Raw genomic sequence first — 144,179 nt, forward strand, 5'->3', positions numbered from 1 at the left:
ATTAGTGAGTGAAATAGAAATAACTATGTATATAGTAGTGTTGATCAAGAGAAGAAAATGAATTTGTCGTATTAGTTTAAATAGTCTGGAATCCGTGAGGATTCCGTAACTGGATTCTCTTCTCTCCTGTTTATAAATAACGTCTTTTGCATCAGTAAGAATAAGGTATACGTATTGCTAACTTCATCATAAAGTTGACAACAGATGCCTATACATATCCATACTCGTTTAATTGGTTATTATATGTGTATGTTTTTGCCATATCAAATGATTTAGTTTGCTTCCTGTAATTAAGTGATCATCCTTCTGCTGTTAGTATAAATATAATATAAATGTTTATTGATATATACAGTATATATTATGAAAATGCGACAATTTGAAGAATTAATTGATGATGTACAATGAATAAATATTAATTAAGTGCATTGGGATGAGTCAGATCTAGAACAGGAATGCTATTAAGTAACCTAGATGTTAATGAGGATAACTTTGGACATATATGAATGTTTACATATAATTGTATTGGCATAACGTCTTGACTATACGACGTGATGAGAGGACAGCTGTTTGTGTACTATACACATTAATGACAATAAAAGCAGATCAATATTCTATATTTGTATTCGATTTCCATTGTCATCTTATGGAATGCATTGCGTATTTATTCCTGATGTGTTTTATTCAATTCCTATGTCCTGTTTCCTTTCCTTGTAAGCCTGTCCTACGTTGGCAACGAATCAGCACTCAGAAGTCCGATGCTTTAATGTTAACCGTAACACTTATTGTAGGATTGCCTGCGCCGTACCAGAACGGTGGAAGATAGGACACTACAAAATTGGCGACCGTGACAGGATACAGTAAAGTCTGGTATTACTGAAGCACGACGTGGTGAGTAGGTAACAAGAGGAGAAACATGAGAGGATACGTACATGAGAAGATGACCAGATGCGGATGAATCACTGGATTTTGGAGAATATGAAAATAATGGAAGCAAATAGTGAGAAGAAAGACTTAGGCAAGGAGTGGCAATATGCCTGTTGCATAAACAGAAAAGTATCGCCTAAGGAAGGACGCAAAATAGTGGCTTCAATTATATGTGAAAAATGTAAATGTTACTATCACTTTAAGTGTATTAACATGACATTTGATAACTATGTACAAATGAGTTTTGCTGGAGAAATTTGGATTTGCGACCGTTGCCGAAGTACCCAAAAGAAGGTATCTAGCTTGCTACAAGAGGCATCACGGCAGAATATAGAAGCCACAAGAAAAGAACCACAGCCACCAAATACTCACAAAGCAGCTATGTATGTTAACGCCTTGGATGAAACCAAAGAGAGGATCAAAACTGAAAAGAGTTCTCAACTGAGCGTGATGAAGTGTCTTCGCGAAGAGAATAATCGTTTACAACAGAAGCTTCAAGACTGCTTACTCTCTCTGGATGAACAGAAAACAAAGTCTGAAGAGATGAAGAAAAGAATGAGTGATATGGATGTAGACCAATATTCTGTCATGAATAGGTTAAAACAAAAGGACAAATAAATAGCTGAAAAGGTGAAAACTATTACAGCTCTTGAAGAACGGACTCAAGCGTGTAAGTGTTCCACTCTTAATGATAAAGTGACGGAGCTGGAATCAAAATTGGCAAAAGCAACAAATGCAAATCAAGCTTTGTTGGATCGAATTAGATCTTATGAGGAGCGTGTAGCGGATTATAAAAGTATTATTGGTGCTAAAGAGAGTGAACTTAGTATCCTTAGTGAAAAGTTATGTAAATGCCAGCGACTTCTCGAAGTTGAACAAGCAGAGCATAGTGATCTTAAACTTGAAACTGGAATGTATATGAATAGGGTGGAAGAATTATTGTCATCTGTGAATAAATATGAACGAAAGATTGAAGCGTTACGTGCAGATAAAATTACTCCGGAAGAAAGAAGTAAAGCGTTTGAAGCGAAAAAAAGATCTCACAGCAGACGTGTGAGATTGAATCTTTGCAAACACGAATGAAGGAGTTGGAGTCCCTTGCGCAAGAAAAAGATGAAAAGATCCAAAGTCTTGAAAATAATTTAGAAGAGCAGAGAAAGCAGTTTGAAGATAATCAGCAGCTTCAAGAAAATTTGCATGCGGAAGTTGAGGAGTTACGAAAGGTGCTTCGTGAAAAGGAAAATACATTACAGAAAGAAATATCTGGGAAAGAAAAGGAAATAACTTCACTGCAACAAGCATTGAAGGAAATGCTTTCTCAAAAATCGAAAGAAGAGGAAGAAAGAAATGCAGCGAATAGTATGTATTCTGAAGAATTGAAACATGCTGAACGTGTTATACGTGATAATTTTGTTGCTATAAGGGAAAAAGATGCTGAAATTGAGAAGCTTCAAATACAGCTTAAAGCTTATGAGAAGAATGAAATGTACGTAAAGACTATGAGTCAAGAATGTGATAGTCTTCTAGACGAGAATTATAGTCTCAAAACGGAAATAGGCAGCCTGAAGGAGGCTTTAGATTTGAAGGAAACAGAAATGGTTTCATTCAGGACAAATCGTGACCAGTTGTTGTCACACTAAAGTGAGTTTGAAACAAAAACAAGATGAACTACACCGAGAAAAACGAGAAGTTCAAGCTCTTAGGGATGTGCTATCCAAGAGTACACCACAGAATGTCGGTTTTTCCTTTGAAAGCAGATAACTCCAAGCTACAAGAACAGAATGAAAAGCTTTCAGAATCCGTTCATAAGTGTAGTAGGGAACATAAGTATCGGAAGCTTAAGAAAGAACCATCAAACTCTGATTATTCGCCAGAATCTGACAAGAATGATGATGAGAGTAATCAACGGTGGAAGCGAACTAAGACTCTGCAAGAGAAAATAGTACTCGGAGAAAATAAAGAAAATAAATGCGTGTCAAATAGTGTAAGAAGAGTACGAAAGCTATGGAAAGGGTCACAGGATGAAGACTTTGATTACCTTAAGGCTGAAAGCGAAATTAAAGAAAGATTGAAACACAGTGCTACTTCAAATACTTGTGTGAATCACAAAACTAGGAAGAAGACCAGCGCAAAGAAAGTGAAAGAGATGAACCTTAATGTGCATCGACAGAAGAGAAGAAGAGTATATGAAATTGGAAGGAGGATCCGTAAGCTGAAGAATATCTTGAATAGCGATATCTGGACCTGGAAATACAAAAAAAAAATCGAACACATGGACACGGAAATTTGGAGGAGAGGAAAAGAAGAACCGTCATACAAAGAAGAAACGAAAGAAAATCAGGACTGTAAATGTGAGAGGATGGTTTAAGATGAAACGAAAGATTGACCAACGGAAAGTGAAGAAAGAAAAAGAAGAAATGAATTGGAAATTCCGAAAGAAAGATAAGAGTAGTGAATGAAGCCTAGTTCATGTAAATTTTGCTCACTCGTTCCTTGTTTCTCTATTATTGTTTATTGTGTATTTGTCTTGTGTTCTGATTTTAGTGTGCCCGGTTATTCAAGTACCTTGCACTAGACAATCAGAAAAAAATATATGTATATATTTTTTTTATTTGAAGACGGGGCAAACTGTAATGGACCCGTCTGGTCTCCATTAGAGTATAAGATTATTTTTCTTTGTATACGCCCTTATTGTTTACCTTTACCATTTGCAAGGGCATATTAGTTATTGTTAATATTGCATTTATGCCATTATTTCTGTTATTTTGTTATATAAGAATTTTGGGTTATATTTAATCTGCGCCACCGGTGTATTGGCGTTAATGGCCGAGAAATTATAGCCAGTTATCTTCTTTTTCCTCTATTAAATTGATATTCTCTGCTGTTTATATATGATTAGTGAGTGAAATAGAAATAACTATGTATATAGTAGTGTTGATCAAGAGAAGAAAATGAATTTGTCGTATTAGTTTAAATAGTCTGGAATCCGTGAGGATTCCGTAACTGGATTGTCTTCTCTACTGTTTATAAATAACGTCTTTTGTATCAGGAAGAATAAGGTATACGTATTGCTAAGTTCATCATAAAGTTGACAACAGATGCCTATACATATTCATACTCGTTTAATTGGTTATTATATGTGTATGTTTTTGCCATATCAAATGAATCAGTGTGCTTCCTGTAATTAAGTAATCATCCTTCTGCTGTTAGTATAAATATAATATAAATGTTTATTGATATATACAGTATATATGATGAAAATGCGACAATTTGAAGAATTAATTGATGATGTACAATGAATAAATATTAATTAAGTGCATTGGGATGAGTCAGATCTAGAACAGGAATGCTATTAAGTAACCTAGATGTTAATGGGGATAACTTTGGAGATATATGAATGTTTACATATAATTGTATTGGCATAACGTCTTGACTATACCGAGGTGATGAGAGGACAACTGTTTGTGTACTATACACATTAATGATAATAAAAGCAGGTCAATATTCTATACTTGTATTCGATTTCCATTGTCATCTTATGGAATGCATTGCGTATTTATTCCTGATGTGCTTTATTCAATTCCTATGTCCTGTTTCCTTTCCTTGTAAGCATGTCCTACGTTGGCAACGAATCAGCACTCAGAAGTCCGATGCTTTAATGTTAACCATAACACTTATTGTAGGATTGCCTGCGCCGTACCTGAACGGTGGAAGATAGGACACTACAGCTTGCAGCGAATTATCATTTTTTTGTTAGTAGAATTGCACAGAAATCGGATACAAGGAGTGGTTTACTTCTAGAAATATTTTCAGAAGCGTTTAGGTAGCCCTGAAAAGGGCTGTTTTCGGGAGTTAAGGCGGGGACATTAATATTGTGCCCAAGACTCTTCTGAATTTATTACACGCCCCATTCTTCTGGGCATGGAATCTATTAAATGGGCGACAAATCTATCTCCTTCCCCTACCTCCAGACATGCTTCGGAAACAAGATGCCACAGGTCATCCTGAGTTCTTGGTGGATCTGCCTCAGGCCAACTTTCCCTTAGCGTAAGCTTCACTTCTGCCCACATATTTTCCATGGGATTGAGGTCTGCTCCACTAGGCGGCCAGTCAATTAAATCATCTCAGGCTGCCCTGCGAACCATTCCTGAACCACGCGGGAAGTATGTATTGGCGACTGGTCTTGTTGGAAGTGAATTACACCATCAGGCTGAAATACTCGTACAGATGGCACCATGATATTACTCATAATGTATAAGTACTGAGCACTGTCCATATGTCCTTCAATTCTGTGAAGCTGTCCTGCTCCGCGATTGGAAATCCAACCCCAACATTAATTAGATCATGGCCACTGCGATTGCAAGCAGTCACATATCCAGGGTCATATCGGATACCTCTCGGACGATACACTAAACGGCGTCCCTCATTTGATGTTGTGAATATGGATTCATCTGAGGAAACTACGTTTTCCCAATTGCGACCCGCATTCGCCTGTGCAAACGCGAGACGGTAAATTTGGTGGTCGTCTAAGAAGTTATCCTTCACGGCAGCAAAACGGCCACGTAACCCAGCATGACGAAGCCTTCCCAGAGCTGTATACTTACTACCAGGAAAGAGAGAAGCTTCCCTTAGCCGCCTAGACGGTCTAACCGGGCTTCGTTTACTAATCTCGCATCTTCGGCTTCGGTTAACACACGCGGACGACCAGGAGATCGTAAATTACCAGTCTGACCTGTAGCACCATATTTCCGAATCCTTCGCCTTCTTGTCGAGGCCGGGACACATACTCGCCTGCTAACTGCAGATGCAGAATAGCCTTCCACCTCCCATAAAATAATTATTGCTGTACGTCAATCCATAGTTACCAATGTTCTGAGCTGTGAGTAGGAAGCAATAGGTAAAAGCTAGTACCTGACGTGTGATTGGTTACTTGCACGACACGCCTATTGTAGGGACCGACTTGGTCAACGACTCACAAAAGAAATCTGAAAATGGTGTGCCGTAATAATAATATTAAAAACAGTTTTTATAAAGGAATATTAATACATACGAAAAGCTGTTTAAAGAATGAATTGTTATACTGACTTTACACGTATAAAAACATATACCATATACCAAACAGATTGAGCGATATAATGATACCTGTTTTGAGACGATCACTTTCGAAGTCCAACTTCAGGTATCTTCGAAAAACAGTAAACTAATGCTACTGGTTCGAACTTCCAAGCCAACCTTAGAAATCGGGAAAAAGATTACAGATATGTTTTTCCTTCTGTTAAATATAACAAGACATGTTGAAATGGTATTATGTGTAGATAAAAGTAACATTGATTGAAATACTTAATGATACAATATTTCGAAACTATGTATTCACACTCTCGTCTCGTCATTGTGATTTCCATACGGAAAAGAGCATTTACGTATGAGCTCAGTTATATTTCAGAAGCAACTTCCGAAAAGCGGTCATGTTAGCTCAGTGGTGCACCCCTGAGCGTTCAAATCGTGAGTTCGATGCCCGTTCAGGTAAGTTTCTTTTATGATATTCTACTTTCCACAATGCATGGAAATTATGTAAAATAGTTACATTACAATTCATCAGCTGTATATATCAGTTGAATATATATATTCATATCATTTCACGACATAAGTAATTCTTATCTTTAAAATATAACATCTGAGGTATTGACAGAACGTCGGTATGTTATATATGAATATTAAACACAAATTAAGAAAATCGTGTAATAGCAATAAATAAGTTATGTGATGTATTTATTTGCAGTTATTTTCATACGCAGATAACTTCTCAATATTCGCATTACAGCATTTAGGTAGAGCATATCGAAAATCGGATCGTGGTTTAAGACAAAAAAAAAAAACTAGCTAGCCCCAACTGTTACGTAAGAAATTCACGAATCGCAAAAGTAAGGTGAAGAGATTGAGAGCGGTAATATCTTAATCGCTCTCTCTTATCTGCATTTATACATATAAAAGTGTATGTATGTATGTTCCAACATAACTCATGTATGCCTAGAGCAGGGTTTCTCAACCTGGAAGTCGCGGCCCCTAGGGAGTCGCAAAGATAAGCGGAAGAGATAAATATAGTTAGAATCTAATACCGGAAATTATTTTTAAATATTATTTTGAATTTTGTTCTGATAGGCATAGTTTTATTTTTTATACATACTATAAAGAACAATAAAAAATAAGTCTACTTAACATTTTCAAAGAGTGCAGAGTTGTTTAAAAATGAATTTAAATGAAAGAGGTATGATATGAAAATAATGAGAACTGTATATAGAAATACTAGAATAATACACATGCAACAAAATTTGCACATTGAAATACAATGAAAATTGAAACCTAATGAGATACCTAACATGGTGTAATTTCACTAGTGCAGCAATGCCCGGTTCAATCTTCGTGACGAACATTATCAAGCCATTTTCAACTGATAAGCGATTTCTTGTCTTTGTTTCAATGTTTACCATAATAAAAAAAACACTTTCGCACAGGTACGATATAGCAAATGGAATTATTACTTTTAAAGCAGCAGATACCAGACCTGGATATTATTCTCTCCTCATAAGGCAGAACTTGTCCAAGTCTTCGTTACAGAAAACCAGTTGCAAAGACTTGTCGCATGATCATTCTATTAATTGGTCAAGATGTTGTGGGCTTAGATCAGATACGTTAATGGCCTCTTCAATGAAGGAGTTTAACATCCATCTTGAACCAGCACCTTCGTCGTTGGAAATATAGATATTACAGTTACTGTATCCACTGTCAGTGCCGGGCGCCGAAAAAAGGGGGCACAAAATTCGGAGGAAGTGTGTTACTCATGTTAGAAAAGTGCATGTGCACATGTATAAAATAGAAGGAAAAACGTAATAAAATGTGCTTAAAATCAAGGAAAGGCAGGGTTTACTTTTGAAAATTTTATTGAGCTTCGTGCCAATCATGGTGGCGCTTCGCAGCTAGTCTGTCGACCTCACTCATATGTACGGAGACATCGTCGTATACTCTCGCATCGGGCGCTGATTTTCCATGCGACGGCACTGTTCACTATAAACAAGAAATGGATTCTACTATTATGGAAATAGGTATGTTAAAAATCCCACACAGGCTTATTATAAAACACAAATTATAAAAGGGTCGCTGGCAAGAGGATGTGATAAAGAGGGATGGTGATAGGAATTAGATTGAGAACCAGTGGCCTAGAGTACACAATAACACACTGAGCAAGGCTATGTGATAATATGTAAAAAGAACAGTATCACGTAACAGTTTCAACACAATAACTGTCTCTTCATCAGACTTCCACTTCTTCTGGCTGCTTGGGAGTTGGTCATCATTTATATACTCTCCAGAGATCAACTTTAAATTAGGCTCCGCCTCTTCATTAAAAAGTAACACCTGTGTGGCTTTAACTTTCACTTTTTAGCTGCACACGTGTCCAATTAAAAGTTTACTTTTTTTCGTTGGATACATTCTGTCCTCTAATTATACTTATTTTCCTTATTAATTTTTCCTCTTTCATTTTTCTTCCTTTTCATTTCTTCTTCTTTAAGCAGAATCTTCTCCCACTCTTCATTTGTCGAGAATCCTGCATTCCAATTCATCACCTTGTCTCCTGCCTTCATAATCTCCCTGATTTCCTTCAATTTTCTCACCAAAGTTTTGTTCTCTACCTCTATGACCTCTGCTCCTTCCCACCCTATCCTGCAGCTTGTCTCTTTGTGATGCTAGTATATCGCATTGTTGTCCCTTTTCAATCTTACATCATCCTGGTGCTGTATAATTCTTTCTTGCATTTTATTTTTTGTTTCTTCTATGTAAATTTTGTTCCACTCCGCGCATCCTACTCTATATATTACTCCCCTTTGATCTTTGTCCGGTACTGCTTTTTTCTTGGTTCTTCTTATTAGTTCAATTATTCTGCTTATCCCTTTCCTGTACGTCCTAATTCCTGCTTTCCGAAGCATTCTCTTTATCTTCTCTGTTTCTTTGCCTAGGCTTTCTATTCCAAACCATTTTTTGTTCTTGTCTTCTTCCTCTTTCTTTCTCCCTCTTGGTATGTATCTTGTGATCTTGTCCTCTTCGTTGTATCTATTTCTCCTTAGCTGTGTCCAGAACTTCTTTAATTTAATTTTAACCACATTTCTTATAGTCTGAAAAATAGTGCTGTCGGGTTGCCTATGGTGAATGGGAGGGGGATACATACAGATTGCCTGTATAAAAGATTGCTAGAAAATGATCGAAATTAGTGTCGAATTCATAGTTTTCGGGGTCACTTAGATAAATAGTGTGACTTTCGATTTCGCTTAAATCCGATTAAGCTCTCATTAGTAGGGATGGGCACAAGCGACTTTTCTTTGAATCTCGACTCGACTCGAAACAGACATCTTTGAGGTCTACTCTAGGACTCGGCGCGAAAACTATCCTCCAACTCGACTCGGATTAGAGTCGAGTCGAACCAAAACGAGCCAAATCCTGTGTGTAGTCCTACCTAGACAATACATAGACAATATAATTATTCTATTATCAATTACACTACTATTACTACAAATAATAATAATAATAATAATAATAATAATAATAATAATAATAATAATAATTATTATTATTATTATTATTATTATTATTATTATTATTATTATTATTATTATTATTATTATTATTATTATTATTTTATTATGATAACACCGTGTATAAACATGAACGATAGACGGTTAGTAAAGGAAAACTAAAAGCTAGTTGACTACCGACGTCGGTAGTCATGAAGTCTATAAAGCAAAGACATCGTTCATTACCCTAAGCTGTAAGCGTCGGCGGACTACAGATGGTCAACTATTGACCTCTCGCCAAAAATTGGTGGCTCCGCAGCGACGATCCGCGGTGGGCCCAGTTCCATTTTGAAAACTTTACTACCAGCAGAAGAGACGCGATGAAACGCCAACGAACCACAAAATTACTCTCCCAAAATATGTTAAAATGCCTACATGTGTGATTTGATTATATTTAGGTGAGTCAAAAAAACACAAAACAAATACCCTGGAATGGACGCGAACTATTAATATTACGATCACTAGGCACGTATTCTTCTGACTTCCCCACGGAAACAATCATAAAGAGCTTGCTTGTTAAAAGATAAATCATTGACCTCTTAATTTAGCCAATCAGACAAACCCCTACATCTCGATTTCTAGGTGGTGATACCATGAACCGTTTCAGATTTATTGCTTTCTGGTGGGGTACTATCTATGTGCAAAATTTGTGCATAATAGCCGACATGCATCTTCGGTGCATCTTATCTTTATTACAACTTTAACCAGAGATGGTGTGGGTCAATGAAAATTTGATCCACGACCCACCATGACCCACTATCACCCATCATCCAAATGACCCATTGGCCCACTCTGACCCATCATCCATCGTGATCCACTCTGACCCACAACCAACTATGAACCACTCTGAATCATTACAAACAATTACGACCCAACAAAACCCATTGACATCAACTCTGACCCATGATCCACGTCCTCCTCTCCATTGACTAAAGAGGTTACATTTGTAATAAAACAAGACCGTGAAATTATCACGTATCCGAGTTTGAATTTTTACCGTCAATGGCTCAAGCACCTCTCTGCTACAATACTGATGGATCTGACCTTTACGATATATAATGGCAAAGTGTTTCTCATCTTCCGAATTAAAATGAATTTAAATTTATCATACATAATTATTTCTTTGTTGCCTTACAGACACATTTCAGTAGAAAATAGGATGAAATTTGAAAGTCTCAAATCAAGGAAAAGCAGACCAACGTAAAAAAAGAAAGAAAAACAAATTTTCTATATAATTAAGCATGCCGTACTAATTGAAAATACCCATGTAATTAAGTTTACAATACAAATTTAGGCCATTGTTCTCTCAACTTTATGGCTTGATTACCTTATGCTCTGAACGCTCAATATATTAAACACCAGCTTTAGCAATTATAAATAGAAAGCAGTGGGTATAAAATTCGAAGAACTGTAGTTTTCATTACTCATTTGGTTTCTCAACTGATATCAATCGTGTTCGATTATTTTTACAAATCAACCCACTACCAATTACCAATATATAGAAAATGCACCCCCACCCCTCGCTCATAAAAGACAATTTTAAAAAAATGCCACGACATATTCTGTTTATTTTTAATAAAGAGTTATATGCTGAATTTCAGCTCTTAGTTGAACGGCTTGTCAGATACTCAATTTTTCGCAAAAATTCGGACTTCTACTCCCCCTAAGGATATGTATTATAATGAAAATGATACGCGTTGATAACTTCCCAGTTGGGATTGGGGTCTGATTATATACCAAACGTCATTTCGTTAGACTTTGCAATTTGACCGTGATGATTACGCAGACATAGTTACTTTCAATTTTTTATAATATAATTCATATATTACAGGTGATTCAAAAATATTTTTTCAAGCAGTTAGCTACTCTAGAAGCTCACAGGATGCATCCCAAAATCCAACTCTTACTGTCCTATGAAAATCCAAAAGTAACTAAACATTTTTCATTAGAAACAAATGACAAAATGCAAAAAATGGAGATCTTGAAAGTAAAATGTAGAAAAGCTCACCAGTGTTCGGAAGATGTCCACAATGCACTGAACAGAATGGGTCGGAGGGTGAGTGTGAGTCACGGTAAGTGGTGTTTCGCAGTAGGTCACGTCCTTTTGACCCACGATCCACTGACCCATTCACAAATCTTGACCCATTTCACCCACTTAGCAACCGACCAATTGACCAACTCCATCTTTGATTTTAACATGTCTTCTTTCATTTAAAAGACGAAACATACTTCCACACAATTTTTTCGTCGATTGCGAAGGTTGGCTTTATATAGTAGTTGAAATGGTCATTTTTATCACGGTGAGAAATTGGTATGATTAAAACACCCATCTTGAAGTGGGTACAAACTACCTTCCAAAATTATTAGAAACGCTCTCTCAACCCCGAAAACTATAAATTCGACAAATATTTCAGTAATTTTTGAGATTCTATTTTTATTTCTCCCAGGCCATCATCCTGTAAAGATGGGGATGAATTTGGATGTAAACTCCATTCTGCGCATCACTATCCATCTCAACGACAGAGAAAATTATTGATAAAACACTAAGATCAGTCGTTTTACATTATTTTTACATGACACACCTCCGAACTTCCATAACTTCATACTACCACAATATTTTCATCTTAGATTGAAAGTAATATGTCCCCCAGTTTGGTAAATGTTGCCCCAGACATTAAGGAGTTACGCTGGAATATACACTTATACAGAAACATTAAAATACTTAGAGCTGTGCGAACAATGCCTTCGATGCTGCCCCTGTGAATTCAAAATCCAGCTGACATGTTCGTTCGGAAGTATTGCTATTTATGTCATTGATAACGAAAATATGGACTCTACACTAATATCGGTCCTTTTAAATCATTGTATATGTTACTCGACTCTCGACTCTCCTTATTAGATGTGCTAGGAGATTTTACTCCTACTGGAAGTTGAACTTAAAGGCCATCAGAACTGCTCCCATTGAACTTGGGGACCCCGAAAGATATGTATTCAACACTAACATTGGTCATTTTCAATTACTTCTACATGTCAAAATTTTACACACCCCTTCAGGGTGCTAATGAGGGCTTAACTTACGTGGCACCTGGAGTGCCACTCTTTATCTAATCCACCCCGAAAATTATGGATTCGACACTAATGTCGGTCATTTTTTATAATATTGATGTCAGCCCCTTTCATTTCTCCTAGGAGAGCAAACGAATACTGCCACCGTTAGGACTAAATTTGGTCTTAAATGACATTAAAAATTCTACCAATTAATTTAGCGACCAGTGTTAAATTTAAAAGCTCGGCGTCCCTACGCACTTTTGCTCTCGGAGCCTACAATAACTACATATTTCTCCGCCTCTTCATCCCTAACTTAAAAATAAAAATTAATTCGAATATGCTTAATTAGTGAATTTATTACAGTTAAATATCACTCACTACATGCTAAAGCTATAACTACGTAACAAAAAATAACGAATGTGAAACATGTTCTGAATTATTTTTAGATTTCTTACGCTATTATTAAACATATTAGAATAGTAAAAGAGGATTGTTCATGAAATAGTATATTTGCTCTTGATCTTTAACTTTTTCATACGGAAAAATTTAAAATATTATTCAAGTTTTAAACTTTGCACTCTGCAAATATGTTGCCCTCTAAGCAATGGGACTACTGTGAAATGTGGACTAATAAGGACTAATGGGAAACGCGGCACTGTTAGCGGCGCTGAAAACTTACGATTCGATTCTAATATCGGTTGATTTCGATATTTTTATGTCGCTACGTAACCACCCTGGGTTCTAATGGGAGCTTAATTGGACTGGAATTGAAAGTAGAACTATTCACCTAAGCGACCACGAAACTCTGGATTCGATACTAATATCGACCCGTTTCTAGCATTTTTGATATGTATCCCGACAGTACTCTTTTCCAGATTGTAAGAAATATAGTTAAAATTGCTCTAGATATATCAGAATTATGTTGAAACACACACATAATCCACTTTTATATTCTGTATAAATAGAGAGTGAGCGAGCGAACGAGAGAGAGCGAGTCAAGGCATCACCACTTCCACATTGCAAAAGCATTTACCAGGAATTGAATTGAAAATCTATGTAAAGACTTTCTGCTGTGGCATGCTTCATAAGGACAATTCAGTCTGCTCACGTGACCTTTGGGGTTCCTGAATTTCTTGCGAGCGTTGCAACTTTGGATTCAGTTTTTATACCCTCTGTTTATGCATCGAATAATTTTCCAAGAACATAAATGACATGCTGTATTATGAATGTTGAGAATTACCCTCTATATGACAAATAGCTGGAAATAAATACACTACATGATTTATTTATTGCTATTAAACGAGTTTCCTAACTTGTATTTAAGATTCTCATATATAATACCGACCTACTGTCAACACCTACCTATTTCCGATGTTATATTTTAAACATAATAATTACTATGTTCAGTAATGATTATGTTATATATATACAACTGATGAATTTTAATGTAATTATTTTATATAATTTTTCATGCATTGCGGTAAATATAATTTTAAAAATGCATTGACCCAGAAGTGAATCGAACCCACAACCTTATGATTTGAAATCCTACAGCTTACCAGTGAGCTAACACAAGGACTTCTAAAAGCATGCTTCTAGCGATATATGACGGTTCTCAAGAAACTTTTGACATTCATATCCACTACAAACGCTGTTTTTGTTCTACTTTGACTTTTATTTTAGTACTCACAAGATATTTATGTGCTATGTCTTAACTTTGAGCATTCTTTTACATATGGAAAGATTCTTTAACGTATGTAGATGTTCCATTACGTATGGAGAGCTAAATGACAAACAAGCAAATGCTGACATTAATACAAGGTTTCGAAATATTGTATCATTAAGTATTTCAATCAAGGTTGCTTTTTTTCAAAACTTGATAACAAGTCTTAATATATTTAAAAGAAGAAAAACACATCTGTAAAATTTTTCCCGATTGCAAAGGCTTGCTTGGAGGTTCGAACCTGGTTTACTATTTTCCGAAGATACCCGAAGTTGGACTTAGAGAATTTTTGCCTCAAAACACCAATAAAGAATGCGCTCAGCCTTTTTGAGACTGAAATTAGGAAAAACAGCGGTTTGTTGTTTCTGTGGAAAACATGAAACTCTTTGTGAATGTGGGGACGAAATGACGAAGTGAACATTGAAAACGGTATAATTAAATATCTCGAAAAAAAAAAAACAGTTTTATTCAAACAGTTAAATCTGGGAGGAGACAGGAAACACAAACAACATCCAAACGAAATTCTAATGTGGAAGGATACCAACGTTACTCTGTCACACAACTCTATGTTGATTACAGAGACTTTTGATGTAGGCATGAACCTTCCTGCTGATATTCTTATGCCCCCAAAACAAGTGTAAATATGGAAAACTTTAATGATTTTGTTACCAAAATATTTAACATTATAGCAATCGTACATTTCAAAGTTATGTATTTGTTTATTCAACATAAAAAGGATCTGCTCAATTTTCTTCCTTAGTAATTACCGATTTAATCATTAGGTTGTTAGCTTAACAATGCAGCAAGGGACCACTTTATGGTACATTCACTGAAAATGAATAACGTCAATAATTCATCATAATGTGATAGGAGAGTTCAAGGTAATATATATATATTAGGGATGGCCATTTCCGGAAAAAGAGTTTACCGTTTTCCGGAAATCACATTTTCCGTTTTCCGTTTTTCCGGAAAATTTTCCGTTTCCGTTTTTCCGGAAAATTTTCCGTTTCCGTTTTTCCGGAAAATTTTCCGTCTTCCGTTTTCCGGAAAAATTTCCGTTTCCGTTTTTCCGGAAAATTTTCCGTTTTCCGATTTTCCGGAAAATTTTCCGTTTCCGTTTTTCCGGAAAATTTTCCGTTTTCCGATTTTCCGGAAAATTTTCCGTTTCCGTTTTTCCGGAAAATTTTCCGTTTCCGATTTTCCGGAAAATTTTCCGTTTCCCTTTTTCCGGAAAATTTTTCGTCTTTCCTTTCTAATTTTCCAGTTTCCGGAAGAATTATATTCCGTTTTCCCTGAAAATGTGGCTATCCCTAGTCTGTAGGAAGTTTAACCTTTTAGAGAGTTCTGGTATATTTATATACCATGGCGTACTATCGTCTTTGACCGCTTATTTAGGTTCTATAACACGTACTTAAGCGTCTTTGACCGCTTATTTAGGTTCTAAAACAGGTATTTAAGCAGGGATTTTTTTTATTTTTCAAGTCAAGGATGGACCAAAGAACACCGCAGATGCGTTTTGGAACCGGATGGTCAACTTGGCGGCGCCAAGTGGTGCGAAGGGACGTGACTTTTTTTCTTAAGGCAAATTTCAAAACTTTTTCACGCCTGTAGTTTTTAAGATATCAGATTGAAACTTGCATAAGGATTGTGTGTAGACCTACCTTTGGGTATTTATCAATTTTTTTAGATCCCTACGTGAAACCGGGGACTGGCCCGAGGGGCGCAAGTGTTACGAAGGGGTGATTTTTTCAGAAAAAATCCGTTATTTTTTCGATTTTCCGGTTAAGGTTTATGATACAGACACGTGGTACCGTTGGTAAGTATGCTCTATCGTGAGAAAAACGAGGTATGAACCATGATCCTACGATAAATAGTAAGGAAGCAGTAGCTGTTTGAGTGAAAGTCTAAAATTTTGGACATCCTTAAAGGGTTAAACTTCTTGCAATCTGACTCTTTGTTACATTTCTATCTGATAATTCATTGTTAAGAGCTCTTCTTTGTTCTATCAATCTCAAAAGCATTTCATGTATGCTGTTCCACCGAGTTTTAACTTGCTGTTTAAGGAAATGTACTTCCAATCCTAATAACCTTTACTGTTTTTCCAGTTCTGACGTTGCCAACGTACTATGTTTAAAGTGGGAAACAATCCGATTAGCAACACTTAACATTTTCTCGATTTTCTCTATTGCAAGTCCCTTATTTATAGAGAGTTGTAGGGTCTGAGCAAAACAACATATGCTTCCATACGGAAGTTCTCGTATCGCACTTGTGATATTACTAGCATTGTCATAGACAATTGCATGTATTTTATCTAAAATGTTCCACTACTCTGCAACATGTGCTAATGCTGAGTTAGGTTTACCCTTGTGTGCCTCACTTCTATTTTAATTATTTGAAGGACTGAACTTATTGAACTTAGATGGAAGCATATAGTGGGCTGTGATTGTAATATAACTTTCCGTAGCCTGCGAAGTACAGCTATCTGTTGTCAAATCAATCGATTCCGCAGCCACACTTCTCCTTAGAAAACAAGGCCTCAATACGGCGAGTCACAGTTTGCTTGGATGGTGAGTGGTAACTTGGTTCTACTTCATTCATAAATTCAAGAAACCGAATTGCTTCAACGAAAGGCAAAGGAAGAAGATCCTTTGGTACCATATTACTTATTTTACTATGAAGCACCTCTGCTCTTGCGGAAGAACAAGGTTTAGGGTCTCTGAGATAACACAGAATTCTTTTCTGTTTCTTACGTAGTTCCGTTATTTGTAAAACATTTTTTCTGGGATCTTTCTGTTACTTTAGATGCATTTGAGCGTGCGCCAGGTGAAGCGATAATCTGAGATATAGAGGTAGCAGCACCTAGATTATCATCTACGTTTATATAATAATAATAATAATAATAATAATAATAATAATAATATAATAAAACACTTTAATTGCATTAGGAGTTCACAATTTAGTAACAAAACATGAATGTAGAATAATAAGTAGAGCAATCTACATTATGCTTTATTTTTTTCCAAATTATGCTTTATTATGCTTTATTATTAATTTCAATCATTGTTTTACATTAATCGTGATAGCGAATAATATTTACTATACATTAAATATTCTAAATATCTTGATCTATTTATTAATATTTTATGCAACCAGTTTCTTTCATATTTAATGAACTTTCTACCTAATGCACTGTAAAGAGAGGCTTTACTCGAGTCAGTTTTTTTTAATCACTTGTGTGCGCCTTAGAGGTGCATATATACAGAAAGGGAAAGTAAAAGACGCCACCAATAAGTACAGAAATTGCTCAACTTCAAGAGGTACACATAACAGTATAGTGTGGAGTTCTTGTGTACTATTCATTGTTGGTGGAAGTTTTCTTCTTTTTCTCCTTTATTCTTTTCTCCACGTCAAAAGATTAGACCAAAAAGTTTACAGAAATAAAAATAAGCTTTTCATTGTTGCATTGTTATGTTCTCAATGATTTTGCATTGCAAATATTGTTTCTTAAAAATATTAATACAGTATGTTAAACTTGAAGTTAAAGAGATTTTTTAAAGAATTGTGCTATATCTTTTAAATTATGCTTTATGCTTTATTTTCTAAAATTATGCTTTTAAAATTAGTTTCTTCTGGACCCTTAGACAGCCACAACCATGTTCAAGGTACCAACCATATGTGTAAATAGCTATTATGCTTTTTATGCTTTGTATGCTTTTGGGTTGCTATAATAATAAGTAAAACTTTCAAATGCATACAGAAACATAGATAATAAGTCAGCATTGAGAACTGAATTGATGTATCGATGACTAGGTGGAATCGTCCTTCAGTTTAAGAGAAATTAGCGGAAAAAGTTACGAAGAGAATTATGTGAAATAGATCATTATATGAATAGCTGGTGCTAGTTTCAAGTAGTGCTACATACTATGGTATTTATAGTCAATAATACCGGTATTTGGAATTCGTGACGCTTATAGTTGCAAGATGGTAACACTAGGGTAAAGTGTAAAATTGAATTACATCAGTACAATTGAATTTATCTAAGGGTTAAAAAGTCTATGGCACAGGTCGGATGTAACTGAGTAATAAACTTACAGAAAAAAAAACCATCGGGACGATAGGGTGCTCGAATCGAACATCGGCCTTCTGAATGTTAATCCGATTTTCTAACACCTGAGCTCCGTTGGAATACGTAGTGTACTCCCGCCAATACTACTGCGTGTGGATTCTATAGAATCAATCTAGGGCGCCGATTTCTCTGTAACTTTGGGGATCCATTCAGATGCAGAAGGTATATATGAGGGTTTTAAGACAAACTGAATTCAAATTGTGCAAAATATTGTATATTTATAAATAGAATGCGGGGTCCACATGAACTTTGAGGGGGCTGCCCCCGGCCCCCCAGGATCTGTGACCTTGACAGATCACCGTGACAGATCACGATAAGCAATGAAGAAATGGTTGGAATATAAACATACCAGTTGTATTAATAACACACTGCCAGCTCTACTGCCAGAGTTCTGAGCTCAGGTACACGCATAATCGGGGATTCCCCTAAACACACCCATGATGGGAATTTCCCGGTGGAAACGAATGATCTGCAAGCCCTCACGCAAACAAAAAAAGTACATGATTAAGCAAGTGTACAAATAGTTGTAGGAGGAAGGAATGTTTCGTCGCTGATTTACTCGACCTTTTCTCTCCTATCCACTGTTAGGTTTGAGTTGCGTTTCTTTAGCACTAGATGGTGAAGAGCATTGCCTCATTTACAGGTTGTTTTCGCGTAGCATTTTTCGTTATATTTCTTAATGTAAGACGACCAATGTCACTATTCCAAGTAAACATTTTCATTTTCCGTTTTCCGGAAAATTTCCGTTTCCGTTTTTCCGGAAAATTTTCCGTTTCCGTTTTTCCGGAAAATTTTCCGTCTTCCGATTTTCCGGAAAATTTTCCGCCTTCCGTTTTTCCGGAAAATTTTCCGTTTTCCGATTTTCCGGAAAATTTTTCGTTTTCCGTTTTCCGGAAAAATATTTTCCGTTTTCCGTTTTTCCGGAAAATGTGGCCATCCCTAATATATATATATAAAGAGAGAGAGAGAGAGAGAAAGAGAGAGAGACAGGAATTCTCCACTAAAACCAATGATTCCTCTTATTATTATGGTGAATATTTGTGTTTGCTCGTAAATTACGTCAGTCATTCACATCAATATGTTAAGAGATAGATACAGTGAAACCTCCCTTAACGGACATCTCTCAATAACGGACACTTCTATAATACGGACAGATTTTTTTGTCCCGGCAAAAATATATGTTCTCTTACGGAACAAAACCCTCCCTTTTACGGACACTCTCAGATACGGATGCGGACAGTTCTTTTCCGCCCAAACGTTTGAATAACCTCTTCATAACGGACAGGAATTGTTCTCGGTTCTGCGATATATTACAGTATACAGAAAAGTCTTTACCCATAAGTGTATCTCTCATGAGTCCAGACCTGGTGAACCATCAAACAGAACAGCTGAACTTGAATTTTTTTCCGCAATAAACTGCTTTCTGGCGGAAATTCTAGAAAATTTTCAATAAGGAATAACACTCATGCAGAGTTCGTCGTAAGGCCAGGAAATCTATGCGAAAGATCTTCCCTTCCCTAACAAATTTAATCCTTTTCGTCTGGACCTTGCATCTTTACCGACAATTTCATAGATAACAAAACAAACATTGTTTATTTTACAATAACATTTTCAACGAGCAATGCTACCTCTCTCACATTTTTTTGGAAAAGAAACATTTTTCTTTTACTCATGATACTGGAACAAGTCTGGGTTAGTTTTCCAGGCTTCCTTTTTCATTTTCTCTAAAAGGATATTCTTTGTGATTGGGCCTGGGTCAATAAATATGCACCCCCAATAGTTTGCCTTTTCATCCATTCTGTCAACGAAGATGCGGCGCCAGTACACAAACACACACACACACATGTTTCTTCTGCAATCGTACTGAGGATTTTTAGAGGACACTTGCTAATGAGTTTTATTACCGTTGTAGAGGAAAAAGCATGCCTTTTTCGTTAAACATTGCCCAGCAATAATAGGCTATGATTTAATAGAAATTAATTTCTCCTTCATCCCTCCCAGTAATTCAAATTGTACTAAATAAGACTAGTTTCATATTGAATTTTACGTATTTACGCCCATACATAATATATTTACTGTATATTACTGCATTCAATTACCCTTATGAGAAATTAAATTTATGTAACCTCTCTATAACGGACACCTCTCAGTAACGGACAAAACTTCATGTCCTGTCGGTAACCGCTATTGAGAGGTTTCACTGTATTTGTTTCTCGTGTCAACTTTTTACTAAGAATGTTTTACATTAACGGGAAATGTGACACCATGTTAAGAATCGTATTATGAAAAATTTGAACTAAAGTAATATATCTGCTATGTTTATGAAGTTAATTCTTCAATTCTTGATTTTTGTAGGATAATCCTGTTTCAAAACAGGAATAGAACAGTGATAATTGTGAAAAGATAAATAAATTTAAAATTATTATATGTTTTCAAAAGAAAAAAAATTTGAATGAAATAGCCTCAATTCGTGGAGGAATTATATAATAATATCATAATGATAGGTATTGAGCTATTGCAATTGGTATTAAAATTATATTCCATATTATCTTATACCTGTTAGTAAATACTTACCAAATCTGTAAATCATGAAATAAGGTGTTACTATTTTTGATTTCTTCATGTTTGGACATAACTTTGAAAGCCCCACTTGGTGTAAATGGAACGGAACGCCATCTGCTCTCCTTGTCGATCACCTGTTGTGATGTAGCTCAATTACCATCTTATTACAAACACATCTTTCTAAGAAAATATTATTTTTGTCCTCTCCCCGTAAACCTACGAAAATGGAGTTACGTCCCTCTGGTTCTCGTGCGACGTTTTAATACTGATACTACGTGTATAATCGGGAAATGCATTTTTCTGGTAAATTTCATAGGAAAATAATTATAAATACGAAAATTTGAATGAGTAAAACAAAATTTTGCTAAATGAACAAGAAAGTTTTATTTTCGCTTTATTGTTCTTATTTACTGCTCTTTTGATATGAAATTTTCCACATAACTATCTTTGCCCATTATACACATACTAACATTATAAGAAATACCGGGTGAATACGTTATCAAATTATATTCCTACAATAACATATTTATAGACATGCGACAATAATTTAGACATGAGTGTAAGTTGAAAATTTGATCGTGATTGGTCGGTTGGTTCAAGAGTTGTGAAGTCACAAACATTGTCATTTTCATTTTAATAGTTTCAATTGTTCAGGTACAACTTATTTCACATTTCCATTTAATATATAAGCAAACGAACTAATCTTTCAGAATTATTTAAAGATGTTATAAAGTATATCAAACTGAGTTATATAATATTGTTGAAGGAGCAGAAAAGTCATCCTATCACAGTTGCTTCAAAAATATAATTGACAAAAACAATGAGAACTATATCAATAACGTATGCTAGTTTATTAAGTAATACATTTAAAATAAATTGTAAGGAATTAATGTCTAGAATATATTGTAAGAATATAAAACGGAAGCGAAATGCGTCTTCATTTCTAAGTCGTTTTATTTTAAGCAATTTATAGGGAATAACTATTTGTGATTCTTTTCTTAACATTTTACTAATAACTTTGTGTCTTTTTGTTTATTCTTAGAACGTATAATAATCGATGGGACTTATTCTTACTACTACCACTTTAATGGAACATTATCTTTCAAATTTCGACTAAAAATGCCTAAACGTGGATTCATTATGGTTGCGCTGTTAGAAGGTGGTAAGTCATGGGATATTACTGAGCTGTTCACTGGTAACACATGGGGTGCTAAGTTCTATCTGTTGAGACTGACTTACAATGACTATATAGTTGACTCGTACGACTCTGATAAAATAAATTCAAGCGCATATTTAACAAAATGTACCCACGACTGGAATATCGACCACTATACAATTTATTATTGGAGAACTCACCTGACATATAAATACTGTGGTTCTGCAATTACTTTGAAGGATGTAAGTATTGAGTTTTATTTAAAAAAATACTTTTGATTATAAATTAAAACATATACTCCAAAACGCTTTTAAAGTGTCAAATTAACTTGTTGTCAGAAAGTAAGTGTTTCTTAGTAATGCCATAAAACAACTAATATCAAATTATAAAGTAATGATGTAATAATAATAATAATAATAATAATAATAATAATAATAATTATTATTATTATTATTATTATTATTATTATTATTATTATTATTATTATTATTATTATTATTATTATTATTATTATTATTATTCTAACATTATTGGTAGGTCAGCTGCTGGAACTGAAAAGCTTCCATAGTAAACGATCTTCAGCTAGCATATTCGTATCCATATACAATTTTCTTGTTTTGATAGCGTACGATAATTTATTGTAGCCTCTTTTGCCTCTCTCTTTTCAACAATCATACCATCTACAACACTCCTCATGGTACAATGTATTGTTAGTCAATGTTCCAACTAGTTTCTTTTTCTTCTTTATATAATAACTAAAATTGTCCTTGTCTCGTAAAACTCAAAAATTTCATTTCATTTCACTTGAGTGTAAAATAATTAGTCATTCATTTTTTTTAAATATAAATCTTTGCTTTAATTAAATAGTGAAATTTTTAGTCATTTCTAAACATTTTTGATTTCTTTATATGTTCTTTCCATATACGGATAACTCACTTACGAAACTACGATCTACGGTTTTGTTCTGGAGTTAAAACATATTTCATTAAATGGTTGCGAATTTCCCAAGTTATTTGTCAATGCCGTGTCAAAAAGGATATTCACGTTAACCTTCAGCTCGATGAGATACCAATATTTTGGCAAAATCAATAGTAATCGAGTTAAACTATTTTTTTATTCGATTTCCTTCGCTCAGCGCGAAAAAATCTAGCAGTTTATTGGTAATTGATCTTGACTCAGTAGTTTGGCGCCATACGCATAGTGCCCTTCTCAGTACAGTTTCAAGGACAAAGGTCGTGCATATTCACGCTGTCCGAAATTTATGGAAATGTGATAGGCTGCTGCAAAACCAGGCAAATTCATATCAAAATAAATAAGATTAAACACTTAGTAGCAATATAGGACTGCAATTTCGCGAATAATAACAATCTTTACGTAGGAACAAAGAAAATTTAAAATTCTCAACAATTGACAGGAACCGCCATGATAGTTGTAGATATAGGAATGAGAATTGCATCGAAGCCGTGTCTTTTTTAACGAGTGTTCAGTGAAATTAATTTTGGAGATTTTTTTGCCTCGAGTAATTCTCCCTCCCATTGACCTATTTTTTCCGTTTGTTACGCAGCTGGCTCAATTAGTTTAGTGAATTGTGTGTAGGGGTAGGCTAATGGCGGCATTTAACATGTTTAATTGTGCGGGCATGCTTTTCAATGTGCATGTGTAAATCTTGTTTGTGAGCTCCTGCTCAATATCAATGGGTTAGTAAAGTTATTTATTTTTGAGGGTCACTTTTCCTCAGAAAGGGCCCAGATATTTCAGCATAAATCTCCTTCAAATGATGTGAAATTAAAGTACAAAAGTTTGATCAACAACAGCCCAAAGCAGTGAAAATGATTACTTACATTTTCAATAGTTAGTTAATTCAGAATATGTAAGCTCCCCTTAATTCTAATATATGTATTTAGTAGTGAGTGCAAATGTGTGTGGTTGGGTTGACTTATTTATTAGTGATGATATATTTATTTCTTTATTGTACAAAAACTTTTCGTCTCTGGATAGAAAGAACCGAAAATCCGAGGGCCCGTTTATCTTCTCTGCCCATATCTGGTAAATTCTATAGTAATTTTGGGCACCTTTCTGAAGTTTCCGCGGTCTAAAATTTTCAGGAAACACTATTTGGGACCTAAGAAAGAAGTTGTGATCAATTTTGAACCGAAAATCCGAGGGCCCGTTTATCTTCCCTCCTACCAAATGACGTATTACTTCACGTCCAATATATTTAGTGCATTGCATATTAAGTGCATACTCGTGCGTCTATTTTGTATCACAATTCTCGGCGTTTAATCTAAACTTAGCTTAGTTTATTTCTTTATGTGAAAGGATAGTTTTCTTCTAACGAACCTTGATCGACGGTAACGACGGATGTTCGCATTTCGTATTTCATATGTTGTTTATTGGGAAACCATACTTAATATCGATTTCAAAATGATGATATTTAATTAGGTAACAAGTCTCATTAAAATTGTTCAGTTGAGCTCCGTGAATGGTTATTAAATAGATTATATCAGTTAACAATGTTATAACTTAGTAGCGTTAAAAGTAATATTACATTTAATAAACGTAATATTACGTATCTACGTAATATTTTAAACTTTCCTATGCAAATGTGTAGTAAACAATGGATTCAATAATTACGACATAGCAATATTTGAATTATGTATATCTAGGAATATCACTTCATATCGATCAGAGCTATGGAGTATTGAATCTTAATAATAATTGAGTAATATATATATATGAGTGTGTGTGTGTGTGTGTGGATATATGCATGCAAAAGGACTGGTTAAATTTTGACAAGCGGCTTCGAAGATTTATTAACGATTGAAAGTGTTTAGAGCGGGATGCACTCATAAATCAAAAACCTGATATTTCGAAGCAATTTTATAAAATGTAATAGTTATCACAAATGAAATTATTAGGTTTACGAATAGATGAAGTAATGGTTTACTAAAAACAAATACCGATTTTACCAAGTATATGTGTGTTTGGAGGAGTTATATATTTGTATGTTTACACGAATTGACATTTTCAGGATGAGGTGCAGTAAAAGGGAGTACAATATGACATATTTTACTCTGATAATGATGAAGTAGATTCAGAATATTATACTTCGTTGGTTAGTTATAGAATATAAGTATTCTGGATAATAATACATAGAAAACGGATGATTTATGAAACCCAAGTTCTTAGTCGTTACCTCTTGCTTTAATTTTTATTTAAATGTGCCTTCGAGTTATTTCTATTTATACGTAATTGGATTGAGTTTGCGTAGGGGCTGTATCTATATCTAAGTATCTACATACATACATATATATATATATAATAATTAATTAATTTATTCGGTACTCATATATTCGTATATATATATAATTAATTTATTCGGTACTCATCTCGTACCAAGGCGCCAGCCTCACTTTTTCTTCTTATTTCTCTTTTTAATTATAGAAGCAGCTCAAAGTGATGGCGCTCAGGGGTCACATCTATGTGGTTGGCCGTGACTAGCAAAATTTCGGCCTGCAATCAGTATTTTTTTATTTAATTTCTTTCATTTTCGGCTACTCCATTTGATAATATTTTCCCCTTTTTCTCTTGGTTCGAACTATTCTCTTCGTCTTAAACTAAGTTTTTTCTTCGTTCGCTGCCGTTGTGGCGTAGGACAACATTTTTGTTGTGGAATTGTCAAATTTAAGGCACCTTAACCACCATTTCAGCATCGACTGGCCATATTTTTTTCGGATTAAGCCGCATAGAGTGAATGGTGAGAATTTCATAAAGATTTCTTTTTTCGTTAGTTTCTTATTTAGGGCACAGACTTGCATCTGTTTGGCCCTTGGGGCCTTGTTTGAGACACAAATGTTTCGGCCTTTGGAGATACAATCTTTGCTTTAAAATTGACCCTTGTAACTTTTTGATATGATCGAATACCATTTTCGGTGCCATCTTTCTTCAGTTTATCTTGTTTTACTACGCCTATCGTTTGTCTCTTTCACTCTCTTTTTGAACTCTTAGTTCTAAGAAATACTTTTTTTGTTACTACCTTCCCCTCCCATTTTTGATGTCTTAAATTTAGCTACCATGTAAATTTAAATATTCAGTGACGAAGTATTCATTTCTTTTATTATTAGTTTTAATGGTTATCCATGTAGATGTTTATTCACAAAGCTATCGATATAATTATTAATTTATGATATTTATTTTCTACACTTACGATATATTCTTAATCAAGAGCCAATTTATTTCGATCGTGAGGAGAAAGCTTTAAAATCACTTTCCACAGTGATCATGAAGTGTGAATTCTCGTGGTTGAGACACATTTATATTGTACCTAGGGGACATTTGTTTCATAGCCAGTGGTTCTTACTCTCTCGATCGGCAGCATTGGCTATCGTATAATTCGGAATGATGGTTTTCGTGCTCCTTTTCTTTTTTGGCCAATAATTCTGATAAATACAAGATTACAGTTTCTCTTGTAAGTTTCAGTATTTCGTTACCTTAGTCCCACTAATAAAATCATTTACACATTTAATTCAACAATTTATCCAACAGGTGATTACTTTAATGTTGTCAATTATGGGCCTACAATATTCAATAGTAATAGATATTATTATATGATATTTTGAAGATATTGATTTCGAAAACTTAAATGTATTATTTTAATTTTGTTCTTCTCTTCTTAAAGTTTTGAGTAATATTTTTTTTAAATTATTTTCTGTACGTCCGTTGACGTACTACCAACGTTATTTAGTAAATAGAAATAGTTTAGAGTACGCACTCTATTGATCTAACGCGGTTGTTTCTGGTCGGAAGTCATGATGATGTTAATGATGTTAAAATTGTGTAAACTGGGCACGCGTTACCACGGCAATCGAATATAAGGGAAGTTTCCAAAGAGAACGCACTTAGTCTTTGAACATGTAAAGAAGAAAAGGGAAATCACCCAGAGTGTTAATTTTTAATACAATTTTTTATTCAGTCCCTAAGGTCAAAATTGGAGGCAAATATAAATGCAGTGACGCAATAGTTACAACAATAGATACATTGTTATAAAACAATGCCTTTGCGCACTCTTGAAGGACTATGCCTTTAAGAGTACGCAGTATGTCCTCCAAGAGTACGCATCTGTTATATGACAATAATACTATTACAAGACAGCAAATGAAAACGACATTACACAATTCAAAGAAAATTATGACAGATACTCGAAAAGAGGTACACAGTTTTATTAGTTTTGCAAAAATTTATATAAATGGATACAAAAATATAACATCAAAAATATACAAATTCTTGATAATGAGGGAAACCAAGTGAACGCTACAATCAACCTAGGCACAGAAAGTGAAATTTTCAAATAAAAGTGAAAACTGCCGAATTATACCAAACTAGGTGAACTTATTAAAAACTAAACAGAAATTTATATGCGGAAAGAAAACAAATCGAAACATTATAACAAAATTTTCATCTAAAACCTGTTTTTTTGTGATCATTAACAGCTATCACACTTAAAAACACCGAGACCCTCATAATTTGAACAGGCCTCGTGCCACCACTTCTTAGAGGCATGACATTGCTCCCAATCCTCGGTGATGGGTTCCATGTACTGCTCATCACATCCAGGGCAGAAGTATTTCTCCTTGGATGAAGATCTTGGTTCGTCTGCAGAAACATACATCTTCTTCCTTCAGTCTTGGCATCAACTTGATCCTTAGGCTTGTTCAAGTTGCTTCTCTAGATGCTATAAGATTATTTTTGAATGGTGACGATGTCATAATCTCAGACTTCTTCCCTGCCCTTTTTCTCTTCTGTACACCTAAGTGTTTAGGTAGGCGCAGACATGCTGACGGATGAACTGCTGCTGGTTTATCTGGAACATCTGATGTTCTTGCACCATTCTCTTCGCTGTCAGCAGAACACAGTTGTTCATTGGTCATCGATTGGACATCCGAAGGTTGGAAGTCTACATCGCTGAAGACGTCAGGATTAAAGGGGTGGATTCCTGTAGCCTGTCACGAACTCCTAGCTTTCTCAAGTGTTGCAATCCTTTCGTATGCAATGCGGAAGATGCCGGAAATGTCCGTTTGTGTTATTCCTCGCCCCGGGTGATTGATCATCCATTTGTCACACTCAGTTGCATAGGCAGTCTTCAGAGGTCCAAAGAATCCCTTGTCAAGGGGCTGTAGCATGTGGCTTGAATGTGGAGGAAGAGAAAGTAAGATAATGTAATTATCCCTACAATACAGCACTGCTTCCAACGTCCCGCAATCTTCTCATATTTCTAACAGATCCAATACTCAATTGGTTCCCAAACTGGAGAGGCTATCCCTGAGACGCATGAAAGAAAATCAAGACAACACAGATTACTGAAATAACATGAATAGCAAAATTACTTTTAGACTCTAAAAGCATTAGATCTTTTTTCTTTTCAACCACGATTAGTTAATATTTGTATCGAACAAACTTCCAACTAAACGTTGAAATTTTGTTTTACTGATTCTAATATGTACATAGCACGTCCAGAAAGTAAGTTGTGTTTCAATTTGTCTCCGCTGCAGCGCTGCGATCGCAGTTCCGCACATGCGCAGTAGACGCTCTGTATCAAGGAGAAGAAACGTGCGCCATTTGAAGATCCCTGTCAGTCACGTACACTTTGTTGTGCTTGTTCACAATGTCGGTGTTGATGAAAAATCCCGCCGCTTGTGATTCGTTTTCTGAATGCGAGGAAAGTGAAACCAAGTTAAATTTATCGGCAAATTTGCGATGTTTACGGGAAAAATGCGATGAGTGATTCAATGGTGAGAAGATGGGTCCGACAATTCAATGAAGGACGTAGTGACGTGCACGATGAAGAACGAAGTGGGCGTCCATCTTTGGTTACAGAAGAACTGGTTCACGCGATTGATGACAAGCTCCAGGAAAACCGCAGGGTTACTTTAATCTATTCTTACATCTCACGTCTTTCCTTGGCGGTCAACACTTCAACAATAACGAAGAGCTGAAAGAAACTGTTTCCAACTGGTTGAAGACACAGGCGGCAAACTTCTATGAAGAAGATATACAAAACCTTGTGCCACGCTATGACAAATGCCTGCAAAATTTCGGCAGTTATGTGGAAAAGTATTTAAGAGTTGTAGAATTTTGTGCAATAAATATTTTTTCTGTATCTGTCCACAATTTAATTTTATTACCAAACGGAACTTGCTTTCTGGACGTGCCTCACTAGTAATTGCGTGACTTGACCGCGTTTTGGACTTTGACCCCGACATTTATGATGTCTTAGGTCAAAGGTCAATGACCTTGGCCCGGGGTCAATGATCTAGGTTACTTAGGACCACCCCCTCTAGATTTTGGCAGGGGAACCATGGCCCACCCTCTAAATTTTGGCAGGGGTACATAGGATCACCCCCTTAAGTTTTGGAAATTGCCAAATCTAAAAGTTTGGTATGGTAGCCTAGGACCATAGTATCTACCTCTATCAGTATTGGGGGTCTATGTCGTTCCCTTCCATGGATAAAAAATGCCAAAAATTCAAATTTCGGGTTTTTTGGCCCAATTTATTCCCTTTGATGAGGTATTATTACCCTTTATAGTTATATGGGCGTATACAGGAGTCCATTACCTTTCATAAGACATTGGTAGATTAATGCACCCCTTGAAAAATTTGGGAGGGCTACCTTGGCCCACCCCTTAAAATTTGGAAATTGACCAATTTAAACATTGGGTATTATAGTACAGGATTCTAAAATGTATTATGATAAATTTGGGTTGTCCACCTCATTCCCTTCTAGGGGTACAAAATTGCCAAAAATATAAACGTAAGCAATACGTTATACCACGTGTTTAGTTTTCGGCCTAATTTATCTGGTTGAATGAGGTCCTATTACCTTATATAGTTATATGGTCATGTATAGGGGTCTATTACCTATCATAAGACATAGGTACATTTGTGCACCCCTTTAAATTTTTGGGAGGGGTACCTTGGCCCACCCCTTTAATTTTGAAAATTGTCCAATTTAAACATTTGGTATTATAGTATAGGACCCTAATATAGATCAGTATAAATTTGCGTGGTTCACCTTGTTCCCTTTTAGGGGTACAAAATTGCCAAATTTTAGTACAACCACGTGTTTGTTTTTTTGGTCCAATTTATCCCCCTTTGACGAGGTTCTATTACCTTATATGGTTATATGGTCATGTATAGGTGTCCATTTCCTTTCGTAAGACATGGGTATATTGATGCACCCATTAACATTTTTGGGAAGGGCACTTTGGCCCACCCCTTAAATTGTAGAAATTGCCAAATTTAAACATTTGGTATCATAGTATTGGAACCTAATATATATCACTATAAATTTGGGTGGACCCTTTCGTTCCCTTTTAGGGGTACAAAAAATTGCCAAAATATAAACGTAAGCAATACGTTGTACTACGTGTTTGGTTTTTGGTCCATTTTATCCCCTTTGATGAGATCCTATTACCTTATATGATTACAAGGGGTCCATTTGCTATCATAAGACATGGGTATATTGTTGCACCCTTCTTAAAATTTGGCAAGGGGTACACTGAAATTGTCCAATTTAAGCATAGTACAGGACCTCAATATTTTTCGGTGTTTCTATTGCCAATTTTTTTAGTACAACCACGTGTTCGGTTATTGACTCAATTTATCCTATTTGATAAGGTATGGACGGGTATCCCCTTTCAATTTGGTAGGACCCTTCGGGTGTAGTACGGTCACGTGATCGATGATTTGGTTTTGATGCACGACGAGGTCCCTGGTCAATATTCTCTCTTTCAAACTAAAAAATCAAACGAAAGTTTTCAAAACAAAAATTGAAACGAAAACATTTAAACAAAAATCTTGAAATTAAAAAAAATTCAACATAACAAAATTTGAAACAAAAAATTTTCAAACAAAAAATTTTCAAACAAAAAAATTCAAACAAAAAATTTCAAACAAAAATTTTGAAACGAAAAATTTCAACCAAAAAAATTTTAAACAAAAATTTCAAACAAAAAATAATTGTAACAAAAATTTTGAAACAAAAAATTTTCAAACAAAATTTTTGAAACAAAAATTTCAAAACAAATTTCAAAAGAAAAATTTTTCAAATAGAATTTAAATCAGTGATCCGCTTTTACGGTTAACCGTTAAACTTTATCCGGTTTCTAACTATTCGAATAACCAATAAACGGTTTTCAACTATTCGATTAACAAATAAACGGTTTTCAACTATTCGATAAAGTGATGAACGGTTTTTTCCTTTTCACACCAGTGAGTGCACGAATTTACAAACTAAAACAAAAAAAATTTGTACTCGCTTTAAATACGCATCATTTTTGAAACAAGGTGTTAGTGTTCATCATGGATACACAGTGGAAACATCCATTTACCTGTATCCTCGCAGGGCCTAGTGGGTGTGGGAAAACGTATTTTGTGAAGCGATTACTGTCACATTTTCTAACCATGATCAATGCAAAATTTCGTAAAATATACTGGTATTATGCAGAATTGCAAGACGTGTATGCAACAATGCCGGTTCCAGTAGAATTTTACGAAGGACTTCCACGAATGAAAGATTTTCAGGCTCAAGATGGACCACATTTGATTATTATTGATGACCATATGCGAGAAGTGAATAGTGATATTTTTGATATGTTCACAAAAGAATCACATCATCGAAATATTAGTGTGATTTTTATAACACAAAATGTATTTCATCAAAATAAAGCAAATAGAAATATGAGTTTAAATTGTTCGTATTTGGTTTTGTTTAAAAATCCACGTGACAAGTCACAAATCAAGCATATGAGTTATCAAATCATGCCTGAGCATCCACTGTTTCTACAAGAAAGTTATGCAGACGCAACAAGAAATCCACATGGTTATTTACTGATGGATCTTAAACAAGATATACCCGATGAAATGCGATTTCGTACAAATATTTTTCCCGACGATTTGCATCATTATGTTTACGTACCAACAAAACATGTTTAAATTATTGTGCAAGTGAAAAGAATGACTTAGTCTGTCACGATGTCTCCTACAGTGAAACACGCTGATCTGCTACGTGCTCTGCACAAAGCTAAACCAAGATTGCGTAAAGCTATTATTGCCAATGCAGACGCTTCTAGGGATGGCCATTTCCGGAAAAAGAGTTTTCCGGTTTCCGAAAATCACATTTTCCGTTTTCCGTTTTTCCGGAAAATTTTCCGTCTTCCGATTTTCCGGAAAATTTTCCGTTTTCCGATTTTCCGGAAAATTTTCCGTTTCCGTTTTTCTGGAAAATTTTCCGTCTTCCGTTTTCCGGAAAATTTTCCGTTTCCGTTTTTCCGGAAAATTTTCCGTCTTCCGATTTTCCGGAAAATTTTCCGTTTCCGTTTTTCCGGAAAATTTTCCGTTTTCCGATTTTCCGGAAAATTTTCCGTTTCCGTTTTTCCGCAAAATTTTCCGTTTCCGTTTTTCCGGAAAATTTTCCGTTTTCCGATTTTCCGGAAAATTTTCCGTTTCCGTTTTTCCGAAAAATTTTCCGTTTCAGTTTTACCGGAAAATTTTCCGTTTCCGATTTTCCGGAAAATTTTCCGTTCCCGTTTTTCCGGAAAATTTTTCGTCTTTCCTTTCTAATTTTCCAGTTTCCGGAAGAATTATATTCCGTTTTCCGTTTTCCCTGAAAATGTGGCTATCCCTAGTCTGTAGGAAGTTTAACCTTTTAAAGAGTTCTGGTATATTTATATACCATGGCGTACTATCGTCTTTGACCGCTTATTTAGGTTCTATAACAGGTATTTATGCGTCTTTGACCGCTTATTTAGGTTCTATAACAGGTATTTAAGCCGGGATTTTTTTTATGTTGCAAGTCAAGGATGGACCAAAGAACACCGCAGATGCGTTTTGGAACCGGATGGTCAACTTGGCGGCGCCAAGTGGTGCGAAGGGACGTGACTTTTTTCTTAAGGCAAATTTCAAAACTTTTTCACGCCTTTAGTTTTCAAGATATCAGATTGAAACTTGCATAAGGATTGTGTGTAGATCTACCTTTGGGTATTTATCAATTTTTTTAGATCCCAACGTAAAACCGGGGACGGACCCGAGGGGTGCAAGTGTTACGAAGGGGTGATTTTTTCAGAAAAAATCCGTTTTTTTCGATTTTCCGGTTAAGGTTTATGATACAGACACGTGGTATTGTTGGTAAGTATGCTCTATCGTGAGAAAAACGAGGTATGAACCATGATCCTACGATAAATAGTAAGGAAGCAGTAGCTGTTTGAGTGAAAGTCTAAAATTTTGGACATCCTTAAAGGGTTAAACTTCTTGCAATCTGACGTCTTTGTTACATTTCTATCTGATAATTCATTGTTAAGAGCTCTTCTTTGTTCTATCAATCTCTCAAGCATTTCATGTATGCTGTTCCACCGAGTTTTAACTTGCTGTATAAGGAAATGTACTTCCAATCCTAATAACCTTTACTGTTTTTCCAGTTCTGACGTTGCCAACGTACTATGTTTAAAGTGGGAAACAATCCGACTAGCAACACTTAACATTTTCTCGATTTTCTCTATTGCAAGTCCCTTATTTATAGAGAGTTGTAGGGTCTGAGGAAAACAACATATGCTTCCACACGGAAGTTCTCGTATCGCACTTGTGATATTACTAGCATTGTCATAGACAATTGCATGTATTTTATCTAAAATGTTCCACTACTCTGCAACATGTGCTAAGTGCTGAGTTAGGTTTACCCTTGTGTGCCTCACTTCTATTTCAATTATTTGAAGGACTGAACTTATTGAACTTAGATGGAAGCATATAGTGATTGTAATATAACTTTCCGTAGCCTGCGAAGCCCAGCTATCTGTTGTCTAATCAATCGATTCCGCAGCCACACTTCTCCTTAGAAAACAAGGCCTCAATACGGCGAGTCACAGTTTGCCTGGATGGTGAATGGTAACTTGGTTCTACTTCATTCATAAATTCAAGAAACCGAATTGCTTCAACGAAAGGCAAAGGAAGAAGATCCTTTGGTACCATATTACTTATTTTACTATGAAGCACCTCTGCTCTTGCGGAAGAACAAGGCTTAGGGTCTCTGAGATAACACAGAATTCTTTCCTGTTTCTTACGTAGTTCCCTTATTTGTAAAACATTTTTTCTGGGATCTTTCTGTTACTTTAGATGCATTTGAGCGTGCGCCAGGTGAAGCGATAATCTGAGATATAGAGGTAGCAGCACCTAGATTATCATCTACGTTTATATAATAATAATAATAATAATAATAATAATAATAATAATAATAATAATAATAATAATATAATAAAACACTTTAATTGCATTAGGAGTTCACAATTTAGTAACAAAACATGAATGTAGAATAATAAGTAGAGCAATCTACATTATGCTTTATTTTTTTCCAAATTATGCTTTATTATGCTTTATTATTAATTTCAATCATTGTTTTACATTAATCGTGATAGCGAATAATATTTACTATACATTAAATATTCTAAATATCTTGATCTATTTATTAATATTTTATGCAACCAGTTTCTTTCATATTTAATGAACTTTCTACCTAATGCACTGTAAAGAGAGGCTTTACTCGAGTCAGTTTTTTTTAATCACTTGTGTGCGCCTTAGAGGTGCATATATACAGAAAGGGAAAGTAAAAGACGCCACCAATAAGTACAGAAAGTGCTCAACTTCAAGAGGTACACATAACAGTATAGTGTGGAGTTCTTGTGTACTATTCATTGTTGGTGGAAGTTTTCTTCTTTTTGTCCTTTATTCTTTTCTCCACGTCAAAAGATTAGACCAAAAAGTTTACAGAAATAAAAATAAGCTTTTCATTGTTGCATTGTTATGTTCTCAATGATTTTGCATTGTAAATATTGTTTCTTAAAAATATTAATACAGTATGTTAAACTTGAAGTTAAAGAGATTTTTTAAAGAATTGTGCTATATCTTTTAAATTATGCTTTATGCTTTATTTTCTAAAATTATGCTTTTAAAATTAGTTTCTTCTGGACCCTTAGACAGCCACAACCATGTTCCAGGTACCAACCATATGTGCAAATAGCTATTATGCTTTTTGTGCTTTGTATGCTTTTGGGTTGCTCTAATAATAAGTAAAACTTTCAAATGCATACAGAAACATAGATAATAAGTCAGCATTGAGAACTGAATTGATGTATCGATGACTAGGTGGAATCGTCCTTCAGTTTAAGAGAAATTAGCGGAAAAAGTTACGAAGAGAATTATGTGGAATAGATCATTATATGAATAGCTGGTGCTAGTTTCAAGTAGTGCTACATACTATGGTATTTATAGTCAATAATACCGGTATTTGGAATTCGTGACGCTTATAGTTGCAAGATGGTAACACTAGGGTAAAGTATAAAATTGAATTACATCAGTACAATTGAATTTATCTTAGGGTTAAAAAGTCTATGGCACAGGTCGGATGTAACTGAGTAATAAACTTACAGAAAAAAGAACATCGGGACGATAGGGTGCTCGAATCGAACATCGGCCTTCTGAATGTTAATCCGATGTTCTAACGCCTGAGCTCCGTTGGAATACGTAGTGTACTCCCGCCAATACTACTGCGTGTGGATTCTATAGAATCAATCTAGGGCGCCGATTTCTCTGTAACTTTGGGGATCCATTCAGATGCAGAAGGTATATATGAGGGTTTTAAGACAAACTGAATTCAAATTGTGCAAAATATTGTATATTTATAAATAGAATGCGAGGTCCACATGAACTTTGAGGGGGCTGCCCCCGGCCCCCCAGGATCTGTGACCTTGACAGATCACCGTGATCACTATAAGCAATGAAGAAATGGTTGGAATATAAACATACCAGTTGTATTAATAACACACTGCCAGCTCTACTGCCAGAGTTCTGCGCTCAGGTACACGCATAATCGGGGATTCCCCGAAACACACGCATGATGGGAATTTCCCGGTGCAAACGAATGATCTGCAAGCCCTCACGCAAACAAAAAGAGTACATGATTAAGCAAGTGTACAAATAGATGTAGGAGGAAGGAATGTTTCGTCGCTGATTTACTCGACCTTTTCTCTCCTATCCACTGTTAAGTTTGAGTTGCGTTTCTTTAGCACTAGATGGTGAAGAGCATTGCCTCATTTACAGGTTGTTGTCCGTTTTTCCGGAAAATTTTCGGTCTTCCGTTTTCCGGAAAATTTTCCGTTTCCGTTTCTCCGGAAAATTTTCCGCCTTCCGATTTTCCGGAAAATTTTCCGTTTCCGATTTTCCGGAAAATTTTCCGTTTCCGTTTTTCCGGAAAATTTTTCGTTTCCGATTTTCCGGAAAATTTTCCGTTTTCCGTTTTCAATTTTCCGGTTTCCGGAAAAAATATTTTCCGTTTTCCGTTTTTCCGGAAAATGTGGCCATCCCTAGACGCTTCATTAATTCATAGTATTTGTGAATGTTGTTATAATGTCTTAAAAGGCAATGTTCCATTGACAAGTGCGCAGAAGTAAGATTAAAGCGTTACAAGAACACGCTCCGCTATCTCAAAGACAATACAAAATCATTGGATAAAAAGAAGAAACATTTAGCCGTACAACAAAGAGAATTCTTACCTGCATTACTTGCACCTATTGTAGGAAGTGTGTTATCCAATATTTTGTTTAAACAATAAACATCATGGAACACAGCAAGAAGATGGTTATAGTGCCACCAGAAATGCTTCAACGAATGCATGCATCATTATCCCGTTTGAGTGAAAATCGTGAATCTAATCTCGATCGTGAAATGCAATCTATATTTAATACATCGTATCCAAGTGATAAAGAAAAATGGAATCAGTACAATAGAATATTACAGAAATATCTTTATGTGATACGTAAACAAGAAGAACCAATACCATTTACAATTACATCAATGAAACCTGATGGTGACGTCCCGAATGTTGACGATAGCACGAAACAAGAAATTTTAGCTGCAATACCACAAATGTACCGTAAGAAAGCCGAACTACTATTCCGTCGTTTAAAACAAGATGACGCAATTACGTGGGATCATAAAGGAACAGTGTACATCAACGATAATAAACTACATGGATCCAATATTGTAGATTTAATGTGCGATGTTACTCGACCGAGGAAACATTCTAATCTCAAGGCTGCGAATTGTTTTGCAACTAACTTGCATCGTCAAACACACCTCAAGAATTGATTGGTAATCCACGAAGATTAAACTATATTGCCAAGCATAATAGTACAACAGCATCTGAAGGATCTGCACCACCAAAACCGGCACCTGAATTATTTTCTTCCGGAGAAGAAGAAGAAGAAGAAGAAGAAGATGATGATGATGTTTCAGAAGTCCGACCAAATAGAAAACGTATCATTCCACAATGGTCTATTCTCTTTTGTACCAACTGGAAAAGCAAAGAAGAGCCACTTCAACTATCTTATAATTTTATATCATTATGTACTGTTTAAACAAACGCAAAAATGACAATTTTAACTAGCTCAGAATTTATGTAACAAAAGAACAAATTTGAATGTTCTATTTTTGTAAGGATCATTTTAACAAGTTCATAATGTCTGTAACGAAAGAATAATTTCGATGTTCTACTTTTTATACCAACGAGAAAAAAATGAACTAGCTGAATATAGGAAAGAATAAATTTAAGTGACCTATTCAATTTTTCACCAACGAGAAATGCCATTTTAACTGGCTCAGAATTTGAGTGGTTTATTTAGTTTTGTACCAATCTAAAAAAAGGCGAAGAAGGACTATTTTATATAATTTTACTACTCAAATAAACAATGGAGTATTTATTTTGTACCACCGAGAAAAAACAAAGAAATTGTACCATTTTGGAGTATTCAAATAAACAAAGGAATAAATTTGAGCGAATATTATTTGTGTCAATCTAAAAAGGATTATTTTAACTAACTCAAAATTTTATATCATTTTGAAATACTCAATTAACGAAGTAATGCATTTGAGTGAGCTATTTAATTTGTAACAACCAGAGAAAAACCGATGCAGGATCATCTTAACTAGCTGAGTATTTTATACCATTTTGCATTATTTTAACAAACAAAAGAATAAATTTATATTAACTAGAAAAAATTAAAAAATACCATTTTAAACTAGTCTAATAAACGAAGGCCTAAATATGAGTGAGCTATTTAGTTTTGTACCAACCAAGAAAAAAAGTAGAAGGTTCATTTTAACTAACTGAGAATTTCCGTACCTTTTTGTACTATTTAAACAAACGATGGGATAAATTTGAGTGGCCTGTTTTTTGTACTAACCAGAAAAATCAAAGAAAGTTCAATTTAGCGAACTCAGAATTTATGTACCTTTGTACTAGCCCAATGAACGAAAGAACAAATTTGGGTGTTCTACTTTTTAATACCAAACAAAGAAGAACCATTTTAACTAGCTGAGTATTTTATACCATTTTGTACTACTCAAATAAACGAAAGAATAAATTTGTAATGACCAGAAAAGGATCATTTTATACCTTTTTGTGCTATTGAAATAATCGAAGGAATAAATTTGAGTGATCTATTCAATTTTTTTACCAATCAAAAAAAAGTAAAGAAAAAACTGAGGATAATTTGAGTAGTCTAAATTTTTGTACTCATTCGAAGAAAAGCAAACAACCATTTTAAGTAGCTCAGCTTTTTATACCTTTTTGTCATTTAAGGAAAGGAATATTGAGAACCATTTATAAGAGGTTTAGATTTTTATGCCTTTTTATAATATTTGTACTAAAACAGAAAAAAGCTACACAAATAAACAAAGGAATAAATTTGTAATAACCACAAAAAGCGAAGGAAGACCATTTTAACTGGCTCAGTTTGATATACCCTTTGAGCTACTCAAAGAAACACGAAGCAACACAGGAGTGGCCTATTGAATTTTGTACCAACGAGAAATCTTATTTCCAGGCCATGTTTTACTATTTAAACAAACGAAGGGATAAATTTGAGAAAGCGAACATGGGCCATTTTAACTAACTCAGAATTTTATAACATTTTGTAATACTCAAATTTGGATGGATTATTTAGTATTGTACCAAGCAGAAAAAGAAAGAATTAACACTTTGTACTAATCAAGCAAACAAAGGTATAAATTTGTACTGACCAGAAAAGCGAAAGGAAATACCATTTTTGTGCTAACCAGAAAGCGAAGAATGACAATTTTAAATAGCTCAGCATGTTATACATTTTCGTACTACTCAAACAAACGAAGCTACACATTTGAGTGGTCTACCCAATTTTGTACCAACGAGAAATGCCTTTTTAACTAGCTCAGAATTTCTTGACCATGTTGTACTATTTAAAGAAGCGAAAGATGGAAACTAATTTTGAGATATGTAGTACCTGATGACCTATTGCTAAATGTGGAAACAGCACCTCAGTATGTGGATCCATTTTCGAGTTATTAGGTTTTAAGTATTTTGACATTCGACCTTGATGGTCATTATTTCTTGAACTAGTAGTAGTTCATGATCAATTGCTAAATGTGGAAACAGCACCTCAATATATTGCTCCGTTTCCGAGTTATTAGGTTTTAAGTATTTTCACCTTTGACCTCGATTTTCAGTACTAGTTGATGACCTATTACTAAATGTGGAAACACCACCTCAATATGTGGATCCGCTTTCGAGTTTCATCTTTGACCTCGATCGTCAGTATTTTTGGAACTTGTAGTAGTTGATGATCAATTACTAAATGTGGAAACACCACCTCAATATGTTGCTTCGTTTAAGAGTTTACCCTCTGTTCCCGATGGTCAGTAGTTTGGGGACATGCTTGTGTCATTTCTGCTATGTTAAATTAAGGGTGGGCAACGAAATCAGTGCTACGTTAAAATAGGGGTGGAACGAATACACTCCTGCTATGTGCTAAGTTAACGAGTACACCCTCATTATTTTCTTAGTAGTCTTTGCTATGTTACATAGTTGTGTGTTCGTAGTGTCTGTGTCATTTCTGCTATTTTAAATTAGGGGTTGGGGACGAAATCTGTGCTACGTTAAAATAGGGGGTTGAACGAATACACTCCTGCTATGTTACATAGGTATTCATTGTCTGCTATGTTTATAGTTTAAAATAGGGGTTGAAAAAATGTTCATAAAAGGGAATGAATAAACCCTTGCTATGTTAAAATAGGGGTTGGAAAATATGTTCATAAAAGGAAACGATGCTATGTTCATTATGCTAAAATAGAGGATGGAAAATATGCTCATAAAAGAGAACGAGTCCACCCCTAAAATGGACTATGTTTAAATAGACCAACTCCTATGTATTCTTTGCTATGTTACATAGGAGTGGTGCGTTCTTATCTCTGCGCAATTTAAATGCTAATAAATGGAATTAATACACCACTGCTGTGTTTCGTAGCCTTATGTAATATGTGTTATCTTAAATAGACCATTGGAAGATAGGGGTTGAATTAAGTGCTCATAAAAGAGAACGAAGTGTTAATGTTGGTAGTCTTTGCTATAATGTGCTCATTGTCTGCTATTTCTGTTATGTTAAAATAGGGGTTGAAAAAATTATCATAAAAGGGAACGAATATTATGTATTCTCTGCTGTTATAATCATCATTATCATCATAGGTATTCTGCCTTTATTGGCAGGTCACTTGCCGCAGCTGAGAAGCTTCCATGTTCCACGGTCCTCCGCTAACCTTTTCGTCTTCGCGTATGACCTTTCTGATTTAATATCATCCATTAATTGTAGTCTCCTTCGCCCCCTCCCTCTCTTTCCCGCCACCATACCTTCTAGGACGTCCCTCATGATACAATCTCTTCTTAGGCAATGTCCCAACCAGTTTCTCTTCCTCTTCCTAATAATATCTAAAAATGTTCTTTTCTCACCCACCATTTCCAACACTTTCTCATTCGTTTTCCGCTCTACCCAACTAATTCTTTCCATTCTTCTCCACACCCACATTTCGAACGCTTCCAGTCGATTTTCGTCTGTTATAATAGGAGTTGGAAAATAAGCCATACTCTTGTATTAGCTCTGCTATGTTACATAGTCTTATGTAATATGTGCTATGTTCAAATAGGGGTTGAATACACCTTTCCTATGTGCCCGTAGTCTTATGTATTATCTGCTATGCTATGTGTTCGTAATCTTATGTGTTATCTGCTATGTTAAAATAGGGGTTGGAAAAATGCTCATAAAAGGGAACGAATACACCCTTGCTATGTTACGTAGTGTTATTTGTTATCTGCTCTTCTATGTGTTCGTAATCTTATGTATTATCTGTTCTGCTGTGTGTTCGTAATTTCTGCTATAATAGGGGTTGGAAAATATGCTCATAAAAGGGAACGAGTTCACCCCTAAAAAGTGCTCATAAAAGAGAACGAGTACACACCCTAAAAAGTGCTCAAAAAAGGGAACAAATACACCCCTAAAATGGAGGTCGTAAAAGACCTTGACGGTTCAATGTGCTCGATTTCCCAGGGGCTCCTGAGTAGGCCTAGTATGCCATAGTATTGCCCAGATCGATCCATTTTCTACTACTGTTACAAGATATAAAAACTTGAGTGTCTGAATTACTTTGGTCATCATTTGATTCATTTACGACCATGATTGGTTCTGGAAATCATACGAAGAGTAGCTGTGTCCATAGGAAGCGGATAAGCGAAAGGTAAACTGAAACATGTTATGGATGTTGTGCCTCAGTGGCCATTGGTCTAGTGGTTAGCACGTGCGCCTTTGGTGTACGCGGTCCTGGGTTCGGTTCCCGGTGAGAGAGCTTTGTGGAATCTTAATTGTCCACGATGTTTCTTTGTTCGTGTCCCTGTCCTTCTAGTTTACTTGTAAAGCGAGTTAAATGAGTAAAAAGCGAGTAAAATTAAGTAGAAATTAGTAAGATAAGCAAGTTAATCAGGCACGTTCGGTGTTCAGTTAACTTTCTTTTTTAAAAAAGTGGTAGAACGTTCATCTTTGGTGTAAGGGGTCCCTAGTTCGATCCCAGCTTGCGTCATAGGAGTTTTTGGTGGACAAACGTCGTGTGCGTGAGTTTTCTAGGGGTTTTCCCGTTTAATTCTACTTTCTCCACACCACCATTTCATTCATTTGTCATCATCATCGTCTACCTTAGTGTCGGCATAAACCTGGGGCGTTAAACTATATATTTCATTTCATTTCAAAATGTATTAGTAATGTTCTTCTACCAAAACTAAAGAGAAATATAATATTGAACATCAGTAATTCCATACACCATAGGTGTCGACTACATGGAAGGCTTAAACATGAATTGGAAATTTTTAATATGTGCTCATAAAATTAGTATCTAAATAACATTTTCATGACATTGATAAAAACTTAGTGCATGTGACCACAATCTTAATTTAATGGGCTGATGCTTATGCGTTGAATAATAGTTTATCAATATAATTTTTTAGCCTCCTTGGGTATACGACACATCGATGATTAAGTGATAACATTATACAACAATAAATAATCCATATTCTCAAGCACTGGCGCAAATCCCAGGGGGGACGAGGGGGACATGTCCCCTCCAATCTTGGACCTGGGGGGGACTGTCCCCCCAATAATCTGACTTAAAAGGTGCTTTTTGGGATAAGTGTGATGATTTGTGTCCGACTGCCACAAAGGAATGTAAGATGAAATTGATTTCTCTTGGCTTTTCCATTTTTTAAAAAGAATCGTATTCTGTAGTATTTCAAACTGAACTTCGTGCTGTAGTGCGTTTCATCAATATATATTAGTTCCACTTCCGCTACTTGCAAAAATACCAGAGGAGGATATGCCCCTCTCCTCATGCTGGAAAGTTGTCTCAGCTATAGGTACGGGCACAAATTCCGTGGAAATGAGGAGACATGCCCCCCCTCCAACACTGGAACTGGAGGTTCTCCTAATAATCCGATTTGAAAAGTACTTTTTGCAGATAAGTGTGATGATTTGTGTCCGACTACCACAAAGGAAAGTGAGATTAAATTTGTTTCTCTTGCCTTTTCCATTTTTAATGAAAATGAAGGCGTGCGACTGCCCGTGACGTAACCTGATATGACATCTTATCTCCTCGTCTCCTCTAGGCCCTAGCACACAAAGGGTATATAGACTATCCAATGTCAGTAGAACCCATTTTTTCAGTAAATGCTCATTTCATATATTTGTAGTATCAGCCTAGACATCTACTCATGCTTCGTAAGCTAACTAAATCTATAGCCTATGGAACTCGGAGGTTCAATGCCGCGTTCACAAAAGCTCTTCACTGACTTCTGTCCTTAGCCAACTGGATCCAGCTTCTACTTTGTATTCTCATTTTTGTGAGACCCATCTTAATATTGTCTTCCCATCTGCGTCTAGGTCTTCCTAATGGTCCTTTTCCGATTGGTCTTACCGCTAAAACTTAAAAAACGTTCCTACTTTCTTCCATCCTGGCTAATGTCCTGCCCACCTAAGCCTCCTAGACTTGATGACCCTAACAATGTTTGGTATGCCGTATAATTTATGTAGTTCCTTGTTATGAAGTTTTCGCCATTCCCCATTCCCGTTCCTCTTGGGTCCGAATATTCGTCTGAGCATCTTGTTCTCAAATACTTTCAGTCTATGTTCTTCCCTCAGAGTAAGCGACTAAGTTTCGAAACCATACAGAACAACAGGTATGATTATCGTTTTATATATTTTAAGCTTCAAATTTCTCGACAGAATTCGCGACGACAGGAGATTTTGAACTGAATAATAACACGAATTTCCTGTTTTTAGTCGACATTTAATTTCTTCGTGAATATGATCTTAGTCTGTTAATATTGATACCAGATATTTGAAAGTATCCACTTTATCAAAAGTATTATTTAATATTTTAACGCATTCATAATTTGCCGTATTACAGTCCCGACGAACTTCCATGTATTTAGTTTTCTCTGCATTTACTTCTAAACCCTTGTCCCTGCATGCGTTTAATAAGACCTCTGCATTTCTTTCTATTGTTCTCCTATCATCCCCTATTAAATTTACATCATCAGTCAGCGTACGCATAACCTGGTGAACATCGTTCACCTCTAGGCCCTGGTTATTGTCTTTGATTTCCCTTATACCGTATTCCAGGACAAAGTTGAATAAAGATTACGACAACGCATCTCCTTGTATTGTACCATTCTCGACGTGAAAGCTTGTGGACAAAAATTTTCCCACCCGGACTTTACTTTGGGATTCATTTAAACATGCCTTAATTGATCTAATTAGCTTTTTCGGTATTCCAAATTCTGTAAGAACGTTGTACAATGTTTCCCTTCTACCAAGTCATAAGCCTTTCTACAATAAAATAAAATAAAATAAATAGTTGATGTACCGGGCTACTGATATTCCCACTTCTTTTCGAGTATTTGGCGAATGGTAAATATTTGGTCGATAGTTGATGATTTTGTCTAAATCCACACTGATAATCTCCAATAATTTCATTTGCGTATCGGCCAATCTTGCTTATAGGATGTTTGAAAGGATTTTACAGGATGTTGACAGAAGAGAGATGCCTCGATAATTACATATTACAGTCAGTTTTGTGGTCTCTCTTGTGGATTGAAAAAATGATTGATTCTTTCCACTATTGTGGCAATTCTTCCTTCTTGTAGATAACGAGAATGAGTTTGTGTATCTTGTTCCACAATTTTTCGCTTCCAGCCGGAATTTCGTTTACACCCGGAGATTTGTGTTTCTTTAATTTCTTTATAGTGATTTCTACTTCTATTCGGTTGGATTCCGGAATATATGGTTCTGTGGATCTCCCTTTCTAACCGCACATTAATTTTTGGCTGCGTGTTAAGCAAATCGTCAAAGAAATCTTTCCATCTATTTAAAATGCTACCTGTATCAGTGAGAACTGTTCCATCCAGCTGTCTTTAATATAAGCATAAGGTTGATAGCCTTACTTAACTTTGTTGATCCCTTTATACATGTCCCGAATTTTTTTATTTTTACTATTATCTTCAAGTTCCTTAATTTTAGCGTTCAAAAAATCGCGTTTCTTTGTTCTAAAAGTTTTGGAAGTTTCCCGCCTGATATCTACGAAATTTTGTGTAGCTATTTCATTCGGATTTTGTAGCCAACGTAATTTTGCCTGTTTTCTCTTCTGTGCTAGTTCGAACCATGGTTTGTTCCTACGTATTTCCGCGTGTCCCAATTTTTCTTTTGAGACGGGATGCTTCGTAAGCAAAGAAAAGAATTCAAATGCTGGAATGTTTTTCTCCATAATCTTAAGGTTACATCTGTTAACTAAAGAGTATATGATATCCGTTAGATTTCTGTAGTGATTCCTGTAATGTTATTGAGATTATCATCATTTTGCTCAAAAAGTATTGTTGCGTCATACATAATTGATATTCTTTCTTCATGGTTTTGGGGGTCATTATTTATATTATTATGTTATTATAAAACAATTTTAATGTGGATCTTTGTGGATGCCTAATTAGAAACATTCAAATTATAAATATGCATGTATTCAGATTTCAAAATGTGTTCACGGCAGTGATTTCTAATACTGATATGTACTCCTACTTCATCTACATGGCCTAATATATATGCATAATATACTCTACAACAGTTTATCAGATTCATCTACCGTAATATGAGTTTCATCTCCCTTCTCTAGAATAAGCCTCAAATCTGCCCACCTCCCAATGTTGAAGACAACCAAAGGTGTATTTAGGATTTTGTTTCGAGGGGTTATGCCCAACACAAGGAAGGAAGTGGGCAATTGCCCATCTGAGTTTGAGAATTAAATATATTTTAATTTATGCATAAATTGGAGTTATAATGGCAAGATTTGCAGACTGGTAAATCCTATATGATATGATACAAAAATTTAGGAGTGAATCTAGCCCTTTATTCTATTCATACAAAAAAAAAAGAAAGCATCCTCTTGGCCTTCCTAATTTCCCGGGCTTATTATTACCCCGTTTTGATTTTCTTTAATTCAAACATTTTCTTCTTTTAAAAATAACTAAACGATATAATTTTTCCTTTGTTATAATAACTAAAGTCCTGTCATGTTTATATCCGCGCAAGTTGGTGTGGAACACCAGTTTTGCTCTCCTGATCCTTCCCAGCATTGTTATTCAACTTCATAAATATTTTGAACATTGCTTTTATATATATACAGAGTGAATCAAAAGTCTGGACACGGTGGAATAAATCGAGAACTTAACTTCGGATCGAAAAATCAAAAAACACGTGTTTAGTAATATTAAAAAATCTATCTGATGAAGCCAAACTTGACCCTCTAGACCCACCCCCTGGGGGTTGGAGTGGGGTCAATTTTGAAATTTCTAATGGAAACCCCAATTTTTGATTGCAGATTTGGATTCTACGGCCCAAACTATGTAAAGTTTCATCAACACTTTTCCGTCGATGCATAACATGGCGCAGTAATCGGGGAAAATAAATGGCCCCTAAATACTCCCATTTCGTTCATGAGCTTGGTAGTATTTGCGACCTCTGTTCTCGTTCAGTGTCACTGGTTCACTTCTCTGTTCCTTCTCGTCACTGGATAGAAGCACACCACACACAGAAGAAGACACAGAGAAAGGCACACCTTCTTCATTCGGGCTTCGGGCAGCATCAGTGTTGCAAACCAGAAAATTCAAAAGCGGCGAGTAGAGGACAAAAAATAAAACAATTAAAATTAAATGGAAAATTGAAGAAAAGTATAGCTATTGAAGTATCTGCTTATTGCACTATGGTGTTTTTTGACTTCTGTGTCTAAGATGAAAGTGTATTGATATAACTGTTTTCTAATCGCTAAAATATGACATTCTTTAGGGTCGATTGTACATTCTCTGATAAAGATAAATTATCGGAATGATCCAACCTTGTCGCGGTAGTAGATCTCATCTTACACAAAATAACACATGACCACTGCGACCAGTGTTATCTGACGATTAAAAGATATCAGGATTATGTAGAATTGGCCCTATAACGTGCAAATGTTCGAATGGTGTGAAATTATCAAAAATAGCCTGTAACTGTCAAGCTAATTTATGTTTGAAATAACGGGTGAACCAAAAGTTTGGCCACGGTAGAGTAACTGGAGAAATACACTTCTGATCATAAAAGCGCAAAAAAAAACGTATTTAATATGTTTCAAGAAGCTATCCGATGATATCAAACGCAACACTCCGCCCCCACCTTCTGGAAAGAAGTGGGGGGGGGCATTGATTTTTCAAATGGGAACCCCAATGTTTTATTGAAGATTCGGAGACTGCATCTCAAATAATGTAAGGTATAATCAAAACTTTTTCGTCGATGTGTGATATCATGCTGTAATCGGCGAAATTAGATGCTCCCCTCTTCGTTTATGAGCTTGATATTAGCTCCGACCGTCTGTACAAGGTGCAGTATTTTGAGAAATACGCGTCGGATCAACAAAGTTATTCAATGGTACCAAACACGATACCGCACCCTACCGCTAGGTGGGGTTAGCTGAAAGATTTGAAATGGAAGCTTTTATTTCTTATTGCAGAGTCGGATTCTGCGCACAAACCTGTATAAGATTTAGTCGAAACATCGTTGTCGCTGTGTGACATGGCGCTGTAATGGCGAAATCAGGAGAACTTCCTATATGAATTTTAATTATCTTCAATGCTGTGGACATGGTGAAATAAATATACATATGATCAAAAAACAAAAGAAAATGTGTGACTATTGGGTTTGTTAGGGTGTTTATCGTTCCTTTTCCGCAGTGGGACGAGAGAGACGGGACCTACAGTTGAAAGTAAGATCCGAACCTCTATTAGGTTTTGGAACCGAGACGTTCCCCATGAACAATTGCCGACGAAGTTTGTCCGACCGTCGTCGATTATTGGGTGGCAGCAGCGAAAAGGATGTTCTAGTGCTGGTTCAAAGGCGGCTGCCTATTTGTCGGCTTGGCAACGAACACCGTGACGGCCCCGCCGCTGTTCAGAAACGGCAGCTATGAGACAGACGGTTGTCTTGGCCCAGCAGTGGCACGACGTCGTCCCCCGAAGCGACGGCATCATGATTTTCGCCATCATTTCGCCTGACTTTTGCGAATAGTCGGACTGCGACTCACGAGACTGCTCGCAGTCTCGCATAGTTTTAGATGGGTGAAATTATTATCGAATTCTTTCTTTACTTCTTCTTCTTTCTCTTCTTCTTCTCCTTATTATTATTATTATTATTATCTGCTAGTATAATTTCAAAACTAAAGGAGTTACCACTAAAGAGCATTGTGTGAACAGAGTGCACATTTCAATACATATGTATGGTACCACCTTAATTTCGTGGCATGGATGGGGCCACGGTGGCTCAGTGGTAGAGCGTTCACCTCTGGCGCTTGGGGTCCTGGGTTCAAAACCTGCTCCCGCCAAATGAACTTTGTGGTGGACAAACACCGTTTGCGTGGGTTTTCTCGGGGATCTCCCGTTTCCTCCCACTTCCTTAATTCCACCATTTCATTCATCTCTCTCATAATCACCGTCTCCTTTAGCCTAACCGGCAAAATCGAGGGACCTAAAACTCAAAAATTTCATTTCATTTTCGTGGCATGGAATCCTCTTAAGTACGTTGATCGAACTTTCCTTCGGGATAGACATGACGAAGGTTATAGGCGTAACCTGTAATTTGGGCATTATAGTGGAGCATTTGTACAAAAAGTGATACCTGTGTGTGAGTGTGTGTGTGTGTTATTCGTTTCATTACTGTTTTCTCTTCTCACATGCAACGTATGGATGTGTGAATTATAACACGTTTAGTGGCACGTGACATAAGATTGCAACATTGGGATGGCATTGCTCGTTCGCTCATTCACATGTTAAAGCGACGTTCACCTGAGCGATTCGTTTATAAGTGGCAGGTCGTTAACGGTGACGGATCTGTTTGTAACGATTCTCGGTCTAACAGCAAAATGTCTTTCTTTTTCACCCCAAACAGTTAATTTACTTTCGCCGATTATGGCGCCATATAATGCATCTACGGAAAAGTGTTTATGAAACCTTACATAGTTTTGGCCGTAGAATCCAAATCTGCAATCAAAAATTCGGGTTTCCATTTGAAATTTCAAAGTTGACCCCACCCCAGCCCCCAGGGGGTGGGTCTAGAGGGTCAAGTTTGGCTTCACCAGATAGTTTTTTTAATATTACTAAACACGTATTTTTTGGTTTTTCGATTCGAAGTTAAGTTCTCGATTTATTCCACCGTGTCCAGACTTTTGATTCACTCTGTATATATATATTTATATATATATATATATATATATATATATATATATATATATATATATATAATATGGGAACGGTCTTACCCTTCCCCCCCCCAATGTTGAAGACAGAGTTGCGCCGGTGTTCTCAAGTCAGATTGATTTTGTAAAGTTATTTCAAATAACTTACGAGTTTGATGCCGTTATTTTGTATTTTTATGACATATGCAGTTGAGTCGTTTTCAGTTTTCACTCAAATTATTCTAAAATATTAAGAGGTTTGATTATAATCGTTATTATTTTAATTTTTCTCTCTTTTTGGCCAATATTGCTAACATATCATCATTATCATCATAGCTATTCTGTCATTATTGACAGGCCACTTGTTGCAACTCAAGCTTCGATGTACGGTGGTCCTCAGCTAGTCTCTTCGTCTCGACGTAGCAATTTTTGGTTTTAATACTTTCCTTCAACTACAATCTCCTCTGCCCCCTCTCTTTCCTTCCACCATGTCCTCTAGGACGTCCCTCATAATAAAGTTCCTCCTCAGCCAATGTCCCAACCAGTTCCTCTTCCTCCTCTTAATTACATCTAAAATTCTTCTTTTCTCCTCAACTGCTAATATTTCTAATACCTTCTCATTCGTTTTCTGTTCAACTCATCTAATTCTCTCCTTTTTTCTCCATGTGCACGTTTCGAAAACCTCCCATTTTTTTAAAATTTCTTTTACGTTATGCCCATGTTTATGCCCAATATAGTACGAGGCAGTAGTAGTGGTCGACGTATATCTCGCCGAGTCAGCAAAAAGTTTAGTGACGTCATAGATCAAAGGTCAATCACCTTGGCCCGGGGTCAATGACCGAGTGGTACCTAGGACCACCCCTCTAAATTTTCGCAGGGGTACATAGGACCACCCCCTTAAAATTTGGAAATTGACCAATTTAAACATTGGGTATTATAGTACAGGATTCTAATATGTATTATGATAAATTTGGGTGGTCCACCTCATTCCCTTCTAGGGGTACAAAATTGCCAAAAATATAAACGTAAGCAATACGTTATACCACGTGTTTAGTTTTCGGCCTAACTTATCTGCTTGGATGAGGTCCTATTACCTTATATAGTTATATGGTCATGTATAGGGGTCTATTACCTATCATAAGACATAGGTACATTTGTGCACCCCTTTAAATTTTTGAGAGGGGTACCTTGGCCCACCCTTTTAATTTTAAAAATTGTCCAATTTAAACATTTGGTATTATAGTATAGGACCCTAATATAGATCACTATAAATTTGCGTGGTTCACCTTGTTCCCTTTTAGGGGTACAAAATTGCCAAATTTTAGTACAACCACGTGTTTGGTTTTTTGGTCCAATTTATCCCCCTTTGACGAGGTTCTATTGCCTTATATGGTTATATGGTCATGTATAGGTGTCCATTCCCTTTCGTAAGACATGTTTGGGAAGGGCACCTTGGCCCACCCCTTAAATTGTAGAAATTGCCAAATTTAAACATTTGGTATCATAGTATTGGACCCTAATATATATCACTATAAATTTGGGTGGACCCTTTCGTTCCCTTTTAGGGGTACAATAAATTGCCAAAATATAAACGTAAGCAATACTTTGTACCACGTGTTTGGTTTTTGGTCCATTTTATCCCCTTTGATGAGATCCTATTACCTTATATGATTACAAGGGGTCCATTTGCTATCATAAGACATGGGTATATTGTTGCACCCTTCTTAAAATTTGGCAAGGGGTACACTGAAATTGTCCAATTTAAGCATAGTACAGGAACTCAATATGTTTCGTTGTTCCTATTGCCAATTTTTTTAGTACAACCACGTGTTCGGTTATTGACTCAATTTATCCTATTTGATAAGGTATGGACGGGTATCCCCTTTCAATTTGGTAGGACCCTTCGGGTGTAGTACGGTCACGTGATCGATGATTTGGTTTTGATGCGCGACGAGGTCCCTGGTCAATGTTCTCGAGGAAATAGGTGGAATCTTTGCCCAGAGTTCTCGTCTTATATCGCACAGTTCTTTAGGAGAATCTGATAACGTTGTATATGGAATGAACAATAAAAACACGTAGATAAGCATAAATTGTATTTTATTCATTTTTCTGGTTTCTTCTTTTTCTTTCTTGTTACACTAAGGTATTGACAATGTTTGTATATTGAGCTGGGTTACTTCATTAGACCGCCTCCTCTTCTTGATTGCGATGATTTGTTTCCATGTTTAGCAGCATAGCACCCGTTTGCAAAGCTTCGTATTGTGAATTCTGTAAAAAGAACGAGGAAAAAGATGATTAGTATAGAAATAGATGATGATTAGACAAATACACTTTCAATGATAAATATGATAAAATTACCTGGAAGGTATATTGCAGCAGTCTACGATCATTAACCGTGGGTACTGTTGTGAACAAGTATTGAATTTCACGCAGAGATTTTCCTTGGGCTTTACAGCACAAATAAAAATAAGCATAATAGCCACATACGGATGAACCAAGACTTTGCATTTGGCTATTAATATATTATTAGTACATACAATAAAGTTTTAAGAATGCAACATGATGTGGTACATAAGGAGGAAGGCAATAGCTGTCAAAATATTCTACAACACCGCGATTATCAATATAAATTGCAATCCAATGGAGTCCTAATTTTGTGGATGGATCTGTATTTACAATGATTGCCAGAGGAAGAGAAATCCGTGAGGGCAACTCATCGCTTGCAAATACCCCGGTAAAATGATTTCTGAATAATGGACTACCGTTTAAAGCACTAGCTAATTGTAATGTATTCAACATCGTGAATGGAAATGATACATAACGTATACGTACTTTGTAATTTAAAAGTCCAGGATAATGTTGCGCTGGTGGCCGATATCTAGGAGTGAGGAAAAATCCCCATACACAATACAGTTTGCAGGTGCTGCTAATTTCTCTTGGAAATGAACTTCCAATCGGATGGGTCCATGTCGTTGTAAATTCCAATAGTGACAATCTCCAGCAGAAGAATCGGGAGTTAGGTCAAAAACAAACAGTGTATATCCATTCTTGTAGTCGGCTCTTGAAATTGTATTTCCAGTATTGGTAAAATGTATGCCAGAGCCTGAGAACAATGTGTGGTACGATGAAATGTAGAGATTTTCTTTAAAGTTGGGTTGCAATGGTTATGAAGGTACAGCTTTTCCATCCACGTACAATGTAAAGAAATTAATGTTTAGATGTTGAAATTCAAATGGATTGCTTGTAATAGTCCCACTGGATGCTTCATTCGATGTAAATCCTACAATAATACGATTTGGCAATGTTCCCATAAACAGGTTATCAATAGGTTTGGATTGTATATCGTTCGGGATGGTAAATGATTTCATTTGAACTCTTGTCAGAGGATACTTTGCCGGTGTAGATTGTAAAATTTTATTGTGTGCCAATTTGACACTAGGGCTGATGCTGACTTTTCTCACCTGCAACGATGCATCTAGAATATTGATTTTTGCATTGGCACCACTTTCACCGGCCATGAGACAAAAGTTTGGTTTTGCAGGAATAAGTTTCACACGTAATTCCACTCCATGAATTAAAAATTTATCTTGATTAAAAATGTCACAATGAAGATGTCCAATCATATCGAATTTCATACTTTGTTTTGTCAGTTCATAGCGTTGTTGAAATCCTTTGTTCTCCCTGGTGGTTGCGTTCATATGACCAGCCGTATCTTGAAACCACATTGCTGTTTGTAAATGTGTATTTTTAGCTCCATCACTATAATTGAGCAGTTTTTCCAGGTACGAACGATATGGAAGATTATGTGACGGAAATGAAATCAGTTTATTGTTCAAATAGATTTGTACTTCACTAAACATAGCATTTAGAAAATCTTTGACAGGTGCAATTATTGCTTCTATCCGTTTCGGTAAAGGAGGAACTATCTGGTTTCACAATTTGTGCTTGGATGTACAATAAGGTTTGTGGCAAATCAATGTATTCATCACTGCTACCACTCACTACAAATTCTATTGGTGAATTTTCAGCTATTGAACTAATTGGTTTCTAGCCAATAATACGATTGTCCAGAACACTGGTTTGCGTGGGTAAGGTTGAAAAAATATCCAATTTTTTTTTACACATTCACAGGATTGATGATGTAAGAAAGCCATCGTTGAATTAATCAAAAATATCTGGTGACGATGCCAATGATCTCTTCTTCTTCTTATGTGATAATTTACGTCTCTTCGTAGAATTGATGGTGTTGTTGATCGTTGGAAGGTCAACCTCAAACCGAGAGCAGTCATCCCATTTTCGTTTATGATATCCACTTCCCAACATAGTTTTCAACTTATTTTTAGCTTTTTCTTGTAAATTTGTTTTTGCCTCTTGCATACGTTGATGAAACGATTCTTCCAGCGGTTGATTCGAGATCACAACATCATTAATCATATTGGCAACTGATTTTAATAATTATTTTCCCACAGTTTTAGCACCTTGCTTCACAAATGGTAACACTGAACGAAATAAGCCACCAAGGAAACTTCCAATGCCATGTCCTGCTTGATAGGGACTTCCCACATAGATGTTGCCGATACCGAATAACGCTTGTTTTTGGTAGTATTGCAAATATGGATCAGTCATGACGACGACGACGGAAATGTAGTTTTGTACACACCGTTCCAAAGGTGAATGGCATCCGATGACCAGTGCTATCCCTTATATCGATTTGTATTTGCTCAAAATTCATTTTTTCCACCGGAACATAATGTGCAGGATTAAAGATTTGTACTGCATGACTTCCAAAAGTATGATTCACAGGATTCCATGTTGACAATTCGTAGCAAGGGTACCATTGTATCTCCAACAATGACAGATTCAATAATGTCACAGTAGACGTACATTTGTGATGGTATGCCTAATCGTACATCCGGTGTATATTGTTCCTTTTGCATATCTTTTAAATCACTTTTCGGTTCAAATCCAAGCATTAAACTAACACTTTGTGAGATTTGTACAGAAGTATGGATTTCCTTATTGGGATGTCTTATGAGGCATATATTATTAGTTGCGTGATGCGATATAAATAAATTGGTTTTTTTATGATGTATTTTAATTGCATGAATAAGATCCCGTATATTGTTATAATAGCGTACAGGGATCGTTACAACCTTCCACGGTTCTTGATCATTACTACTTGATGATTTGTAATATATTTTATTGTTTTCACTGTTAATGTTCAGTAAAGAATGTGGATAATGAATCTCTACAATTGCCACATCCCATTTCTGGCGAAACTCTACACGTCGTTGTAATTTCGTAATATATAAAGTCAATGTATTTTCTGGAAAATAATCCATGGAACTATTACTGGGAAGTGTAACGTAAAAATATTGATCAGGTTCCATTCTTCTTCTTCTTCAATGAAGTTGCAGAGATCCACGAATTGAATGAGGAAGGATATCCTTTCCACTGGACGAGATACTCCTTTCTGCGACCTTTTGTTCTTGTACGTAATATTTTATCGATGATGAACGTCGAAGGGAGCGGTACTGGTTGTAATTCTTCTCTGTAGAAAACACCATCGATGAGTTGATGATTTAAATCCTCTAGTCGATACACTAATGGGTTTCTTGGTACAATGGCTTTTACTCTAAATATTTCCCAAGTCCAGTTCTCGAGGTAACCCTTGTCAAAGATACTTTTTGTTTTACTTATACGAACAGTATCACCAACAGATAAATCCGTATCTTGTTTTGAACGTTGTAGCTTTTTGTCGTATAAGTTATGCCACACCTCCAGTAAATTGTCCTAAGAAACGTTTGCAGGTGCCATTTTAATACTGGAATGCCGACTTTCATTGTATGCTTTTAAAAGTAAAGGCAAAACTTTGATGTAATTGTATGTTTGATATTTGATAAAGTATTTCCACATACGATGTTTCAATGTCTGATTAAATCTTTCTGCGATGCTGGCTTTAATATCCTTGATCACTACGTAGCACAATTGGTTTACTGCCCTGGAAAATCATTTCAAATGCATTCACTCGGCACTTTTTGATTTTAGTGGTACAGCCCACCCGTACCGACTAAACACATCAATTACTGTAAGAATATAGCGGCAATTGTCATTATAGTTTTGAAGTGATTGTAAATCATTTAAATCACATTCCCATTGATCATCAATATTGTTGACAATATAAAAATCTCTACGGAAACGACGACGTACAGGACGATATAACGTGTAGGTAGGTTGTTTGTTTAACCAAAGTTTTATTTTGGCTAGAGGTATAGATTTTCCTGTGGCTTGCCATAATTTCTTTGCAGTAGAAAACGATGCAGGATGTGCTGGATTGTAATAAATGGATTTCAACTTTTTTTTCATGGTTTGTACGTTGACCATTGTGGAGTGATACGTTTTCTTTTTGTTCGGACTTCTGAAACATCATCATCATCTTCTTCTTCTTCTTCTTCTCCGGAAGAAAATAATTTTATATCTCAAATTTTATTCATTCTTCACTTCTTTCCTCTTGTTGGTACAAAACTAAATGCTCTATCCAAATGTATTCCTTCGTTCATTTGAATGGCATTAAAATGCTATTTCTTTGCTTTTCCTCGGTGTACAAATTTATTCCTATGTTTATTTAAATAGTTAACATGGTCCTCCTTCGGTCTTTTTTTCTAGTTGGTACAAAACTGAATACTTCTTCGTTTATTGGAGTAGTACAAAATGATCCTTCTTCGCTTTTCTTCGGGTTAGTAAAATTTATTGAATCGTTTAACTAAAGTTGGTCTTTTATGCTTTTCTTAGGTTAGTACAAATTTATTCCTTCGTTTATTTGAGTAGTACAAAATGGCATTCCTCGTTAGTAGAATAGCAAATAATCCACTCAAATTTATTCATTCTTCACTTTTTCTGCTTGGTACAAAACTGAATAGGTCACAACTTTATCCGACACGCTGTTTACAAGTTATTAAGGCTTAAATATATGACCTTTGACCTCGATAGTCATTATTTTGGAACTTGATGGATTTTGGAACTCAGTAGTTGATGACCTATTGCTAATTGTGGAAACAGCACCTCAATATGTTAATCTATTTTCGAGTTATTAGATTTTAAGTATTTTGACCCTTGACCTCGATGGAAACTAATTTTGAGACATGTAGTACCTGATGACCTATTGCTAAATGGGGAAATAGCACCTCAGTATGTGGACCCATTTTCGAGTTATTAGGTTTTAAGTATTTTAATCTTCGACCTCGATGGCCATTATTTTTTGAACTTGTAGCAGTTGATGATCAGTTGCTAAATGTGGAAACACCACCTCAATATGTTGTTTCGTTTACGAGTTTAACCTCTGTTCTCAATGGTCAGTAGTTTAGGGACATGCTTGTGTCATTTATGCTATGTTAAATTAGGGGTTGGGAACGAAATGAGTGCTACGTTAAAATAGGGGTGGAATGAATACACTCCTGCTATGTGCTGGAATGAATACACTCCTGCTATGTGCTAAGTTAACGAGTACACCCTCATTATTGTCTTAGTAGTCTTTGCTATGTTACATAGTTGTGTGTTCGTAGTGTCTGTGTCATTTCTGCTATGTTAAATTAGGGGTTGGGGACGAAATCTGTGCTACCTTAAAATAGGGGGTTGAACGAATACACTCCTGCTATGTTACATAGGTATTCATTGTCTGCTATGTTTATAGTTTCAAATAGGGGTTGAGAAAATGTTCATAAAAGGGAATGAATAAACCCCTGCTATGTTAAAATAGGTGTTGGAAAATATGTTCATAAAAGAAAACGATGCTATGTTCGTTAATCTAAAATAGAGGATGGAGAATATGCTCATAAAAGAGAACGAGTCCACCTCCTAAAATGGACTATGTTTAGATAGGCCAACTGCTATGTATTCTTTGCTATGTTACATAGGAGTGTTGCGTTCTTATCTCTGCGCAATTTAAATGCTAATAAATGGAATTAATACACCACTGCTGTGTTTCGTAGCCTTATGTAATATGTGTTATCTTAAATAGACCATTGGAAGATAGGGGTTGAATAAAGTGCTCATAAAAGAGAACGAAGTGTTAATGTTGGTAATTTTTGCTATAATGTGCTCATTGTCTGCTTTTTCTGTTATGTTAAAATAGGGGTTGAAAAAATTATCATAAAAGGTAATGAATATTATGTATTCTCTGCTGTTATAATAGGGGTTGGAAAATAAGCCATACTCTTGTATTAGCTCTGCTATATTACATAGTCTTATGTAATATGTGCTATGTTCAAATAGGGGTTGAATACACCTTTGCTATGTGCCCGTGGTCTTATGTATTATCTGCTATGCTATGTGTTCGTAATCTTATGTGTTATCTGCTATGTTCAAATAGGGGTTGGAAAATATGCTCATAAAAGGGAACGGATACACCCTTGCTATGTTACGTAGTCTTATTTGTTATCTGCTCTTCTATGTGTTCGTAATCTTATGTATTATCTGTTCTGCTGTGTGTTCGTAATTTCTGCTTTAATAGGGATTGGAAAATATGCTCATAAAAGGGAACGAGTTCACCCCTAAAAAGTGCTCATAAAAGGGAACAAATACACCCCTGAAATGGAGGTCGTAAAAGACCATGGGTTGACGGTTCAAGGTGCTCGATTTCCCCGGGGCTCCTGAGTTGTCCTACTATGGCATAGTATGGCCCAGATCGATCCATTTTCTACTACTTGTAAGAATTCATAGAATTATGCTCTCGGTCGTCACGTGAACAACCGATTCAGAAAAGCGACATACTGTAGCTATATGCTAAGAGGCAGATCGACTCACACTCATTACATAAACTACTGGGAACACATTCACTCCAGCGGCATTTTTATTGGAGCCAAGACATTCAAGGGAAAGATATAATGATTTTTCCCCTTCCTTTTTATACTTCAAAAAAATCAAGTAGTACAGGTACTTATGCAAGACTCTTGCGCAACAGTTTTGGTCTTGCTCTTGGTCTTGCATCGGAATTCCTGGTCTTGGTCTTGCATGCAAGACTCTTGCAAAAAATGCAAGACCAATACTCTTGCGCTCATTAATAGTTTTTATATTAGTATACCGCCCAATAGTAACAAAAAGTACAACGCTGGCACTGCTGGACAACACTAAATGAAAGAGTGTGGTTTGAAATTATTTGGACCAAAGGGAGCAGAAAGACACAATGAAAAATATTGTGCAAGACCCAATTTCGCGCCCTTCGTATCTGCTCCCCCCCCCAACACCGTGGTTGCTCGTGGATATTGCATTTGCATGTTTATCCTTCACTTGTCTCCTTTCAATTCTTCTCGGTGTAGCTAATTTCAAACCACACATTCTTTCATTCGTGTAGCCTGACATGATGTATGGTAACGCATTTTCTTTATTGAGAGGTACACTAGTACAAAAACAAAAGTGTTGCTGGAATTTAAAAGAGTCCTTACATATCTTACCTTGTTTCCATACTTGCAATAGTAACCGAGTTGGCCTATGGGCTCCGGACTTTTGCGTGACTCTGCATATATATCGTCTTCTTGCTGGGAGAAAATAGTGGGTTGAAACCAAGGCGGCCAGGCTGTGACATAGCAGCTGGAAGAAAACATACGATTATTCTGTACAATTTTACCAGTTTAGACGTCTTTGCCTCACTCTGTCTTCATGACGAAGAACCAGCCCACAGACTGAAACAAAAAATAAATAAATAAAAACAACATAAAAATAAAAAATAAAATAATAATAATAAAAGTGTAAATTATAACTACATAATGTTAGCTTGCTCTCATAATTTTAAGCATTTTTTTTACTCAAAATCTTATTTACACACAAAATGTTTTTGGGTGTTTCACTGGTACTACTGGTATGTGGCCACGCCGTGCATATATGTTGGGGTGTCTTACGACATTCAAACTGCATTTCAGTATGTTCACAATCGACGCCTGCCAGTTTTGAAAGCGGCTGTATTGGATTTTTTTAATACGAAAAGGATTGAAGTTTAGACATCCGCTTTAAGAAACAATTGTTGGCAATCCTTTTCCTATCTTAAAAATAATAAATCTAATATTGCCGCCTTGAAAACTGGCACGCGATGATTGTGAAGGCTCTAATTTGCAGTCTGAACCTCGCAACATCACATAAGACACCCCAACATGTATAGACGGCGTGGCCACATACCAGTAGTAGCAGTGGAACACCCAGAAGCATTCTATGTGTAAATAAGATGTTGAGTTAATAATAATAATAATAAAAGCAGCTTAAAATTATGAGAGCAAGCTTACATTTATGTAGTTATAATTTACACTGCCCACTTTAATAAATACACATATATATCAGTTTATATCGGTTAGTAGTTAAATAAAAATATAAATGTACACTATTCTGGCTTTATTTATTTAAATTCTCTTCAGCAGCATCTACATGCTGCTTGTATTATTTGTTTCTATATATTAAGAACAATCTTCTCAAATATCAGAAATTCACATTTTAACTTGTAAACACTTGTTTTAGAAAATTATGTCACTGACACTAATTAAATAAAAAACAACAACAATATTTACGTATGTTGCTGATAATATGTTCTACAAATTTACGGCGCATGGGGAATAGATCTTTTCACGAAATGTCACTTTTTGCTACTTTCAAGAAATATCACATTGCTGAACAACCAGAAAACATATTTGCTTCTATATAATGTCACTTTTGATTACCACAGCAAACTATAGTTTCGACGCTGCGAATTGTCAGTTAAAGTTCTGTGAAACTGAAGCTGAATTCTTAACTGATCTTCTTGTTCGTCTCTGTATGATATGTTAAAGCCAAACCCAATAATCTACGCAATCTCATCGTTAGTTACGTTTCTCTTGTGTTACACAGTTTCTGAAAATAAAAATAATAGGCAGCGTTTAATAACATAATAACAGCAGGGAATGATTAAAGATCAATTATTACATCATAAACTTACAAAAGTATTTAAAATGTTTGTATAGGACCTACAGCAGCTTGTGAAGACAATATTGTGTTACAAAAGTAACATCCTGAAAAAAAAGTAAATGGCAAGGAAGACAACGGCTACAGCTGAAAGTGACATACCTCAGACTGTAGCTTAATTACGGACGTTGTAACCTGTTGAAGCGGTCACACTTTTATTTTTAAAAAGTATAGTATCTTATAAATATTAAACCTAATATAAAAATAATAATTTGAAAACATGTGGCAGCATTTGAGTTGATGAAGAATTAGCGTCTCATTCCCAAGGCTCTGATCTCAAATCTGGACCCGGTCATTCTTTCTCCCTCAGTCGCACCAGGTGAATGCCGATGTGGTTAATAAGGACTTCATGACTGCTACCTTGCTCGATTTCTTTCCCCACGGAGCAGGCCATACATATTACTTTGCCTTATGCAAATGAATAATTTTGATAACGTTGCATTGCAAAGAATACAAAAAATCGCGAATGTAGGAATGAATCATGAAATGTTCAAGAAAACTACCAACATGTCAGAACAATTCAGTAAACGGATGAAATATATTATATACACATTCAGCTCTCTCTTCCACGGACACTTAAATGTAACATGTCATTTGAAGATGGGAAAATTGCACATTTGGCTAAAATAAGAATTTTCAGAGTGTTTTAAATGTTATAACAGCGCTTGTAGTACATGCTTTTGGGAAATAAAGTTTACAGGAAGATGATTCTGAGAAGTATTCATGGCACAATAGTATGTATTTAAAGCGAAAGAAAATAAAAAGGCCACCTGAAAGTTTTTTTAAAAAAACAAGAATTTAAACATAGTGTATCCCTCTTCAAATGACAGCTTCTATGATTTTTTCCACTCTGAAAATGATATTAATGAACAGTAGGGATAGATTCTTACCTATTATTGTGTTAGTGATTAATGAGTGAAAGCTCTTTCCTTTTGCACCGTGACAACTAAATTGCTCAGCTATTACACTTGTCTTTTTCATGATGTTTCTTATGATGGCTTTTAAGCTGTGACTTCCAAGTTTTTCAATTCTTAGACCTGTAACGAAATACACACTAAGCACTCAAGTAATAGTAATGGAAATTTAGAACATACAACTGATGCCCTTAAACAAATTACATTGATTTTAGACGACAGTGTCACCGAGACAGTTGCAATTGGCGCATCCTCAAAAATTAATATTTGCGCTGACGTTTCGTTTTTTTCAATAAAAGAAAGTTACATACTAATTTTCAAGCAGTTGTACAAGGGTGGCAAAAAACGTGTTTTTTATTGAAAAAAAACAAAAAATCTATTTTTTGGTTTAAATAATTTACTCTATGTATTTGTATTAGATATGGACAGGAATTAGTTTGTTTCGTTTTGGTGTTTTTATGCAACAACAAGGTTATGCTGGAAGGGAATCCAAACCGTTACTCGGCTTACATCGAAGAGAAATTGTCCATTTCGACACTTAAGGTCAACGTATCATATTAAATTACAAATTTGTTATGTAGATAACATTCAACAAAATTAAAACAGTCGAATCCAAGCTGATGGTGGAAGCTACGTAGGCAGTTGATACATTTTGCCAATTTCTATCAATATATTTAAGCAACCTTGGCTTCTTTATAAAACAACAGGCATTCAGGCAAGTAGAAATATATAATTTGGTTTCGTTTCTTATGTTTAGGCTTAATATCCTTATGAAATACCAAGCTTATCACGGAGAAGACTTTCGCTTAAAAGGACACCTTGAATCACTACTTGGTTTACACTTGAAAGATGGGTTGTGGTTCAACCGAGAATTAAACACGGGACCCCTTGATTAAAAGGTGAAAAGTAGATAAACGTAATGCAGATGGTGTGATATGTGAAGACGTCACCATAAAGTTCACATGATTTAAAGCATTTTTTTAAAACCAGCTAACCCTGCAGTTGTAAACTAGGAATTGATGAAAGCAACGTATCTATACAAAATATTATGAAATCTACAGGAAGACAAGGAATAATTTAACAGTTTCAGAATATACACGGTGGTTGTAAAGTCAATACCTATTTTTAATCTAGATTATCCTAGAAACTAGTATCAGCTTTAGCTGGCGTGTAATACAGTTAACATTTTAGAAGTTGTGGAAAATGCGGGTGTACACGTTGAAATGTAACTTAACCAAATTGTACACTCTAATAATGTATTCGATGAAAATAAAACTATGATAGGTTGTTTAATTTTAGAAATATACATTGTTACAAATAAGAACTGACTTTACACACACGCTGTATTCAGGGAGTAGTAATGCAGAAAATACAAACTATTCGCGAACTTCAGCATGGATGAGAGATATTTTCCAGCATGCATTGAACAAGTCACGTTTTTCCAAATTACTTCCAAAGAAAAACCTACACGAAGTTGTTGTATCAGAATTCAGAAATATCAAATTCTGCGGAGAATTGTAGGCACTATAATGTCAGCAACCTATATTAATACACTAGTTTAGCATTATTCACAGATTGAAAATATTATGTATAACTCAAAAAGCAGGTACTTTTACATGGAAATTAAGATGAAATGAAACATTTAGTTTAACGTCCCACGTTTATGCATCGAGGTTAAGTGAGACGCTGATGATGAGAAATGAAATGAAATGGTGGAATGAAGTAAGTGGGAGGAAACGGGACAGCCCCGAGAAAACATACTTACACGGTTTGTCTACCACAAAGCCTGCTTGGCGCGGGCCTGGGATCGAACCAAGGACCCCATGCAGCAGAGATGAACTACGTACTTTCTAAACGTTTCAACTAGTTCTAAACGTACTCGCTTCGCTGTCAGACCAACAATTAAGCCCTTTCACTCTAATATACGGAATGTTCAAACTCTCGGACACGTGTCTACTAATTTTTACCAGCTCCATTCTCCCTCCATCGCCGGCAGCGCCCTTCTTCTTCCCTTCTAGGACATATATTTAAAAAAGAAAGCTTAATTACGTATCTAATTATTTTAAATTAGAAGTCTAAATACCAAATTCCATGTTTCTAACCTTCAAACAAAAATCTTTTTTTCTTTGCACCTCTTTTCTTCAATTGTCTATTAAAATATAAAAAATCAGTGAAACACGTACAAATTATTTTGAATAAGGAGCCTAAATACAAAGCATCAAGTTTTTAAGCTTAAGGGATTCGGAGATGTGGCCATCTTATTAAAATGCTTTTCACCCCTTTCCGCGTATCCGCCCTTTTTCTTCCATTCTAAGTTGTGTCAATATATATATATATATATATATATATATATATATATATATATATATATATATATATATATATATATAATAAACAGAAATACGTGTCTAATTATGTTAAATGATGAGTCCAAACTCCATGTTCCTAACCTTCAAATGTTCCGGGATATCGACATTTGATTATAATAATTGCAAACCCATCCCGTTTTTCATTTCCCCCCCTTATCTTCCCATTTTTACTAAAATATCAAAAAAAACTTAAAAACGTATCAAATTATTTTAAATGAGAAGTCCAAATAAAACTTCAAGCATCTAAGCCTACGAGATTCAGAGACATGACCACCTTATTAAAGAACTTCCCATCCCTTATTCCCCCTTTCCCGTAGAATTACCAAAGAATCTTCCTTAGTGGTATCATACGTCACAAATCCTATGTACTGTCCAAATTTCAAGTTTTTAAGTTAATCGCCTTGGCTTGTGCGAGGATCAGTCAGTCGTCACTCAGACCTACAAATTTTAGGTGCTGGTTTACTTTTGGGGCACCACATTTTGGAAGATATACAGGTAAAATTCAAAACTATGCATGAAAAGACACATTTATAAAAAATAAATTTCTGCAGGCGATAGAATTAAATTCAAAGTAATATACATGTATTTTAGGTTTATAAGTGAAGCGTTACAAGTGTAAAATAATTACAAGTGCTTTACGACGGATAAAACAAGTATGTGCATATGAAAGACAACTGTATAAGATACTATTTTCCACCGGCGCCGTATTTCTACATAGTGTACAGAAGCTGTATTTTATTTTTACAAGTAAAGCACTACTAGTATGACTTTTGGTTGGTTTTTATTCTTGGCACTGTAGTTCTTATCGAACTTCTTTTAAACCTCTATTTAAATGTCTTGGAATCTTCTCTCTTTCATGTTTATATATATATATTAACTTCTAAGATTTGTAAGAAAAGATATATAGATAGGTACAAGCAAATTCCTGTTGAACTCAGATATGCATATGCATAATACAAGACAAACGTCGGATATTCATGTAGTCTTCACGTTTAAAAGTGCATAAGAATAGTGCATTTTCTATGGCAGTGAATATTTATAACAAGCTTCCTTCCACTTTAAAAAACAAAACATCCGATTTCAATGAAGCAATGAAGTACTACCTATTCGAGCACTGTTTCTATTCTGTAGAAGAATATCTCGCAAACCCATAATCGCTTATATTAAAAATGTCTGTAGTAAATAAGGTTTAAAGTGTATATATATTTTAGCATATGTATAATGTAAGGTTTTATTAAGAGTTATATTGTTTTATATCGTTGTATGTAAATTAGAATAATGAAAAATTGTATCTCTTTTACTTAAATTGACGCTATTTTATTATTGCATGTAGATTTAAATGTAAAAATATGTACACATTCAATGTGTTTTGTGACGTGTCCAACTCATGCGCTCACGTTGTGAACAATTTGTATAAAACGGGTAAAAATAAATACAATACAATCAGGGTTTCAACACCCCGACTTTTTTTGAAAAAGCCCAACCCACCTGGGCTCATATGGGGTTTTTCGGGTATTTTCGGGTTTAATTGATTTTTCTTCGGGTTTAATTGAGTTTTTTAAAGTATTCCAATGCCTTTGGGGTAAAAGTATTAAAATATGATTTATATTTCAAGATTATGATTCTCACAACTTGCAACGATTTTCTATTCACTGCTGTTTTGAAAAATGACTGACAGTTTGAAATTTTACGTTGGATCGCCGCCAAACTATATACAGTTAATGTAGAGTGTCTTGTGCTTTTACTGTGAAAATTTCAACTTGAAAAACAGAAAATTGCGGTGTGGATACCCGCTATTTTGAAATTTTAGGTTAGTATGTCGCCAAAATCTGTACAGGAGATTTAGTGTGTCTCGTACTTGTACCCTGAAAATTGAAACTTAAAAGACGGAAAGTGGTACCCTGTTGTACGTGTGGTACAGGCAGACGAACGAACAAATGTAGAAGAAATCAGCCCAATACCCTCTGTAACATTCGCCAAATATGAACACCAAATATATAAATTTAAAGCAAATATATTAATTTAATTTAGAAGAACTCAATCTATAACTCATGTTTTATAAAATACATGTTTCAAAGTGCCTTAAAATAAAATTAAATATTTTCTCGCGTAAAATAAATAGTTTTATTGTTGAAGTTCACTTCCGATACTTTGTGCGTTCAATTACGGGAATTTCCCGAGCACTTGTTGCAAGACCGTTTTCCCAGAAAATTAATTTAAACCAATTAATATATATGCAGGGTGTTTCAAAACAACACCGACGTTTGGGAGGTGATACCTGACACCATGATAAGACAAAAAATATAGATTAACCTAGGTGAACAAATGCTTCGTTTCGGAATATAAGCTGCCGAAAACATGAAAAAGAGGTAGTTGGTTAGTACTTCAAATTATATGCCCGTAGCAAAGCTCCCTCTATAAAAATTGTTGCGTTAGCACCGCAGGATTCTGAAACGTGTATTTTTGGATAGTGCACATTTTAGTTCCTAAGTGAAGTCACGACACGACTACGGTAGGTCCCATAGTTTTGGCGCTATAGACCTTTAAAGTTCATCTTTTCATATTTTCGGCAGCCTGTAAGTCCGAAAGGAAGCATTTGTGCACCCAGGTTGGTCTATACTTTTTGTCTAATCTTTGTGTCAAGAATCATCTCCCAAACGTTGTCGGTGTTGTTTTGAAACACTCTGTATAATTCATATTTCATAAAGTAAATGTTTCAATATGTCTTAAATCAAACTAAATATCATACAGCGTAACATAAACAGTTTTATTAGGTGCGCGGTGGATCAATGGTAGAGCGTTCACATCCGGTGCTTGGGGTCCCTGGTTCGATTCCAGCTCGCGCCGTGTCGACTTTTTGGTGGACAAACACCGTGCTCAAGGGTTTCTTCCGTTTCCTCCCACTTTGTTCATTGCACCATTTCATTCATTTCTCATAATCACAGTCTCCTATAGCGTAACAGGCATATGGGTGGGACGTAAAACTGGAAGATTTTATTTAATTTTTTCAAATAGTTTTATTGTTGAAGTATTCAGTTCCGATGCTTTGTGCGTTTAATTGCGGGAATTTCCATAGCACTTTTTTCGCGACGAAGGTTTATTGTTATTTTCCGAAAATTCAAGCTTTCTTTACTGTACATCGAAACTTCCACTAGTACGAAGTTTGAATGCAGCACTTGAAATAGTAAGCGTTACGTACTCTTCGAAACTCCGAGCATTAAGATTCTTAAATTTGACAGGATTTTTTACGTTATTGCTGCTGTTGATTCTACAGAAAGCTTATTTGAAAACTAGCAACAAATAACTAAACTCAACTGTTTAGCGTTACCATCAAAGATAATAAAAAAATAATACTAATAGTTTTATTAATACACTACATATTTACTAGTAGTACCAGCACCTATGGCACTAATCCTATCAGATGTATGAGGGATAATGTCCTTCGACGTAGGGGAGTGAGCGAGCAAACTATTCACAGAAAGTAGTTTCTAAAATATAAAATTGCATATTTTATTTCAAATACGTTATAAGCACAATCCATACATTATTTTTTTGTTCTATAATTATCTCAACCTAAGGTACGGCTTTTTTAATGCATTCAGAACTTTATATCCTTTTGGGGATCCCATGGTACAATTTGTATCATACGGGGTGTTTCATGGTACATTGCGTTATAACTTTCCTATTTGAGCTTTTTCGTCCGTTTTTTGTTTTGTTTTGTTTTTCAAGTCCAGAGGCATTGCAGAAGATATTAAGGATGGTTTCACACCTTCCTGTGTCGAGACATAGGAGGTGATGACGTCATAAGTCTAAAAATTAATATTTTCGTGTAATACATTTTTGGGGGGTTTATGTAATATATTTTTGGCGGGCTCATTTTTGCACGTAGAAGATTGTTATTTTGCAAAAACATGCAGTCCACTGAGTAGTATTTACCAGATTGTTTTTTCAGATTTCTGCGTTAAAACAGGGGGTATCCAGAGGGTCAAAAAGTGGAAAAAAGGGATATTTTAACCCAAAAATCCCGTTTTTCCTCATTTTCCCGCCTTAGATACATGATGGAGACAAGTGAATGGTACCGCCTGAAAGGCAGTTCTATTCTGAAGATAATGATGTGCGACACATGGCCCTAGGGTAATTAGGGAAGTGTCAGGGAATTTTTATCAAAATATACTTCTGTACAGGGGAATTTTGGACATTTTTGGTACTATTTTTGTGCTGGCTTATTTTTGCACCTAGAAGATTGAAATTGTGCACAAACATTCGGTCCACCGAGTAGTATTTACCAGATTTTTTTCAGATTTCTGCGTTAAAACAGGGGGTACAGAGGGGCTAAACGTTGGAAAAGGGAAATTTTTACCAAAAATCCCTTTCACGGGATTTTCCTGCTTTAAATACACAATGGGGATAAGTGAATGGTACCGCCTGAAAGGCAGTTCTATTCTGAAGAGAATGATGGGCGAAGCATGACCCTAAGGTAATTAAAGATGTCTCAGGGAATGTTTAAAAATTTCCCTCTGTATACGGGAATATAGGACATTGTCGGTATATATTTTTTTTTAGCGGGCTTACTTTTGCACCTGGAAAATTGGAATTGTGCCTAAACATTCAGCCCACCGAGTAGTATTTACCAGATTTTTTTCAGATCTCTGCGTTAAAACAGGGGGGTCCAGGGGGGCAAAAAGTTGAAAAAAAGGATATTTAGACCCAAAAAATCCAATTTTTCCTCATTTTCCCGTCTTAGGTACATGATGGAGACACATGAGTCATGCCGCCTGAAAGGCAGTTCTAATCTGAAGAGAATGATGGGCGAAACATGACCCTAGGGTAATTAGGGATGTCTCAGGAAATTATTTACCTGAGATCATGGTGTTTTACGGTAATTTGGGGCATGGTGGGAATTCCTGATAAAATTTCTCCCACCGTTGGTATTCAAGATAGAAACTTGGCACACACATTTAGTATATCAAGTACTATTTATCACTTTTTTTTTGGATGGGTACGTTCACACAGGGTCGCTCCAGGGGAACCCAAAAAGCAAGAAAAAAATTTTCCCTCCGAAATTTTCCCTTTGACATCATTTTTCCCGCTCCTGGTATATGGTACGAGCATGCAAATGGTATCATTTGAAAGCCAGTTCCATTCTGAAGAGAATGGGGTATCAACTATGATCCTAGGATAAATAGTAACGATGCAGTAGCTGCTTGACTGAAAGTCTAAAAAATAGCCCAAAAACCCCGGATCTCTTAAGGGATAAAGGTCTTACGTTGAATGTTATATATCTTAACGTGAAAGCAACTAATTCACCCAAGGAAAGTCCAAAATCTAATAAGAATCACTTCCAATGTCATCACCTTAATTGCACCAATAATATACTAACGAAAAGAACAAAAACAAAGGTGTTTTTTTCCGGGTTGGGCCCACTCGGGCAAAACGTGAATACAATACAATACATGTATATAAATTTCGATCCTAAAAAAATAAAAGATACCTTTCATAGCAAAAGAATAATTGTAATCTTTCGGCAAATTTAGTCTGATGACCCCCTTAAATTTTATATATGGCAGGGAAAATATTTACATTTCGCCTGCCGCAAACTATTTGAGAGATAATAAGAAAATTAAGGAAGAATTATAATTTTTCAACAATTATTTCGAACGGCACGCCAATAGAAACCTGCACGCAGAATTACGCAATACTCGAGCAGACTGTTTTACCAAATTGTGACGCATTTCTTGCATCTTCCGGTTAATTTTTGCAGAACATGCACTAGACGAAAAGAAATCCTTAAATTTAACGTCCCACGCTTATGCCGGTTAGGCTAGAGGAGACGGTGATAATGAGAAATGAGTGAAATGATGGAATGAAGAAAGTGGGAGGAAACGGAAGAACCCCGAGAAAACCTACGAGAAAGTCCACACGGCGCGAGCTGGGATCGAACCAGGGACCCCAAGCACCGGAGGTGAACGCTCTGCTACTGAGCAACCGCGCCCCCCTATGCACTAAATTAGGACCTCTAAAAGAAAAAGCGAAACAACTTATGCAAGCTGGCCAGTAAGAAAGCACGAATGCTACCTAACTGAGCCAGGGCAGAAGCACAGCAGGGGGGCCTGCGCGACAGCGTAGCGAGCAGGCACGTCAGCGACAAGGGAGGAAGGGGGTACGCATAAACAAGGATGGTGGAAAAACATTTACAATATTTGTAATTATTTTTATCTTCAAAATCACTTAATTTCGATCCTTAAAAAAATACCTCTCACAGCTAATGCACGAGTGTTACACCGCCTTTCTTTCTTACCTTTACGACCAAAAATAGTGTATGTAGGGCTATTGCCTCTGTTCTGAATTTTTCTTCTTGAATAAATCTTTTCCACACTTTGTTCAGTTGATTTTACGCGCTTCACCATAACATGACCCTGCGGAAACATTATAATTCTTCTCTCTTTATTATACAATTCTTTAAAATAATAATAATAATAATAATAATAATAATAATAATAATAATAATAATAATAATAATAATAATAATAATAATGTTTTCATCACGGCCATCACAGATGTCCACAACTAACGTATGAACCTCAAATTCCCGGCGCTTACTTCTACCCTATTTGCATTCAAAATCCATTTCAATAACCTGTGCAATGACCGAAATAATTACATTAACACTCTCATTCCTTCACGAAAAAATTTCAAATCACATTTTATCTATAAAATTTGCTCTCGGTGTAAACATCTGTTCGAGTGAACCCCAGAATTATTATAAGCCAGTTGTGTATTTAAGGGGAACTTCCGGGCTTACGCCCCTTGAAATTGTACTTACTATATTAAAGTGAATGAATTATCTTTGAGAACAAATTAGCCAAGCCCTTCTCCCCTGAAAAAAATCGTAAATATGTCATTAATCCTCCAATACGCGCGCGGGCTACCATTGTAGCCCAGCGTTTTTTATTTTCCTTGCCGCAAAGTAATTCGAGATGATAACTCAAAGGGTGTCTGTGTACCTTTCTATCAACTATCATTCTGCGTGTTTAGTGTGTGGTCAAACGTAAAATCGAAAGGGTCTCATTGTTATTCTGCTTGAAAGTTTCATGGGCTACATGTAGCCCGCGCGACTATTGATGTCACGGGTGCACCAAAGCGTCAAATCTTTTTCATTATAGTCTGAGTGTTGATCAGATGGCCAATGAGTTTGCAAAATGCCAATTCTGATGAGGAATGTCTTCTAGATGGCGATATTTAACATTTTGAGACCGCAAAAATTCATTTTTCGGACACAGAAATAGTAAAAATTCAGAAGATGTGACTGAGAATTCCTGGCGGCAGGAATCACTGATACCTGTTGATAGTAGTAGTAAAGACAGTTCTGAAGTAAATTATTATGTAGTAAAAGACAATCTCAAATGGAAATAAATCACTCCTACTCATAATATTTGCGCTCGTGTTCATAATATTGTGCTTCGTTTTCCAGGACCTAAATGTGGGGGTAGGTCTGCGTTGTCGGAACTTGATAATCTTGAAGTGCTTTTAGATGCAAACATTTTGAAACTTAAGGTTGATTTTACCAATATTTATATTGACAGTGTTAGATTGAGATTTGTACTTAACCGTGATGCAAAACTTACAGACGAGATTGTACGTGGCCTTATTGACATTTTGATGCTTTTGATGAGTGGTCAATGCTTGAAGAAATGTGTGCATTGACCACTCACCACTTGTGTGCAGAACATGCTTAGAAGAACATGAATACGGAAACATAAACAGAAAAATATATGAGTGTAAATAGCATATGTAAAATTATGCAAAATATTAATCAAACTTTGATACCAGAAACTCGTTTTGCTTAAAAGGTATATGTTTTATGGATATTACATTTTTTTGTAATATTTGTAATTTTTTTAAAAAATTATACTTAATTTTTAAAGAATTCTAACACACATGTTTAAGATGAAGGAAAGTTTAAAATGCGCCAGATTGGTCCATTTATTGATAAATACAAATAACTATTACAGTTTTATTCCTGTATCACTTTTGAAAAAAATAATGGTGTTGGTCTTTTTTGTACATATATAGCTTTCAAAATAAACATATTTCTCAAATTGTGTATAAAACCCTTAAAACAGTTCATAAAAACAATTCTCTACAAGAAAGACAGAAATATTAACAATGCTAGGCAACATAAGAAAATAAAAACAAATGGGCTACAGTGGTAGCCCGCGCGGCTATCCACATTACAAAATTACGCGCGCGTATTGCAGGGTTAAAATGGTAATATACGCGCAATTGACCCGTCATCAAAATAGAAATGTACGTGCCTACTCCCTTCGGAAGTACCCCCTCGGGCCCCCCGCCATCATCCTCCCTGACTCGGTTAGATGGCATTCGTGCTTTTTCGTAGCCCTCTAACACAGATTGGTTTGAATTCTTTGTACTGTACTTCTTATCCACAGTACAAAAAGGAAGTACAAATCAGTATAGATACGCAAATCGTAAAAGAATTGTAATTTTTCGAGAATTAATTCTGGCGGTCCCCTTGAATCTCATCTATGCCAAGTGAAAAATTTATATGTCGCTTGGGGAAAATCATTAAATAGACAACAAGAAGGAAAGTACCGTAGCGAAAGAATTATATTTTACTAAGTATTTCGAGCAGTCTTTCTACCAGACCTTTTTTTTTTTTTTTTTTTTTGGAGGGCAGGGGCTCCCCGAAGCAGACCAAAATAATGCGTTTATAATAATAACTAGAATAGCATGAGCAATGCCCCCGGAACATTACTTCTGAAATACCACTCCTTTCGAGTGGCACACCAGAAGTAAAACTGCACGCAGAATTATTATAACCTGTCATTAAAATGGTAATGTACGCATCTTTTGTAACTCTTTACTTTAGGCAAGGCAGTGATATTATGTCAGTACATAGTATTGCCGAGCGAACGTTAGCGAGTGAAGGCGGGTTAAAGCCCCGCAAGGCACGTTGTTTTCTCTCTTTCCTTCTTGGGAACTGTAAGTGCAGTAACCGGTTTAAATCAATTGGTTATTGTCACTGCCTTGCCTAAAATAAAGACTTGGACTGCATATGTTCCCTTTGGAAACATCCCCTCGTTCCTGCTGTCCTCCACCTTCGCAATGCTCTGACTCAGATATTATTGGTGCGGGAAGATTCTAGAATACAGGTCCTCCATATAGGTTAATAGATATTTTTTTCTGTACCAAGGTAAAATATTTAATGCACATAGTATTGCCGAGCGAGCGTTAGCAAGTGAAAGCGGGTTAGAGAGCCGCAGGGCACGTTGATTTGTCTTTATTACAGATAAATTGGAAGAGGAACCTGTGTTCTAGAACCCTGCCTATTGGTGCTTTTTAGTGGCGACGTAGTGCAGGCTGATTTATATTTTTTGCACTGTAGATTTTACGTCATACATCCGGCAGCGTATATATATATATATATATATATATATATATATATATATATATATATATATACGCAAATCATAAAAGAATAATTATACTTTTTCTACAATTACTTCTGACGCTCCTTTTGAATTTCATCTATGCCATGTGACGTATTTCAAATCGCCCAGCGCAAATTATTTAGGAGAGAATAAAAAGAAAATTACTAAAAGAATCTATTTTTCAGCAATTATTTCGAATGGTGAGCCAAAAGTAAACCTGCACGGTATTTTATGTATAGAGATATAAAATAGAAATCTAGCATCCCACATGCCTTTATTAATTTGTAAACATAAATTTCTCAGGTAATAGTATAGCCTACATGAGAACTCCCTGATCTACGTTTCTTCTGTGTTCTATTACCACTTCTACATGAAATACAATAAATTTTCTACGTAGTGCAATAGTAAGAAGTATCCATATGCACAAGACATTCAATATGCGTTAAATCCCCCCCTTACTTATACAGACAATAAAACTAAATTATTTTATGTAATCGTTATACTTACCGACTTTCCTTGTATGTTGTCTTGTCTTCTAAGAACTCAAATTCAACATAGCGTGCAAGGAATGCTGGTACTTTTGATAAACAATAGACGGTTGATGTAACGATGCTTTTTCAATTTCACATAAATGCCTATGCGATGTCACACAGGATATCATAAATTTCAAATTTTTCACAAATATATTTCTTTGATGCTGCTGTAATTAGTATAATAATTGGAAATAATGCTACTACGATACTCTCGTGAGAGAATTTATTCAACATGCGATAAAATATTCTGGAAATAATTCTAAAATATTGCATGAAAATATTTCATTTAAGTTACAGGACAAGGTAACAAACATATTTCCATACAAAATTAATAGGCGCTTTAAAAATATTTCTTATATTACGAACGAATTTATTTTTAAATATTCGAAATATTTTAAAAAAATATATTTCATATGTTTTCTTGTAACAATAGAAAAGATTGTAAATGACATGTTGGAAAACATTTTATTCTGTTCATACGCCTATTCTGTTTTCTTTATCATGTACGTAAAAGTTTTCATTTTTAGTGTTACTTCGAAAACATTTTCTCTCTCAACTAGGGGTAAAAGTGCGGGGAACGCCGCCCCCACCTCGAAAAAATATATACGGCGACTCCCCAGTTCCTAAAAAAATTACAATTGGCAAAGATAGGCAGGGGGAACGGCGTGACGTCATTCGCTACCTACCGTCTCCCCACCTTTTCAAATCCACTTTTACCCCTGCTCTCAACATTGAAAACATATTACATTAAATTCAACACAATATTTCTATTACAATTTGTGAAAATTTTCCTTACATTATTTTGCTACTAACGTTCTAAAAATGTGCTGTCAGTGGCGTATATACGACTTTGTTTCGTGGAGGGAATCTTTGCTAACTTTATTCCTGGAAATGTGAAATTGTGCAGGGTATTTAATTTACTTTAATATAGTAAAACGAATTTTGAAGGGGGGGCTTAAATCCGGAAAGCTTATTTAACGCCACTGCTTCCTGTACTTCATTAAATGTTCTCCAAACACATTTTAAAAATATTTCCGGGAAATATTTGGGATACTTCTCAGATATAACAAGGAATATGTTTTCTCAAGTAACGGAAGAGTATATTCTGAAAACAATGTAAAAATGTTTCAATAATAGACCAATATCAGAAAATGTTGTTCACTAAAGGCACAACATATCTTCCAAAACACAATGGAAAATATTTTCTATTCATTTTTAATGTTTCCTTTTACCTGGTTTAAAGTTCTATATTCAAAATTCGATAAAATATTCTGGAAATAATACTAAAATATCATACGAAAATATTTAAGTTATAGGAGAAGATTACCGAAGTACTTTTGTAAAAATTAAGTAAATCTTTTAAAAACATTTCTGGAAAATATTTCTTATATTACGAAATAATTTATTTTTAAAATATTCTAAATGTTTTTAAAAATATGTATTTAATACGTTTTCCCGTAAAAATAGAAAATATTACAAACAACGTATTAGAAAACATTTTTTAAATATGTGGAATATATTTCGTTTCATTGTTTTTCGTATCATATATGGAAAACATTTTTAGTATCATTTCGAAAATATTTCCCTTCTCAACAGTGAAAACATATTAAATTAGATCCAAAACAATATTTCTAATATATTTTGTGAATATTTTCCTGGTTTTACTTTCCGGCAAGCATTCTCAAAATGTACTGGTAATTTCTAAAATTTTTTAAAAACATTTTTGGGAAAATATTTTCGGGAAATATTCGGAATACATTAGGGAAACCAGCATGGAAATCTTCAGAGAAGGAAAACCTTTTGGAAACCAGGGAAAATATTTTCTTTGGATTGAGGAAATATTCCTTGCTGTGTGGGAAAAGGAATCTGAAGTTTCTAATCTTTATGATGGTCAATAAGGGTTTTCGAAGGACCTATGAGCTTCGATGTTGACCATTTTGCTTGAAAGCGATGTTGTCAAGCGTTATCTATTGGTAATATGATTATCTTTTTAGAACTTAAGAGAGACAGAAAGAAATGAAGAAGATAAAATTATGGAGTAGCAGAAGAGCTTGTGGATATGCTAAAATTATTTAAGTTCCATCGTTATAGTCGAAACAAGTTACGAAAGAGAAAACACAGCTTTCTTGCAAGTGATTTTCTTGTGAAGCTTAAAAAGTTAGGTATATATAAAAAAAAGTTGTTCAAATAAAGTTGAGAACATGCATAAATAAATACTCACAGTATTGAGCGTATTTAGCGCCCAAGACTGTTAAAATTTTTCTACGCATTTTCTCAAGTTTATTACCTACATAGGTTTCTATGGAAGCAACAAGCACATTCTTCAAATACAGTTAATTTGTCTCAGTGTCAGTTAGAAAAAAATAAGTTCGTTTCCCCCCATTGATCCACCACAAATATGAAGTGCAGTGACTAAGGGAGCGTGCCGCTCCAAAAGCTTGTCTTGGCCATCTCAAATATCGTGCGTTTACTATATATCAATTTGCAAAATCACCATATTTGGGGGCCAAACCACTTCCACTTGCAAATATGTACCCCCAAGATCAGAACTCTAACTACGTTCGTGACGAAAAGGACACTGTGCGAAATATGTTCGTAATGTCCCAATAGCAGCAATTCACTAGACATAAACAGCGGTCGAATGATTCACGAAGAACGTAATGTTTATTTTTTGCATTATTACGTATTCATGCTTAATTAATGAAATTAGCTTAAATCACATTTGCCGCGGGTCACTAGCAAACACGCTGGCCCACTAGTAGGCCGCGGCCCACACGTTGACAAACACTGTTCTAGTCAAAATAAACTTTTACTATTTTACTGGGAGGTTTCATTTTTTGCACGCTTAATGTCAAAGGACAGGTGTTCATTTTTTGAAAATGTTATTTTCAAGCTGTTCGTTTACCTTGACAAAATTGCAAAGTTTTACACTTACACTCTTATGCTGTAAACAGATGTGTGTTAATTTCCAGTGTTCTTAATAATAATGTGGCGTATGTTTCAGTGCTTTATTTCAGATCTTTTAAATACTTGTCAACATAATGAACATTAAGGATACTCTTAATGGTTTAATTTCCTTTTTTCCTTATTTTTGTTTTAACTATAAAGGTTTATACTATTATATATTTTTTTAAGTTTTACTACACGCCATAGAATATGAAAATGAATCTGTCTCAAAGAAGGTAATTATTGCTGTATTGACACAACGGAAAGTTCTTTTACAAATCAACGTCAACAAAATCTTCGACATGTCCAACACTTTGGAGATTCCGGAAGTAGGCGTGGTAGTCTCGCGGTATAGCTCCTATATTGCACTTCTTTTAAAGTTTTTCTTCTTTTGCTGAGAAATAGGTCGAACAGAAGATTAGCGGGGTAGGAGTATGCTGGTTTAGTATATAACTTCGCGGGAAGTCTTGGCGCACGGAAAGTTTGGAGAATTCATGTCCCATGCGTGTTTTAAAACAGACAAGATAACAAGTCCTCTTGACAAAAAATCATCCACCGCAACTTTTGCCATCCTATCTCATAGCCTTTATCATCGTTGCTAATATTTGGAGGAAAAATTCGTTGTGCTACTTCGAAGCCAGAGCTCAGAAAGGAAAACCACATTTATAGGTAATTGACCACGTTTGTAATAACAAAGTAGTAAATGAATCCGAATCTACAATCGTAAACAATCATGGCTGCATTAACATACAAAGAGACCAAAAAATTAAATACATATTGTGGCATACGAACGATAGAGCGTAACATTGTTTACTCAGATCGTCCACTGCAGAAGGGTATATATGTAATTTAAGCTCTTATGTTTGAACTACTTACTTATATAACTCTTAACACCCTTATGAAAATTATTCCCCACAGCTGAACGGTGGTTCGGCCTACAGTCACAAAAATTTTCCAACAGATGTAGACCATCGACATCTAACGGAAAAGCTGAAAATCTCAAATTCCGAAAAAATGTGTTACACTCATTTTTCTTGGGAACGGCGATACCTAAATATACACGACAGTGTTACATGTTCATCACTTAATGTTAGACTACTACATACGGTATAAGATTAAATTTAATATTAGACATTATCTTCTCATTCATAGGTACATCATTATCTTGAGATTCTAAGTGTTATAGTCATCATTCTCTGGCTATTATGCGAAGACACAAGGGATTCCCCTTCCTTCAACAGAAATTTTTACCCCGATCAGTTAAAGTTCTCACAAGTTTTTTCTCGGGTATAGTGGGTAGCGCAGGACATTTGACGCACGTAATCTTGCCTTCGAAACGCCTAGGAAGAGCCTTCAAATTTCATTCGTTTTACATCTTGAACTGTAAGTCCATGACTCATATAACCTCCGCATTAAAAACGCACTAACTCCAACCAACAAATTATAATTCTCTAAGACGTTTCACTCTTTTATCAATATGTAACATTATCTTTATATTTTTTTATATTTTAACTTGTTACACATATAGCCACAGTTCGAATCATTAAATTATTAAACACAAGCACATTAAATATTTGATTCCACTAACTTTTATTCTTCTCATTTTATGAATATATGTTATTTTTCCTTTTAACAACTGACATTACATGATCATCTCTAAAAATCAACATATATTCTACATTTTTCTTCTTCTTCTTATCAACAAATTGTGCACATTTAAACGCCGTTGCCCAAAATAACTACAAGAAAATGGAAGTAATTTAACGAACAGATAAACAATATCGTTGTATTATGGCTCCCGATGAGAACTTATGAATTGGTTACAATTTTTAAGAAAGAATCCTGGACCGTTACATATTATAACATATATGATTATGGTTATCTTACTTTCCAAGTAGCCCTCGTATATCTACATTGCAATACATTTATTAAGTTCATTTTATCTCAACAATTATTTTACATTTATTTAATACACAATTATATTAATTCTATAAATTATCGTCAAAAAGAAATTATTGAAAAATACGACCAGTTTGTTGATTATTTTGGTCCTAAGATGGGCTCTATAATTCAATATCTTCGGAGCTCATTAACACATTAAAAGAAAGTACATTGAAAAATTACATAACTTATTTCTTCCACTTGGGCATAATTAAGATGATTATAAAAGAATTGAAAATCACAATATTGATGAGCGAAGCGAATTACAAAGAAATCATAACAATACTCAAAATAAAACACGAATTAATCAATATCCTATTCAGGAATAATACAAACAAAGAAATTATATTAAGAATCAACAAAATTTATGTGGGTTAGATTACACTATAACATGTTTTATTTATTCGAACATATTTATCATAACTTTGATATGCAATATTCATATTTTTATCCCAACGTGCTATATTTTAAAATCAAAGGATTGAAGTTCTAAAGACTATCTGTATAGAATTCAAATAAAGTATGAATTATAAATGAAATCATTACGATATTTGCGGTGAACTTACAAAATATCAATTGAATATGGTTTTCTTGGACACCATAACATTAGCTTAAGTTAAATTGCCAAAGAAGTTGGTTAAGTTGCATTGCACGCTACAATGTTGTGTACAGTTCTGCCTATCATGTACTTCAATGGTATTCTGATTCCTATTTTGAAAATTTCTGCCACCTATGAATCTATTATGGAATCCATTTCGTGGGAAATTAGGTCTACTGTTTGCCTGATTTCTAGACGCTAATACTATTTCCTCTGTAATTAGGTTCAGCTCTATTACCGGTATAATTGGATCTATCATTACTTCTTACATTAGGGTTACATTCTTCACGGACATTGATCTTCCGTACGGGAATATGATTACCTTGACTTCGGCTATTACTGTTTTGATTTCGATTATTATTACTTTGTACCATGGACTGATTTTCAAAATTTTGCACTATTATAATCAAATGATTAAAATTAATGGATTGTGCAGAAATCAGTATTTGCTGCAACCTAAAAGGCAATAGTATCCGGATCGATGCTATAATTCGTGATTCTTGTTGGTACGGATTAATTAATTTCAACTCATTGTATACAGACATCACAAAATCAGTTAGATTATTATCAACGTTGGGATCAAACTGTCTGTTTCGAATCAAGGTGTATCGATTTCCCAACATGAAATCATTCTCAAAATTGGAAAGGAAAGCGTTCCTAAAATCTAAGTAATTTTGTAAACTACCCCTAATTGCTTTGAACCAAACACAGCAGGGTGGTATTAAAACATGCGGTAAAATTTTAACGAATTTAGATTTATCTATACCGATTAGGTCACATTCCTCGATTTTTTCTAAAAAAATACATTTGGCAGGTACATCTTCGATCGTCTAATAAATTTTGTTAAAGATTGTATTTCAGTGAATCTGAAGTGATAATTATTACTATGAGACGGTTTTGTATGATTAGACCTTACACATCTTACAGATCTGGTTTTTCTGCGATGTATTGAACAAGGTCTCATTTCTTTCTTCCCAATGCTACATGCACTTTCATCTCTCTCCGAAGAACTTCCCGGTACATCACTTACTTCTGTTGGTAATCGAGGTTCATGGGATAAATGGTTCCTGTTGTTCATTAAATCAGGATTAACATTTAGGGTGATGATCTCTTCCTTTATAGTGTCTATTTCCTCCTGTAATATTTTAATCTGGTTACTATGTTCACTAACCTGCGTTTCAACCACATCTACTGCACTTTGTATAATTGTAAATTTACTGTTGATGCGCTGTGTTATTTGATCTAATTTATTATCAATTCGCTGAGTCATAGGCTGTGTAATTTGTTCAAATTTAGTATCTATTTGCTGAAACTTTTGTTCAAATTTATCATTTATTTGCCGAAAACTAGTGTCTATTTTCTGAAACTTTTGTTCAGATTTAATGTCCATATGTTGCAGCTACATTTATTGATGTCTCCAAACCTGATGTTTCACCACGCTCGTCATTATTACTTTCAATTATAGATATATCCATTTTGAGATTGCAATATATTTTTCTTTTACTTCGCAACAAAGTGTACTCCGTTTTGACGTATTTTTGAGATTGTGTACTTTTCTTCACGCAACTCTCAAGGTATTTCCCTGGCGAGATAACACCATCTAAAATATGTAACGTTATCTTTATATTTTTTTATATTTTAACTCGTTACATATATACCCAGAATTCGGTTCATTCAATTAGTAAACACAAGCACATTAAATATTTGATACCACTAACTTTTATTCTTCTCATTTCATGAACATATATTATTATTCTTTTTAACAACAACTGACATTACATGATTATCTATATAAAAATCAACATATATATTCTACATTTTCTTCTTCTTATCAACAAATTTTGCACTTTTAAACGCCACTGCCCAAAATAACTACAAGAAAATGGGAGTAATTTACCAAACAGATATACAATATCGTTGTAAGTATTATTACAAATACAAGAAAACTTTTAACAACATTTTTTGTTCTAACTTCTAACAATGCAAAAGTATCCAAATGACATAGATTTTGCTGTAGCTACATAGAAAATAAAATGAAATCCTTAAGTTTTACGCCCCACGATTAGGCTAAAGGAGACGGCGATGATAAGAAATGAATGAAATGCTGGAATGAAGTGGGAGGAAATGGAAGAACCCCGAGAAAACCCACGAGCATGGTGTTTGTCCACCACAAAGTCCCCACGGCACGAGCTGCGATCGAACCACGGACCCTAAGCACCGGAGGTGAACGCTCTATCACTGAGCTACCGCGCCCCCTGTAGCTTGATTGAGTAGAATTTACTATATCTTTCAGGAGCGAGGCTATGTGAGTTGTTAGTCTAAATTTTAAGCTGGAATCTGAATCACATGTCCACCCACTTGGAACGAAACCTGGATCTCCTGTGCAAAAGATATATATGCTAATTATATTGGTACAGAAAACTGTAATTATATACAAATAATCAAGACGGTTATGTCGCTCTTTGTGGAGGTCTATGTTCAAATGGCTCTCACACCGTGAGTTGAATTTCAATGAAGATAAGGCGAAGGTCAGTTGTTGGTGTGAATGTATCCAATATACTACCTGGTTATTGCACTTCAGTTACACCGTTAACAGAGCACAGAGTAAACATGGGACCTCCACAAAGCGTCATAAGGGCGTGTATGCTATACGAGTTCAAACTGGGGTCAAACACTGCTGCAGCGGGGCGGAAGATATGCCCTGCTTTTCGTGAGGGTGTCGTGACTATGCGGGCAGTGTAGCGGTGGTTTAACAACTTTAAGGGCGGTGACAAAACACTCGAAGACGCACCACGTGCCTGAAGGACAATACATATACAAATGAAGATCTTCAGCAGCAATTGAGGCCAACAGTCACCAGACATATGAGGAACTGGGACTACAATTCAGAGTGAGTTTACAAACCATACCGCAGCACCTCGACTAGAAGTTGGGACGTTGGATCCTGTGTGCTTTTGACTCCGCGCCCGAAGGCAACGCGAGCAGACACATGTGTTACTTGGCTGTCTCTTCCGAGAAAGGAGCCATTTCTGGACAGGGTATTGACATGTGATGAGAAGTGAATCCTCTACAAAGCTTCACGGTGCCGTCATGATTGGTTAGCATTCACGAAACGGTTAGAACACGGTCGTAACCAGCATTGCACCAGAAAAAAGTTCTCCTATGTGTTTGATGGACTGTTTGTGACATCGTATATCGGGAACTGCTACTAGCTGTTTAGAGCATCAATACAACTGTGTACTTTCAGCAGTTGTGCTGTGTTCAAGAAAAAACTCAAAACTCAGGAGCAATCACTTCTGAATCGCAGAGGGGTCCTCCTGTTATAGGATAACGCTAAGCCCCACGTAGCTAGGATAACCCGGGACACCATCCTATGCCTGGATGGGAAGCACTATTACATCCACCATACTCCCCAGACATTGCCCCGTCCGATTATCACCTGTTCCATTCCTTGAACAATAATCTTAGAGAACACCAGTTCCAATCTCCAGTACAGACGCAAAATACACATGATACATTCTTCTTGTCATGGTTCACCAAGTTCTACTGCGATGAAACCCATGCAATTTCAGAACATTGTCAGACGTTCGTCGATGCTGATAGGGATTATTTTTGACCTTCCAGATACGTCTTAGGAGACATATCGATGTTCGAACATTGTGGGTGAAAGAGCGACCAAAATTCTTGGTTCATTTTAAAACAAAAATTGTGAAGTTACATAAACGTCGAAAATAGTAAAGAATATGAGTGAGATCCGCTAGTGGGAATGAGAAGGAAAGGACGAAAGAGGTTGCAATATCAAAACAGAAAAAATGGTACCAAATTTCACAGAAGTAAATCCCCACGTTAAGCGGATTTCCATATCCTGGCTCCTAACTATGAAAACATTTACGATCACTCCAACCCCAATTACTTCACAGATTAAACCTGTTGTATTTAAATTATTAGGACATAAAATTGAATATAATTTATACGAAAAAGACTTTTATGCATTGCAAGAGTTGGAACGTCCAAATTCACAACAAACTTATAGTCGTATCGACATAAACAAAAAAAAAGTGTGGAGCAGAAAACCACTTTACATAAAAGTCAAAAGAGGCTCGCTGATGACATACGAACTGGTCGAGTGGTTTGGGTCACTACCCTATCATTCAGGAGTTTATGTGTTCAAACCCTGTAGGAAGTATTCGTTTTGTTTTTTTCTTAAAAGTGAGTTCCCACTTTCATTAGAAGATTGAGAACCTTTCTTTGAATAAATCTTTGGCAACTAATTTTTTTCTCAAATTCGATTAGAAGCGAACATATATGAATTACAAATCTAAAATCCACAGCTAAACAAACAATTTATTATGTTCAATATTTCATTATTATCCTTTGATTTGTAATGAAAAAACTAATGATAAACATTGATGATTTAAGAAGATTCTCCCCGGGGGATGGTCAATATATGAATGAGAAAAAACTGATAAAATATTATTAGTCCATTTTGAGCATGATTGAAGATAACTGGTAGCCAAAGAGGGGAAAATTTATGTCGACAGGGTCTCAAATCCTCTCACAGGTCACGCCCTGAAATCATCACTGTTTGAAAGTTTTCCTTAACAAATAGAATATTAAATGTATTTCTCGTTCTACGTTTTGAGATGCAAAAATCTTAATTTTACAGAGAATATAATGCGATAAGCATAAAGATTTATAGAACTAATAAAGTAAATATTCTTGTGTAAGTTACCGATTTCTAATCGGATTAGAGCTCAAATATTCGTTTGCATCGCACTTTGAAGTAAATTGTCTCTCCATATAAATCTTACTGGACAGCATGTTTAACTCCAATTACTTAATCAATATTTTTAATAATATATTTTATTCTAATACTTTTATTATTCAATGTCGTATGCACTTCATTTCCCAAAGCAAAACCTCGCAAATTTATAGTGGACTAGTAAATATTGCCAAATAAATTCATTTAGTTTACGTAAATACTACATCGCCCGATTTGAAACTTCGTACTTTAAATAATAATAATAATAATAAGAAGAAGAAGAAGAAGAAGAAAAAGAAAATCATGGCCATATCTTTATCAGAATTTCAGGCTTAGTCAATAAATGAATTCAACAGGTTCTCTATTCGAGGTTCTATTTAATCGAATCCAACAGAAATACGAAGAGAAACTCCGAGAACAGGTAAAAGAAAAAAGTTGCTTTGGTGGAACTGGAACTAGCTTTTAAGAGCACTTCACGAGTTACAGACAAATGCGTTAGACACCTTTTCTTTTCTTTAAGTTAACTGATTCACCGAACGTATCTGAGTAACTTGTCTCTATTTACTACTCGGTTATACACGTTTTACAATCATTTCCATTAATCTTGAACGACAGGAACACGAATACGAAAACATTTATAACAATTAAAATTTGAACCTTCACCACCGGGAATCGAACCCGGGACCCCGTACACCCAAGACATACGTGCTAGCCACTAGAAGAGCGGGAAGAGCGAAATGTAACACTGCTCAAAAACGAAAATGTAAATTGAACAAAATCAGCTAATTCTTATTGATTTTGTGGTACTGATCGCGAATTTGAAAGTTATTTTCGAATATTAGCTTTACTTTTCGTTTCACAGGCATGTCTAATAATAACGCTTTAAAAATAAATGTATTCGCTTCGTTTGGGGTAAAATGTAACACTGATCCGGCAACACTGGAGAAACTATATGAACGCTTGGTTTCATTGTGTTCCTTATCTCAGTAGTGCTCTGCTATTGTTAGAAAAGACAGGTTTAGTGCAGTTATCAGAGTTTTGGGTGTGACGTTTGTGTAGTGCAGGACATAAAAATACAACTACAAGTACGCAAAAATACTGGTATTTCGAATGTAGATTTTTATATAGTTGTCGGAACTATTTCAAGTGATATTTTGAGGATTTCAATAAAGAAAAATGCCGCGAAATTGTGTAAACAGAGCGGATAGCTTCTGCTACGTGTGTGGGGAAGTGACATTTTCCTCACAAAAGCAGACTATAACACAACTAATAAGAAAAGCCTATCAATATTACTTTGGTTGTAAAATTGGAGACCGAGATAAATCTTGGGCACCCCGCATTGTGTGTAACACTTGTGCCAGCAATCTAAGAAATTGGATTAATGGGAAGGGGCGCTCAATGCCTTTTGCAGTGTCCATGATTTGGAGGGAGCCAAGCGACAACATCAGAGACTGTTATTTTTGTATGGTTCCTTCCGTCAAGAAGGGAATTTCCATGAAGAAGAAGCGGGCCTTGATCTATCCTAACGTTCCTTCTGCAATGTGCCCTGTTCCACATGGAGATGGACTACCTGTTCCTGACCCACCTAAAAAGTACGATCTTTTTTCTGATGATCAAGAAGTTGAAGCTCCTGAATCAAGTAATTCGAAGGACCCTACGTTTGTTGTAGAAGAACCTCCATGTTAACCACACAGACTTACTCAAGAGGAACTAAGTGAACTAATCAGAGACTTGGACCTCTCCAAAAGCAAAGCCGAAATTTTAGCGTCACGCTTAGACAATGGAATTTTTTGCATGAAAAATAAATATTTCAGTGTATCGGAATAGGGAGAAGATGTTCACTTCATTCTTTACTATGGAAGACACACTTGTGGTATGTAGAGATGTAAATGGTCTCATGAGGGCACTTAAAAGTAATTACGAACCTACGGAGTGGAGGCTCTTTATAGATTCGTCCAAGGTGAGTTTAAAGGCAGTGCTTTTACATATTGGAAATGAACTTCCTTCAATTCCTGTAGGTTACGCAGTTCATATGAAGGAATCATATGAAAACTTGAAACGTTTACTTCAAGCCATTAAATATTACGATTTTCAGTGGCTCATTTGTGGTGACCTTAAAGTAATAGCACTGTTGCAAGGTATGCAGTTAGGGTATACAAAGTATTGTTGCTTTATATGTGAATGGGACAGCAGAGATCGTGGATCTCATTACCGCAAAAGTGATTGGAGTACCAGAGAAACTCTTCAGCCGGGATTGAAAAATGTGCAGCATGAACCACTGGTAGATCGTAACCGAATTTTGCTTCCCCCTCTACATATTAAATTAGGTCTTATGAAAAGTTTTGTTAAGAGCATGAACCAAGAGGATGAAGCCTACAAGTACCTAAGAGGACAATTCCCTCGATTAAGTGATGCCAAAGTTAAGGAAGGTGTTTTCATAATGCCACAGATTAGGCAACTATTCAAAGATCACAAGTTCGACGAAATTCTCAAAGGTGAAGAGAAAGCTGCGTGGCAAAGCTTGAAGAGTGTGTGTTCACCGAGCAACAAATTACTAACAACTGGTAGCAAAGTCGTTATTGTGCTACGAAAATCTTGGTTGCAATATGTCTCTGAAACTCCACTTTCTTCATTCACATCTTGACTTCTTTCCCGAAGATGGTGGAGCAGTAAGTGACGAACATGGTGAGCGTTTCCATCAAGATATTGCAGCCATGGAGAAGAGATATGAGGAAAAGTGGAGTTCTAACATATTGGCCGACTACTGTTGGACTATTGCAAGGAATGCTCCAGATGTAACCTATAAAAGGCAAGCCAAGCGAAGACGCTCAAAATAAAATAAACATAATCCTGTACAAGAGATCACTTGAAACTTTTGTCTACATTGCAGTGTAGTTCTTGCACAAAAAGGTATTTGTACATATTTTTCATGTTTTGATGTTAATACTGATTTTTATTACGTAATTGTTAATGTTTAACTTGACCACGGTTACTTTATTTTCTGTATCGCTGTGAAACTGGTATTTGCGCAATTTTGAAAAAGGAAGTACAAGGGTATGGAAAGCTATACGTTAGGGTACTTCTTAACTCCCCAGCTTATCACATCACAGTAAAATAGATAAAAAAGTGAAATGTAGGTTTTTACAAGGATTTTGCTTAAATGTTCTATAAATATTAATACATTTGTATATATACAGCTACTGTTGTACAAGGGCGTTTTTTTTCACAACCTGAGCTAAGAAAATTCTTCTATCATTTCCTTTCATATTATGCTTAAATGAATGTAAAAATCGCAATTTCAAAGAATTTACATACTTTCGATCAAAATTTGTTGAACACTGTAATCTGTAGTGTCTTAAGTTTATGTCTATTTCGCCCTGATATAATATGTCTATTGATGCTTTTATTTTTTACCGTAATCGTTACTTTGAGGAATGATATATATGTTATTCATATGGGGTGTATTACGTATTCGTCCATAAATTTTATATAAATTATCAGAAATAATCATGGTCTTCCATGGAAATTCACTTTTGCATGCACAGTAGACATACAGTGACTTCAACAGAGATTATATATTTCGTCGACATTATTTAATAGCTATGTAGAAGAGATAGCGAAAAGGAGTCTAAATAATGAAGATGGAATTTCAGTAGGAGATAGAATGATGATGTGTATACGGTTTGGGGTTTATATGGTTGTTATTGCAGAATCCAAACCAAAAATTAATAATATGTAGAAAATTTGAGAAATGCTTGTGAAGAATATGGGATCAAAATAAATGTTAGAAAGAAAAAACGCCATGGTGATTGAAACGAAGCGGACGGTGTCAAATATAGAAGTAGGAGCGGAAAAAACGAACAGGTGACTAGTTTTCGATATCTGAGTAGTATTATTAGTGATGATATGATATGCGAACATGAAATAAAAGGAAGGACAGAAATGGCGAGTCAAGCCTTTAGGATGAAAAAAGTACTATTTTGTGCGACCTTGAATAGAGTTGATAAAAGAGTCATAAAATGCTTCGTGTACTGTATTTTACAGTACTTATAAGACAGAAACATGGACATTACGCAAAAATGTGGAGAAACAATTGAAGGCTTTCAAAAAATGTGCGTGGAGAAGAATGGGGAGAAATAGCTGGGTTGAGGGAAAAACGAATGAGAGGGTGTTAGAAATGGAAGGAGAAAAATATTATTAAGAACAGGAAGAGAAACTGGTTGGGATATTGGTTAAGAAGAAACTGTATCATGAGGGATGTGCTAGAAGGTATAGTAGCAGGAAAGAGAGGAAGGGGACGGATTAGACTATATAGAAACAGAACTAGGCTATTGGAGATATCGAAGCAGTAAAATCGTATGTGAAGATGGAGAGGTTAATAGAAGATCGTGGAGCATGGCAGCTTCTGAGCTGCGGTAAGTGACCCGCTGGTAATGGCGGAATACTACTGATATAATGATGCTGCTGATACACGGTAGAAACAGAAAGATCCACTTTACTCTCATTGCTAATACGAATCACAATGCAAATTTCTACAGGCTGCCAAAATGCCTCGCTCTAAAGGCTGTAGAAAACTATCTGTTACTATAACTAACTCTAACTCTAACTCTATGGCCTATGGAACCGGGATGTTCAATGCCGCGTTCACAAAAGCTCTCCATTGACTTCTATTCTTAGCCAATTGCATCCAGTTTCTACTTTGTATTCCAATCTCTGTGATATCCACCTTAATATTGTCCTCCGATCTGCGCCTAGGTCTCCGTAACGGTCGTTTTCCGATGGGTCTTCTAGTCAAGATTTTGAAAGCGTTTCTACTTTCTTCCATTCTAGTTTCATGACCTGCCCACCTAAGCCTCCTAGACTTGACGACCCTAACAATGTTTTGTAAACCGTATAAATTATGTAGTTCCTCGTTATGAAGTTTCCGCCATTCCCCATTCCCGTTCCTCTTGGGTCCGAATATTCTTCTCAGGATCCTGTTCTCAAATACTTTCAGTCTATGTTCTTCCCTCAGAGTAAGTGACCATCTTTCGCAACCATACAGAACAACAGGCATGATTATCGTTTTATATGTTTTATGCTTCAAATTCTTCGACAGAATTCGCGACGACAAGAGAATAATAACACGAATTCCCAGCTTTTAGTCGACATTTAATTTCTTTGTGAATATGATTTTCGTCTGTTAATATTGATCCTAAATATTTGAAAGTATCCACTTTATCAAAAGTATTATTTAATATTTTAACGCCTCCACAATTTTCCGTATTACGGTCCCGACGCACATCCATGTATTTAGTTTTTTCTGCATTTACTTCTAAACCCATGTCCCTGCAAGCGTTTAATAAGATCTCTGCACTTCTTTCTATTGTTCTCCTATCATCCCCTATTAAATTTACATCATCTGCATATGGCATAACCTGGTGAATACCGTTCAACTCTAGGCCCTGGTTGCTATCATTGATTTTCCTTATGGCGTATCCCAGCACAAAGTTAAATAATAATAGCGACAACGCATCTACTGTCACTATGCGAGGAGAAATCATAGGTCGAGCGACAATGAGAGAAACTGCATTCAGACAGCTAGAAGTATGGGCTGTGACGATAAAAGTGAAGAAATTGATTTAGCGCCATGGAGAAGGTGGTGAATATTTTACATCTCGGCCAAGAAGTGGGAGACCTATAATAATAATAATAATAATAATAATAATAATAATAATAATAATAATAATAATAATAATAATAATAATAATAATAACCATCTCAGAAATGTATATTTATTTTCAGCAAGACTTTTGCATACCCTCCTAGAGCAGTAATGTTTTTTAACGGTCATTATAAAATAGTCAAGCAAAATTTTAAAAGTCATTATAACTGGTGCTTTATTTATTTATTTCACAATCCACTTCTGCCAGTAGCTTTCGCCCCCTTACTCCCTCTTCTTGCTTACTCAGGAGGAAGCTTCGCGTCCACAGGTTGAGAACCACTGCTTTCCATTAAGAAATTCTGACAGTCTGTTATAAATTTGCATTCTGACTAATATCAGTAAACTGCATTCTTCTGTTTCTACTGCGCATGCAACAGTTAATTTCCATGGAAGATCATCAATAATTCTGCTAATTTATGTAATATCTACGGACGAATATGTAATACAACATATATCAATAACATATATCATTCCTCAAAGTAACGGATACGGTAGACATTAAAAATCAATAGACATATACAGCAGGCTGAAATAGGTATAAATTTCAGACACTACAGAATACATTTCACTTGCTCTTCCTGCTGGTCTAGTGGCAAGCACGCGTGCCTTGGGTGTCCCGGGTTCGATACCCCGTGGTGAAGTTTGAAATTTTGTCATAGATCTTTTTGTATTCGTGTTCCTGTCGTTCAAGATGAATGGAAATGATTGTAAAACGTGTATAACCGAGTACAAAAAAGAGACAAGTTCCTCAGATACGTTCGGTGAATCATTTAACTTAAAGAAAAGGAAAAAGTGTTTAAATCACTTGCCTGTAAATTGTAAAGAACACTTAAAGGTTACTTCCAATCAGACAAAACTAACATTTTTCTTTTACCTGTTCTCGAAGTTTCTCTTTGTATTTTTACCGGATCCGATTGAATAGAACTTCGAATAAAGACTATGTTGAATTCATTTATTGACTAAGCCTGAAATTCTCATAAAGATATAGCTATGATATTATTATTATTATTATTATTATTATTATTATTATTATTATTATTATTATTATTATTATTATTATTATTATTATTATTATTATTATTATTATTTAAAGTACGAATTTTCAAATCGGGCGATGTAGTATTTACGTAAACTAAATGATAATTAATTTCATAATATTCACTAGTCCATTATACATTTCCGAGGTTTTCCTTTGGGAAATAAAGCGTATACAACATTCAATACTAAAAGTATTTCAATAAAAATGAATTACCGCATACAAAGAGAGTTGGTCAGAGTCTAACCAAACCGAACGTGTCCCTAGCCAAGCCCAGCCAACAAATATAGTAGTCTTTATCCTCTCTACGAAGAGCTATTTGAACACAGAATTTCATTGACTTTCCCTATGCTGCGGACGTTCGTGAAAACAATAGCTGTGTTAGTAAGTAAATTTCATTTGCACTTCAGAAAAAACAGAACCCCTTGAAATATTTAGAGGTAGCGTATTGCTCTCTCTTTCTCTAAATCTTGCGGATGTCTATGTGTGGAGTAAAGTAAGAAAAGGGGAATGTAGGGAATTTTAATACTTCGGAGAATATCCACCCGGTAAACCTCTTGAAATCTTCACTTAAATCTATTCGGCGAACACGGCCTTTTCACTCTTCATTTTACTTTTAAAAAGAAATAAATAAAGTGAAAAGAAATCATTGTAAAAATATTTCATTAGTTGGTATGGCTGGTACATCTGATATATGTCCACATACATTTGCATATATGTAGGCTGTTACATGTCAAATAAACATTGGTTGTTAGTAATTAGTTATTGCTCATACAAAACAGGCCCTCTAATATCCGGATATAACGCTTTTATACAAAACTCTTTTGATCACAATGTTAGTTACAGTTTAGATTTCGTATTATCGTCCACTTATTATCACCTAAATTTTAGTTCTCGTAAATATACTTTTCTGTGTATTTTCAAATGTTAAGTAAAACAACTCGGACACTGTTGTTTCTTAGTAGTATCCACTTTTAAAGTCATTAAGTATACACTTCTTTCGTTCAGAAGGAAAATTTTCAGTTTACTTGATGAATACACGTATATCTTACTAATATGAGTGTAGTAATACCTAAAATAAGTTACAATGTCTCATCATTGGTACCAATACCAATATTATAATCCGTATTGGAAATATGAGAAAACATGTAAAATATTTAATTTCAAATCCCCTTCGTCATGTAATATTAACATTATTTTCCTCACGTTAATTATTGTGTAATACATAGTGTTGTAAAAAAACGGTTTTTTTTCTGTGAAGTTTTTTTTCAATAAAAAACATCGTTCTTTTTCATGTTTTTTTTCAAAAGTCTGTTTTTTTTCTGGCAACTACTATTTATTGATTTATGTTGCAGATTATTGAAATAATCAACAGAACTTGAGTCGAAGCCCTCGTAACTTACAAATCGTTTGCTTCTTTGAACCTATACGAGCAAAATTGTGTGATTATTCCTTTCGGTCCCAGGTCATTTTTGGCGTTTTCCTACATTTCCAGTTAGTGACTTATTGCTCAAAAACTATTCATTCGATTGATATGGTTAAGGCCTTGTTTTTAAGAAAATGGATGTGGCTATTTTTTGGTGTAAGTTGCATTGCAGTGTTACCTACGGGTGGAAAATTATTGAGGGAAATGTAGGAGTGAAAATTTACAAAAAATTCCCCAACCGAAATTCAAAAATTTTTTGTATCTAGCGCCACTGTTGCTATATGAGTTCAAGTCACCTAAACAAATCTTTGATGTGTTGACAAGGTGCAGTGAAATTCTGAAGTCGCTGGCTTCTATCCAAAGGGGGAAAGAAAAAATTCTGTCATACACATGAAATTTTGACACTTTTTACGCCTCAGAGGCAAAAATCAAATATGCCGGGGTACAGCTTCTCTAATTATCCTATTGAAACTTTTTATGGTGCGTTCTGTAGGGCAAAGAGGAAGCTTTCAGGTAGTGGTACGTTTGTTTCAATGTAGCCAGTAAGAGGCTAATAATAGAGGGGAAAAGGAAAATTTTCCGAATTTTTCACCTAATAGCGGGAATTAATTGTTTTGGCTGGAAACGCTGCCATCAGACAGACGAAAGCTATTTGAAAATAAACCGTAGTACTCGAAGAATATATCCTGCAAGTATCATGGCGATATATAACAAAGTAAGCATGAAATTAAAAAAAAAATCTCATTCTACCTCAGAAATTCACCATTTTCTTACCATTTCCAGAACATGGTTTATTATAAACCTCAACTGTACTTCCTCTAATTATCCTAGTGAAACTTTTTATGGTTCGCTGTGTAGGCTAAGGATGAGGCTGTTAGACACTGGTACGTTTGTTCGAATGTAGCCAACAAGAAGGAAATAATAGAAATAAAAAATGGAATTTCTTCCAAAATTTGCCCCTAAAATCTGGAATTAAATTTTTTTGTAGCTAGCAACACTACTATCAGACACACACAAACTATCTTAAAATAAGCTTTGGTATCCCTCTAATATATCCTACAAGTTTTGTGACGATATCTAATAAAGTAAGCATGTCAATAAAAAATATCTCATTCTACCTTTAAAAAAAATCAGTTATCTTCCCAATTAGAGAACAAGGTCCACTGTAAACCTCAACTGTACTTCCCCTATTCATATTATTGAAACTTTCTATAGTGCGTTGTGTGGAGCAAAGACGAGACTTTCAGATACTGGTACGTTTGTTCCGATATAGCCAACAAGAGGGAAATAATAGAGACAAAACATATAAATTTTCCAAAATTTCCCCATAAAATCTGGAATTAAAATATTCTGTAGCTGGCAACACTGCAACCAGACAGACGCAAACTATCTTAAATTAAACATTGGTACACCACTAATATATCCTACAAGTATTATGGGAATATTTAAGGAACAAAGCTTCTAATTACCAAAAATATATTACGGTAAACAGAAAAGTAAGGAAAAACTAGAAAAATCAAGGGCTAGAACCTAAATACGAATTTTACGTGCGTCCCCTAATTACCCCATTGTAACGATCTGTACTTTCGTTTGTTAAGTAAGGACAAATGTTCGATTGGCGTAAGTTGACTTGCACTCGGACGTATAGCTACGGATTTATAAACAAAAATTTCTAATTTTTTGCCCAAATATAGGAGAATTTTAAATTCCCTAATTGGCAACAATACGCGCAGGCCCGTCCAATTGATGTCAACAGTTAGGTATCCATCCGAGGTATCTACCTAGCAAGTCTTAAGGATGTCTTTCTACAACGAAGGAAGCTACAAGGAAAAAAAAGTAAAGGAAATTCGAAATTAGAAAATTCTCGAATTTTACTGGGGTGAAATTCGACACCAGAAGAAAAAGAAATTAATATGATAAACTATAGTCCAACCATATTTTGCAAGAATAATATCCCGATATCTTAATTAGTGTCCACACTGGAGCGGATTAAACAAGTGACACACCTGTGTGTGCCACTTTGGCCACCTGGCCCACCGAGTACACAATTGATTACATTTTTTTGACTACTAACTCGTGTTGTTGTTGTAGTCATAGTCTCGACTAATAATAATATCGTTGTAAACAATAACTTTATAAGGAAAATTTTCTCTCCTTTTTACATCTTAGTTCCAACACTGTTGGTGAGAAATGTAGGGTGTTTCAAAATAAATTTTGGGGTTCGTAGTACTTATTACATTTTAGGTACAATTATAAGCAATGCATGAAGTAAAAGAGCACCTCAAACAGTCTTTGCTACAAGTGTTCAATGTGAGATTCATTCATCACACGGCACACATCTAGTCGATAGGCGAGAAAGGCCCATAAACTTTCCGCCATATGGCACAAAACACATTCAATTTAGTGGAGTTTCGTTTCAATTGTACCATCTTCTGAGGATTTGCTGACGGCCAGATGCAAACATTATGATTGTTCACATTAGGTCTTAGGTGAAAAGTCGATTTATCACTGTAGACGACACGATCCAGAAAATCTTCATTGTTATGCAGGAATATTTCACTTGCGAAATTGGCACGTAAACCGTAGTCTGTAGGTTTTAGACCTGTAGCAACTACAAACAATAAAGACGTAGTTGCAAGCGTCTCCTTAATATTCTTCACACAGACGGTTGCACTGTACAGGTTCAGTCTTTATTAAAACACAAAAAGCTTTCTGCTCTCTAGTATCCATCTTTGCTACTTGCTCTTTCTAACGACAGACAGAAGAAACAAATCATGTGCATGCGTGCGTACAAAACTGTTTGAGTTGCTCTTTCATTTATATAAAATTTATAATTGTAAGTTAATTGTAATAGATACTACAAAGTTTCAAAAACCTAATATTAAATTTGAAACACCCTGCATTACTTCAAATTGAGTCATCCTATATTCAGGTCCTAGTCAATTTGTCGCCTCGTGCAATGGCACGCCGCGACCCGCCTCCCCGTTTCTCCAGAAAGAACAAATCTTAGAAGTCATAATTTTAAGTATGCTACTCCAGCATGAACAACAAAGGTGAGGGTAAATGCAGTCGCACTCAGAAAGGCTTAAATACTTACTAAAAATGCAATTCCGTTGTGTCTGTTTTTTTTCTTTAAATGTTAATCTATTATGATAGTGAAAGATAAAACAAACACACCTGCAGAGGAAAGATGGTAATCCTTTTTATAGAATTCACCATCGAGCTTCAATCTCAATGTATCAGTTTGCAATTCCAGTGCACCTAGCTCTTTTATCTTTATTTCTTGATTTTTCTTCTACATCTTCTAACATTTTTTAAAAAACTTATTTCTATCTTCAATGATAAGGAACTTGCTTCTGACAAAAACAAGACTACTTTCATATCAAAACTTTGATAACTTTCAAAATGGAACAGATATTCACTACTATTCGAGAATTGAATTCTTGCATTTGAGAACAATCAAGGAATTTGTGCTCGGATTTATTCGATCATTTGCTTTAGCATTGTCCATGTGGCCTTAAACTAATGCAACCTAAGCATAATTTATGAATGTAGTATTCAAATAGAAGGTCAGCTTAGTAAGTGTAATTACCATCATCATGAAGTCTGTTTCCAACAAGAAATATTTAATTTAAATAATATACTTATGACAGATTTTGCCGGACCATCCAAGCTTGCCGTTCCACGCAAATGCACGTGTTGCATATATACAGTGGCGTATTTAGGAGGGCTTCCGGGCTTAAGCCCCCCCCCCGAAATCGTACTTACTATAGTAAAGTATATGAACTATCTTGCAGAATTTTCACATTTTCAGGCAAAGCCCCCTCCCGAAAGTTAGCAAAGCCCCTCCCGAAACAAAATCGTAAATACGCCACTGCATATATGGTAGAGCCGGCTCTGTATATCATATATATCTAGTCGACAAATTATTTATATATGACATTTAGAAAAATACTATTAGGCAAATTAGTATTAGTTTTTACCTTTAGACAAGTTATTGGAATTTTATACTGTTCGTGACATTATTTTCGTACTTAGTAAAGGTCTGCTTTCACGAAAAAACAAAATTTCATTTCTACTTTTATTTCTTAGTTGATATTGATGAAAACTGCTGAAACCCGAATTGTTAATATGTATGGTATTCATGTAAATTGTAAAATATTTGTAGCGTATCAGTATCTAGCGTTTAATTTATGTTGCATTTTACGGTGATTACACCTACATAGAAATATTTCATACTTAAATAGACGTAAGATGCATTACAAATGACTATTTGAAAAAAAACGAAATTTAGAAAAAAAACGAGAGGCAATGTTTTTTTTCTAAAAAAAAACGTACATTTCTGAAAAAATACGAACCGTTTTTTTTCTATTTACAACACTAGTAATACACTTTTACGTTTTTCTCGTTGATGATATGAATTGTATATCCAAGTATACTTTTTTTGTCATTTCGCATCTAGATATAAAGAAGGTATTTCATTTCGTAAATCATTAACTTGTTTTATACATATTTTTTTGCAAATAGTTAGTATGCTTTATAAACAACTTGTTTGATATACATATAGTATGCTCGATATGAAAAATATGAATATTTTATTGTAAGCAGCATATCTAAAAGACAGTAACGTGTAGTCATTTGTTTTGACAACTTTAGAATTATGTTAGTTACAATTGGCGTCCTACAGGGAATCGTTCTTGTTCCCGTCTTTTCCAATATATATATATATATATATATATATATATATATATATATATATATATATATATATATATATATATATTGTTAATCTTCATGAACAACTATTAGTGTAACAAAGTTTAACTATTCTTCAAAATTATCTCCCAAGACGTGCTTCTTTCTGTGTAACTTAACATTTGAGTTTCAATCATAATATGCCTACTCGTAGTGTTACATTGGGTTACAAACTTTCTTTCAGTTGATATTGTTATAAATATATATGTGCACAGATTTAAAGAAATTTAAAACTTGACATATTTAAGGACTTTGATCAGTTTTGGTCAAACATTATTCTCCTATTTGCTCTACAGCCCGACTCAGTGCCGGATTTAGAGTGGTGCAATGGTGCACGTGCACCTCCCCTTTTGTTGTAAATATATACTATGTAAAATTAGAAGCTAGCAATGAAAATAGCAAGACTTTCCAAATCGTTCTACCGTCATATTTCCATTTGGGGTTTGAAACAAAGCAGAGCTTCGCAAAAGCAATAGTTTAACTCGATTTTCTAAATGTTGATGGAAAAGGAATCACTAAGCAAAACAATATAACATTTATCAAGTAGGGAAGAAAACTGAAGGCAGGAGGAGAGAAGAACATTTTTGTCCTGCAGTCCACTTGCAACCCTCTTTAAAATACTTTCCTCCGTTCTATGCATCAATGTTGTCAGAGCAAATAATATTGTCACACGTCACGTTGAAGAGTCAGTAAGATTGGCTTCATATTGGCAGTTATTGGTTGTAGCAGCAATGCACCAAAACGGGTAGAATGCCTCCTTTTGAAAGGGTTCGAAATATATTCCTTCCATGCAGAGTTTTAAACAAGAATCCAATTGTCAGGAAATATTCCTTATTTTTCAATAACACTAACATTTATTCATGAATAAATATAATAAATAATAATGATAATAATCATGTTAATAAAACGAATAATATAGCATAACAACATGAAATTGTAATTTTCCCCTTTCTACTTTTCTGATAGTTGTGTGAACAATTTCACAGTTTTACGCCCTTATTATTCCTCATAATAAATGTACCGAAATAGTACGGTAACTTAGTAATAATTTCAAAATTACGTCCAAAGCTTCATAGTTAATTTTCTCAAAATAGAATGTACAATTATAATAAATGGCTTTCGGTGAGTTGATGGAACACAACTACCAAAATCGAAGTACAGTTGACCCAAAAAGGGCAAAATAAAAGATTAATAAATATGATGTATTTACAGTTCCTGAATATGTAACAACAATTCACTCACATAAACTACTAATAATCCTTACCAGTCCTAAATTCCACACAACTTTAACGAACAGATTTTAGGTTACTCAAGAACAATTTAATTTCACCATTACATATTTAACTTAACAAAGCACCGTTAGAATTTAGAAAGATCCATCGCACTTTATCTTTCTTCCAAATCTGACGTAAACAGGTAGTTGTGTATTCGCCCACAATTCCCAGGTGGCGTTACTATTATTTTAATGAATATCAATGCCAACTTCTTGATTAAACAACTAATCAGCTTTTTCACAACGTCCAGAAACTGTTTTTTTTTGAGAGATGTTACATGGTACACTGGCCCTTAGACAATCGTTGATCCGGCACTGACCTGACTCATACTGTTTACAAGCGAGATACTGATGCTTGTTAACTATTGTTATTCAAGGTTGTTCAGATCTATATAACTTAAGAAGTGAAATTATTTTGAAAATATTCAATATAACATCACACAGTAGCTGTCGTAAAAAATGAAATTCAAATTTTGTCTTTTGGTAAGATTTTAAAGTAGGGAATCAAACACTCACTCTCTACTTTCAGTTAAAATTCATATTATTCATTCATTCATAGTATAAGTTATGTTCCGAAAAACTTGAAAACGAAACAACCTCTACGTTGATCAAGTACAGGTATCATACTAGTTAAATGTAAGTTCAAATATCACAAATATGTTTACCACTGAAATGATCTGTATTGTGAAAAATTGAATTTCAAAAGATATTATTTAAATTCTATTTAGTAAAGTTCTGTAAATTGCTGTTCTTACATGATTAGATGGAAAATATAGAACGTACTGTGTCTTGTACAATGTATTAACAAATAAACATATATATAAATGCAGGATTAAATACGTATATATGGTAATATTTTCTCCTAAATTTAAATAATTTATTTTTCATTCCTAAATAGATGCCGACAGATTGGGATATGAGTGTGTTGAATAACATTATTATAGTAAAGGAGGGAAATAGTGTTAAAGTATATTGGTCGAGCGATGAAGTAATGATATTCCAAATACACGATCCAAAACCAGTTGACATCAAGAGATATGTTTTTCTAATTTGGGCTGAAACAGTACAATTCTATGCTGAAGAAAAAGGTAACTTTTTAGTTTGCTATTCATATTCCTTTTCATCAACAAATAATTAACAAATGAATTACTATTCTAGTATAGCCAATACACTAACTAGTAGCACTAATACTCCTAATTGTAATAAGAATGTAACCGACCATTTCAGCAATGCTCATTTCTATTTCACTGTTCCAATGTTACCTGATTTATGTTTATTTTATTTTTTTATATGCCGACATTATGTCGATCTGTGCTTGTTTGTGTTCAATTTATTGCTTGTTAATTACCTTGTGTTTATGTGCAATGAAATTTATATTCTATTTAGTTTAATAATGTTTCTTGTAAAAGGCTACGGTATATATTTATCTCTTCCTATAATTATCTAAATTGACTTTCTAGCATTAATAAATGATCGTTATATCCAAGATTGGAAAAGACAGTTAAATCTACGACTCTACACTATCAAGGGACATAAAATTACAGGTAGCACCGGATCGCGTTTAGCGTTGTGATTGGCTTCCTCTTGTATAGTGCATACATATACCTATTTTGCATACTAACTTTTTGCCTTATTTGCATATGGAATATATAGATTTTCAGTTACATATTTACATTTATTTTTAAAATAAAGGATTCGGTTGGAATCATTAATTAGATTAAGTTTATTTGTATATATTATTATGTCAATTATCATGAGTTGAAGCATATAAATATGTATAGCTAGCGTTCATTTAATTAATAATCTTATGTATCATTTATCTTTATGGAAAGGCATAGCTTCAGTCTCTCGTTCTGGGAGAACGTAGAGTTTAGAAAAAATAACAAGATTCAAACCAGAGTCTTCGTGCTGCACAAGAGCTATGAATTCTGAGGAAGAACAGTAGGTCATAGTATCAAATTAGAGACGCACCTCGACGCAGAAAGAGTATGTCCGTATATGGACTTATATTTTACTCATCTCTCCATGAGGGAGAATCATTTCAGTTCGGAATCGGAGTGTCGCAGAGATCTATTGTTAATGGAAGGATCTGGAACCTAGCATGTACATGCCGAAACCCTGATACAAAGACGTGTTACTTTCGGAAACTCCGCCCACTATTCGCACATATTAGTGTGCAAGCGTCTAGATAGCAACGGACGTCTTCCGCTGGCCAAGCGATCCTATAATTTCAAACTATACTTGAGAAGCTATGATTCAGTGCTATTCCTTCTAGAAGACTTCACCCGCTTTATGTATAAATGTTCCACACATAATTCTTTATACATGTGTTAAAAATTCTCTTGATATATTTGTTATAGTTTTTGTTCTAATAAATTAGGTCGTAGCTAGTTTTAGCATTTATAGCAATGAAATAAAAGCTTATATTGAAAAGAATGGCAGTACTTGAATGAGATAGAATACCGCCATGTTTATAGTAGAAGTTTTCCTGCTGAGGGCCAGGATGATTGAAATGGGGAATTTTCAATTGTAATATATTAATTATCAGATGACAGCACAAGATATTCAAAATATATGTATATTTTTAATTGTAGATTTATTTTGTAATGCGTTTTAACAAGTCTGGTGCTGCAAAACTTTCTAAACAGGAAAAATTAGTGCTTTGGGAACCTCCCTCACCCCTCTCGTACAGGCGGAAACTTTTCGAGGTCACTCACCAGGTGCCTCATTGGGATGGACATAAGGGTGAGAGAGGCAAGTGTTTTTTAAAAATATTAAATGTTCACACAGTGTTTTTATATTAAAATCTTATAGCAGATACCAAGTGTTATACATCATTTGGAAAGCTGCATTTCCATACTTTCTAGTGATAGCAGCAACTTCGTAATAAGACATTACAGTGAACTATAATTAATGTAAAAAGGTGCAAAGGTGTAATTTTGCAAAGTAAATAGGTCACAGGGGTAGGTAAGCACGCGGAGCCGATCCCTCTGCACCGCACTCTTCCCCGCCATAAGAAAACCTGCTATATGCGGCGCGAGCCTATAGTTTTGGCTAGAAATGACAAAAGATAAAAACAATTGGAAGGGAAGAGACAAGGCAGTTGACTTTTAGACACGGAGCAAGAAAGCAGTTGTTTATTAGACGCGTATAGAAAGGGTTTCTTGCTAGCCCGTATCGCGGTAGTTCGCTCGGACAGTGCGTACTTGGGCAAACTTCAAGTGTTGGTTAATTGGAGAACCATGAAGTGTCTTAGCTTGTGATAATTACTATGCAAGGCAATATTGAGAGTCTTATATAGTTTCATTGAAACTTTCAGACTTAATCGGCTTTGGGTGCGAGCACTTGCCGACAAGAAAAAAACATTAAAACGTCGCAGTTCGGAAATGAGTCTTTGAAGTAGAAACTTCTTCGTCTAGTCAGAAAAGTAAACAGTCTTCGTTTGGTAGACAGTGGAAGTAGCCTTGCATCCCAGTTTGTAAATAATTGTATGTATTCATATTTCTGTTTACTTAGAGTGCTGTTTCGTTTGTATCATGTGTGAGACGCAGTGCCTGAAATTTCATTTACTAGCGCAACCGTGGACTCATCAGCGCACAAATCCATGGTGCAACGAGTATCTGTGTTATAATACAATGCAAGTGTCAGTCAACAGCCAGGCCGTTCACGACCACCACTTAGAAACCTCCAGGCGAGACGACAACGGAGGCTGCTAGATCTTCGAGATCTTCGAGACCAGCAAACACCTCTCAACATGCTGCTGCAGGTCCAGTGAGGAGTTGGAGGATTGATCAGAGGATTTCTACAATCAACAAAGCATGCCAGATGGGGAGAGGTATACCAACCGGGATGCTAACCCACATGGAAATCCAAGGATGTTGGCGACGGACTTCACGGAACATTAAAGATACGTGCACGAACTTAAATAATCTCCGACAGAAAACATAAAAGGCCTAAAGAAAGTGTAAAAGTCAAAAGTTTGATTTATTTAATATCAGAAATCTATTAGTGTGAGTGCATCACTTGTACAGTGTTCATTTTCCGTGTGCTGTTGGAAATTAAATGATTTTACCAAGGATCCCTGTCGTCTTTCTTGGACTTCTCCAGGAGAACATAAGGTATGTGCAAAAGATTTATAAATGTATCCTGTTTTTATTTCAGCTGCTGGGAGTATGCAGAGCCTATAAGGCATGAAAACCAGTAACTTTTGTTGTTGTGTGGGTAGTCTATTTGGAATTTCACCTGGAGTTAAAACTGCATGAAACCCTGAAATCTAGAGTTTTATGCTCACCAAAATTTAACTTATTATTTTTGTTTAGCTAATCACTTTATCTTTTGTTTATTATAATTCTGTTCTACCGATTCATTTGAATGTGAGAAGTAAATAAATTTGGGCCTTCAGCCATCTTTTTAATATTAATTAGTCATAATCATCTCCCCCCCTCACTTATCATATTCATCCTCACATATCTTCACTCGACACTCTCCGTGACGTCTTGTAGAGGAACTTTTGCCCATACCAACTAACGTAATTGCGTATGCAGTATTTTACTTGTTCTCTTGAACGATACTTCTCGATACCCTCGTTATAAAATAGAGGATATGCCCATATGTATCTTCATCCTATTAGCTAACTGAATGACCACCATATATGTTTTCTCAAACCATTGCGGTCTTCATATGTGGACATGCAGTGCGTCTTTCGTTTATTTTTATTAAGCCGTTGCTTGAGATATATATATACAATGGTTACATGCTGCATGTATGGATGTACGAGTGGGAGTGAGAAGATGTTATCCAAAATAACCTTTCACAGGTAAGAAAATCACCAATCATAGGATACGTATGGCTGTGACGTACAGCTTCATGATTTAGTGGTATGGGAAGATCCTCTATTTTATAACATCTTTGGCGATATTTCTACGTGACGACACCGACCGCAAAGTATCCTGGCAAAAATGTCAGCAGAAAGGCTGAATCCAGAGTCCCCTGCTATATTGTGTTATCTTTGTAAAGAAAGTAATGACAAAATATTTCGAAAATAATTTTGTCTCTCTTAGACATCAAACAATTCACTTTAGGAAATGAATTGCTAATATTTATTTTTCGTTTTCCTAGTTTGATGAAATTGATTTATTGGAAGGAAGATATAAAAAGAAAATGATGTGTATGTAAATTAACGTCCTCCCGAAATCCTATGGGTACCATTAGGTGTATCAAATATATAGGATGTACAATTTGTTCACATCTGGAAATTCAAGTTGCTCTCTTATTGGTATTTACAGCTACATCTGATTAGTAACTTTCTGTCGAAGCAACACAGTCTTACTTTCGAAATCGCAATTTTTATATAGTCTTAAATGTAAGGAAATGTTATTGTCGAAAAGCACATCAGGACTAATTATCTAAATTAACTACTCCCTCCGGCCTTCATCTAAGTGAGGAAGAGTGGGTGTACTACAAATAATAGTGAATATTATTTGGTGCAGTTTTACTATACGGATGCATAGATTGTAAAATGTAGAGAAAAACTGAGCAAGTCTAATTTCTACTCTCATGTGGGGAACAAAACCCATCCAACCACTGCAGTTCTTCTAATCCGTTCCTACTTCTCCTTTTACTAGTACTACTACTTATACTATGGGTTCGCATAATAAAACTGCACATATTTGTAATTAATTAATGTAATAAGAATGTTTTACTAATTTTAATTGCGGTATTGCATGCATCATATTTCAATAAACAAAGTCCTCACGTTAAGCGGGTTTGCATAACCAGACTGTTAACTATGAAAACATTTACGATCACTTCAACTCCAAACATTTCACGGATGCAACATGTTTAATGTAAGATGAGGACGTAAAATTGAATGTGATTTATTCGAATAATAATAGTGCAAGAGCTGCCACTTAAAAATATTCAAAGTAAACTCATAGCTGTAACAAATTATACAAAAGCAAGTGTACAAAAGAAAACCACTTTACGCAGAAGTCAAAAGAAGATTCGCTGCTGCATACCAAATTGTCGACTGGCTTGGCTCGACAGTCTGATAATCAGATGTTTGTGTGTTCAAATTTAGGAGGAAGTATTTTTAAGTGTATTCTTCTTTTCATCCGGAGATTAAGAAAATTTCTTTCAATAGTTCTTTGGGAACTCCCTGTCCTTCAAATTCGATTAGAACGGAACCTAAAATTCTCAGTTGGGATAAAAATATTAGGTATGTTCACTATACTATTCCTATCCCTCTATTTGTAGCGAAAAACTATTTACATGCAAGGTGATTTCAGATTCTTTTGGGGTGATTGTCAATATGGGTGGAGAGAAAGCACTAGTAGTCCACGTTCAGCGCGATCGAAGATATGGCCCCGAAGAGAGAAGTTTCTTACCTCGAGAGTGGTCTCAAATTTTCCTTCAGCTTACGCCCTGAAATCATCACTGTTAAAAAGATTTTCCTATGAAATAGAGTATTATACTTCTCTCTCGTTGTACATTTTGACATTACAAAATCATAAATTAAGAGAATTATAATAAAAGAATAAAATTATAATAGTAATTACGTAGATATTATCCTGCATGTTACCGATTTCTGGTGACATTAAAACTCGATTTACTTTAGAGTGGAATCGGATAAAATATTCATCTATACAATCCTGAATGGAAAACCATATTTTACTCCAATTAATTAACTAATATATTTTTATTGTAATTCTTTTACTGTTCAATGTGTGTACAGCGGGCCACAGAAATTTTTGAGGTACAAAATCCGTAATAGGCAACCCCTAACGCCTGCTCGAAGAATAATTACGCATGGTAAAAGATAGCACAGCAGCGTGAAGTTGCCCGCAACTGGTAAAAGCACAAATCGTAAAGACTGTTTTCGTGCAGAACTGGAGCGAAACGCTGGCTGACGAAATGCCAAAGGGAGTCTTTGGATACTTGTACTCAGCGTACTTCTTGTTTGTATGATACACACGTAAAACTATACACAGCCACTTGAAAAAATGTACGGATATCAGATTCACTGATGAGATGATAACAGTCGGGGTACTTAATTAATCTTATAATTAATTCAAATGAGGATTACATAAACAAGTTTACTTAGTTCAGATAACTATACATATCCGCGTATCAAATAATATACGGACAGAATATGCGGTATATATGGTAGGTTTCTTTTTTAATTAACACAAAGCATTACCCTGAGTTTTGAAACTATTAACAGTAGTCCTGCAAGAAAATCAATTAAAAGTATGGATGGATCATTTGGGGGGAAGAACCCAATGAACATTTTGGGGGTCTAACAGGGTGTGAGCTCCTAGGTTCCGGCACTACTGACTCATACGTAATACTACTTTGAAAGAAGAAATTGTTGATTCCATTATTCGTTAAATTACTTTTGAAAATGGTAATTATTGTTATGCAGTAATTTACTTGTAAATATTAAAAATGCAAAATTCGATTACACTTAAACGAGTTGGAAAACTTATCCGTATTAAAGTAGGCTTATTTCCGTTAGCTTGCAAATATAACTGAAGGTTCGTGATTTGTTTAATATTTGTGATATTTTACACATTGAGACACAAAGAGAAAAGTATGATTATAGTTCCAATAAACAACAATTTAAAAATGCACGAAATTAATGTTTGATATCAAATATAGACCCATTGATAGAATTAACTCTGTAACTTGCTTTCTACATTAATTTTCCTTCCTTCATTTTCAATATTACATCATCACTGAATTTCTCCACTGAAATTATCTTTCATTTAGCAGCATCCGACAGGAGCTCAGCCTTGTAAACGAAACATTTTAAAAAGTGTAAACGGCGAGGGCGGGAATCCAACAACGGTTGCCATATTAAGAAACTACACCACTAACCACTCATCTAAAGCGTTTCTTTTTCCGGCTCGCCTAAATAAAGAGCCTTTTCTGTTCGCTCTTTCTAGATTGTTAATAGTCAAATTGATAGACAAAACGCAAGAATATGTAATGGAGGACTCGGCGGGCATTATATCACTGTATTCTCTAAATTATCAACATTACAGATTTTTTTAAAACAAAATACAAAACTCCTTTATTTTGAATCAAATACGGTGCGTGTATCATACTCGTAAACAAACTAAAGACAAATCAATTGCTGCGTAATAATCGTGGTTGTGGTCAAGCCGCTCGACCAGAAATATGAAGGTAGTCCAATCGAATCGGAGGCCCGAACAACTAGAATTTTTTTTTACTTTAGAATTTATGATGCCGATTGATCGTCGATGACACACGTTTTATTTTCTTTGATATTTGAATACTTGGATGTTTCAATACTTGAACTATCAAATCTTCAGGAATAATAATAATATGAACGAACTAATAATAATTATTATTATCTTATAGTAGAATAAAAGTTAGGAGTTTATTATCGCTCAGAACATAATATTACAACCAGAAATGTAACATTTGGCAAGAATATTCCGGTTTTGTTTAGTGTTCCTTACGAGAAGAGGAATTTCTCATCTCGTTTTCGAAACGAAACAAACAAAATTGAGACGAGTGTTGACATTTTACATTCAAGACAGGACAAGGCTAGCTCAGATTTTCGTCTCGCTTTCGAGATGGAAATCGAGACGAGAAGAAAAGTATCGTAAAAATGTATCGTTTTATCTCGATTCTCGAAATAGTGTATGTCCATTCCTTAAGTACGAATTGCTTCATACACTGAATCTTATACGCTATTTTGTTACTTTGTATTTCGGAGTTCATTGAATTTGTTATGGTCTGTATAGGTATTTTTCTGGCAAAGCTTTTATAATTAATTCTGCATATCCTACAAGTTAGTTTATTATATGCGTTACTGTTCAGTGATATTAAGTTATTTTATTACAGTTATCTTCCTCAAAACGTACATTAGAATAGTTTCTACATGAAACTTTAGTGAACTCTTTCGTTTAAAATTTTGGTAGTTGTACAAGTATGTCCTGGAGGTCCAGACACCCTCCCGAAATCCCTATTTATCTGTAAGTTTTGCCTAATTTTATGGCAACATTAAAAATGTTAATAGCATTATTATTATTATTATTATTATTATTATTATTATTATTATTATTATTATTATTATTATTATTATTATTATTATTATGGTGTCTCGTTCGATGTTGATTTATAATTAAGGTTTTTAAATTGATTTCTATACACTCTTATACTATCTAACCTACCAATTACACTAGTCAACAAGATTTGGGCACAGAAATGAAAATACCTGATTCTAAATGAACTTTTCACGTACAATTTGAATCTGCAATACGTTTTTCTCCATCACCTTCAAGTTGCCCGTGACGGAAATTTGAGGGAAAATTACCCGAAAATCCCTCTCATTTTTTTTACAATTTTTGTACCTATAGCTCGGGTACCCTTAGGTATATAAACACACAAATTGTATTTTATGTTGCCTTGATTTATACTTAGTAAGCCCTCTAAGTTTCATAACATTCGCATTATTCTTTCTGGAGAATAAACACATTTATATAAAAATATGCTACGTGTAATGTTCGTTTTACCATATTCATTAGTGCAGATAAAATCACATATAACTTCCACGAAAATTACAATATAAGCATGGTTTATACCTCATTGGACTTCCAATAAAACATATCTTCAATGATGTGTACACCATGTCTTCAATTTTGTATGAGAGAGTTTCTAGAGGGATTTTGTGGGACATTCCCTCCAAAAATTAGTTTATAAGATTTTCTATCGCAATTTGCTATTTGTATATAATGATACAGAAACAGAAACTACACTAGAACATAGTTTTTTGTCTACTTAATAAATAATGTTAATTTCATGTGAATCGTATTATTCTGTCTGGAGATATAAATTATTGTGTATATTTATAGGTAATAAAGAATATACTATGCAAGACTTTTACCAATCACAAAAACATAACGTTGACGTATTATTGTCGGCACATAGATGGATACTCAAATACACGCATGCTTTCTGTGGAAAATAAGTCTTTTTTTATATTTTGATCTGGCAACAATACAAAACAATTGATGGCTCACGTAGCCTGATGACTGTTAGTAGCGTTGAGTGACGGTGAAGCTGGACGTGTTTTAGATGTGGCCGCGTGTAAGTGTTTGTGCATTGTGGAGTTCGAATAGATTGTGTTGTGTGGTGATGCACTGAGTTAGATTACGTTTGTGATGCTTCATGATTGATGGAGCGTAGATTCGTGTGTGTGTGTGTGTGTGATACCTTACAGGATACAAGATGGCGAGGAAGTGTGTAAATCACTCGGACAATTTCTGTTATGTATGTGGGGAGCTGACATTTAAATCGGAACGGGGCCGCGGTGGCTCAGTGGTAGAGCGTTCACCTCTGGTGCTTGGGGTCTCGGGTTCGATCCCAGCCCCCGCCAAGTGAACTTTGTGGTGGACAAACACCGTGTGCGTAGGTTTTCTCGGGGTTCTCCCGTTTCCTCCCACTTTCTTCATTCCACCATTTCATTCATTCCTCATTATCACCGTCTCCTTTAGCCTAACCGGCATAACCGTGGGACGTAAAACTCAAAGATTTCATTTCATTTTATTTAAATCGGAACGTCGATGTTTTACTCCACTTGTGAGGAAGTGTTATCAGTTATATTTTGGTTGCTGTGTAGGAGACCAAGATAAGAATTGGGCTGCTCACTAGATTTGTTGTACTTGCGTGAAACGTCTGGCTGGGTGGTCAAATGCTGAATTAAACATGAACTTCGCAGTACCGATGATCTGAAGGGAACCAAAAGATTATTCTTCAGACTGCCACTTTCGCATGACATAGATAAAAGTTATAACCAGTAAATCTAAGCACACAGTACAGTACCCTAATTTGCGATCAGTAATTAGGCCAGTTCCACACAGTGAAGAATTACCTATTCCAGTACCTCCTGCTCATCTTACGGTAAATGAGGATTACGTACTTGAGGCAATTACTGAAGTTCGAAAAGTAGAAGATGATCCTACATATGCAGGAAGCACATCTACATTGGATCCTCATCTGATAACTCAGGGTGAACTAAATGATCTCGTACGGGATTTAAAACTCTCCAAGATATAGGCAGAAATTTTTGCTTCCAGAGTTAAAGGCTGAAATCTGGTCTATCGTGACACTAAAGTGTGTAATTTTCGAAATCGTCGTAGAGTTTCAAAACTACTATTCCCAAGAAAATGATTTAGTGTATTGTAATAATGTCTGTGCTGTGATGGATACACTAGGACATGCACATATAAGTACAGAGTGGAGATTGCTTATTGTCTCCTCCAAAACTAGTTTGAAGCCTGTCCTTTTGCACAATGGCAACAAATTTCCTTCAGTGCCTTTGGCTTATGAACTAATATGAAGGGAATCTATGAAAACATCAAAATGGTGTTAGAAAGAATTCAGTATGTGAAATAAAAGTGGACCGTTTGCTGTGATTTAAAAGGTATTTCTTTGTTAATGTGTTTTCAGCTTGGTTATACGAAATATTGTTGTTTCCTCTGCGAATGGGACAGCAGGAACAAAGCGGAACATTACATCAAGAAGGAATGGCCAAAGCGTGCATTACTCCTGGACAGAAGAAAGTTGTTTATTCCTCACCGGTGAGCCCTGATAAGATAATTGTACCTCCTCTTCACATAAAGTTGGGGCTCTTCAAAAACTTTGTTAAGGCAATGGACAAAAGTAATGCAGGATCTTGTTACCTCAAGGAAGAATTTCCTTGAGATAGTGACGCTAAAATCAAGGAAGGGATTTGTGTAGTCCCCGAAATAAGATGTTTGATTCGTGATCAAAAATTTGAAGACCTCTTAACTCGGGCTGAGAAAGCAGCTTGGTGTTCATTTAAATGTTTAACAGAGAATTTTTTAGGAAACCAGAATGCCCCAAATCACCGTGAAATTGTTAGTGATTTCCTTCAATCATTCAAAGAAATGGGTTGCAACATGTCCCTTAAAGTTCACTTTTTAGGCTCCCACCTGGATTCCTTTCCTGAAAACCTTGGTGCTGTTAGTGATGAGAATAGGAAACGTTTTCAGCAGGACATTTCCTCCATGGAAATGAGATACCAGGGACAGTGGAGTTCAGAAATGCTAGCTGATTGCTGTTGGAGACTCAAAAGAGATGATCCAGAAGCCAAACCCAGAAGGAAGTTGACAAATAAAACATTTCAATTAAGGTAAGTAAGTGTTCATTTATTAAGAAGATGCCACTCACTTCTTTTGTAATATTTATTAAGTAGACATAAAATGGTGACACGGTTTATACATCATTGAAAATATGTTTATTTCAAATCCAATGAGATGTATACCATGCTTATATTGCACTTTTCGTGGAAGTTATGTGTGATTTTATATGCACTAATTAATATGGTAAAATGAAGAGTACACATAGCATATTTTTATATAAATACGTTTATTTTTCTAGAAAGAATAATATGATTCTAATGAAACTTAGAGGGCTTACTAAGTATATATCAAGCTAACATACAATACAATTTGTGTGTTTACATACCTAAGGGTATCCGAGCTATAGGTATGAAAATGATAAAAAAAAAGGAAAATTTCCCGAAAATCCCTCTGTCACAGGAAAACTGAGGGTATTGGAGAAAAAGTGATTGCATATTTTAATTCTACGTGAAAAGTTCTATTAGAATCAGGCATTTTCTTCTGTGTGCCAGAGAAAGACTATTTTTTGTCGACTAGTGTTATTAATATATTCACTGTATTATTATTATTGTTACTGAAAATGTAAGACCTCAATATTACGTCTTATTGCAATTTAATAAGCATACTGCAGTTGATAGGAAAAGAGAAAGAATAAGATAAATTTTCGAAGGATTAGGAAATGAAATCCTTGAGTTTTACATCCTACGTTATGACGGTTAGGCTAAAGGAGACGGTCGAGGGATTAGTGTGTGACAGGAAACGAGACAGGAGAAAGAAGGTGTCAGCTTCTGGAGTTTATTAATATCGAAACTTCGGGTGCCTAAACAGAAATTAAGTAGGAATTTTCTTTACCACGATACATAGTAACACGCTTTTTGGATAAAAGAGTTTGGATTATGTATGCCTTATATTGATATTTGAACAAAATATACCAATATAAAAAAGAATAGTTCCTATTTACAAATGTTGGTTGAACGGATATATGGAATATGTTGGAAATGGCGAAAGAAAATGTTATTATTTCTAGCAGTAGGAGTAATAGTCCAGGAAATCTAGAGCAATTTTACCCTCAACCTGGGCAAAATTGCAACCTTTAGTTTTACACCTGTATTTTGTTTAGGTACCTCATCTGATGAAAATATCCAAAATCCGACAAAATCGGACCACGGGAACACCCCCAAAAACGGTTTCAAAATGGCCGACCATGTTTTTTTGAAAAAATCGTAGACCTTTACGTTGGCGGCTCTAGTAGCCCTCTTAATTGACACAGAGACATGAATGATACCTCGTTGGAACGCTCATAGACCACAAATTCACACGAAGTGACTTTTGTACTCATCATGCCCAACCCGTAGAAGAAAAAGAAGAAGAAATTTGATTTTTGTTTTTTAATTGATATTTCTTGGACCCTGGCAACACTGTACATCCTCATACGCCGGCAGAAAAATTCCCACGCGTAGACCAGACATCGGTAACAATAATATAAAAAATGAAGGACGTAGGTTCAACAGTAAGGGAGATAAAAATTTGGAACCGCGGACAAAGAAGGGTCACAGTGTATATTTTTACTGTGGTCTAACTTCTGTTCCTTAGATCTAGCATCCTCCCTAATTGTCACAGACACATGAAACATACCGCGTTGGAAAGCTTATGGAACCCCCTTGCCAGTGACGTATCGTTTGTGCTCCCTGTGCCTAACCTGTAGAAAAAGAAGAAGAAACCTTGAAAAAATTGGGAAAATCTACCCTTTTATCTTTCCTGGGCTCTGACAACCCTGATAATCGTTGCGTATAGGTAGCACAAACGATACGTCGTTGGAAATGGGGTTCCATAAGCTTTTCTACATATCATAGTCTTGCATGAACCTAGGCACTGTAGAGCCACGGCTGATTCCCTTACACGTTTGTGTATCATCTGCAGAAGCCTAGATCCTGACGATAACCTCATCACACTTCAAGAAAAGGGAGCTGAAGGAGTGAACAATGCCAGTAAGGCTCGCGGTAGTAACATTCTCGCCGCTACAAGTATGGTGGTTCATTTCTCTTGTCGCAAACGTTACATTCATAAAAAAGATATTGCGATTGCCCTAAAAAGAAAAACGTCATCGCCGATGCAAAAACGAGTTACTCGCTCGTCGGATGGGTCTTTCAACAGCAACAGTGACTGCCTGTTTTGCGGAACGCCTGTCTTATTTGATGACCGTCACGTGTTGAAATCAGAAAATGTGCGAGTGAAAACACAAGCATTGCCACACAACATTTTAAAGCGTTGCAATGAACGAAACGATACCGGGTCATAAACTGTCCGAGGTGGAATTGAGTACTTCTCATTTGATCTTCATGCTGGAGATTGTGTCTATTACAGATCATGTAGTATCAACTTTCGAACAGGTAAATCAATTCCTCAACAATACTGCACCGACAATCAGTCAGCATCAAAAAAAATCCGGGCTGGACGACCTACAAATGATGAGAGAATCCGAGCATTTCAGCGCATTTGTAGTTATTTGGAAGAGCACGATGATGAGAAACTAACTGTGGGAGAACTTGTTACAGAAATGGGTACATTTCTTGTAGGGGCTGATCACATTGCATATGACAGACGGCACATGAAGCGTCAACTAATGGAGTACTTCGGTGAAAAAAAAATATAATTTCTATTGACAGTGGAAAAAACGACTTCATTACACTTCGAGAAACTGCCAATGACATTCTACGGGCATACCGTGATATACCACGAGAGTATGATGAAGAAAATAAAAAAATAGAATAATAGAAACCGTAGCTCGACTGATCAAAAGCGACATAAAATCCAAACTACATATCGTTCACCCAGCGACTTGAGCATTCAGGAATTTTTTCAGTACATTCCACCTAGCCTTAAACTATTCTATGCCATACTTTTTGCCGGAAAGGGCAATGAAACCAAAATAACATCGATTGGCCAGTGTTTGATGCAAGCAGCCAGACCAAGAGATATGTTAGCTCCTCTGCAGTTAGGTGTTGCTGTGCAGCTGCACCGCCACTATCGATCTAAACACCTGATTGACAGGCTGCATCACCTGGGATTTTGCTCTTCATATGCGGAAGTGCAGCGGTTTGAACGCTGTGCTGCAAGTACATTTGGTAATCGTGTGATCAAAATGCCAGCAGACCAGACTCTCCTCTTTGCAGCGGATAATGTAGACCATAATCTCCAAACGCTGAGTGGTTTAGGTACATTCCATGGTATAGAAATGTTGGCGGTCATTACTCCATCCACTACTACCAGTCTAACCATTCTTCGGAAGCCCGTCTCTGATGCTGATGTGAAGTCCCTTGCCAGTGCTCCCATTCACGCATACACTGAAGCCAGGGCGATTCTTGAAAAGGTTAACTGTGAACTGATAACAGCACCATCACCGAACGAAAGCTCCCTGGATATTTTGTGGAAACTTTCCTGGCACTTTCCGTCACGCACACCAAACTGGTCAGGAATGATGCAGGCCATTCACGCAGATCCATCTCTTCATCATCCAGGGAAATCCACTGTTCTCTGCTTACCGATTATTGACCTCCATCCATCTTATATGCCATGCATCTATTCCACTTTAGTGTACCTGAATAATCTTGCGAGAAAATATGAAGTCACACCAATCATCACCTTAGACCAACCACTGTTTAGGAAAGCTTCACGTATCCTGCATGACAGAGCACATAGCACCAGTATTAAGGACACGGTTGTCCTGTTGGGCTTATTTCATACTCTCGTGAACCTTCTAGGAGCAATTGGTTCCCTAATAGATGGTTCAGGCTTACGTGAAATCTTGCATGAGGTTTTATGGAGAAAATTCGGTTGTACATATGTTAAGTGGCAAGTCCGTAGCAAGAGCCTTCCGTGCGCACATGATGGTTGACCTCGCATTAAGTGCATTGCTTGTGGAGAATGTTTTTCTGGAGACCGATAACGGAACACACAGAACTATCAACGATGCTTACTCTCTCTATCAGAGTCTGATATCGGGTGAGATTACTGTAACTGGAGCTAGTTCTTCACATCTTCTTCAAGAAGCCCGAGAAAAAATAGAATCACGAAAGTCAGAACTTATTAACACATCAAAAAAAACGTCAGTTGTTTCTTGCATACCAGCGCATGTTGACTACAGCAAGGAAACTTGTGGCAGCAGACCTAATAGGAAGCTGGGAGGTTCACCTTGATGCTATAGCCGAGTGCATTCCCATTTTCGCTGCAGCAGGACACTTCAATTATTTGAAGTCGACTTGCTTGTACCTGCAAACAATGTTAACGCTGCCATCGGTTAATTCAACGTTCACAAAAGCTTTCAAAATGGGTTCGGAGTTATTAGAAGAAGCAACCGTTATTGGGCTGGGTTGTCCTCTGATCTAGTCAGAGAGCAGGTTCTGATGAGATCGCTAAAATCCACTGGAGGTCTATCTAACCCATGGGAGTGGAATGTCGGAGATGCAACTATCTTTGTGGGTGCTCTCAATGCCAGCATGCTCCGAGTACAATCTGGCGATGCAAACTCTTACTCACACAGCATATGTCATTAGCGAACAACATAAAGGAGTCGAAACGTCAAGAATGTCACGTGATATCAGTGACACACGTCGCATGCTTGCACGACTGCAGCCCATTTCACCATTTGACGGAGACAAATCGTTGAGAAACATTGCCACTGGCGTCACACCGGATTCCTCGGTCAACGTTCATAATTTATTTTCAGTTCGGGCAGACCATGCGAAGAAACTATCTGGTAAAGACCTGTTCACTGTGAAGGGGAAACGTGCAGATAAAGTCAAAACTCTAGCATCCGCGAGTAGTGTTAAAATCAGCAGCGATATCTCCGTCGATTCGAATCCTTTGTTTCAAAGACTGTTAGTTGTCGCTAATGCAGGCAGCACATCTTTAGAGGAGACCTTAGCGCATGAATTATGTGCCTACCCACCGGCTTTATTTGAGTCACCCAGCATGATGCGTAAGGCAGACAAAGCCCCACTGGTCTATGCGATACGAGAGTTCAGCAAGCAGCAGAGCGCACAGTTTGAGTGAACGGAGCCAGACAATATTCTGTATGTCTTAGACGGAGAATCTCTGTTACATAGACTACCATGGTGTAAAGGCAGTTCGTACGAGCGTAAAGCGTAAAGGCAATATCGCTGCATCATTTGCTGAGTATACGGTTCGTAAATATGGCACATCAACCATCGTGTTTGATGGGTATGGAATTTGCTCACCATTATTCATTGCAACTGTAATTCCGGGTGTGCAAGAACGTATTATACTTGCAGAAAGCATGCCCTTCCATGTACTATTGCTAGTGGTGTGTGCAAAGAAACTGAATGTTCTAACTCTTTAAATGAATATGGTGAGGACAGTGTTAGCGTAGGCGATGACGATGTCGATGTGTAATTTGCCTCCTAAAGTATTTCGTGTTCCCATTCTTTTGCCTTAGAATATTTTTGCTTTATATATAGGTGTTATGTTTCTATAAAACGAATTGTCTTGTACACTGTATTATGGTATGACCTTCTATTTGCTATTGCTTGTGGCGTATGCCAAGAAACTGAATGTCTTAACTGTTTAAATGAAAATGGTGAAGACAGTGTTAGCGTAGGCAATGACGATGTCGATGTGTAATTTGCCTCCTAAAGTATTTCGTTATTCCCATTCTTTTGCTTAAGAATATTTTTGTTTTATGTATAGTACTTATATTAAAGCGACCTTTGATTTAAAGAAAGAAACAAGATTTTTTTTTCATGCGTAGAACGATTATCAGGGTTGCCAGAGGCCAAGAAAGGTAAAAGTGTAGATTTTCCCAATTTTTTCAAGGTTTCTTCTTCTTCTTTCTCTACAGGTTGGGCACAGGGAGCACAAACGATACGTCACTGGCAAGGGGGTTCCATAAGCTTTCCAACGCGGTATGCTTCATGTCTCTGTGACAATTGGGGAGGATGCTAGATCTAAAGAACAGAAGTTCGACCACAGTAAAAAATATACACAGTGACCCTTCTTTGTCCGCGGTTCCGAATTTCTATCTCCCTTACTGTTGAACCTACGTCCTTCATTTTTTTATATTATTGTTACCGATGTCTGGTCTACGCGTGGGAATTTTTCTGCCGGCGTATGAGGATGTACAGTGTTGCCAGGGTCCAGAAAATATCAGTTAAAAAACAAAAATCAAATTTCTTCTTCTTTTTCTTCTACGGGTTGGGCATGATGAGTACAAAAGTCACTTCGTGTAAATTTGTGGTCTATGAGCGTTCCAACGAGGTATCATTCATGTCTCTGTGTCAATTAAGAGGGCTACTAGAGCCGCCAACGTAAAGGTCTACGATTTTTTCAAAAAAACATGGTCGGCCATTTTGAAACCGTTTTTGGGGGTGTTTCCGTGGTCCGATTTTGTCGGATTTTGGATATTTTCATCAGGTGAGGTACCTAAACAAAATACAGGTGTAAAACTAAAGGTTGCAATTTTGCCCAGGTCAAACCGCATTTTGACTCGACTATAATAGTGGAAGACGTTCGGAATATTTGCTTGGAAACAATATTCTTTTAGACACGTTTATGATTCATACTAGACCCTGAGCATGACCCTTCGGAGTCGTATTCATGAATGGTTTACTAAACACGGTTTGTTCTCACAACAGTACGGATCAACGTTGTACACAGACATGTAACGTCATTTTGCCAGTATTTCCCCTGTGAAGAAAGCTGTCTTCACTCTGACTTCTAAGACCGAAGAAAATTGAGTATATTTCATTTAATTACACATCAAAAGTATGGATATTGTAGTTGATAGAAACAACTTACCGCAGAGTGAATCGAACCCGGGACCCCTATATTACGGAACGAATGCCTACGCGACTACCGTAAGACTGCGTAGGTAAGTAAGTCAAAAAACAGTTGTGTATGAAGCAAATTACACACGTTTACGATAACGAAGAAATACTTTGATTTCTGTCATGATAAAATACTATAGTCAAGAGACTTCAAATTTAAATTAAGAAAACAAAAATATACATATAGTGACTCAGGCCACTTTTTTCCTGATTCACTGAAAGTATCTCCGTAATTTGTCTTCATGATATTTACAAGTAACACTTCCAAGTGTAACACGCCGATTTTGATAAAATTTCGCGTGTCTTTCCTTTCTGCGCAAAAACGGTTTTAAGCGGCAAAATCCGCCACCAAGATATTTGAATGCTGAAGCCCGAAAGGAAAAATATAAAAGACCAAAGTGAACGAAATTGTGCACATATATTGTTGACATAAAATGAGCGAATACGGCTAACGTATTTTCCTGAAAAAACGGTTAGGTGTGGCATGGAACCATCCAATCCTTTGATCACAAAATATCAAAAATGTTAATAACAGTATGTTAGATGTGTGTAAAGGACAAGAAGAATTAGAACGAAACTTTGGGTAGGGACAACACATAAGAAATAAACGAACATTTTTTTTATTTTCTGCGGAAAAAAACTGTTTTAGGGGACAAAAGCTCGCACCCAAAATTGTGAAATTTGACTTCCGAAAGGCAAGAAGAACTAGGTCGAACTGAATGAAATTATTTAGAGATATTGTAGACTTAAAATGTTTCGTATTTTCTAAAAACAAAACGGTTGTGTGGTTCATGGAACCCTAAAAACCCTTGATCATGAAATATCAGAAGTAGCTAATAACAGTATATCAGAAGTGCATATACGACTTGAAAAATTCTAACAAAACTTTGCGTAGAAACAATAGTCAAATAAGAATCCAATGGGGCTTTCTTATTTTCTACGGAAAAGCTGTTAGGGGCAAAACTCCACCCAAAATTTTGAAATTTGACGCGCGAAAGGCAAGAAGAAGTAGACCAAAGTCAATGAAGTTCTGTACAGTTTTTGTAGGCGTAAAATGATGAAATACAGGTTTCGTATTTTCGCAGAAAAAACATTTGGGTGGGGCACGGACCCTCCAAACCTTTGATCATGAAATTTCTTAAGTACTATTAATAGTATATCAGAAGTGCCTAAAGTGCATGAAGAATTTCAACTAAACTTTCTGTAGTGACAATACGTTAAAAAAAACTAATATGGGCTTTCTATTTTCTGCAGAAAAAACGGTTCAGAAAAAATTTGGAAGTTGTCGCCAGAAAGGCAAGAAGTGGACCGAAGTGAATGAAATTGCGCATAAATATTGTAGATGTAAGATGAGGGAATATGTGTTTCGTATTTTCCTGGAAAAGCAAAAACTGTTGGCTGGACCAAATCGTTGGATGGCGGAAGGAGTGGACCTAAGCGACCGAAACTGGGTGGAGATATTGGATATGTAAAATAATGTTTTTTCTTGTTTCACAAGTGTCTCATCCGATTCCTTCAAATTTGGCAGATTAACAGTAAGGTCAAACAGTATAGCGTATTTTATAGCATTTCAGGAGGCACCGTGAACTTTTACAATGTTTTTCCACATAAAAAATGTCGATTTATTTCGTGTTTACTGCTTACGTGCCAAATTTGAAGCAAATCGGATAAGGACACTTGAGAAACACGAAGGGCCTTATTTTCCAAATCCAATATCTACACATAATTTCGTTTGTTTCGCTCCTCCTTCGTGCGCTATTACGGTAATATTTACTTATTTTCGGAGGGGGCTAGGTCCCAACAGTATTTTTCCGCAGAAATTAGAACGCGTTTCATTTAGATTTTGCAAATTGTTCCTTTACGAAGTTTCCATAAAATTCTGCACATTCTTTAGAAATTTCTGACGTATACTTACGGCCGGTACCGTGCCATCAGTTGTAGCTCAGGATAATATCTAAACTACTCATCAAATAAATGCAAAATTTCGGGATAAACTGATGCACAACATGGTACTTAACTGTAAAATTATGTTTGAATTCAAATAAAATTCAATTTTTTTAAAATTTTGATTAATGACTAGATGTGGAAATAGGTGGGACGAAGAGAGAGGTTATAATTAAAAGATAAAGGATGAGCACTAGCCTGACAAATCCAAATAGACTGGTGTCATCTTGGTCATCTGGATGATGAATGCTTTTCCCTGGAGGAGACTGGATGTACAGGAGTCAGTCAAAAACTGGATCTTAATCCTGCTGGACTGCGAGGGGCGTCGAGTTCTCTCTTGACAATGCGCGTTATACGATGTTATTTTTCAACACCTTCATGCCACTACTGCATGTCAATCTCAAATGTGTCTGCGGCAATGGACCGACAGAATGGTATTCTCGGGACATGGAGTCGGTCTTCCTCCAATGGTGAGATTGTTACGATTGTGTAGGTCTCTTTTTGTTTACTTAGCTCGTTTTATTCCACCATAATGTAGAGATCTGCTCACGCTAATTCTGTAGCGGATGTCACAAAGAAAATATAATCAAATTACACCATGACTTTCGTGGGAAAAGTGGTTTAATCTAGGGGAATGACAACATAAATTCTAAAATATTTGAGTTTATTACATAACTAAAATTGTATTATACAACAACATTTAATTTAGTGATTCAACAAAAGTAATGGAATATATGATAGTTCATTTGATAGTTAAATACCTAAATATAGATCGATTAACAGGCAAGATATTCAAATATTTAAGTTATTGGAGGTGGAAAATGAAATACGAATATGCGACTTCAGTTCTCAACCTTGAAAGTTTTACTATAGGTTGACAAATCATTTTATAGCACTGCATGACATCTGTTAACTTGAAGTTAATTACGCTATAAGTGCTCGTACATACCTTGTAAGAGTGGTCTTGTAGCTCGTAGAACTTTGACGATGATTGTCAGCACACAACTTGCGTCTCGGTCTGATTCTCAAATCTCCGAAGCTCCGAATGAATGAATTGAGACCTTGAGGTATCTTTTTATTATTTTTCGAGGGACACACCTAAACCTCGTATCAGTCAGTTCATCCGTTCTATCATCTCCACAAATATAGAAACTTATTGCTCTTTTGCATTCTGATTGGCTCTTAGAGACTGTCGCACCCATGATACGTGGCGTGACACACATGAACACACGTGTACTGTCACAGCCGGAAAAATTCAATAGCATGATTTCTAGATTTATCTGTAAATTCCTAACTATTTAACCAATTTCCGCACATAAATGCGGTGTCACGTTGTCAAAATCATGATTATGTATCCTGTAGGATGACTATGAGTAACCTTCGACAAGTAAACTTCCTACAAAATTGCGCAGCAAAAGCAACATCAGTCACCTTCAGAAGGTTTTACGTATTTCCTTTCTCTGTTACTAGCTTGTGGCAAATCAAGAGAGAAAAATGCGTTTTATAATGCATATTAATTCAAAATAGCCTTTTCAATTCCTTCAATAAAGAGCAATGTAACCATATTTTTGGACTCAGAGTCACACGATCTGCTTCCCTCTGATGATACTGCACTTCCTAAACTTCGTGGCGAATAACCCCTGTCGATATGTCATTCGTGGTTTTGTTTGGGTGCAAAATGATGATTCTGACGTTCAGTGAACTTGAATATGTCAAGATGGGCGGAAAGGAACGCGGAAGGGTAAGAAGGAAACTAGTCTCGTTTATGTGATTACAGAAGCTGTGTGGAAATGTACAATCTTAATAAAAGTTTTGTTCCGTTGGATTTTAAAGTTATTTGCACTTTAGATATATCGTATTCAACTCTTTGGAAGGTCCGTGCCCTACCTAAACGCTATTTTCCAAGGAAATACGGAATGCGTATTACCTCATTTTACGTCTACAATATATGTGCATAAATTCGTTCAGTTCGGTCCACTTCTTCTTGCCTTTCGGGCGTCAAATTTCGAACTTATGAGTGGGGGCATTTTCCCCGTAACTTCGATTTCCCGCAGAATGTAGAAAAAAGCTCGTGTTTGTTTATTTTTTGCGTATTCTGACAACACAAAGTTTTGTTTCAATTCTTCGTGTTCTTTAGGCACTTTCGATACACTGTTATTAGCACTTCTGATATTTCATGATCAATGGTTTGGAGGTGTCCGTGCCCCACCAATCCGTTTTTTCCAGGAAAATACGAAACACATATTCCCTCATTTTACGCCTATAATATCGGGGCACAATTTTGTTCACTTTAGTCCAATTGTTTTTGGCTTTCGGGCGCGAACTTTCAAAATGTTTGGTGGTGGTTTTGCCCCCTAAAACCTTTTCGCTGCAGAAAAAACAACACTATTCGTTTATTTCATGTGTAGTATCTACCTGCCAAATTTTATCAAAATCGGAGTGTTACACTTGGAAGTGTTACTTGTTAGTAATACTCGTTTTACAGTTATTTCCATAAGTTTGCTTGACAAGGACACGAACAAGTGATGGGAATATTCCCGGTGGGAAGGAAAATAAAAAATGGAAATATTTCCAGGTTTCTACCCTGGCATATAAATTCCCGGGAAGAATTTATTTCCATTTCTTTATTTTATGTTCCAAATTATAAGAACTGTATGACTAATTACTTTATTTTCATTTATTATGATTTACTTCTGGGCTTTAAACAATTTGGAGGTTAAAACAATCAAATTCGTCGACTGTACTTTATTTAAATAATCATATGATTTATCCCAGACAGCAATTTAAGCTTGCTGCAAGTTGCCACAAACTTGCTGTTGCAAGGTCAATTAGCTTGCCTCAAGCTACACTATGCAAGCCAATTAGCTTGCTGCAAGCTTGTGGCAAGCTAGTTAGTTACATCTGGGCAAGACTTGTGGCAAGCTTGTCTTCACAAGTTAAACACAAGTCAAATTATCTCAAACGCAATCCAAGTATAAGTGTATTCTCATCAATGGCAAGCTTTATTAAGCTTATTGCAAGCGAAAACACGCCAAACAAGTTATATGGAAGCCTGCAGTAAGCAAATTTAGATAAAACAGTATGAAATCAGTATAATTTAACCGCCTGACTAAACCTATGCTACAATATATTTTCCCCTCGCCTTCCCAATTATTGAAGCAAATGCACAACCGTGAAAACACCCGTCTCCGATCCGCTTCTGCAAAACATCAAAATAAGCATAATTGTTACGGTTTAGTTGTGACAAGTAACGTTTTTTTTGCCAGCTAGCCGACGATAGCTACTACCCGAAGAGGGTTACGCCCTCTGTAGGGGAAGAGATGTTTAGCATATTGTGCTGTTCAGGAAGCAATGGCTGGGCTATGGGTAGGTACAGAAAACTTTATTATTCAAACTTTAATAGTCATTATGGCCACAAGTAACGCGCCTTTCTTCTTACAAATATCTAATACGTTGTTATATTAGCCGCGAGTACTTGAAATTTCTACCTTTTTATATAAAAACGCAGAAACATATTTATACTTTAAACACAGCGTTCAGATAAAGTTTATACTGTAAGTTAAACTTGAAGTTTATATTAAAATATCTGCAACAGTTCAGTATTCTTTCGCAAAATAAGTAGGCTCAAATCTGCTACCATCTATGTTCACATTTATGCTTTATACATAAATACTATATTTCGTTATGCCTCGTGGTTACCGAAATATGAGGAAATAAAGAGCGACATTATAGGTACGTGGGACTAGAGTACTAGACGGCACAATTAAAAAAAAATAATTAAGTTTGTCCTTTATTCAAGCTGAATGCTAACAAGACGCTAACAACGCGAACACTACCTTGTCGCCGAAAGTTAAGAGGTCAGCGTCACGTGGTTTTTGAGAACAACTGAAAATCGAACTCGCGCTGGCTTTTTACTTCAATCTAAAGAAAAGCGTCTTGCAAGTGAAGCGTGGGTTGCCCGCACTACAGCTTGCGCTAAGCAGAAATAAGCTTTTGTGTATAAGCCAAAGCGAAATAAAATCAAATAAAAGCAACAGGCAAGCTTGCGGTAAGCAAACATGCTGTCTGGGATTAGTTCAATTTGCATTTGCACTAAAAGTAGCAAGGTACTAATATACAAACCATGAAAAGGAAACAGTTTGTAAAGTAATGTAAAAATTAAGTAGAAATAGAGATGAAGTACAATTATTACATCCCGAACCACCGTTAATAATAGACGTTGATATATCTCCTGTCTCTGACTCGAATTTCTGAAGCGGTACTCGAACTTCTCTTACATGTGAATTAACGCATGAAATTTCGAGAAATAGATAGGAAGAAAGGTCGTGTGTGGCAATGTTACGTGCTAAATTATAAAGATATGTCAGTATCTTGCAAATTTTGTGAACATAAATATGTATGCTCAAATGTTGATAAATTGATGAGACATGTATATTCTGGCAGTTACCCAACCTAATTTGTTCATAACATTTAAAAATTTAATATGGTTACAATATCAGTAGTAGAATGAAGATTAGAAATTCCACTTACTTATACATTTAAACTGTTTAGCGATGTAAAAATATGTGGACTTAACTATACCATTTTTTTCCACATATTAACTTTCATAGAACATATTGTAAGTAAATATACGTTTATGCGTACTCTCTAAATATAATAACTAACTAACTAACTCTATAACCTATAGAACCCAGAGGTTCAATGCCTCGTTCGCAAAAGCTCTCCACTGACTTCTATCCTTCGCTAATTGCATCCAGTTTCTATTTTCTATTCCTATCTCTGCAAGATCCATCTTAATTTTGTCCTCCCATCTGCGCCTAGGACTTCCTAATGGTCGTTTTCCGATGGGTCTTCCAGTCATGACTTTGAAAGCGTTTCTACTTTCTTCCATTCTAGCTACATGATCTGCCCACCTAAGCCTCTAAATATAAAAAAATTATAATAAAGTAACATAGTACCGTTCACAATATACATTTTAAAGAATACTCTGGAGACAACTGTAATAATATACTGTGATTTCAAAGGATCTCCCATCGGGAATTGAACACGGGACCGCAAGCACTAAAATATCTGAGGCAGTGATGACGTGGGTCAATTCAAACTTCACCCACCACCCACCATGACCCTCCAACAACCGTGACCCACTCGAACCTACTACCCACCATGACGAACTCGCACCCACCACCAACAATATCCCACTCTGATCCACCAGCCATCGACCCGCTCCGAACCACCACCTTCCAAAACACATCGTTAATAATAAAAACAAGTCGTCAAATTGTAACTAATCGGAGATTGAACTTTTACGGTCAAGCATCGGTTTGTTACAGTAATGGTGGATCTGACCTTTAAGATATAAAATGGTAAAGTGTTTGTCATGGGCCAAATTTGAATTAAATTTTCATGGTATAATTATTTCCTTGATGAATTATCAATATTTTCAGTGCAAAAATGCATTACAATTTATTACAATTTTTATTTACAAAATAAAAAAACATATTTATTTTCTAGGAAATAGTCAGAAAAATATTTTTATACATTTCTTAACATGTCATTCCAGGAAAACTATTTCAGTTGTACATGCATACCAACATATTTTTAAATAATATGACGAAGTGTTTTTTTAAACATTAGTTATAGCATATTTGTTCCAAAATAAACATCGGACAGCTTGACAACATCTTTCTGGTCTTTAACGATTTTGAGCAACAAAGTAAAATCAGTAGATAATGTTGCTACCACTCCCAAATTTACCGGTATTAGCCATGACTTCCAAGAATTTATATTTATCCAAACTGGATTCAAAACAATCTTCATGAACATAGTCAAAGTGGTTGTCAGCCTCCTAGGATGTCTCTACTTCCGTCTTATTGTGTGTTATAGAAGAAAAATCTCATCCAGTTCTTTACCAGGAGGTAATGTGCCTAAGATCGATGACACATTCCCGCGCTGGATGGCGATGCTGATACGTTGGAAAAGGAATGCAGCAGTTCGGAGGTCACCAGTTTTGATTGCTATTCGATGACCAACTTCATTAATGAAATTAGGTCCTTCGTGACCCCAAGACCCACTGGTTTCTATTGCTACTGTTACAAACCAATATTTGTCCAATAGGTTTGAGTATTTTAGTCTTTTGTCTGATTCTCTGTGAGCGGCGACGCGGCCTGCCTGAATTGAAGAATGGGCTAAGTTGGAAGAAGCAAACGTATTGGAACATGTGAAATCCCAGACTAGTGCTTTTCCATTTTTCCACGGTACCAAAGTCATGCCATCAGGCCTTTTACCATCAGAGCGGCAACAACCGTTTGGTTCTTTTATTGAAGGAACTCCCGCTGAAACGAGGGCTCTACAAATAATGTCGTTTACAACATGATGTCGAGATTGTCTTCCCGCACTTCTTTTACATGAAAGACCATGTAATCCTTTATTATCAACATATGCGTTGCAAGCAGGACAAAAGTGAGGCTCACAAATATTAGCACCTAAGCGCAGAGCTGTAGCAATACGAAAGCCCTCATTAGAAAGGTGTAGGCCGAGTGTGTGAGAAGATAGTGCTTGAAGCCATGCTCCGTTTACAATTGTTATGTCTATTTTTCTCAACTGCTTTGCTTGATTGCCCTGTACCCTATATATTAAACATAAGCTTCAGCAATTATTATAGTAGAGAGAGCATTGTTTCTGCTCCTTAATTTGTGAATTTGTTTCTCAACTAATATCGATTGTTTTCTATTATTTTTACAAACCAACCCACTACCAATTTTGCATATATACAAGTGCCCCCCCCCCCCTCATAAAGAAGAAGTTTAAAAAATGCTATGAGACTTGTTCATTTTCAATAAAGTGTTAATATACTGAATTTCATCTCCGTAAGTTTAATGGCTTTGTGAGATACTTTTTTTTTTCGCCAAAATTCGGATTCTCACTATCCCCTCAAGATATTATTATAATGAAAGTGACATGATAACATCCCAGTTTTGCTTAAGGCCTAACTATATACCAAAAGAAATTTCATTTGACTTTGCAATTTGGCCGTGATAATCAGCTACACATAATTACATCCATTTTTATATAATAATTTATATAGTATAGTGATTGAAACATGTATAGTTTCCAGTGGATAACTCCTCTAAAAACTTACAGGCTGTGTGTCTTGAAAGCCAGGTAGTAGTATAAGTCCTATTGTTATTATTGTAATTACAAATATCAATGTCCAAAAATACCTCTAGTTGTTTTTCTTCACTTAGAGATATTCATCTCAGGTAAATAAACAGAAACAAATGAAAAAGGAAGGTTAATGGAGGCCTTGAAAGTAAACCGTAGACAAATCCACCACTGTTCAAATGCATATTTTTAAAGGACGCTAGACACTAGCAATACGACCTAAACACGCGGTTGTGATTAGTTGAAGCTATAAGTTTCTCGCCGCCTACAATAAATATAGCAGAAATAAAAAACCTGCTATTGTCGGTCTTTGTGGCTGAGACTGCTAGTACAACTGGCTAGTAATTATAATTAGTTTTGGCGTGGGTTCAAATTCTGCTGAGATAAACTTTTTTAAATTCTTATATATTATTTTTTATTAAGTTTCCGTAACACTTTTTCCATTAAAATATAATAAATAATATTCAAAAAAGTGATTTACCTACGTTCCGCGTGCAGTTTTACTACACGACTCCATAGTGTAGGTAGTAGTAGTAGTAGTAGTAGTAGTAGTAGTAGTAGTAGTAGTAGTAGTAGTAACAACGGGTCAGAACCTCCGCAGGTCTCGTTTTGTTCCAGTTTGACTGCCATTGGATGACGCGGTGGCTCAGTAAAGCGTTGAACTCTGGTGCTTGGTGTCCCGGGTTCTATCCTTGCCCCCGCCAAGTGAAATTTGTCGCGAACTAACACCGTGTGTGTTTCCTCGGGGTTCTCCCGTTTCTTCCCACTTTCCTAATTCCACCATTTCATTCATTTCTCATAATCACCGTCTCCTTTAGCCTAGCCGGCATAAATGTGGGACGTAAAATTTAAAAATTTCATTTTTCTTCTACTTAATTCCAACAAAGTGGCAATTTTCTTCTATTACTATAATACATACACCAGAAGGTTTGGACAATCGCAAACTGCAAATAATCAAAAACATGTATTTAGTTCCTATGGCTAGGGTCGGGAGTGAAATAAAAATATACTGTTCAGAAGATACTGTTTACAATGCAGCAAATACAGTGGGTCGGTAGGTCAGAGTCGGTCGGTGGGTCGCAGTTGGTCATGGTGGGTGGTAGGTCGCAGTAGCTCACATGTTATTGACTTTCGACCCACTGATCCACTCAGAAAACTCGACCCACTTGACCCACCGACCAACTCCAACTCTGATCTGAGGGTGGAGTACTTGGTTTGTTCCCAAGGCAAGTAAGCTTGAAGTGGACAACATCGTGCTCGTGGGTTTTATCGGGACACTCCGATTTCCTGCCACTTTCTCCTTCCACTAATTCGTCCATCATAATTCATTTGCTTTAATGATGGTCTCTCTAAATATAACAGTGAAAATCGTGGAACATTAAACGCAAAGATCAGGAAATATCAAAAGTGTTAATAATAGTATGTCAGAAATGCTTAAGGGACATGAAGATTTGCAACGAAATTTTGTTTAGGGACAATACGCAAAAATAAACGAATACGTTTTCTATTTTCTACGGAAAAACACTATTAGGAGTCAAAAACCCCCACCCAAAATTTTGAAAGTTGACGTCTAAAGGCAAGAAGAAGTGGACTGAAGTGAATGTATTTGTGCACAGATATTGTATATGTAAAATAAAACAAAATGTGTTTCGTATTTTCATGGAAAACAGAGTTATTTGGGGCACAGACCCTTCCAAACCTTTGATTATGAATTATCAAAAGTGCTAATAAGTATACTTCAAAAGTGCCTAAAGGATATTTAGATCTGCAACGAAATTTTGTGTAGGGACAATATGCAAATAGTAAGCAAACATGTGTTTTTAGTTTGTGTGGAGAAGCAGTGTTGAGGCCAAGGCCTCCTCCGAAGAAAGGAAATATTATCGTAGAAGTGCAGGAAGGAGTGATCAAAGCAAATGAAATTGTATTTAGATATTGTATATGTGAAATAAGGGAATTTGTGTTTCCCAATTGTCCCCATCCGATTTGCTTCATATTTGGCATATCAGAAGTAAGAGAAAATAAATCGACACGTGTTTGGTTTATATGGCAATTGCTCGTTTCTCTGTCTCTTTGTACCACGCTAGAGTGCGCAATGTTCACTCTTTGAACTTGAACTTTTGAGGATCGAAACAGGGCACACTCGAAATTCACTTTATTGATTCTAACTTTTAGGTCATCTATCTATTGATAACATTTCACTATTTAACACTAGGTGTTTCCTACCTATGACGTATTTTAAGTATTTCAGGGAGCGCCTTTGACCCTTACAATATTTTTCCACATAAATAAAAACACGTTTCGATTTCTGTTTACTCTTGTTGTGCCAAATTTGAAGCAAATCAGATGGGCACAGTTGGGAAACACGAATTGTCTTATTTTACATACACAATATCTACACTCAATTTCAATCGCTTGTATCCACTCCTTCCCGTACTTCTACGATAATATTTAATTTTTGAGGAAAGCCCTTGGCCCCAACACTGTTTCTTCGCACAAGCTAAAAACACACGTTTGCTTATTTTTTGCATATTGTCCCTACAAGTTTTGTTGTAATTCTCCATATCCTTTAGGCACTTCCGACGCATACTTATTAGCACTTTTGAAAATTCGTAATCAAAGGTTTGGAAGGGTCTTTGCCCCACTCAACTCATTTCTTAAAGAAAAATACGAAACACATATTACCTCATTTTACGTATACAGTATCGGTGCACAATTACATTCATATTCACATTACTTCTTGCATTTATGGCGTGAACTTTCGCAATTTTGGGTAGGGTCTTTTGCAATCTAAAACAGTTTTTCCGCAAAAAATGAAAAAAATGTTCATTTGTGCGTATTGGCCCTACACCAAGTTTCGTTGCAACTCTTCATGACCTTTTGGCACTTCTGATATATTGCTATTAGCAATTTTGATATTTCATGATCATAGGTTTCCCGGAATCCGTGCCCATTCAACCTTTTCTTTTCAGAAAAATATGAAACACATATTCCCACATTTCGGGTGTAGAATATCTGTGCACAATTTCGTTCGCTTCGGCCCAATTTTTGATTTTTGGGCGTCAAATTTAATTATTTTTGGTTTTGGGCTTTTATCCAGTAAAACCGTTTTTCCGCATAAAATAAAAAACACGTATTCGTTTATTTTTGCGTATTGTCCCTACACAAAATTTCGTTGCAACTCATTATGTTCTTTAGCCACTTCTGACATACTGTTATTAGCACTTTTGATATTTCGTGATCTTTGCGTTTAATGTCCCACGATTTTGCCTGTTAGCCTAAGGAAGGCCATGATTAAAGCATGTTAATTATGATGGGCAAATTAGTGGAAGGAGAAAATGGGAGGAGGGAGGAAATTAGAGCGTTGAGAGGAAACCCACGAGCACGACGTTGTCCACTTCAAGCTTACTTGCCTTGGGAACGAACCAAGTACCCTACCTTCAGATCAGAGTTGGAGTGGGTCGGTGGGTCAACTGGGTCGAGATTTCTGAGTGGATTAGTGGGTAGAGGGTCAACAGCATGTAAACCACTGCGACCCACCGACCGACTCTGATCTATCGACACACTATAATTACTGCATTTTGGACAGTATCTTCTGAACAGTATATTTTTCCCCTCGACCCTAGCCATAGTAACTAAATACAAGTTTCTGATTGGTTGCAGTTTGCGATTGTCCAAATATTCTGGTGTGTATATTGTGTATTATAGTAAGAGAAGGAAATTGTCACTTTGCTGGAATTAAAGAAGAAGAAAATTGAAATCTTGAAGTTTTAGACGTAACACGATTATGCCGGCTAGGCTAAAGGAGACGGTGATTATGAGAAATGAATGAAATGGTGGAATTAACAAAGTGGGAAGAAACGGGAGAACCCCGAGGAAACACACACACACACGGTGTTAGTCCTATTGCTAGGTTCGAGCATCCATAAAAAATATGCTTCTGAACACTGGTGAATTTTCTACATTTTACTTTCAAGGGCTCCATTACCATTTTTCATTTGTTTCTGTTTACATATCTGAAATGAATATCTCTAAGTGAAAAAAGAACTTCAGGTATTTTTGAATTACAATAATAACAACAGGACTTACTACAACTTGGCTTTCGGGACACACAGCCTGTAAGTTTTTAGATGAGCTAACTACTGGAAACAATACATTTTTGAATCACTATACCATATAAATTATTATATAAAAATGAATGTAACTATGTGTGCCTGATCATCACGGCCAAATTGCAAAGTCAAATGAAATGACTTTGGTATATATTTAGGATTGGTATGTTATCATATCACTTTCATTATAATAATATCTTGAGGGTGTAGTGGGGATAAGAATTTTTGCAAAACAAATGAATATCTCACAAGTCGTTACATTTACGGAGCTGAAATTCAGTGTATTAACTCTTTATTATAAATGAACACAACGTCTCATAGCATTTGTTAAAAATTCTTCTTTATGGAAAGTGCCTCTACGGCACTTTCTATATATGCAAAATTGGTAGTGGGTTGGTTTGTAAAAATAATCGAAAACGATTGATATTAGTTGACTAACAAATTCACAAACAAATTGAGAAATAGAAACCATACGCTTTCTACTATAATAATTGCTGAAGCTTATGTTTATTATATGGAGCACTTAGGGTACAGGGCAATCAAGCAAAAAAGTTGTGAGAAAAATTGACATAAAAATTGTATTTTACGCTGAATTACACGGAAATTTTAAGTTTGGACTGTACATTGGTCTACTTACCTAGATTTTGGGACTTTCAAAGTTCATGCGTTTCATCAAGGAAATAGTTATACCATGATAATTTAATTGAAATTCGTTGAAATGTGGCCTATGACAAACACTTTACCATTTTATATCTTAATGGTCAGATATACCGTTATTGTAACAGACCGGTGCTTGAGCGAGTGACTGTAAAAGTTCAAACTCCGATTAGTTGGAATTAAACAACCTGGTTTTATCATTCCAAGTATAAACTATGTAGTAACTAGAAAAGAGGCTGTGTATCATGCGTCAAAGTTATAACGACGTGTTTTGGTGGGTCATTGCGGATGGTGGGTCCGAGTGGGTCATGGTGGGCGGTGGGTCCGTGTGGTGATGGTGAGTTGTGGGTCAGAGTAGGTCACGGTTGGTGGAGTGTCATGGTGACTTATGGTTTGTGGTGGATGAAATTTTAATTTACCCACGCCATCAGTGCCTCAGATAGTTCAGTGCTCGCGGTCTGTGTTCAATTCCCGGTGGGAAATCCTTTGAAATTGTATATGTCCTCGATGTAACTGTGTTCGTGTCCCGGTCGTTCAAGGTTACTGAAAATAACTGTAAAAGGAGTATTACTAACACGTGTAAGTATAATAAAGACAAGTTACGGAGATACTTTCGGTGATTCAAATATGAAAGTGGTCTGAGGCATTATATGTATATTTTTTTAAAATTTAAATTTGAAGTATCTTGACTATAGTATTTTATCATGCCAGACATCAGTTTGTTTCGGCGTTAACGTAAACGTGTGCAATTTGGTCCATAAACGAGTGTGTTTTGACTCTTACTTACCTAAGCAATCTTAGCGTAGTATAGTGAGCATTCGCTTCATAATTCAGGGGTCCTGGGTTCGATTCTCTATGCGGTAACTTGTTTTTATCAACTACAATACCCATACTTTTGATGTATAATTCAATGAAAAGTACTCAATTTCTTTCGATCTTACAAATTTGAGTGGAGACGGCTTTCTTCACAGGGGATATATTAACAAAATAACGTCACATGTCTGTCTACAAACTTAATTCGTATTGTGTGAAAACGTAACGTGTTGAGGGAAAAAATCCATAAACACGACCCATAAGGGTCATTTTTAGGTTCTAGTATGAGTCATAAATGAGTACGAAAGGATATTTTTTCCGAGCAATTATTACGAACGTCTTCCACTATTACTCCTACTGCTAGAAATAATAATATTTTCTTTCGCCACTTCCAACATATTCCATATATCCGTTCAACCAACATTTGCAAATAGGAACTATTCTGTTTTATATTGGTATGTATATTTTGTTCAAATATCAATATAACGCATACATAATTCAAAGTTTTTTATCCAAAAAAGCGTGTTACTATGTATCGTGGTGAAGACAAATCCTACTTAATTTCAATTTAGGTTCCCGAAGTTTCGATATTAATATTGTACAGGAGCTGACAGCTTCTTTCTCCCCTCTCGTTTTCTTTCGGACACTAATCCCTAGGCCGTCTCCTTTAGCCTATCCGGCATAACCGTAGGACGTAAAACTCAAGGATTACATTTACTAATCCTCGAAAGTATCCCTTTTTTATTTTTATTTTCCTATCAACTTCATAATGCTTATTTACATTGCACTAGGATGTAATATTGAGGTCTTAAACTTTCAGTAATAATAATAATAATAATAATAATAATAATAATAATAACCATAATAAGGATATTAAAGTTTTTTAGTTGCCCTAAAATTAGGCAAAACTTGCAGATAAATCGGGATTTCGGAAGGGTGTATGGACCTCTAGGATACACCTCTGCAACTACCAAAACTTTAAACCAAAGCGTTGCACTAAAGTTTCATGTAGAAAGTATTCTATTGTACGTTTTGAGGAAGATAACTTTAATAAAAATAACTTCCATAATAGCACAAAATGTGCTTGGCACGTTCCACTTAGGTATCCAAGCTACTTTTTAGGTACTCAGCACTTGGTGCATATGGTGTTCATGTGCTAATTGTTTACTTCAGCTTCCAAAAGTTTTAGCTGCTTTGTACACCTAATTAATATTTGCGACTATGTACCAGAAATGTAGCATTTGTATGCTTCGCACAGTTTCGCACTGTGTTGGTCATATGTTTTCATGTTGTCACTTGGGACGTATATCTTTCATGTTCGAGGTACTTCCTTTAGGTGCATACTCTTTTATATACTTATGACACATAATTGATATCTGCAGCAACGTACGAATGACATTATGTTTGAATTTCCTCATGCCCAGTAACATGATACGGTTTCTCGCGCTTTCTGTCCCAGTCAGTGATGAAAATTTTCCGATTCATAAAAACATACTTCAGTTATTCCTACATCATTGTTTAGCCGTGATGTGAAGTGGAAAGTTTCTTCTACATTTCTCCGGAAAATATTCCGTTCTAAACAAATTGTTAAAAAGTGAAAGATCGTTTAAGGAATCTGAAAATTTTCATGGCTCAGACAATTTTCAGTACTATGTAGGAAGAAGTGAAACAATTTTTCATGATTCGAAATATTTCTGTCTTCTATGGAAAAATTGAAAAACTTTTTATTAGTCGTAAAACATTCATTTCGAAGCAATTTTATTGCTGTGTAGAAACAAGTGAAAGGAATTTTCATGGATCGGAAAATTTTCATTGCAATGTAGAAACAAACTTTCATAAACCGGACATTTTTAGATATTAAGAATATTCGGACCCAAGAGAAACGGGAATGGGGAATGGCGGAAACTTCATAACGAGGAACTACATAATTTATACGGTTTACCCAACATTGTTAGGGTCGTCAAGTCTAGGAGGCTTAGGTGGGCAGGTAATGTAGCTAGAATGGAAGAAAGTAGAAACGCTTTCAAAGACTTGACTGGAAGACCAATCGGAAAACGACCATTAGGAAGACCTAGGCGCAGATGGGAGGACAATATTAAGATTTATCTAGCAGAGATAGGAATACAAAGTAGAAACTGGACCCAGTTGGCTAAGGATACAAGTCAGTGGAGAGCTTTTGTGAACGCGGTATTGAACCTCCGGGTTCCATAGCCCATAGAGTTAGTTAGTTAGATGTTAGGTGGAACATTTTCCACTATATTTAACTGCACATTGAGATATACAATTCAATTCCTGTAGAGGATAATTAGACAGCAAGAAATTATAATTTTCCGATTAGCTTTCGGGAACCAGCACATTTTCTAATATTTCAAGTTGGGAAGTACAAATTTAGACAGTGTTTCTCTCTCTTTCTCTCCCTCTCTCTCTGTATATATATATATATATATATATATATATATATATATATATATATATATATATATATATATATATGTGTGTGTGTGTGTGTGTGTGTGTGTGTGTGTGTGTAAAGTGCAGGTAACGTACATCGAGTTCCTGAAAAACAAATATCCTATTCCAATATTTACAATGTAACAAGAAATCGAAAACAAACCTTTGTAAATTTATCAAATATTTGAAAAACAGAAAATTCTACTATTTCTTCACATATAAGCCTGCCTATGAAATGAAATAACTACATAAACGTTCCTTATGAAGATTATTTTTGTAACAGAAAATAAGAAGAAATGCTTTGATTTTATTGTGTTTAACACTCGTAAATCATAATTTCAATATTGTAATTTTGTATAATCATCATCTTAGAGCAGATATCTGTATTGCAAAACTAGCATCATTATGTATAAAAATGTATTGGAAATAATGATAATTCGATAGAATAAGTACATACATATACTTGTTCTATGTGCGACGATGTACGAATAAGTGAAGTATGTTTTTATGAATCGGCAAACATTCATGACTTTTAATAAATTAAAATGTTAAATAATAGAATGAGATATTTGTGCTCTACAAACTCCAAACTCGGTGTCTGTTCTCGGCACCTGATATATATATACAGAAAGAGAGAGAGAGAGAGAAAGAAAGACTATGTAAATTTTTACTATACAACTTGAAATATTAAAAAAATTTCCGACTCCCGAAAGCTAATTGGAAAATAATACTTGGTTGCTACAGAAACTACAGAAACTCAATTTTGTAGCTCAATGTGCAGTTAAATATAGTGGAAAGTTTTCCACTTAACATCACTATATATAATATCTAAAATTGTCCGGCTTATGAAAAATTTTCTCCACTTGTTTCTACATCGTAATGAAAATTTTCCGACCTACTTGTTTCACTTCACTACTTTCCTTTCACTTGTTTCTACAGAGCAATTAAACTTTCCGATTCACAAAAAGTTGTTTTACTTTCTGCTTCAAAATGATGAAAATTTTTCGCTTATAAATTGTTCTTCAATTTTTCCATAGACGACCGAAAATGTTTCGCTTCATGAAAAATTGTTTCGCTTGTTTCTACTAGTACTGAAAATTGTATAAGCCATGAAAATGTTCAGATTCTTTAAACGATCTTTTCCTTTTTAACATTTCTATACATGAATTCAAGCAATTTTATGATTACTGAAGAATTGTTACTTGATTACTGATATTTTTTTTTAGAACAGAAAATTTTTCGGAAAATTTTCCACCTTACGTCACTACTTCTAGTACACAATCGCTTAGAAAAAAAGAAGAAACAAATGCATCAAATTTGGAAGATGAATTTAGAAGCAAGAAATGATATAACTGATGAATAAAAATTAAGATGAATCCCTTTAACTGATGAAATTAAATTATATATGAACAGTTAATTATTTAAGAAGTTAGCGATAAAGAATTGTACTTTTAGATACTAACTGTCGCCGATCATTTGAATTGAATATGGAAGAACCATCAAATAAAGTAAAGAGACGCACGTCATTTTGCTATAATATTACATGGACAACGGATTTTATCTGATTCCAAACGGTTATCGTCGAATATACAGGGTTGCAAGAGCACTCTGATTAACCAAACTAGAAAGACCCAAAGATTTATCCCTCTACAAGCGACGTTTCCTTCATCGCCTCCGTGTCCAAGTCGGAAAAGCACGTGCCTAGTAATGAAAGGGTTGGTGACTCGCGCCCCACCCCAATTGTGTACTTTTTTTCTTTTTAAAGTGTTTTTTAGACTCGCCTTAATGTAAAGAAATTACGCATAAAGGCGATTTAACATATTTTGGGGGAGTATTTTAGCTTACGGTATGGGGAACAACATACCTAAAACATACTAGGTAAGTACCTCAAGTACATGTCAGGCTTGTGCTTAGGGCGGACATAGACTGTGACTATCTCTTGTTGTCCATGAGATTTCTCTCTCACAAGGACATAAGGCACATACTAGGCACATTTCCATGGACCTAAGGGAACATGATAGGCATATGCCTGCTATGTAATTGTGCTGTTAGGGTTAATACCACTCAACAGTAAGGCATATAATAAACTAACTTTAGGATATGCAGAAGTAATTATAAAAGATTTGCCACAAAAATACCTACAAATACCATAATAAATTCAATGAGCTCCAAAATAGAAAGTAACAAAATACCGTATAAGATTCACTCTACAAAGCAATTATTACTTAACCCTTTTAAATTATGATGGCACAACACCTGCGCCCTGGCATCGACCTTCGGAATTTGCTTTATATGTCTCTAGTAAAGCTTTTTAGACCAGGTTTTTTGCATTCATTCAAAGATGAAAGCATCATAAAATATATGTTATGGGCATTTTGCAGTCGCGAGTGCTCTGTATGGGGGCTGGGACATCACAAACATGAACGGTGGGTCTAAAAGAAGGGTATATTTGAGAAGTGTTTTCAAAAAAATCTCTGACACATTACTATATACACTAGAATCATGGTTTGTACCTCGTTGGTTTCCTTATAAGACAGGCTTTTGAAATGTACCACTCCAATTTCCCTATCATGTACCACAAGTAGGAAAAGCTTGTCCAAAATGGAAAAAAGGGGATTTTTAAAGAAAAACTTTTACTTTTCCCATTTTTATCTTCACAGCTACACGATAGCGAAATTTGAGTGCTACCATTTGAAAGGCTTCCTTACGCTGAAGAAAATTAGGTATGACTCATGTTGCTAGAGTCACCAGACGTGTGTCAAAAAAGTCTCGATTTCTTTATTTTTTTCATTTTTTGCTCATTTTTAGTAATTAGTTTAGTAAAGTATCTACAGTATTATCACTATTTATTCTAAAGTTATGATACGTCCCTCGTTTCCTTTGGCATGAACCAGTCTTTGAAACGGAACCACTTGCATGTCTCTAGCGTGTACCATAGTGGAGAAAATTTCCAAAATAGGGAAATTTTTGTCAAAAAATCCTTTTTTCTCTGATTTTGGGCCCCGCTGGCCGGACCCTGTCTCAACCCACAGAGCCCCGAAAGATCTCAAACATACTACATACTATGTGTAACAATTGTACGAAGTTAAAATGTTATATATTGAAAAATAAGGGAGAGAAAAATATTGCCCCATGTGCAAACAGTACCAGTTTTCCCTATGTGAGCAATGGATAACCCATTTTGCACATGCGGCAATATTTTTTTCCTCTCTTATTTTTCAAGATATAACATTGAAACTTTGTACCGTTATTACACATAGTAAGTCGTTTCTTTGAGAGTTTTCGTATCTCTGTGTGTTGACATAGTGGCCGGCCAGAGGGGCCTAAAATCGGGGAAAAAGGGATTTTTTTACAAAAGTTCCTTTTTTGGCGAGTTTTCTCCACTATGGTACATGCTAGAGACATGAGACTTGTACCGTTTAAAAGACTGGTTCTGGCAAAACAAATCGGTGTATCACTCATGTTTCCACGATAATTAGGGATAAGTCTGGAAAATTTTATATAAAAATGGGTTATCCATTGCTCACATGGGGGAAAGCTGATACTGTTTGCACATGTGACAATATTTTTTTCTCTTTTATTTTTCAAGATATAACATTGAAACGAAGTTATTACACATAGTATGTAGTATGGTTGAGATTTTTGGGGCTCTGTGGGTGGACACAGGGGTCGGCCAGACGAGTCCAAAATCGGGGGATAATGGTTTTTTGACAAATATTCCCTTTTTCGCGAATTATCTAGACTATGGTACACGCTAGGGACATGCGAGTGGTACCGTTTGAAAGACTAGTTCATGGCAAAGAAAACGAGGTGCAATACATGTTCCCACAATGAACAGTCTTTATGATGATGATGATAGTATAGAAATTCACTAAAAAGGTATGATCAAGGGAAAATATTTAAATCGGCTGTAGCATCAAAGCTATTATTCCCAAGGCCACTCTTTGTATCTTATTCTCTTCACCATAAAGCAAAGATTTTTTGGAGGATTCGCATGATCGTATCCTGTACCAAAGGGGGAGATATTTGCGATAAAAAGGTTTTTTGAAAAGAAAATCCCATTTTCCAAATTTGAGCGGAAATTTCCCGCATTTGATACTTTTAAGGGACATTTTACGGACGCAGTTGGAAACACTGCTTTACTAGAAACAAAACGGGGTATGAACTATAATCCTACGATAGTCTTGACGCAATAGATGATTGTGTGAAAGTCTACAAAATACCTCAAAAAAGCAATAATTTAAAAGGGGTAAACAATGGACATACACTATTTCGAGAATCGAGATAAAACGAGAAATGTTTACGATACTTTACGTCTCGTCTCGCATTCCATCTCCAAAGCGAGACGAAAATTTGAGTTAGCCTTGTCCCGTCCTGAATGAGAATGTTAACTCTCGTCTCAATTATGTTCGTTTTGTTTCAAAAACGAGATGAGAAATTCTTATTCTCGTGAGCAACAATAAACAAAACCGAAATATTCTTGCCAAATGTTACATTTTTGGTGGTAATGTTATGACCTGAGCGATAATAAGCTCCTAACTTTTAATCTACCATAAGATAATAATAATTATTATTAATTATTATTATTATTCCTGAATATTTGATAGTTCGCGTGTTGAAACATCCCTGTATTCAAATATCAGAAGAAAATAAAACGTGTGTCATCGCCGATCAATTGCCATCGAAAATTTGAAAACAAAAGAGTACTAGTCGTTAATCGATCCGATTCGATTCGACTACTTTCACATTACTTTCGACTACCTTGATCACTTAACCACGATTATTGCGCAGCAATTGATTTATCTTTAGTTTGTTTACGAGTATAATACACGCACCGTATTTGATTCAAAATAAAGGAGTTTTTGTTTTGTTTTTATACAATCTTTAATGTTGATACTGTGATGAATACAATGATATAATGCACTCCGAGTCCTCAATTACATATTCCTGTGTTTTGCCAATCAATCTGACTATTAATAATCTACAAAGAGCGAACAGAAAAGGCTCTTTATTTAGGCGAGCCGGAAGAAAAATGAAATGAAATCTTTGAGTTTTACGTCCCACGGTTATGCCGGTTAGGCTAAATTAGACGGTGATGATGAATAATGAATAAAATGGTGGAATGAAGAAAGTGGGAGGAAACGGGAGAACCCCGAGAAAACCCACGCATACGGTGTTTGTCCACCACAAAGTTCACTTGGCGGGGGCTGCGATCGAACCCGAGACCCCAAGCACCAGAGGTGAACGCTCTACCACTGAGCCCGAGCCGGAAGAAGAAACGCATTAGATGAGTGGTTAGCGGTGTAGTTTCCTAATACAGCAACCCGTGTTTGATTCCCCCCTTCGCAGTTTACACTTTTTAAAATGTTTCATTTACAAGGCTGTGTTCCAGTTGGATGCTGCTAAATGAAAGATAATCTCCAGTGGATAAATTCCTTGATGATGTAATGCTGAAAATAAAGGGAGGAAAATGAATGAACAAAACGAGCTACAGAGTTAATTCTATCAATGGTTCTATATTTGATGTTAACCGATAATGTTGTGCATTTTTAAATTTTGTTTATTGAGAATGTATTCTCCCCTTTTGTTCTTGTATCTCAAGGTGTAAATTTGCGCAAATATTAAAAAATCGCGAACCTTAAGTTATATTTGCAACCTAAGGAGAAACACGCTTAATACTGGTAACTTCTCCAACTCGTTTAAGTGTTATCGAATTTTGCATTTTTAATATTTACAAATAAATTACTGCATAACAATATTTACGATTTTCAAAAGTAATTTAACGAATAATGAAATTAGACAAGTTCTTCTTTCGAAGTAACATTACGTATCAATCAGTGTCGCTGAAACCTAGGAGCTCAGGCCCTGTTAGATAATCAAAATTTTCATTAGGGGCTGGGTTCTTCTCCTGAGTGATCAATCCATACTTTAATTGATTTCCAGATAGGACTACTGTTAATAGTTTTAAAAATCAGCGCCGCAAGGCTTTGTATTTACTTTAGAAAAATTAATTAATACATATACCGCATAATCTATCCGTATATTATTTGATACGCATATATGTATAGTCATTTGAAGTAAGTTAACTGTTTATATAATCCCTCACTTGAGTTAATTATAAGACTATTTAAGTCCCCTGACTGTTATCTTCTCATCGGCGCCTCTGATGTCTATATATTGTTTCTGGTATTGTGCTGTTTCTGTGACTACAAGTATGCAAAGACTCCCTTTTGGAACGTGGTGGAACGTAATTAGTTGGAAAGTGAACAAGAAGACTTACGGGATTGGCTAAAGGCCTCAGCAAATAAAAGGCAAAAAAAGAAGTACAACAATAACTATGTATATGACTGATAAAATAATTTAAACTTCTTGATAACAATGACTATATATATATATATATGATTGTTAAAGAATTTAAACTTTGTCATAACAATGACTATACATATATATGCCTGTATTTTCATTTATTTTCGATATTGTCTGAAGAAGGATATGTTACATATCCGAAACTGTTATAATTTAAAATAAAATGTGTTTTAAGCTTTGGCCAGTGTTTCTTCCGTTAAAATATTCAGATATCTCATTTTTCCCCTTTCCTCCCTCCTAAAAAGGTACAACTCGGATTTAAAAATGTGCGATTCTTGTAGGATTGTCTCTTGAGGTACGTCACCATTGCTCGGTCCAACTTAAAGACTTGTTCAAATTTGTACTCCGAAATTTCACGAATGATATATCCTATAAATAATTCATGTAGTCTTGCAATTTTTCTTTGGGTGCGTTCATAACGGAATTCCGTCGTGTCTTCAGGATTGCCATTGGTGGGTTGATTAGTAATGTTACATAAGAAACAGCCGTAGAAAAATACTCATCATGTTAATAGATGCGCTCTTCTGACGTATTGGGATGTTGATAGAACCCTGCAATAAAGAACGTTTTTGTCACGCTGCATGTAAAATTGTTTGCCTTCCGTTTTCTCAATGTAGACCAACCATCGAATTGCGCCAATCAGTTGGGTACTCCTCCATCGGTAATAATTTGCTTGTAGAATTTCAATCGTGTGATCGGGTTGAGAAAATTACGACGCGATTCTAAGGCTATTTTTGTTACTGCTTCAAATGTCGTCATAAAGGATACACATACTTAACGAAGTACATTGACATCTTCAATACAATTGCTGGGAATTTCCTTTTGGAAATGAATTCGTATCGTTATAATATGTGTTGTACCACAGCATGAATTTGTTCCTGTCTTCGGTGGACATTTTATTTGCGTCATGAAACCTCCTTTCAGAGAGTTGTCCAATATAAGTTTGATTTTCAATGGTGTTAAAGAAATGCTGAGATTACATTTGGTTGCAGATATATGAAAAGCTTTTCACAATTGATGCGATGCTGGAACAATCTTCTTACACACATTACAATACGTTTCATTATAATCATGAGTTCGTTGCCCAGTATTATCAATATCCAGTTTAACGCACCATCAACAGGAAACAATATCATTAACTGGTTACATAATAGTTTTCAAGTTATGATGGATCACTTACTGGAATATGTCAGTGATGGGGCTATGGTAGACTTTTCAGTGATTTCTCCACGTAATACGAATAAACCGTTCCGTGTAACCTTTCGTCATGGCCAAAACTTGGCATTGGAGACGATGTGGCCACGTTTGAAAGAGTACTCCAGAGTAACGACTCATTTCTTCTTTACGAACCATTTACCATTCATTTTCATCGATTAGATATACCACGTGGCTAAGACGGTGGTCTCCGCCAAGGAATATTTCAGAATGAGAAACTGCTGAAAAGCAAGTGAGCGATTGTACGTGTAAAAGTATCAGGATTCAAGATGCCTATCTTAGTCTATTGTAATTTCCATTGTATTAAAGAAATACAAGAATGTAGACATAAAACGACATACGCAGTATCAACATCAAACAAAACATATTGTGGACAAAGAAGTGATGCTTTATATACTAATGCTGAAATTAATTTGTACCACGGTGTCAGTCCGAATGAAACTCCTCAGTTCCAGACTCATCTCAAGCAGTACAAAATTACCATTTATGCCAGTTTTTCCAGACAAGAGTCATTTACGAGGGACCCAATGAAGGAATCGCACTCCCATAAGTTTAATTAATTTAGCTGGGCATTTTGATATTGTTCATAGTTTGACTACTTGCTTTGTCTCAAGTTTCTACTGTGAAGCGTGCACAGAAAGTATACTGAGCGTGCCCTTTTAAATGTTCTAAATACTTATAAAGACCTTTTGTCACAAGAGTCAAACTTTGATGTTATTTAATGCCTGTAATCATCAATTTTACAGCAAAATGTTTCCACAGTTAGCAGAATGCACCATATTATAAAGGAGAACCTGTCTGTAAAATGGTGAAGCAGTGTACCAAATGTTTCAGAGTATACTCTATTTGTATATACTGGGCAAGGAATTCATGATTATAATGAAACGGATTGTAATGTGTGTAAGAATATTGTTCTAGTATCGCACCAATTGTGAAATGCAATTAATATATCTGCAACCAAACGCTATTTCAGCATTTCTTTAACACCATGGAAAATCAAACGTAGGTTGGACAACTTCCTGAAAGGAGGTTTCATGACGCAAATAAAATGTCCACCGAAGACAGGAACAAATTCATGTGTGGTACAACACACATTATAACGATACAAATTCATTTCCAAAAGGAAATTCCCAACAATTGTATTGAAGATGTCAATGTACTTCGTCAAGTACGTGTTTCCTTTATGACAACATTTGAAGCAGTAACAAAAATAACTCCATTCTTGGATACTAACACTTGGAAGCCTTGGAATTGCGTCGTATATTTCTCAACCCGAACAAGATTGGGATTCTACCGGCAATTTTATACCGATGGAGGAGTTCCCAATCGATTGGCGCAATTCGATGGTTGGCCTACACTGAGAAAAGAGAAGGCAAACAAAATTTACATGCAGCTCATCAAAAAGTTCTTTATTATAGGATTCAGAGTTAATGGGTACTATCAAGATTCCAAGACGTCATAAGAGCGCATCTACGAATATGAGGAATACTTTTCTACGGTTGTTTCTTATGTAACATTACTAATCAACCCATCAATGGCAATCCTGAAGCCACGACGGAATTCCGTTATAAACGCACCCAAAAAATTGCATGACTACATGAATTATTTACAGAATACATCGTTCATGAAATTTTGGAGCACGAATTTGAACAAATCTTTAAGTAGGATCTAGCAATTCAATCGAGTAAAAATTTCGAGTATTTACAAATTACCATAGTTATTACCAACAATGATTATTTCCTTTTAGCTAGGGGTAAGCGTGAGAGCAACGTGGGAGGACGCCGTTACCCCACTTCCAGATATTACCCATGGCATCCCTCCACTTCCTACAAATATTAAAATTGGCAAAAATGGGGACATGTGAGTTAGTGATGTCACCTACCTTTTCAGGTCTACTTTTAATGTTGCTTTTAGCATTTTTTCTTATGCAAGAATAATAACCCAAGTGAGACGGATGAAGTAATGTATGTCTAAGGTACAGAAGCGTGGGATACTACAGTCATTATGTGACGTATTTAGATCGAACAGAAATAAAGCTATAGAGTATTGAATATTGATTTGTATCAAAGGGCTTTATTTCAAAAAGCACTTACTTAGATGTTACGTCGTTACGTAGATGATTTTTATAAACTTAAGCATCATAATGCTATATACATTAATCTTCTATATATCAAACTCTTCCGGAGATGCTGAGGAAAATGGTAAAAGCTCCTACAACGTTTACAATGTATTTATGACAGCATTTTAAAGCAATTATTAATTTCATTTGTTTATCCAGCATATCAGTAAAACTTTTGAAAGGTGCATTCCTGGAATTGCATATTTAAAGCAGTGTTGCAAACTTCATAAGGGTTTACCACATTTTCAAACCGGTTTCAGGTGTTTAATTTCTGTAAA

The 144,179-nt window shown here is 35.7% G+C and overlaps 1 protein-coding gene across 1 annotated transcript; it reads left to right on the forward strand.

Annotated features, from left to right (window-relative positions):
• Nucleotides 1-22,070: 22,070 nt before the first annotated feature.
• On the forward strand, nt 22,071-102,235 carry LOC145669857 (uncharacterized). The gene is made up of 3 exons (XM_081738203.1): nt 22,071-22,405; nt 98,947-99,136; nt 102,210-102,235. The coding sequence occupies exons 1-3, from the start codon at nt 22,127-22,129 to the stop codon at nt 102,233-102,235; spliced, it is 495 nt and encodes a 164-aa protein (XP_081594329.1). The 5' UTR covers nt 22,071-22,126.
• The last annotated feature ends 41,944 nt before the right edge of the window (nt 102,236-144,179 follow it).

The sequence above is a fragment of the Thermobia domestica genome, chromosome 14 (assembly GCF_964235325.1).
Source record: "Thermobia domestica chromosome 14, izTheDome1.hap1.1, whole genome shotgun sequence".
Classification (NCBI taxonomy): Eukaryota; Metazoa; Arthropoda; class Insecta; order Zygentoma; family Lepismatidae; genus Thermobia; species Thermobia domestica.

Coding starts and splice junctions, on each gene's coding strand:
- LOC145669857 (XM_081738203.1), top strand. CDS start 22,127: ATGCCTAAACGTGGATTCATTATGGTTGCGCTGTTAGAAGGTGGTAAG. Junction 22,406..98,946: donor CTGCAATTACTTTGAAGGAT/GTAAGTATTGAG, acceptor ATTCCTAAATAG/ATGCCGACAGATTGGGATAT. Junction 99,137..102,209: donor ATTCTATGCTGAAGAAAAAG/GTAACTTTTTAG, acceptor TTTTTATTTCAG/CTGCTGGGAGTATGCAGAGC.